Source organism: Pelobates fuscus, chromosome 8 (assembly GCF_036172605.1).
Source record: "Pelobates fuscus isolate aPelFus1 chromosome 8, aPelFus1.pri, whole genome shotgun sequence".
Classification (NCBI taxonomy): domain Eukaryota; kingdom Metazoa; phylum Chordata; class Amphibia; order Anura; family Pelobatidae; genus Pelobates; species Pelobates fuscus.
In genome coordinates this window covers 60,246,332-60,390,510 of record NC_086324.1, presented here as the reverse complement: position 1 = coordinate 60,390,510, position 144,179 = coordinate 60,246,332, and the positions used below count along the sequence as shown (strand labels likewise).

The window sequence follows — 144,179 nt, the reverse complement described above, 5'->3', positions numbered from 1 at the left end:
TTTTTAGCTGGGGAGCTCCTGCTAGTTGCGACCGTCCGCCATGCTGGTCAGGCCCCGCCCCAAGATTAATTATGTTTCTGATTTACTCAGTGGGCTAACTTTACTGAGCACATAGCTGGCAATACTCTTGACCTTATCTTTAGTCTATCCCTTTATTGCACCCTATTTCCTCTGTCTGATCATCACTGGTGTTGTTGTATGTGTCATTCTCTCAGCATCATAGATCTAACTAATCCTGGCCCTTTAGAAAACGAAACTCAATCTGTGTCAGCTCTCCTGTGCTGTCCAGTCTATACTTTCACCTTTCTTACCTTTCTCTTGTCCATCTCAAGCAATCTTTCTGTAACACTGTCCACTCTACTGCTCTTGATATGGCAGCACCAGTCAAATCCCACGCTATGTGTTATTCGCACATTCCATGTTCGTATAATAGGCTCACCAGTCATCACTAAAGTTGTCTTTGTACTGCAGAACACTGTTTGAGAAAGTCTTGAATTACTTCTGACTTCAACCTACAAATCTGTGCTTTCCCTTGCCAAAGAAGAGTATTTTACCTGCTTCATTAGCACATATTCTCATGATTTTTTTTAAACATGCTTAACTCCAACCAATCCCCACACTAACCTCACAGCCAGAGACTTTACATATCACTTTACTGACCATATTAGAAATGATATTGCCCCTCTTCCCTTCTCCCCTACAACTCAAATTTAATTGTTTCTTCTTTCACTCTAAATTCCTCTCCTTATTATCTGATGTGTCTTATTATCTGATGCCACGTCCTTACCACTGCCTGTCTCAGTTCTTGGTCCTCTTTTGTTCACTATTTAGACCATCTTTTTTGGTTACCTTATTTACTCCTTTGTTTTTCCGTATGATTCACACGTTGACAAGACTAGACTTCACCTCTCTTCCCCTGATCTCTTTCTTGTTCTCCCATCTCTAACTGGATGCTATTTTAATTTCTAAAACTTGACCACTACAAATCTGTACTTCTCATCTTTCCTTCTTCAAATTTGCCATACCCATCTATCTCCCGGCTGGTCAATGGCACACCCATTACCCAACCTCCTACACTTTCTGCCTTGAAGTTACTTCAAACAAGATTTCTCTTTTTTTCTCCTCATATCCAGTCCGTCCACCTTCAAAACATTAATCAAGATGCTACTAAGGTTCTTGTTCATGCACTTATCATGTCACACCTTGACTTGCTTCTCATTTGCCTTCCAAGTCCATGGCTTGCCCACTTCAATCTGTAACGAATGCTGCCACCAGGTTTATCTTTCTGACTCACTTCTACTCTCTTAACTAATCTATTTACCAACCCTTAAATTGGTTCCAGTACCTTCCAGGATCAATCTGAACTATTGACCGTAGCTTATAATGCCCTCAACGATTCCACTTTTCATTGAATTTGCTCATTAATTAACAAATACATTCTTTCTTGTTGCCTTCACTTTGTGCGTGACCTTCTCCTGTTCTCTGTTCATTCCCACATTGCTATTTCTTAACTACAGGATTAATCAATGGCCACATAATTTCCTGTGGAATTCCACACCTCATCCTATTATATTGTAATGTAGCTTTCAGCTTATTAAAATGTCACTAAAACTCACCTCTTTATTAAATCATACCATCTTCCCGGGTGACTCTTCTCTCAATATTCTTCCTGTCCCTTCACACTTCACTTTTCACTTGCATCAACAGTCTACTTCCTCTCTCTACTTCCACGCTAAGGTTCCTCCACACCATTTTTACAACCATACGTAGACACAAGCATCATATCTGCAAAACCCCTCCTCTCCTCTGTATTGTGTTCCTTTACCTCTTTCTCTTCTTCACCTCTTGAAAAAACAGAAGAAGGTTGTGCCAAATATAGAATTATTTTACTATCTGCTCTAATTTTAACTTGTCTTCTCTAATTCATACTACAGTAGAAAGCACTATTGTTCTTCTTTCTTTTGAGTTATACTCGACATCACCCTGACACTAAGTCTGTCAAGGACTCCTACAGTGTGTGTGTGTATTGCAACTGCTGCTGTGTGCTGTCATCTGGCAAATTAATCATATCAAAGAATTTGTGGTGGGGAATGTACCACCTATGCCTATATCACAGAGCGGTGTGTCTGCTCAATAAAGTGTGAGTAATATCCTAAATACATCTCTTTTCTAACCCAAAATATATAGAGAGCACTATTGTTTTTCCCTTTCTCTTCTCTTTTTGGTTGGATGGTCCTTGCCTCGCTGTGAAGCCTACCTTAATTACCTTTACATATATCTGGATTTCAAGATTCTGCTGTGCAACTTTCTCTCCACATAGACTGTATAGACTGTTGCTGTTTGTTATTACCCTACAATCTGTAAATTTTTTTGTCATCATAATTTTATCTTGTCTACTATATTTTATATATTTTATGATATTTTTATGATCCTGTATAAAATTTTGTTTTATTTACTAGTCCCTATTGAATTATAGCATATAGTAAAATAATTCTATATTTGGCGCAACCTTCTTCTGTTTTTTTTTTCAGTGCTCTATCTTGTGGGGTTGAGAGGGAACCCTTAGGTGTCCTGTGTTTTGTCTTTTGTTTGGTTATCTAGAGCTGATCCACTGTTGTTTTCTTTCTGTTTTTTCTATCAATTACTTGTTGTAAAAAAACACTTAAACCCCCCACTAGGAGTGTGAAGTTCTGCAGAAAATATTGGCGCTATGTAAATGATAATAATTATGTAACTAAATATAAACCAACTGTGGCCTTTTGATGTATGCTTCTTCAGGTGTCTGCTTCCATTCTGTTTTATTTATTGTATACATACAACTTCAAGTGCAAAATGGAACCACATGCAGAGCCTGTCAGATTGTGTGTTATGTATGCAGGCCATGCAGAACCTGTGTGATTGCAATCCCCCTGAGATTCTGTTTTTTGCACGCAGAGCCTCTCAGGGCCTGTGTTCCGTACAACGTTTGAAAACAGCGGTTAACATTCCACATTCTGTTACTCTGAGTGTCATGCAGAGCCTTCAGCTTCCTTGTTCTGTATGTACTACTTAGAACGTCTCAGATCCTTTGTTTTGTTTTGCATGAAAAACATATAGAGACTCTCAAAGTCTGTCTAAATTGTGCTTTGAGCTTTCAACATTCCTTGTTCTGTTACTACATGAGTGACATGCAGAGCCACTCTGATCCTTCACTTTGTTTGAATCACATGGAGACAATGTCAGATTCTGTGATTTTTATACACATACTGCATCACCCTGAGTTCTGTGAACACAAAGTAGAACCTATCAATTATTTTGTCCTGTTGACAATGAATGATTTGCAGAGCATCGGAAATTCTGCATGTTGTATGAACAACATGCATTTCCTCCAAGAAGCTTTGTGAATGTCCTACATGACGAAACTCTCAGATGCTATGCCCTGTAATGCGAGTCACACTTCTCAAAACGCCAATACGTGGTGTACAGAGGCATCAGATGCCATATTTGTGCAAATAAAATAGTCACATTAAATGAACCCTATCCGTGAAAATCTACTGCTCGTGTGGCTGTATGAATAATATACAGATCTTCTACAACATAATGACTAAAGGCAACAACCTTTCCACTCAAGAGGCAGTTTGTTTGCTCATTTCGCTAAATTATATTTACTCTCTTGAACTTTATGCATTCCTAGGCTACAAATAGGGTACTTCATTTAAGTGGCATCTGTAGTTGTTAGTCCATTACCTGAGGAATGTGATCCTATTCACAGAGAAGTACCAGACTAGTGGCAAGTCATAATGCCAAGATTATTCACTAAAATGTGAATTAGCAGGAATCCCAAGTGAATTTAAATTTTATGTGAAAATTGTCAAAATGAAAAGATAGCTGACTTGGATCATTTCTCCACTTTGCCTTTATGGTCTGAAATATTACAATCACTTTGATTTCAATTTAAGGTTCTGTCGTTTCACATTTTGGTAAATATCCCTGTGCATATTAATTTACCATTTGGATTGTTGTGGATGGGGAAGACTGAGACGAGTTTTGTGTGGGTGGCGATGACTGTGTTTTGTAGCTTGTGTTGTGACTTCAAGTTCTGTGTGCTTCTGAATCTGCATGTTTTGTGAGTGGCTGGCTATTAGTGATGTGTGGGACTAGTAGTGTGTAGTTGGCTGTGTGTGATATGTGTAGGTAGCTGTGATGTGATGTGTGTTGTTTGTTGGTAGGCTGTGTATGTTGTGTCCAGCCTACAGACATATTTCAATATATCTTATTTAAAAAACAAGTGTTTTTGCCTTTCTTCTGCGCACATTTGAACTGGAAATCGGTCATGATCCCAGTTCCCTGGTGGTCCTGCGGGCCTGTGTCCTGCTCTTTGGTGGTCTGGACTGGTATGGACTCTGCCCTCTTCCTTGATGGCACGGTGGTTGGTGCATATAGCTTTGCTCTTTGGTGGTATAAATTGCTGTTAATGCCTTTTCTGGTTTGGGACTGTGAGGGACCAATTAAATGAGAGGGAGCAGGGTTGATCACTTTGGTGATGATAGGGTGCCTTATCAGAGCTGGCACTCCAGGCAAATGTCTGATTTACCTAATGGTCATATCTCAACCTATGCAGAGACAGACAATCTCTGACATTCTGTGGACACCAATTCCCTTTATGCGAATCTCATCACTGGAGATAAAGTGACATTTGTTTTGGCTGAACCACGATGTCCAAAAAACTAACTAAAAGGGCAGGAAGTGGGCCCATTAATGTACTGCAAAATATACACATACTATAAATATTATCATACCTCCTAACTTCAGTGGTCCAGGAATCGAGGAAGTGGGTAAAGAGGGCTGGCCAGTGGCATGATTGCGTCACTGGCTCTTCCTATAAGGCTGCAGACCGGCACAGAATGTTAATAGCAGGCCAGCAAGGTGTGAATTTACCCCATGCTTCCTGACAATCTTTCAAGCCCATCCCATTCAGGGCAGACCCTGCAGGGAGTACTGTTCTAGGGCTACCTGCAGGCTTCTAGTGCTCGAAACATTGCACAAGGGCATCTAATGATCCACTTGTACTACCATTGGTGGGACGGAGGGACACGACCCAAAATTGGGACTGTTGTAAGGCATGTATTATGTTTAGTTTTTACATACCTATTAGAAATAAAAGCTATGGAGGGCAGATTTTTAATTCAACCCTGTATTTTCATGAAAACTTAACATGGGTAAGTTAAGGGGATCATTCTGTACTCAGGATACATAGCTGAACACAATGAAGTGATTTTTAACTAAATTGCCATGTGCATGTAAAAAAAATGCACAAATAAAATACCATATTTGGTGTCACCTTTTGCAAGTGGAATGCATTTATAAGATATTTGAACTGCCAAACTGCTATAATGCCCCAAAATGAGACATAGGCCCTTTAAACCTATCTCTAAAAATTCTTATTGAAAAAACTAAAATTGTCATGTCTTTTAAATGGGACTGCAGCTTCATATGAAAGCGGCAAAGGCCTACATTGGGGTTATTGTTTTACTCAGAACAATTTGCTGAGCATAATTTGGGGGTTTAATGTTAGTGGCACATATTAAATTTACAAAATGCCCAGCAAAAATCCAAAAGAAAAAAAAAAAAGATCACAAACGTAGACAAAAACTGAAGATAAAATAAAATGTAAGCATGTTAAGGCACAATATCCACCATATGCGATAGCCTGGGGTGTCTACTTTTTAATAGTAGCCCTTTCAAAAGTCAATCTGCTATAATGAGACATAAGCCCATCAAATACAGCGCTCAAATTCTAACTGTAAAAACTGAAATGTTTAGGCGTCTATAGTGCTTTACAGGACAGTGGTAAAGGCATACATTGGTGATATTCTTCTCAGAAGATGTGTTGTACACAGTGGTGTATCCTGGTTTTGTGCTGCCCTAGGCAGGACAAAACTCAGGCGCCCCCCCTAACCCCCCCACTCCCACCCAACCCTTTGCCCCGCTCCGCTTTCTAAATACACACACACACACACATTCACTGACAGATACGCATACACTAGCTAACAGAAACACACACACACACACACACTAACAGAAACACACACACACACTAACAGACACGCTCACACTCACTAACAGACAAACACATACTCACTAACAGACAAACACAGACACACACTAACAGACACACACGCACTAACAGACACACACGCACTAACAGACACACACGCACTAACAGACACACACTAACAGACACACACACACTCACTCACTCACATTAACAATTTTTTTTAAAAAATTTAATCCCCCCAGCCTCCTTACCTTTGGGAATGCTGGGGGGGGGGGTGGGGGGGAGAGGGGCGGGGGAGGTTCTCCCTCTCCCTGGGGGTCCAGGGAGCTGAGCAGACAGCTCAGAGGAAGTGCTCCCTCGCCAGCCGCCCGCCAGCGCTGCCCGCTCACCCGACCGGCTTGTCAGTTAGCCGCAAGGCTAACAAGGCATTTGCCCTGGGCATTTGGGGGTGGCTTTTTTTGCCTCGCGGCTAAAACGTCCTTGCTTGTACAGGAGTAGCACACATCAAGCTTATGAAGAACACATTAAAAAAATCATTGTTATATGTGAATGTAACCCCCCCCCCCCCAAAAAAAAACCAGAAACACCAACAATTTGCTCCAATCTTAAACATAGGTTGGCAGTTAAATGGCTACATAAAAAGTGTCAAATTTTCCTTAGGTAAAAAGCCTGTGATGTCTACTTTATATAAATGTATACTTTTGTTTGGCAACTTTATTTTCTGTGAAGGCTATTAAGCATATAAGACAAACAAATCAAATTATAATATTGTTCCACATTTAAATTGTATTTTTCTCCTTGTATTCTGGGACCTGTAACAACCCAAAATAAACTGAACTGCTAGACATACGTTGTATGCTGTAAATTAGGACAAATGCATTTATTTTTAATTACTTTTCTTAAGTTGCACTAAATGTATGCACGCTATTGTCACCAAAACTGTGAGAAAAAAAATTGGATCTCCCATTTTTTTGTATTTTTGATTTTAATAATACCTGAAAATTTGTAAATATATAATCTTAAATAAAAGCCTCTTTTGTCATTTAAAAAAACAGCATATAAGGGGGGGCGGAGCCAACTGAGTAACGGAGAAGTCGCACTCTTGTGAACTCTGGGCCATATGCTAATGAAACCGATGATTTTGGCGTGGAAAATATTCCCCCAGTTTACCTGCTCCACTCTGTCGTCCAGAGAACATTATCGGACGCAAACACAAAAAAACAAATTTGACAAAGGCCTTCCCGAGATATCGGAGAACTTCTGCAGAGATCACAAGCAGCCGCATGGAACAAAATGGCGATGTGTGATGAGGGCTCTTCCTGCTCTTCGGAGGATATCCCCTTCGATGCGGGTATGGAGACCTTAAGAGCACCACAGCCAGACGCCAAGTCCAAGCAAACCATTGCAGACGAATCAGTCACTGCCAACCAGCTCAAGGCCCTGGCCTTGAAGGATGCTACCACATGCATTGCCCTGCTGGAAGCCGCATGAAGTACCCATGACTCAAGACTGTTCACAGTGGAACAAAAACTCGAGGAGCTAGAACAGCGACAAACGGCTACCGCTGAATAGGTGGACACCATAGAGGAACAACTACTGACTCGGTAGGCCTTCATGATGTGCCTCACTATATCCGATGGTGGATAGCATAACTGATACCGCCAAAGGTAAAGCTCGACGGTATGTTCCATTTGCCGAAACTTAGGGCAGCACCTGCGGGCACACACACTGACCTCATAGTCCATTTCCAATCCCTACAGGTTAAGGCCCTTATGTCTGTGGCCCAGGGCAAGACCCCCCTGCTATTTGAGTGCTCCTCACTGGTTCTTTACCCAGACCTCACCAGAAGCACCATCAGCTGGCACAGATCCCTACAACTGCTCCAACAATGACTTTGGGCAAAGGACATTCCATACAGGTGGGGACTGCCTAAACTGCTACTTTTTACCCACTTGGGCACTATTTACGAGGCACGGTGCCACAGAGAACTCAAGGCTCACCTGCGAAGTCTGGGCCTTGCGGAAATTAAAATTATAGACTGATCATTTATTTGCCAGTGGGCAATGTTTCAAAATCAGCAGGGGATCAAATACTTTTTCCCTCACTGTATATAAGATGTGTTGGCAAAGAGGAGAGGGACAAAATCCCTCCTGAGATGTGTGGCAAATCTGGTGGCCAATTACAAGAAATGTCTGACCTCTATGATTGCCAACAAGGTTTTTGCCACCAAGTACTAAGTTGAAGGGGTCAAATACTTATTTCACTCATTGACATGCAAATCAATTTATAACTTTTTTGACATGCGTTTTTTTGGATTTTGTGTTGTTGTTACTTTGTCTCTCACCGTTAAAATACACCTACCATTAAAATTATAGACTGATCATTTATTTGTCAGTGGGCAAACTTCAAAAATCAGCAGGGGATCAAATACTTTTTCCCTCACTGTATATAACATGTGTTGGTGCAATTAATGAAAAAGTTGTAAATGGCGTTTGAACACAAAAAACGACCAAATAGCTTGTGCTATACAAAAGCTGTGCAACTAAGTGGCTAAATTTATTTGCCTCAAGTAAGATTTGGCAACACTATCAACAATATTGATCAGTTTATGGTATATTCACTAAACAGTCTATATTGGTGAATAGAAAGCTGATGTACAAAATAATTATAGGCACATATAGTTTTATGGAAACTTGGATTTTTATTCTTGCTTTTCATTTAGTTTTTTTTAAGCCACCAAAATCCACTGTTTAGTGAATAAGCCCTTTTTATGTTTTAAAATGTTCCACCTGGAAACAGTTACTCCAAGAGTCACCAATATGGTGTATGATAGCCAGAGATCATATTTATTTTCCAGGCTTTCTGGAAAATACCTTATAGCTCAGATGGGTAAATTTAAGGTTGTGCAACCCCAAACTACCCTTTGATGCTATAAAACTTGTATCTTTTCTGGTAAACAGAGCCGGCTTATTAATTAGCCTCCCCACATACTTTCACTCCCCCCCCAGACACACTCAGCCCCCATACATTGTCACCACCTAACTCACGTGCCACAGTCACTAACCCTGTCACGCTCACCCCTCATCTTGTCACACTCACCTCTAATCTTGTCACACTCACACTCTAACACTCACCTCCTCTCACCCTGCCACACACTGTCACACTCACTCAACCCAACTAACCCTCTTGCCCTGCCACATTCACCCTGCCACATTCACCCCCTCATTCTGTCACACTAACCCCCTCACCCTGCCACACTAGCCCCTCATGCTGCCACACTAGCCCCCCCTCATGCTGCACACTAACCCTTCACCCTGCCACATTCACCGCTGCCACACTTACCCTCTCATTCTGTTACACTTACCCACTCACTCTGCAACACTCACCCGTCACACTTACCCACTATTTTTTTTACACTCACCCCCTCTCCCTGCCTCAGTCTCCCCCACTCACCCTATGATGATAGTCACCCCCTGAAGATAGTCATCATCATACATAGTCTCCTCCCTCACATGAAACACAGCCTCACCATAAACACAATACACAAAGACCACAAGCACACACAACACAAGCAACTACCCCACACACATTTGCCTCCAGGCACAGGTACGGACATACACGCACATGCACAAGTATACAATGCCAGAGACACAGACACATTCAGTCAGAAATGCACTCTCTCAGACACATACAGGTAAACAGTGCTAGACACACAGACATATCCCCCCCCCCCCCCCCAGCTCTTAAACACACACACACACACACACACCTCCCTCCCCCTCCCCCCCTTATGGTCCTGTCATCTTTCACTTAATCCAGCTCTGCTGATAAGCAGTTGTATGGCGCAAAGAATCACAACATAAATTGGCAGCAGGATACATCTGTTGGAGAGGAACACGGAGATGTTCCTTCATTACGAATTGCTCTTTTTAGTTATATTCTAGCTGTATTTTAAGCTATTCTGGGAATAGGATGGAGATGAAGAAATTAGAAAATGCCAGAGGTAATGAAAAAGTAAATAGTATAATAAAGATCAAACTGACCCTCCAAGTTTATGAGTCATGTTCCTGGTTTATAAATGGTGCAATACAAACTTTAGAGCACACTAGAGCAATGTGCAGAAGAAAATATAGCCTGATTGTTATCTTATTCTTAAGCCATACCAGATAAAATACAGGCCTGCTATTTAAAGAACAAATAGTTAGGGTAGTTTTCATCTACGGATACTTATAAATAGTAGCAAAAAATATTGCCAGCCACCAGGCCTTCCTGAGGCATTACAAATATTTAGCTTTTTTATCTACAATAAATTTCTAATACCAATAGTATTGTTGCTGAAATTAAAGGTACCGACATCATAAACCTAAAAATGAAACCGTCTTATGAAACTATGCTAATCTCTAATTTTATTTTTTTTTTTTAATATTTTTTTTAAAGAATTTAAATTCTTTATTTTTTCGTGCAAGAGTTAATATTACAAGCTTTCATGCTTTGCCACAACAGCAGTAACATGTACCGAGTTAAACAAGATTTTACAATTGTGGCACAGGATATAGTTGCACATTTTTTTTTTTAGGTAGTCAAGAAAGAATAAACGAACAATAGTCAGTGGTGTGACAACAAAACATGTGATGCGGGAACAAGCTATACTGACTGACTATGTATGCGTATTTACTAGGGTAAATATGATGCCTGGTGTACGTGAGAGGTAGAGTAAAAAGTAGGTGAGCCGCATATCTGACTGGTCGAGTGAGTTATGTGTGTGATAGTGGTAGTTTATTGAATGGCTTCTTAGGTTGGTCAGCCCTACTGTGAGGTCCCTTATTCCCCAGCACTTCCCTGAATATTCTCTTGTCTGTCAGAGATGTGTTAGGAAAGTGTTCTTTGCACCAGCACATTAGAACAGGCCGAGCCGTGGGTCTAAGCAGGGGGTCTAAAAGAGTGCAGGCTCAAGAGGGAAAGCCTAGCGTGGCATAGTGGCTGGCTAAGCATGTGAGGCATATTGCAGGTTGCTAGTGTTGCATAAAACAGCAGAGTCACTCAAGGTAATTCACACTCAGTCCTGTATAAGTAGCACGACTCTCGGCAGTTGTTGCCGCCAGCAGCCTCTCGCTGCAATTAGTCAGTCCGGTGGCAGCCTACTCCCATGGTAGGTAAGTGCTTGCTGATAGAGTCCCCGCGGCTGCAAACCTTTCCGCTAGTGTGCAGGTACAGATAGTCCTTTAGGAGGTGGTGTCGTCGTTGGTGGTTCCCGAGATCTCCGTGGATTTGTCTGGGTCTGATGTTGGGAATGTGGTTTGCTTCTCTGCAGGTACTTAGCAGGTTGCTGCTTCTTGCTGGTGCTGGAGGGTGTCTGTGGCCTCCTTTGAGCTGCTGCTCTGTTCTTTCGTGACGGTTTGCGGGCCGGGGAGAGAGGTCTCCCTCTCCGGCGCCATCTTGAGGCCCTGTTCAGATGAAGGCCTGCAGGGCGTGTGGGCTGTTCTCAGGCAACGCCTAGGTGTCTGCCGTTTGCAGGCGAAAGTGCCTGTACCTGTGCTTGTTTCCCCCGTGGGGTGTTCTGCCACTTACCCCCGCTGGGATTCAGTAGGGAGAGACCGTTGTCTCGGCAGTCCTGCTTGTTCAGGTCGTCCGTGCCTCCCTGTTGAGTGGCTGTGGGGGTTAGCTCTGCCCTTTGTGGTGGGATCTGCAGGCAGGGGCTGCTGTTGTTGGAGGCACTGTGAGGTATAGGGTTCTCCCAGTGCTGCGTCCGCCATTTTGGAGGCAGCGGTCGGGCATCTTGTCTTCAGTTGCGGCCTCACGATCAGGGTCACCGGGCGTGGACCGGGATCACCCCCCCCGGCCCAGAGGGGGGGGGGACCGGGGCCGGGTCCGCTTGTGTGCAGCTGGGCTGTTGGGCTCCGGTAGGCAGGATAGTGGAGTGGCGGCCGTCCACTCCACTCACCGCCAGGGAAGTTCCCGCTTGTTGCTGCAGAGTTCTCCCCTCCGGGGGACTAGAACTCAAGGAGTAAGCCTCTCCCCGGTTCCGGTAGCCCTCCTCCATTGCGGGTCGCAGTCATGGGTGAGTTGAGTGCTTTAAGTCTATCTTTTGGGCTTGTTAGTGTCCTCGTTTGCAGGAGCTGAGCAGTCCTGCGACCGCTCTGCTCGGCGGCCCGGCCCCGCCCCGCTAATCTCTAATTTTAAAAATGATTTCCCTGTGGTGAACGTGTGTAAACAAAACTTTGATGTATTATTCTCTATTACAAGTGGATCTTTTTAATAATCTTAGAATATCTGCTTTCTAAGCAAGCACCCACTTTCTGTCCATGTAAGGCAGGATATTTTTATACTAACTATCAATTTATTAACAGCAACTATGAACAAATTAGACTGCTCATCTTCACGCATAACTACAACGATTTGATTGAAGGTGGTTTAGTTTTTGAAACATTGCTGGATGGTAATAGGAGCTATGTTCTTCTCATGAAGGTTGCTGCTCCCCTAAGTCCCCTTGCACCCTAAGCACCATAACCCTGATTCTTTCATAGCCTTAACCCCTTAAGGACACATGATATGTGTGACATGTCATGATTCCCTTTTATTCCAGAAGTTTGGTCCTTAAGGGGTTAAAGCAGTCTTAATCCACCACTCATTTAAGATCAAAGACGCCGTAATATGTTTGGAGTCTTTCTAACGCAGATATATTTTTGTTTTACCCTTAGCAACAACTTTTTAAAGTAGACATTTTGAAGTGAATTACATTTTTCATAACCAGGTGTCAGGCATGATAACAATTTAAAACAAACAAACAAAATCAGAGCCTAAATTAAATATATTTAATACAATATAAGATAAATCAAGATTTTTTTTTTATACAAGATGCAATGTTCTATGTGTTAATGTGTTACCTTTATATCTGTAGGTCTTTTAGTATTAGTCTAAACAACTGTAAAGTGTTTTGCCACGTCAAGGCAAAATCTCTTAGGTGAGTATTAACACTAATAATTCACTTTGCTGTCTGCAGCCAAAAGGTAACATCTGTAATGACACAGAGAGTGCTATTTTTCTAAACTCCTACAACTTATTATCCTTAACTAGGGAACACATAGGGTGGGCGGCAGCACTGTAACATGGCTGTGTAATACAAAAACAAAACTGCTGCCCAGGATAAGTGGGAGTTTGAGCGCAGGGCTTCATCTTATATGTTAGTGACGGCTAAATGACTGGGCCAGAGCACCTACAAAACATCAAGTCTTTTGGGGTGTTCCTGGTATGCAGTGGTTAGCACCTACCAGAAGTGGTGCAAGGAAAGACACACAAAAGAGCTGCTGTAGCTCAAATTGCGTGTGCGACATTTACTTGGACGATGGTAGCAGGATGCCCTATGGGAAGAAGGCAGACAGGCGGAGGCAGTGTTATGTCACTTTGGAACTTCGACCCTTCGGACATTCGTAAGCATCCGAATGGCATGAAATTTGTACGAATGTACATTCGAAACAAAACTAATTGTACATGTCTATTGCTCATTTCATTGGAAAGGGAATAGTGAAACTGTATTGGGCAAGCAAGCATTACGTTGCAGTACAGGAATTAGCTTATTGGTCAAGGTTCCTTTCATCATTCACGTAATTTTCCCTCCCTCTCTCTTGTTTGGCACTTTTCAGAAATCCGAATCACTTCGGCACTTCTAAGCTTCGGCGCTTCTGCACTTCTGAACTACCGAACTTCGTCACTTCGGGACTTCGGCACTTTGGACATTCGTAAGCATCGTAATGTCCGAATGGCATGAAATTCGTATGAATGTACATTCCGAAACTAAACGAATTGCACATGTCTATCCCAGATTTCAATCTGATTGAGCATCTGTGAGATGTACTGGAACAATAAATCTGATCCAACGAGGCCCCACCTCTTAACTTCAGGCCTTAAAGGATGTGTTGCTAATGTCCTGGTGCCAGATACCACAGGACAAATTTAGAGGTCTTGTGGAGTCCATGCCTTGATTCATCAGAGCTGTTTTAGCAGCAGAAAGGGGACCTACATGATATTAGGCTGATCAGTATTTATATATTAATTTAAGTACATTTGGTCGACATTCGACTATGCTAATTCGTCACCTTGGTTTAGTACATTTGGTGTATATTTGGCTATGCTACATTTTCACTTAAATTCAGTACATTGCTGGATGGTGATAGGAGCTATGTCCTTCTCATGAAGGTTGCTGCTCCCCTAAGTCCCCCTGCACCCTAAGCACCATAACCCTGATTCTTTCATAGCCTTAAAGCAGTCTTAATCCACCACTCATTTAAGATCAAAGATGCCGTAATATGTTTGGAGTCTTTCTAACGCAGATATATTTTTATTTTACCCTTAGCAACAACAACTTTTTAAAGTAGACATTTTGAAGTGAATTACATATTTCATAACCAGGTGTCAGGCATGATAACAATTTAAAACAAACAAACATACAAAATCAGAGCCTAAATTAAATATATGTAATAGAATATAAGCTAAATCAATTTTTTTTTTATACAAGATGCAATGTTCTATGTGTTAATGTGTTACCTTTATATCTGTAGGTTTTTTAGTATTAGTCTAAACAACTGTAAAGTGTTTTGCCACGTCAAGGCAAAATCTCTTAGGTGAGTATTAACACTAATAATTCACTTTGCTGTCTGCAGCCAATTATCTAAACTCCTACAACCTATTATCCTTAAATAGGGAACACATGGGGAGGGCGGCAGCACTGTAACATGGCTGTGTAATACAAAAACAAAGCTGCTGCCCAGGATAAGTGGGTGTTTGAGCGCAGGGCTTCATCTTATATGTAGTGTTGTCGCGAACATAAAATTTACGGTTCGCGAACGGTGAACGCGAACTTCCGCAAATGTTCGCGAACTGGCGAACCGCCATAGACTTCAATGGGCAGGCGAATTTTAAAACCCACAGGGACTCTTTCGGGCCACAATAGTGATGGAAAAGTTGTTTCAAGGGGACTAACACCTGGACTGTGGCATGCCGGAGGGGGATCCATGGCAAAACTCACATGGAAAATTACACAATTGATGCAGAGTCTGGTTTTAATCCATAAAAGGCATAAATCACCTAACATTCCTAAATCACAATGGATATGGATTGACACCTGACATATGACATATTGACACCTTGACGATTGACAGATATGTATTGACACCTGTCCTCAGAGACCCTGATACACACTGACACAGAGCAGAATAGGGACTGTTCCCCCTACATAGGGTCACTTGGCAGATATGGATTGACACCTGTCCTCAGAGACCCTGATACACACTGACACAGAGCAGAATAAGGAGTATTCACTAAATGCCAAACATTGTTATACAGGGGAATAGTCAGTAAAGAAGGATAAGGGGGGGGGGGACCTACTGTCCTCCCCCCCACCCCCCACCCCTGCGCGGTGCGTGGGGGCCATAAATGACAATGGGGGGACCTACTGTCCTCCCGCCCGCCCCCAGCCATGAGTGGTGGGTGGGGGCCATAAAAATAATGAGGGGGGACCTACTGTATGATGTTGTATCGATCAGGTAGTGTAAGGGTTACGCCCGCTTCACAGTGACAGACCAAACTCCCCGTTTAACGCACCGCAAACAACCGCAAACAGTCCATTTGCACAATTGCAAACTCCCCATTTTCACAAGGTTGGATACCAAGCTAGCCATGTCCCGTTCCTTGTCCTCACTGATGTCATTGAAGGTCTCTTCCTCCACCCAGCCACGTACAACACCAAGGGTCCCCGAAAGGTGACAACAAGCCCCTTGGGACGCCTGCTATGTTTGGTCTTCCACCTCCTCAAAGCCACCTTCCTCCTCTGACTCCTCTTCTTCAGACTCCTTTCTCTGCGTTGCCTCTGTCTGCGTTATTATAAGGTGTGTTAAGTAGTACTATTCTTATCAGTTTAATCCCTGTTACGAGTAGAGGACTATTTCCTTGTTTCGCCAAACCCCTTCAAAGATGGAAAAGCGGAGTGGAAGAAACGAGGAAATGTGGTCAGGTGGTGGTGCCAGCCCCACCGAGGGCTTGTACCCAGGTATGCTAATAAACTGAAAAAAGAAAAAATCTCCCAAGAAGGAGATCTAAAACTGACATAGGAAAAGGTTAGACAACTATAATAAAGTGATACTTACAAATCCTAGTGAGCATAGGTGTATAATAGAGGGAGAAAGGGAAAGCAGAGTAATGCTTCCTAATACCGTGGTTAGTACCCTTTGTTAAAGTAAATTGAGTAATGGACAAAAGTCTTTATTGTATCATTTATAAATAACAAAGGGATACTATACTCATTCCCCTATAGTGGCTAATTGTGTAATAATGGTAATACTATTACCTATTATATAATATTGACAGGGGCAAGGAAATTTGCTGTAAATAGATGGGTATAGGCAGAGACTATGGAGACCGGAGTGATGCTGTCATAAAAAGTGTCAATAAGGTGATATAAAGTTAAATGTATCACAGACACACAGCCACCCTTTCTCTTAGCTAGTTTCCAGAAATGCTGGATAGGTAGAAGGGCTATAAAGACTCAGAGAGGTCTAAGAAGATTCCTCTAAAGCCCTAATCTCCTTAAACACCTTCAAGGGTGTTCTAAGCTAAAGCTCAATCTAAACGTTTAGATGACTGCCTGATTTCACATCACAGATGCTGGCTAGGAATAACACTGTGCAAGACAAAGAGTGGGTCTAAGTGCCCATGGTGCAGTAAAGTGTCCCTAGTGAAGTGAAAAAGAGAATAACGAGCTGGCGCCCAAGAGAATAACGAGCTGGCGCCCTGTCAGGGGACGTGCATATGGCATTGATTTTAGGAACCGGGAGATGGAAAAAGATGCTTGGTCGGTCCTCCTACTTCAAATTTGGGGCACTGCGCGTGCAATCTAATGTGCCACCAGATAGGAGTGGTGTGTTAATTAGTACTATTCCTATCAGTTTAATCCCTGCTATGTGCCTTTTTTTTGGTTTGGTTTTTGAAGCCACAGTGCAGCACCAGAGGCCCGAAAAATTAGGCATGTATACATGCCTGAAAAATTAGGTATTGTTGCAGCCGCTGCTGTAGCAGTGGCCAGAAAAATTTATGTTGTTTGTTTCCCAGGCAGAAAGTGCCCTAAAACATTGCGGCTTGAACCCTAGTTGGTGGCGGATAAGTCACGCAAGTCAACCGGCATTCAGAGCTAAAATACAGCAGCGTGTGGACCATTTTTAGCCCAAGGCAGCTCATCTCATCAGGCCTTTTTTAGTCGAATGTATCGCCCACTGTCAGTCCCTTTGGGATCCATCCCTCATTCATCTTAATAAAGGTGAGGTAATCTAGACTTTTTTGACCTAGGCGACTTCTCTTCTCAGTGACAATACCTCCTGCTGCACTGAAGGTCCTTTCTGACAGGACACTTGAAGCGGGGCAGGCCAGAAGTTCTATCGCAAATTGGGATAGCTCAGGCCACAGGTCAAGCCTGCACACCCAGTAGTGAAGGGGTTCATCGCTCCTCAGAGTGTCGATATCTGCAGTTAAGGCGAGGTAGTCTGCTACCTGTCGGTCGAGTCATTCTCTGAGGGTGGATCCCGAAGGGCTGTGGCGATGCGTAGGACTTATAAAGCTCCGCATGTCCTCCATCAACAACATGTCTTTAAAGCGTCCTTTCCTTGCCGGCGTGGTCGTGGGAGGAGGAGGATTTACTTTCACCTCTTCCCCTGTTAGATTCCCGTTGTGCTGTGACATCACCCTTATACGCTGTGTAATGCATACTTTTTAATTTATTTTGCAAATGCTGCATCCTTTCCGACTTGTTGTAATTTGGTAACATTTCAGCCACTTTCTGCTTATACCGGGGGTCTAGTAGCATGGACTCCCAGTACAGGTCGTTCTCCTTCAGCCTTTTTATGCGAGGGTCCCTCAACACGCACGACAGCATTAAAAACCCCATTTGCACAAGGTTGGATGCCGAGCTACTCATTTCCCGTTCCTCCTCCTCAGTGATCTCAATGAAGGTATGTTCTTCCCCACAGCCACGTACAACACCACGGGTACCAGATAGGTGACAACTCTTCCTCTTCACGCTCATCTACGGCCTGATCCAGCACTCTTCGCAGGGCACGCTCCAGGAAGAAAACAAATGGTATGATGTCGCTGATGGTGCCTTCGGTGCGACTGACTAGGTTTGTCACCTCCTCAAAAGGATGCATGAGCCTACAGGCATTGCGCATGAGCGTCCAGTAACGTGGCAAAAAAAATCCCAGCTCCCCAGAGCTGTCCTAGCACCCCGGTCATACAAATATTCATTAACGGCTTTTTCTTGTTGGAGCAGGCGGTCGAACATTAGGAGTGTTGAATTCCAACGTGTCAGGCTGTCGCAAATCAAGCGCCTCACTGGCATGTTGTTTCGCCGCTGGATATCTGCAAAGTGCGCCATGGCCGTGTATGAACGCCTGAAATGGCCACACACCTTCCTGGCCTGCTTCAGGACGTCCTGTAAGCCTGTGTACTTATGCACAAAGCGTTGTACGATCAGATTACACACATGTGCCATGCACGGCACATGTGTCAACTTTCCCAACTTCAATGCCGCCAACAAATTTGTTCCGTTGTCACAAACCACTTTGCCGATCTCCAGTTGCTGCGGAGTCAGCCACTTTTCCACCTGTGCGTTCAGGGCGGACAGGAGTGCTTGTCTGGTGTGACTCTCTGCTTTCAAGCAAGTCAAACCCAAGACAGCGTGACACTGCCGTATGCGGGATGTGGAATAGTACCTGGGGAGCTGGGGGGTGCCATTGATGTGGAGCAAGACGCAGCAGCAGAAGAGGACTCAGCCGAGGAGGTTATGGAAGAGGATGGAGTAGGAGGAGTAGAGGAGGTGGCAGTAGGCCTGCCTGCAAGTCGTGGCAGTGTCACCAACTCCTCTGCAGAGCCACGCATTCCATGCTTGGCAGCCGTCAGCAGGTTTACCCAATGCGCAGTGTAAGTGATATACCTGCCCTGACCATGCTTTGCAGATCAGGTATCAGTGGTCAGATGGACCCTTGCCCCAACACTGTGTGCCAGACATGCCATTACTTCCTTTTGCACAATCGAGTACAGGTTGGGGATTGCCTTTTGTGAAAAGAAATTTCGTCCGGGTACCTTCCACTGCGGTGTCCCAATAGCTACAAATTTTTTGAACGCCTCAGACTCCACCAGCTTGTATGGTAAAAACTGGCGGGCTAATAGTTCAGACAAGCCAGCTGTCAGATGCCAGGGGTGACTTTCTGACATTGGCTTCTTATGCTCAAACATGTCCTTGACAGACACCTGACTGTGGGCAGATGAGCGGGAACTGCTCAAGGCGAGAGACGGAGTGGCGGATGGTTGATAGGGGTCAAGGAGGACAGCAGTGGTTGATGTGGCTGAAGATGCTGGACCAGGAGGAGGATGGCGGCTTTGAGTTTGTGTGCTGCTTGTACTCATGTGTTGATCCCATAGGCGTTTGTGATGTGCGATCATGTGCCTTCGCAAAGCAGTTGTACCTAGGTGGGTGTTGGACTTCCCACGACTCCGTTTCTTTTGGCACAGGTTGCAAATGGCATCGCTGTTGTCAGAGGCAGACACACAAAACAAATTCCACACTGCTGAGCTCTGCAATGACGGCATTCTGGTGGTGGACACAGCATGTGTTGATTGGCGTGCTCTCGGGCTGACCCCGGGTGCCGATGCATGCTGTCTGACTGTGCCACTAGCTCCTTGCGACGACCTCCCCCTGCTTCCAACTCGTCTCCTCCTCCTCTCTGTCTCCCCATCTGAACTTTCGCCCTGTTCTTCTTCTTGCCGAGCGGGCAGCCACGTGACATTCATGGACGCATCGTCATCATCAACCGCTTCACTTGTATCTAACAACTCAGCAAAGGAAGCAGCAGCATCATGACACCGTTCGTCCATGTGTGTAGATAACATATCCCTGTTATCTACATCCTCTGGCAATAATGGTTGCGCATCACTCATTTCTTCAAACGGATGTGTAAACAACTCCTCTGACAGATAAAGTGAAGCGGCTGTGGTGCTAGTGTTGGTGGTGGCGGCAGGCGGGTGAGTGGTATCTTGAGAGGTGCCCGAAGCTAAGCTGGAGGAGGATGGTGTGTCAAGGATCCGAGCGGAAGCTGTAGAAGATTGGGTGTCCTGTGTTAGCCAGTCAACTATGTCCTCAGAACTTTTCAAGTTCAGGGTACGTGGCCTCTGAAAACTGGGCATTATTCTAGGGCAAAACGGAATCACAGCACCACGACCACGACGGCCCCTGCGGGGTGGCCTGCCTCTGCCTGTCATTTTTTGGGGGATTAGTGGTACTATGCGTGCAAGCTACTGTGAGACCAGATATGAGTGGCACTGTGCAGTGGCAGAGGTTGGCAGAGTACACACTGTAGGCCTGACACACCCGCTTGAAGACAACCAACTGCTATTCAATCTATAACAGTGAAAACATGTTTTTGTTTTTAAATGCACGCTATTGTGACACCAGATATGAGTGACACCGTGCAGTGGCAGAGGTTGGCAGAGTACACGCTGTAGGCCTGACACACCCGCTTGAAGACAACTAACTGCTATTCAATCTATAACAGTGAAAACATGTTTTTGTTTTTAAATGCACGCTATTGTGACACCAGATATGAGTGACAATGTGCACTGGCAGAGGTTGGCAGAGTACACGCTGTAGGCCTGACACCCGCTTGCAGACAACTAACTGCTATTCAATCTATAACAGTGAAAAAAGTTTTTGGGTTTTTAAATGCAATCTATTGCGACACTAGATAAGAGTGGCACTGTGCACTGGCAGAGGTTGGCAGAGTACACGCTTTAGGCCTGACACACACTTATGAAGGACACTGACTGCTATTATATTACAGTCAAAAACTTTTTTGTTTTTAAATGCAAGCTATTGTGACACCAGAAATGAGTGGCACTGTGCACTGGCAGAGGTTGGCCGAGTACACGCTGTAGGCCTGACACCCACTTGAAGGATACTGACTGCTATTAGATTACAGTCAAAAACTTTTTTTGTTTTTAAATGCAAGCTATTGTGACACCAGATATAATTGGCACTGTGCACTGGCAGAGGTTGGCAGAGTACACACTGTAGGCCTGACACACACTTATGAAGGACACTGACTGCTATTATATTACAGTCAAAAACGTTTTTGTTTTTAAATGCACGCTATTGTGACACCAGATATGAGTGGCACTGTGCACTGGCAGAGGTTGGCAGAGTACACGCTGTAGGCCTGACACACAGACGCTTGCAGACAACTAACTGCTATTCAATCTATTACAGTGAAAAAAAAAATTTGTTTTTAAATGCAAGCTATTGTGACACCAGATATGAGTGGTGGCACTGGGCAAGTGGGCACAGTATCCACTGTGAGCCTGACACAGAAGCTGGCAGGCAGGCAACTGCAATTAGATTACACAGGGAAAAAAAGCAGACTGATGTTCTAGCCCTAAAAATGGCTTTTTGGGGTGCTGTCCTTACAGCAGAGATCAGATGAGTCCTTCAGGACTGTAGTGGACACTGAATACACTAGCCTAGCTATCCATTTCCCTATCAAATCAGCAGCAGCTACACTTTCCCTCCTCTCACTAAGAATGCAGCTTCAGAATGAATCTAAAATGGATGCTGTACAGGAGGTGGGAGGGTCTGCTACTGATTGGCTGGAATGTGTCTGCTGACTGTAAGGCACAGGGTCAAAGTTTACTCAATGATGACGAATAGGGGGCGGATCGAACCACGCATATGTTTGCCCGCCGTGGCGAACGCGAACACGCTATGTTCGCCAGGAACTATTCGCCAGCGAACCGTTCGGTACATCACTACTTATATGTTAGTGATGGCTAGATGACTGGGCCAGAGCACCTACAAAACATCAAGTCTTTTGGGGTGTTCCTGGTATGCAGTGGTTAGTACCTACCAGAAGTGGTGCAAGGAAAGACACACAAAAGAGCTGCTGTAGCTCAAATTACGTGTGCGACATTTACTTGGACAATGGCAGCAGGATGCCCTATGGGAAGAAGGCAGACAGGCTGAGGCAGTGTTATGTCACTTTGGAACTTCGGCCCTTCGGACATTCGTAAACATCCGAATGGCATGAAATTTGTACGAATGTACATTCGAAACAAAACTAATTGTACATGTCTATTGCTCATTTCATTGGAAAGGGAATAGTGAAACCGTATTGGGCAAGCAAGCATTACGTTGCAGTACAGGAATTAGCTTATTGGTCAAGGTTCCTTTCATCATTCACGTAATTTTCCCTCCCTCTCTCTTGTTTGGCACTTTTCAGAAATCCGAATCACTTCGGCACTTCTTAGCTTCGGCACTTCTGCACTTCCAAACTACCGAACTTCGTCACTTCGGAACTTCAGAGCTTCGGGACTTTCGTAAGCATCGTAATGTCCGAATGGCATGAAATTCGTAGAAATGTACATTCAGAAAGAAACGAATTGCACATGTCTATCCCAGATCTCAATCTGATTAAGCATCTGTGAGATGTACTGGAACAATAAATCTGATCCAAGGAGGCCCCACCTCGTAACTTCAGGCCTTAAAGGATTTGTTGCTAATGTCCTGGTGCCAGATACCACAGGACAAATTTAAACTCGACTCGTAAGTCGGGGCCCTGCTGGAGATGTCAAGAAGAGCCGGGATCAATGGTCCACATCTGGTGGTCCTGCCCGGCACTCAAAGCCTTTTGGGATGGTATTTCAGATGTCATAACGGCATCTACTGGCAACGCAGTACCACACACGCTAGAAACATACCTACTATTAGCAATACCACATAAGCTGCAAAAGGTTGACCAATATCTAACATACCACATCATCATTGCAGCGTTAACAACAATCAGTAGATCATGGTTAAATAAAAACCCACCTAGTGTTGAGCAATGCATAGACACAATAGATATCACCAAGAGATATGAAATGGAAGCAAGACGGTTGCGGACCGCAAATAAAACTTGGGCAACTGCGTGGCAAAAATGGGAACAGTGGCGAAACATGAACCACTAACCAAATTAAAACCTACTACGTGGTAAAGATTACTAACAACTTATACTCAAGTACATAACCGACCTCCTCCCCCCTCCTCCACCCCCTCCCCCCGTTTCTTACAAGTTTACAATCCCTACAAAACCTTTTACAAATCTTTTTTAACTCAGAGCCACCTAGCCACAAGACTGGGTGAGCGGACTGATAAATATGAACGCAGTTGCAGAGATGAATGGGTGATGCTAGGTTATGTCTCCTCAAGTTGGAAAGACGACTGATATCACCTGGTTTCGTTTTTCTGTATAACATGACATGCTAAAATGTACGACATAACTGCTGTAACTGTACAATACCTTAAAACTCAATAAAAATATTGAAAAAATATATATAAAAAGTAGGTTAAGGCCAGATAACCTTTGTAACCCTATAATTGGATAGCACTAAATCGTGAATGGAGAGTTTCCAAGACGGCTTGAAATCGAGGAGTACATTCATATTTCAGAAGTAGTTAATGATTGACTGAATATGTGTAATTGATGATGGAAGAATACAGTCGGCTTTTTAATGTTACCAGCGTAGGCCTTCATGCCTCAGTAGGTCTACAAACATATCCAAGCTTTTCATTTAGTAGCAACCAGTTCAGAATGTATTTAATAAGAAATTAACACTTCTCACAAAAGTCAAATCTGAATTAGAATGTTTAAATTTATGTGATTATTACACTCTATTTAAAGGTATTGTGACAACATTACATAAATTGTTATATAGAATAAAACTTTTTATTCACTTTTTTATATTTATATTATTTGTTTCTCTTTTTTAATAGAAGAATTAACTATTTATTCATTTATTGCATACTGAGTACCTTGGTCTTGATAGAAAGTCAATGGTTTCAGTGTTTAGTCACACAATAATGAGGCATGCAGTAAAAGGGAAGAATTAAAGGGTTGTTTTGGCAGTAAACACATTAATAATTATTATTTCCCTACCTGCAGCTAAGGCAGGAGCCACAGACTCAGGTGCATGGCCTGACTGTGACTCCACCTATGCTGGTTATATGTTTTTTTGTCAGAGCAGTCATTTACAGTGGGAAATTCCTTTACCTGGGGTGGGCTGGGCAAAAGATGAAAAGATCCTCAAGAAAAAAAAAATGACTAGGAACTAATTTAAATGTCTGGATGTTTGGTTTCTCCCTGAACAATCACCTGCTCATCCCTTAGACACGGAGAGGCTCACCTGCTGTGTCCTGACTAAACAGCTGGCTCAACAACTTCTAAACTCTTTTCTGGCAAGCCTAATCTGTTTATTTTTATTGAAACACTTTCATCATAGCATAAGCAAGACAGATCACTCCAGAGGAAGATGGAGAAACTTGTCAGGCAGTTCTGGAGTTAGTAAGTTCATCTGGAATGATGGAGTTTTCTGTATCGACCAAGTAACGGAGGCCTCTACAAGTTAGTTAGTTTGTATTCTAAATCATGAGGGACATTTGGCTGAGGAGACGGTGATACCATTTGGACCATGAGGACTTATCTGGCTTCTCTGAGTGTGAATATTTAGAAATCAGAGGGAAGTTGTGTTGAATTTTGTACATGGACCCAAGTCTGAGAAAGACCACTGATGTCTGCCCTGCTGTTGGTTTGTGTTTTGCTTGTCTTGAGCAAGACTAAAACCATAGAAGTACAGTCATGGACACCGTGCACAGGTAACAAATTATAACAAAAAATATTAAGTCATTCAAGTTGTTGAGAAAAGGGACAATGTGGGCATTGTGTAAACTAGGTTATTGATTAACAAAGGTATAATTTACCAAAACACGTAAAATCATCGCATCTTTGCATTGCTTCTGTGTTTTATTTGTATAATTGTTACTTTTCTGTAAGCAAATGTCTTTCGATTTTTTAGAAGAAACAAGGACTAGCAATCCAATTAATGCTCATGTGGTTTCTAGATTCCTGTCACATTCTCCTAATTTCTATTATTGTTTTGTTCATTAGTCACCTGTCCAATACTTTATACACTTTGTTTATTTAAGTCACTTTCAGACCACTGGCTGGAATTGGGATGTTCTACTATAAACATTTTTAGCTGCTTGACATCCTTATGAGCAGATTAAAAGAAATTATTATATATATAATAAAAAAAAAACAGAGACCAGAATGTACCGTGTACTGCTTTATGGAATACCACTTTTAAATGCACCTTTATGTATTGTAGGTCAGTGTCTCTTGGCAGAACAGAATTCCTGCAATTAATGTAGATACTGCAAATAGTTTTGCTTTGAATGGGATTGGTTAAATTGGTATCAGACAGAGACAAGTTATGCGCTCCTAAATAAGATGGTTTCTTGCCATGAATTTGACGCTTCATGGTGACATGAGGTTCCTTTTCAAAAGAAACCTATTCTGTTAAAGTTCTGTAAAAAAACAAAAAACACTAATCATGGCTTTTTCAGTAAAGCAGTATTCATCGGGAAATTTTTGGCTACAATAGCGATTCTGGTGAAATTCTGTATAGGGGAAAACAGTACAATATTGGGGTATCAAATGAAAAAGACAGAAATAAGCGCTCTCTTCTTGAAAGTGAACTGCAGTTCACCAACAAGGTGTTCCCTCAACCTTGTGAGAAGTGGACAAATATAACAAAAAAGCTAACCTCTTCAGCATGCGTGGGATAGCGCTGTTCACCTTGTTATATTTGTCCACAATATTGGGGTAGTGTGACATAGTGGTGGACTTAAAACAATATGGCCATATAGTGGAACTGAATCCCCATATTTGTTTGCTGATATAGGTAATTTAATTAGCCTTAAAATTGTAAAAAAAAAAAAATATTTGTATGTGTTCCTTAGTCTGTATTATTTTCTGTGATGTGTCTCAAAACACATGCGTGAAAAGCAGGAGATTAACATAGACTTGTTTTTTTTAAGTGTGAGTTGGTGGTAGTGGTGGTTGGTTATGGATCTTGGTAAACTACTTATGTACCGTAAAAACTATTCCATAGCACAACTGTTCAAACAATGTTATTATTACACCCGAGAACCAGCACCTCTGCAGTGATTGATCATTTCAATGTTTGTACTACTGATAATAGAAACACACCCACTACGTGTACCTCTATAGTATATTTCTTCTTTGTGAAGCCAATAAATCCAGCAGGTTTGTTTTCCTGCTCTTTTTCTTTGGTCTGGGCTGATCAAAGTCACCTGCACATTTATAACCCTTTTAGTGCTGGTGATATGTACATTCTAATGTGTATATTCATTAATGGACAAGCCAGAACTACTCATTCAGAAAATGTGTGGATGACACAGGGTCCTATTCGGGCAAGTATAAAAGTCTAAATTAACCATTGTATTCAATGTAATCTAACCTATAGATCAAAACACATCATAGCATGGGGCCACATGTTAGTTTTTAAAGAGGCAAACAAGTTTAATTTAACCCATTTAGCTCCCAAATTGATAGTTCTTACCTCTATGACAACAACTGCATGCTAAAAATAATGCACCAAAATCTTCTTACCTGTATGTATTTTTTTAATTTTGTTAGTTTTAGCTGTTTAGTAGATAATTCCCTAAATTGGTGCCCTTATGTGAGATATCCATAAAGATACCAAATTAGGGTGCTGTTTAGCAGGTAGCACCCTTAAATATGACAATTCCACAAAAGGATAGCAAATAGGGGAGTTATCGGATAAACAAAGATCAAAGTTAAGAGGTGTCAGCCAGCCCACAACAAGAAATCTGGGTGGCTAATGTGAACTCTATGCAAATTTGTTGACTGATGCCAATGTGCGCTGCATGCTGGCATCAGACAGCCAATGGCAGCACATAACCTCATCCACTGGTGAAAAATGTTAGTGACTCCCCCAGTTTTGACTGTTGTATCTTATGTACAACCCCCCTTGTTGTTCCTAGAGTCGTCACTGTGTCTGCATGTGTGTCAGTGTGTCATCTCCCCAACACTACACACAAATACACTCCTGCATTTCAACATCAACACTACATACAAAACCTCCAGCAATATATATAACCACATCACTGCATTCCAAAACCACAGAACACACAAATGCATGCTTGCATTCAAACGCCAACACTTTGTACAAACACACCCCTACATTCACTCACACATACCCCATACAAAAACATGCTAACATTCAAACACACAAACACTGCTCAGTGCTAAATAGATTTGTAAAAATTGCTGTTGTGTTTTACATTTTAAAGTTGGGAGGGAGCTGCCCAAAGTTAGCGGGTTTATTTCTTTTTTTGCATTGTTTTAAACGAAAACGACACTTTTACTGGTGATGTCATCGTCGCAATATGTTTTACTGTTTTAAACACTCATATTTGTATTCAGCGACGTCTCCTGAGTATAACAAGACCCCCTATGTACAGGTTTTATGGTGTTTTGGAAAGTTACAGGATCAATACAGGGCTTGCCCAATTCAGTTTGCCAGATTGGTTTGCTGGGTCTGTGTTGCCTTTTGAGACCATATGGTAGCCCAGGAATGTGAATTAACCCCATCATGGCATACTATTTTCAAATATAGACAACCCAGGGTATTCAAAATGGGGTATTTCCAGTCTTTTGTAGAAGCCACTTAGTCACCAACGCTTGCCAAAGTTAGCCTTTTTATTTGTTTTTTGCATTTTTAAAAACAAAAACTGCAGTTTTATGTGTGGTTTTATCGTCGTGATATGTTTTACTGTTTTAAACACTCATATTTGTGTTCAGCAAAGTCTCCTGAGTATAACAATACCCCCATGTACAGGTTTTATGGTGTTTTTGAAAGTTACAGGGTCAATATAGGGCTTGCCCTATCCAGTTTGCCAGATTGGTTTGCAGGTCTATGTTACATTTTGAGACCATATGGTAGCCCAGGAATGTCAATTAACCCCATCATGGCATACTATTTTCAAATGTAGACAACCCAGGGTTTCAAAATTGGATATTTCCAGTCTTTTTTTTACTTTTTGAAACTCTCATATTTGTTTTTAGCGAAGTCTCCCGAGTATAACAATACCCCCCATGTACAGGTATTATGGTGTTTTGGAAAGTTACAGGGTTAAATATAGGGATTGCCAATTAGATTCTCTGGAGTGTCTGCCTGGGTTGACAGGCAGGTGCCTCAAATTATAATTAAAGTAACACTCTAGGCACCCAGACCACTTCAGCTTAACGAAGTGGTCTGGGTGCCAGAACCGTCTAGGATTAACCCTTTTTATTATAAACATAGCAGTTTCAGAGAAACTGCTATGTTTATAATAGGGTTAATCCAGCCTCCTGTCACGGCTTACCTTGCTGGGAGTCCAATATGCAGAGATATGCTCACCCTTGCAATTAAACACAGGCCAAGGTGGTCAAGGAAGAACTCACCTGGCCTGTGAGTCTGTGCACGGGGGCTGTGCAGGTTAATGCTCGAAGTCGCAGTACAAAAAAGGAATAACCAGGAGAATAGTCGTGGGTAAGCCAGTGGTCAGAGGATGCCAGAAATCAGGAGATACGAGTAGAGAGCCGAGGTCAGGGGATGCCAGAGGTCAGGGTACAAACGAATATCAATCCAAGGTCAGGAGAACACTGGAACATGGAACAGCAATACTCTAACCAGAGTCAATGAACTGACACTGCCTTTAGGGAGAGGCAGTGTCTTATACCTGGCTAATGGGTGATCAGCCGCAGGTGTGCTAGGATCGTTGAAGCAGCCACAGAATAATGTCCAGCCCCCAGTGCTGGGAATAAGGCAAGATGGACTTCTGGCTATCTCTTGAGCTGATATGGTGGCTCAGAGGTAAGAGCGCAGGTCCAGGACTGCAGAGCACTTAGGTTCAAATCCCTCTTCGGGCACTAAAGGGGCGACCCCGTCTGGGGGGTCACGGTGAGAACCCTGACACCTCCAAATCCTCTAGTGGCTGTCTCCCTGACAGCCGCTAGAGGCGCTTGCGTGATTCTCACTGTGAAAAGGGAGGATTGGATTCAGAGCCGAAAGGGAGGATTGGAGGCGGAGAGGAGGAGGAGAGCTCCCCGCCTGGCGCTGGAGAAAGGTAAGTGTTTAACCCTTTACTCTCCCCAGAGCCCGGCGGGAGGGGGTCCCTGAGGGACTATAGTGCCAGGAAAACGAGTATGTTATATACAATCAAATAATTATGTAGTTAATAGTTAAATATGTAGAATGTATGTGTGTGTATATATATATATATAAATAGAATGTTTTTTTTTAAATTTATATTAAATAATTTAATTAATACAATGTTAAACAAAAATCTACACACCAGTCAAGCCATAAGTCTTACTTTTCCCACATAAATCACAAATTTGCAGTGATGTTTCTACCACAAAGGATCCTGGGTGGGCATATGCAAATTAGTTCAACAAAGAATCACATTTTTGCCTCATTCCATTTTAAACATGGATTCCTTTGAGTATGTGTTTGCTGTATACAACAGCTTTGAAACACAACTTGGGAAAAGATGCAAAGCCAGTAAAACACTCATGGACAGCTGTTTCATTGTTAATGCAAATCATCAGCATGAGGTTGGTTACTGTTTGCTTATTGAGGCTAGGTAGTGCTTGGGAAGGAAATCCAGGTTATGGTGGGAAAAAATTGTGTATATATATATATATATACATATATATAAATATATATATATATATATATATATATATATATATATATATATATATATATATATATAAATAAATACATACACATACACTTTTATATCCGATATATATATATGTGTATATATATATATATATATATATATATATATATATATATATATATATATACATACACACACACATACACTTTTATATCCGATATATTTATATTATAAAATAATTAAAGCATTTAATAATATATTATACATATATAATGCATATATATGATTTCCTTATAAGTGTATTTTGAGATATATGTGTATATATCTCAAAGTACACTTATAAGGAAATCATATATATGCATTATATGTGTTTAATATATTATAAAATGCTTTAATTATTTTAAATTATATTTTTATACTTTTTTGCAGCCTGGGGGACTGCCTGACAGCTCAGACAGTCCCCCTGCTGGATGCTCCATAGACTCCTATTGCAGCTATGTGATCATGGTGATCACATGGCCCTGGCGGTCCGGAGTGGCCAGAGAAGCTGTAGGGGGACTGCTGGTGTCTCAGGCAGCCCCCCTGACCGTGATCTCCGCAGATCGTCGGTCCAGGTAAGTCCAGGGCTTCTATTTGTCGGACGCACCTAGTACATCCGCGGTTGTTAAGGGGATATATGTATTTATAACGTCATTCTAAATGTATTTTGATTTAAATATATATGTATATTAATATCAAAATACAGTTAGAGCAAATTTAAACCGGTATATCATTTTTAAATATTTTTATTTAATTTATTTAATTTAATTTTTTCAATTTATTTATTTATTAATGTTATTTATATATATATATATATATATATATATATTTACATATAATGTAATTAAAGTCACTCTAAGAGTATTTTAATATTAATATATTTACAAGTAATATATATATTAATATTAAAATACACTTAGAATAATGGATTATGTATGTGTATGTGTATGTTAAAGTATTTAAATCATATATATGTAAATATATATACATAATCTAAGTACTTTTATTTATTTTTTTAAACTTTTATTTAAGTTTTACAAGCTTTGTAAAACTTTTCTGCAGGCATTGCAGACGGAGAGCTCAGGCAGGCCCCCTGCAGGCACTGCACAAACCTGCTATTCCGGCCCTGTGATCGCAAGAACCCCGCTATCACAGGCCCGGGTGGGGAGGGGAGGGGCAGATCAGACGCAGGGGGACTGTCTGGGACGCCAGGCAAGTCCCCACATTGCGATCCCCAACGGGGGATCACCAGCGATCAGCTAAGGGGAGATTTGGGATCGGACGTACCAGGTACATCCGCAGTTGTTAACGACCATTTTTTGTCAAACGTACCTGGTACGTCAGAGGTCGTGAAGGGGTTAAATATACATAGGGATTTGGAAAAGAACGCAGGTAACTTTTCTTTGGGTTTTTACCGTATGTATTTGGGCTGATGTGTACTATGGTCATTGCAGCCACCCAAGAGTAGTGGGAGTTTGAGCGCAGGACCTGTTTTTTTTGTATTTGTATTCACTTTTGTATCACACAGCTAGGTTACAATGCTGCCGCCCATCCCATGTGTTCCCTATTAAGGGTTAATAAGCATGTAGGGGTGTATATACAAAATACCCCTCTCTGTCTCACCTGAGATATCTTTGCCAGAAGCGCAAGCAGGGCCGGCCTTAGGGGTGTGCGAGCTGTGCGGCCGCACAGGGCGCCATGTAGCAGGGGGCGCTGTGCGGCCGCACAGCCGGCCGGAATTAAAAAAAAAAATTTTTTTTTTTTTTTTTTACATTTCCGGCGGGGGCGGAGCTTACCGTGCGGCGGGGGCGGAGCTTACCGTGCGGCGGGGGCGGAGCTTACCGTGCGGCGGGGGCGGAGCTAAAAGCGCCGGAAAACTGCTGCAGGGGAAGCAGGAAGGAGTCCCTGCTTCCCCACCAAACAGTCACCAGGAGCTGCACTGCCTCCACAATGAGTGATTGTCAGGTGAGTGTGAGTCTCTGCCTGTGTGTATTACTGTCTATGTGTGTATGACTGTCTGCCTCTGTGTGTCTGTGTGTATGACTGTCTGCCTGTGTGTATTACTGTGTGTGTGTGTGTGTGTGTGTATGACTGTCTGCCTCTGTGTGTTTGACTGTCTGCCTGTGTGTGTCTTTGTGTATGTCTGTGTGTGTGTGTGTGACTGTCTGCCTGTGTGTGTGTGTATGACTGTCTGCCTGTGTGTATTACTGTCTGTGTGTGTGTGTGTATGACTGTCTGCCTCTGTGTGTCTGTGTGTATGACTGTCTGCCTGTGTGTATTACTGTCTGTGTGTGTGTGTGTATGACTGTCTGCCTCTGTGTGTCTGTGTGTATGACTGTATGCCTGTGTGTATTACTGTCTGTGTGTGTGTGTGTATGACTGTCTGCCTCTGTGTGTCTGTGTGTTTGACTGTCTGCCTGTGTGTGTCTTTGTGTATGTCTGTGTGTGTGTGACTGTGTGTGTGTGACTGTCTGCCTGTGTGTGTGGATGTCTTCCTGTGTGTGTGTATGGCCGTCTGACTCTGTGTGTGTGTCACATACAACCAATACACGCATATCACACACTGTTAATACACCCATTACAAATATCACACATAGCATACATATCACACCTACTATCACATACACAGACAACACAAACATTACAGCATACATGGATGACCGGGGGGGGGGGGCGCTGTGAATATTTTTCGCACAGGGCGTCTAAATGCCTAAGGCCGGCCCTGAGCGCAAGGTGAATGGTTGGTTAGTGTAGGACCCACCTAAGAGGTTTGCCTTGACGTGGCAGGTGTGTATTCCCTCTAATGGCCATTGGAGTAACGAAATAACCTCCATTTGTTTAAATATACATAGGGATTTGGGAAAGAGCGCTGGTAACTTTTTTCTTTTATTTAAATTTAAGTTCTAGAAAACTGTGTAATGACTCTCACTCTACATTGTTCACTCTCTGGATCAGAAAGCTATTAACAATACTAGGTACAAGGATGGTTTAAACTCCCCAGTACGTGTTTTGTTACTTTCAGGAGGATTTGGGTTCTAGTTTAGAGTCTTGCTCTGTTTACTCACGACGACCTTATCTGTAGTCATTAAAGGCTCTGGTTATGCTATATCAAATCTTTCTTCTCCCATGCAATAGACCACAAAGGGACACCGAGTTGATTCAGGTGGTTGACATGTAGATCCCGAAATCTACTGCACCGCATGTGGCATCACTGCTAAACAAAATAAATGAATGTGACAAGTCTAGAATTAATTACGTTATTCCTATATTCCAGAGTGGATATTATCTTATATAACAGGGGTGCCCAAAAGGTAGATGTGTCCTCAGTACATTGCTTTATGCAGTATGTGTCATCATACAGTTAAAGATTGGGAAGGCATGATGTTAAGTTTAGTTTTGCATCAACTGGGGTTACCTGTAGGCTACCAAAGTCACAGTGTGGGGCTTAGGATGCAGTTATAGAGCATAGATTATATGTAACGAGAAGTCAGCAAGTGCCATCATCAGGCTTCCGTGACTTTAGCACCAATTCACTTGGCATTCATTATAGCATAATACTAAGGGTCACCTTAGGTTAACTTGTTTTATTTAATTTATTTCGTAACACACCCAGTGAATGCCAGAGGCTCACTCTTATTTTTACTCAGAGGGTTAACACACCTGCCAGAAATAAAACATGCTACAGAAAAAAAACCTAAAAAAAGTCATGCTAGATGTAAGGAGCAACAAACAGTGACAGAACAAGGAGTGGGAGTACAACTTTCGGTTAATCCATGTAAATTTAAAGGAACAATATAGAGTTAGGGAAACAAACCTATATTGTTATAGCTTACCCTCTCTCCCTCCCCCCCCCCCCCCCCCCCGTTTGCCATACAATTTAAAAATAAAAGGGTTTCTATTTACCTTTTTCAATTGTTGCGACTTGGTGCTGCCTACCTCATCACCACCTGCGACATCATCGATGATGCAATGGTCCAATCCAATCTAGAGGAATTTTGGGGACATAATGCACATACACTTCCAGCACCGCACATGCATCCAAGCTCCTCTTAGAATAAATGTAATTTTAGCCTTTCCTATGAGCTGCAATTGATGATATTCGATGTTGAATGTCACATGGCCGAGTTTTACTCAGACAGTGATCGGAAGCACCTCTAGAGGTTGTCAATATGGCAGCATTTAACCCTTCAAGTTAAACATTGTCGTTTCTACAAATTCAGCAAAATGTTTTCACTTGAAGGGTTAAAATCAGATAAAGTGTCCTGGGTGGTCAGTTGTCCTTTAAACATATGGGAGTTACCACCAAGTTAGGAATTGTGTGAAAATGACAGGGAAATAGATTTATTATAAAAATAGCCACGGTAAGAATATGATCAGATCTAAGACAGAGGCTAAGAGGTCCAGCTGTTTTTGTTTAACATAAGCAATCGCCTTGTATTTCTCCTTTAATACGAATATTTAAACATACTTACAGGATGGCAACAAAGATGGTGAAGTGTAAGAACCACAACCACATCAGCTCATTGTATTGGTTATGATGCAAAGAATCTGTGAGAATGTTTCTCTTGGGTTTGTGTCAAAAACACATCTTAGAACATTTCACACAAACGAGAAAACATGCTTGCAGACCTCTGGCACCATAGTGGTTATAGTATTTAACCCCTTAAGGACACATGACATGTGTGACATGTCATGATTCCCTTTTATTCCAGAAGTTTGGTCCTTAAGGGGTTAAAGTAAACCTCAAATAGACTTGTAAAGTATGGCGTATACTGCACCTCAGCTATCATACATACATAAACCTTCAGGGAATGATGTAAACCTCAGGAGAAAAGAGAAGACAATAATAGTGCAATACAATATGATACAATGCAAATGGTGTAAGTAATCGTTATAAGAAAACCACTCACATATAATAGAGCTATTTAAAGCTCTGCTGTGTAGCTCATGGATGGTATAATCCCCATCTAAGGATAAATGGTGGTTGGAATGATGTTGATCCTCCAGATGCCAATGCAGGTTAGTATGGTGTATATAGGAGGTAACCATACTATTATACCATACTAACCTGCATTGGTTAGTATGTTAATCAGAACGCAACAAGAAAAGTCAAAAACAGTCAAAAGAAATAGATTTTATTCACTAAACAAATAGTTGGGAAGATTAAAAATAGTAGAATACCATAGACTGTAAGTTCGTTTAAGCAGGTTCCTCTTCAACATATTGTTCCTGTCTGTTTTTTTTGTAAATGTCTCATTTATTGTTAAATTTCCCCCTCTTATAATATTTTAAAGCAGTACGGAATTTTTAGGTCAATATAAATTGCCAATAATACACAGTAAATTGTGTGAAGCTGACAACAGACATAAACTTTGGCCAAAAAGTTGGAAATTATTTCCAAACTCTACAAATTGGTGATTTGTATCAATTTAGCTATTTTGGTCAACATTTTAGAAATTGTCTCTCAATGAGCCCCAATTTAGTTATTTTGACTGCAGTTTTGCTATTTCGATATTAAACGCCACACTATTTATTATATGCAGGATTATTTACCAAAGTAAGAATTGTCATGAGTTCAAAGTGAATTCAAAGTGAATTTTAAATGTAATGCCCAAAAGGCAGAATTAAAAAAAAAAAAAAAAAAATCTTCAAGTTAGCTATAGTTCACTTTTAATTAACTTTGAATTTCTGACATTCTCACTTTAGTCAATAACTCTGTGTTCCTTTAGACCACTGAAAGGCTTTATTAAATAAATAATTATAATACAATTTCCAGTTCCTGGACACAAAGGTATTATTCGTCAAGAGTCCATCTGAAAGATGGACATATGGTCACTACTTCAGTGCGATGTGTGATGACAGTAATTGTACCGAACGCTTCTAAATGTATATTTCAGGATCTATAAAATTTCTCAATAACTATAATCTAGAACGGCAAGTACCAGCAATATACAACTTACTTGGCAGTGTGTTCCAGCCCCTTAAGGCACTCAGCGGCTCATAATTATTTTACACATATCTATCATTTTTAAAGCTCGATGCGTATGACAGTCCCCTCTGGCAGGAAAATGGTTAAGCAGCATAAAAGCCACCCTATAAGTTCATGTCAGGAAATGTACAGATACCCTCTTTCATGATCTATTTGTAGATTAAAGGATTTAATTAATAAGCCACTGTGACCTATTACTGTGACATACATCATTATAAATGTAGTCATTTGTAGAGCCGGGATGGTCGTACCATCAACATTCACGTTCTCTCTTCCCGTTCAACTCTAACAAGGTGCATGTATAATCTCAGTTTTATTGATCTGAAATATTGATCAAGGATTCTCATTTTGGTACAGGTGAAATTGGTAACACATATTATCGTCCTTTCTGTTGTACAGTGATATATTAGTTGAGCCTTCCCATTGGTTTTACTGTCTGGTAAGACAGCATGTGCATCAAATTGCATTACCCCAGTCTGTTGTTGGACTGCAACTCTCATATCTGTTATAGTTAATTGGCTCGTTGAGAATTAAGAGGTTTTGCATTTCAATGACAGCTGTGGGACACATTGCTTGACACACCATTGTAATATGGTGTAGTTGACATTGAAAGATGTTTTTTTTCACTGTTGACTCTTTAAGGTTTTTCAAGGACAGACTAGAGACTGTATGGTTATGACAGCCACCAGGAGGCTTTTTATGACAATTACTGAAAAAACACCAATATTGTGTCTAAAATTAAAGTATGGTAGTGAAAGCAAGCAATCCTAATTGCTTGTTATGAGTGTAATGTAATTGTAAGTAGTGTAATTTAATAATTTAGCACAAGAAGGACTTGAAAATGATTCACCTAATGTACAATATAATTAAATAAAATGGGCAAAAACAATTCCATCAACGCCACCCCATACGTGCTTTTAAAAAAATATACAATTTACTCAGTATGGCAGAAACCAACCCATGCCACCATGTGAGCCAACAAAGTCCTGCTCCTATATGTGATGTACATAATCCATCTTCCCATGAATGCCTCACATTCCAACTTCCACTTCCATATATGACCCACATGCCAAACCCACCTACTCTAATTCTACACTGTCACGCACAATGTGTATATGAACATATTAGGAACGTAAAATAAGACTCTGACATATATTACATGAAAGATGTAGAAAAGTAAATAAAATAAATTTTGTAAAATAATAATTTGATATACAGATACTCGAAAAATTAGAATATCGTGCAAAAGTTCATTTATTTCAGTAATGCAATGTAAAAGGTGGAAACTAATATATGAGATAGACGCATTACATGCAAAGCAAGATAGTTCAAGCTGTGATTTGTCATAAGTGCGATGATTATGGCTTACAGCTCATGAAAACCCCAAATTTACAATCTCAGGAAATTAGAATATTACATGCAATCAATAAAACAAGGATTGTACATAGAACAATATCGGACCTCTGAAAAGTATAAGCATGCATATGGACTCAGTACTTGGTTTGGGCCCCTTTTGCAGCAATTACTGCCTCAATGCGGCGTGGCATGGAAGCTATCAGCCTGTGGCACTGCTGAGGTGTTATGGAAGACCAGGATGCTTTAATAGCGGCCTTCAGCTCTTCTGCATTGTTCGGTCTCATGTCTCTCATCTTTCTCTTGGCAATGTCCCATAGATTCTCTATGGGGTCAGGCAGTTTGCTGGCCAATCAAGCACAGTAATCCCACGGTCATTGAACCAGGCCTTGGTGCTTTTGGCAGTGTGGGCAAATGCCAAGTCCTGCTGTAAAATGAAGTCAGCATCCCCATAAAGCTCGTCTGCGGAAGGAAGCATGAAGTGCTCCAAACTCTCCTGGTAGATGGCTGCATTGACCCTGGACGTAATGAAGCACAGTGGACCAACACCAGCAGATGACATGGCTCCCCAAATCAACACAGACTGCTGAAACTTCACACTGGACTTCAAGCATCTTGCAGTGTGTGCCTCTCTATTCTTCCTCCAGACTCTGGGTCCTTGGTTTCCAAATGAGATGCAAAAGTTGCTCTTATCAGAAAAGAGGACTTTGGACCACTGAGCAACAGACCAGGTCTGTTTTTCTTTAGCCTAGGTAAGACGCTTCTGACGTTGTTTGTTGTTCAGGAGCGGCTTGACAAGAGGAATACGACATGTGAAGCCCATGTCCAGGATCTGTCTGTGTGTGGTGGCTCTTGATGCACTGACTCCAGCCTCAGTCCACTCCTTGTGAAAGTCCCCAACACTTTTGAATGGCCTTTTCCTGACAATCCTCTCAAGGCTGTGGTCATCCCTGCTGCTTGTGCACCTTTTTCTTCCACACTTTTCCCTTCCACATAACTTTCTATTAATGTGCTCTGATATAGCACTTTGGGAACATCCAACTTCCTTCGCAATTACCTTTTGAGGCTTTCCCTCCCTATGGAGGGTGTCAATGATGGTTTTCTGCACAACTGTCAGGTCAGCAGTCTTCCCCATGATTGCGATTCCTACTGAACCAGACTGAGAGACCATTTCAAGGCTCAGAAACCCTTTGCAGGTGTTATGACTTACTTAGCTGATTAAAGTGGGACACTGTGAGCCTAGAATATGGCACCTTTCCACAATATTCTAATTTACTGAGATTGTGGATTTGGGGTTTTCATGAGCTGTGGGTTTTTCAGGACCTAAGGTCCTCCCCCTTGACCCCCACCCCTGAGCGGTGGGTGGGGGCCCTACATTAGAATGAGGGGGGGGAACCTAATGTCCTCCCCCCAGGCCCCCACCCCTGAGCGGTGGGTGGGGGCCCTACATTAGAAAGAGGGGGGTGCGGGGCCTGACCACCATGCTGGCCGGCCGCATGGCACAACAGCTCCAGCAACTTTTGACTTATTAGCCCACAATAAGGCACTTTTGGACCTACCTGACGACATACCGCGGTGGGCCGGCACATGAGGAGACACTGGACCCGGGGAGAGGCTTGCAGTTAATGTTCTAGTCCCTCGGAGAGATATGCATCGTTCCTTTCGGATGAGGCCTACTCAGGTGGTGAGTGAGGCGGATGGCCGCCGCCCGCTATCCTGCCCGATGATATCCAGCCAGACTCCCTCAGCTGGGAGGACCGGGCCCTGCCCTCCCCCCTGGGCTGGTGGGGGTGATCCCGGCCCACACCCTGTACGCCCTGCAGCCCCTGCTTCACCGGAGCTCTCGGGGCCCAACCGGCCGCCAAAACGAAGACCATACCGGGAGCCACATCTAAAATGGCGGCACAGTGACCCTGCTGACCCACACTGTCACCTCTGGCCCCCAAGAGGATGCAATCCCCTCGAAATCCACGCAGGCCCTGCATACCTGCATGGAGCAGCCCAATACACACATGGCGAAAAGGCGGGAGCGGCTACAAGCTGACACACAAAGCACACAAAGCACAGACCCAGCTACCCAGACCCATCAGACAACCCCTCCAGAAGACTTACACAAAGTGCGCTTCATCCCTCCGTCCCACGGATCTGGCCCGCAACGCCTCCACAACAGCACAGCGACCCTCCACACATGGCCGTCTTTAAAGCGGGGCAAACGGGGCAGCTGCCCCGGGCCCACTTACTCCTGGGGGGCCCAAAGCAGCTACCCTGTGGGCCCTGCTGTCAGCCAAATTTATTTATTTTTTTTCCCCCTGGGCCCACCGGTGCTGCGGCTGTACCGGGAGCCCACACACTAAGAGGGCCTGGTCGTGCGCTCTGGCCCTTTAACAGCGCGACCGGGCCCCCTTGTGTTACTGCAGCAGGCTGGGAGAAAGTGACTGCCGTGAGTCGCTTCCTCCCAGATAGAATGAAGCCGCGCGGGATGGAGGAGGAGGCTGTCAAGAGGGAGCTGGAGTGCAGGTGCCTCACACTCCCAACGACCTCAGCCTGCCACTGGACCCCAGGGAACCCATAAGGTAGGCTGGAGGGTGACTTTATAAAAGTAAACTTTGCATGTGTGTGTGTGTGAGTCAGTATGTCTGTGTGCGTCTTACTATGTGTGTATGTGTGTGAGTATGTATGTCAGGGTGTCTGTGTGTGTGTGTCACCATTTCTGTGTGTGTGTCAGGGTGTGTGTGTGTGTATTAGTATGTCTGTCTGTGTGTGTCAGTATATCTGTGTGTTTCTTAGTATGTGTGTTAGTATGTCTGTCAGGGTGTCTGTGTGTGTCAGTATGTGTGTCTTAGTATGTCTGTGTATGTCAGTATGTCTGTCAGGGTGTCTGTGTGTGTGTCACTATATATGTGTGTCAGTATGTCTCAGTGTGTGTCAGTATGTCTGTGCGTGTGTCAGTATGTCTGTCAGGGCCTTTGTGTGTGTCAGTATGTCTCTGTGCGTGTCAGTATGTGTGTCTGTGCATGTCAGTTTGTCCGTCAGTGTGCATGTTAGTTTGTCTGTCAGTATGTTAGTGTGTCAGTATGTCTGTCAGTGTGTAAAAATGTAAACTTTGCATGTGTGTCAGTATGTATGAGTGTGTCAGTATTTGTGTGTGTCAGTATGTCTGTGTGTCTTAGTATGTATGTGTGTGAGTATGTCTGTCAGGGTGTCTGTGTGTGTGTGTATCAGTATCTCTGTCAGTGTGTGTCAGTATGTCTGTCAGTGTGTATCTCTGTTGTCAGTATGTATATCTGTGTATCTGTATTTAGTATATCTATGTTTCTCTATGTGGTCTGTGTGTATCTGCATGTGTTTCAGGTTGTGTATCTGTGTGTCTGTATGTGTGTCAGTGTGTGTATCTGTATGTTATCATTGTATGTATTTGTGTATATGTATGTTGTCAGTGTGTGTACCTGCGTGTGTATATCTGTGTGTGCATCTGTATATAGTCAGTGTTTTTATCTGTGTATGCATGTGTGTCAGTAAATGCATCAGTGTGTCTGAATATCCATATGTGTCAGTGTTCGAATATATGTCTATGTATGTGTGTCAGGTTGTGTATCTGTGTGTCTGTATGTGTTAGTGTGTGAATCTGTGTCAGTCTGTATCTGCATGTGTGTTAGTGAGTGTCAGTGTTTATGTCTGTGTATCTGCATGTGTTTCAGTGTGCGTGTGTGTATGTGTATTACAGTGTGTGTGTGTGGCAGTCTATGTGTACATGTGCATACATCTCATCATTCAAATCGCCAACACTACACACAAGTACACCCCTGCATTCAACCTTCAACACTACATACAAACACAGTCCTGCATTGAAACGTCAACGATACATAAACACCAAAAATATATATAAACACACGCCAGCATTTAAAAAACAAGCAAAAAAACTACACATAGATGCATGCTTGCATTCAAACATCAACACCACATACAAACACACCCCTACATTTACACAAACATGCTTCCATTCAAACACACAAACACAACTCAGTGCTAAATACGACTCTGCAAGCATGGGAAAATGGTTCCGCTATTGCGTTGGGAAGTGGAGAGCGTGATTGCATGTCAGGGAGTGGGGGTCAGGGGGCCCCATCAAATTCTTGCCCAGGGCCAAATCAATTTTAAAGACGGCCCTGCCTCCACAGCCAGACCACAGGGGGAGGACACCAACGGCTGGAGGATAGCGGCAGAGGCAAACTCCTTATCACAGGGGGACATACCAGCCTTACACATCCACACTACAGACCCCAGGCAGAGAGGACTTGAAGAAACAGCTCTGCCCTCACTGAGAGTGCAGAGCCTGCCTAACATCCTTCCATGGAGTCTGGGTATTCAACTGCCTGCTGCTGGGGTGTTCCTACATCATAAGCAAGTGCTCTCAGGACTCTAAGTACAGGGAGTGCAGAATTATTAGGCAAATGAGTATTTTGACCACATCATCCTCTTTATGCATGTTGTCTTACTCCAAACTGTATAGGCTCGAAAGCCTACTACCAATTAAGCATATTAGGTGATGTGCATCTCTGTAATGAGAAGGGGTGTGGTCTAATGACATCAACACCCTATATCAGGTGTGCATAATTATTAGGCAATTTCCTTTCCTTTGGCAAAATGGGTCAAAAGAAGGACTTGACAGGCTCAGAAAAGTCAAAAATAGTGAGATATCTTGCAGAGAGATGCAGCACTCTTAAAATTGCAAAGCTTCTGAAGCGTGATCATCGAACAATCAAGCGTTTCATTCAAAATAGTCAACAGGGTCGCAAGAAGCGTGTGGAGAAACCAAGGCGCAAAATAACTGCCCATGAACTGAGAAAAGTCAAGCGTGCAGCTGCCAAGATGCCACTTGCCACCAGTTTGGCCATATTTCAGAGCTGCAACATCACTGGAGTGCCCAAAAGCACAAGGTGTGCAATACTCAGAGACATGGCCAAGGTAAGAAAGGCTGAAAGACAACCACCACTGAACAAGACACACAAGCTGAAACGTCAAGACTGATTTTTCTAAGGTTTTATGGACTGATGAAATGAGAGTGAGTCTTGATGGGCCAGATGGATGGGCCCGTGGCTGGATTGGTAAAGGGCAGAGAACTCCAGTCCGACTCAGACGCCAGCAAGGTGGAGGTGGAGTACTGGTTTGGTCTGGTATCATCAAAGATGAGCTTGTGGGGCCTTTTCGGGTTGAGGATGGAGTCAAGCTCAACTCCTAGTCCTACTGCCAGTTTCTGGAAGACACCTTCTTCAAGCAGTGGTATAGGAAGAAGTCTGCATCCTTCAAGAAAAACATGATTTTCATGCAGGACAATGCTCCATCACACGCGTCCAAGTACTCCACAGCGTGGCTGGCAAGAAAGGGTATAAAAGAAGAAAATCTAATGACATGGCCTCCTTGTTCACCTGATCTGAACCCCATTGAGAACCTGTGGTCCATCATCAAATGTGAGATTTACATGGAGGGAAAACAGTACACCTCTCTGAACAGTGTCTGGGAGGCTGTGGTTGCTGCTGCACGCAATGTTGAAGGTGAACAGATCAAAACACTGACAGAATCCATGGATGGCAGGCTTTTGAGTGTCCTTGCAAAGAAAGGTGGCTATATTGGTCACTGATTTGTTTTTGTTATGTTTTTGAATGTCAGAAATGTATATTTGTGAATGTTGAGATGTTATATTGGTTTCACTGGTAAAAATAAATAATTGAAATGGGTATATATTTGTTTTTTGTTAAGTTGCCTAATAATTATGCACAGTAATAGTCACCTGCACACACAGATATCCCCCTAAAATAGCTATAACTAAAAACAAACTAAAAACTACTTCCAAAAATATTCAGCTTTGATATTAATGAGTTTTTTGGGTTCATTGAGAACGTGGTTGTTGTTCAATAATAAAATGAATCCTCAAAAATACAACTTGCCTAATAATTCTGCACTCCCTGTATATGATAGCTCTTCAGTACTGGACTGCAAAGTTAAGTTTAAACTGTAGACACGGTCCCTAAGATATCCAATCCAACGCCATAACATAGGTCCCCTGAAACGGTTAACCTATTAACCATAAGCACTAAGCTTAACTTAACCCATAGTTCAACTTAAGCTTACCTTCTTGTAGTTTCTGCAGTATGTGATAGCACAGTCCAACCTGTTAAGCTCTTGGCAATAGCAATGGCAAAAGCAAATAGCCAGCTCCAGCAAATGTTAACCCATGAGTAACTAACCATTTAAACAAAATATGCAAGTCCCATCAAGTGCCCTCACCATGTTTATATGCATTATAGGCTCTACTTGCTTCTGGGGCATAACAAGCCTGTCTGTAACAATGGTACTTACTTGCATTTTATGACCAAACCTAGTAATATTATCTAAAGCTAAAGTGTTCCACGCAGCATGTATAACCTATTGTTTTCTTTTATTTTACTACGCCTGTCTCTGTTAACTCTTGAATTTCTAATTTAAAAAAAGTGCAATGCATCTTGAATCTGTCACCAAAATGTCACCAATAATCTTCTACTGTAATAACCTTTGGTATTACTGACATATGTAATTAAAAATGCACTATCAAAAATAAAGAATTGAAAAAAAAAAAGAATGAGGGGGGGACCTAATGTCCTCCCCCCTGGCCCCCACCCCTGAGTGGTGGGTGGGGGCCCTACATTAAAATGAGGGGAAGGGGCTAGTGTCCTCCCCCTTGGCCCCCACCCCTAGCTTTTTATTTGGACTTTTTGGGGGCTGAGAAAAGAAGATTTTAGAAGAAAGAAAACATCAAATTGTAAGTTTTATTTTATTTTATTTTTTAACAGGTACTTAACTAATGGTCCCCCTCACTATTTTTAGGGTGAGGGGGTAGGTAGGGGTCACCTGGGGAGGGGGGGTTAATTTTTTATTTAGGGCCCCCACCCGCAGCTCAGGGGTGGGGGCCAGGGGGGAGGACATTATGTCCCCCCCTAATTAGTATTTAGGGACCCCACCCACCACTCAGTGGTGGGGGCTAGGGGGGAGGACATTAGGTCTCCCCCAATTAGTATTTAGGGCCCCTACCCACCACTCAGAGGTGGGGGCCAGGGGGGAGGACATTAGGTCCCCCCCAATTAGTATTTAGGGCCCCCACCCACCGCTTAGGGGTGGGAGTCAGGGGGGAGGACATTAGGTTCCCCCCCCTCATTCTAATTTAGGGTCCCCACCCACCGCTCAGGTGTGGGGGCCAAGGGGGAGGACATTATGTCCCCCCCAATTAGTATTTAGGGCCCCTACCCACCACTCAGAGGTGGGGGCCAGGGGGGAGGACATTAGGTCCCCCCCAATTAGTATTTAGGGCCCCCACCCACCGCTTAGGGGTGGGAGTCAGGGGGGAGGACATTAGGTCCCCCCCTCATTCTAATTTAGGGCCCCCACCCACTGCTCAGGGGTGGGGGCTGGGGGGAAGGACAATAGGCCCCCCCCTTATTCTAATTTATCTAATGAGCGGTGGGTGGGGGCCAGGGGGAGGACAAAAGGTCCCCCCCTTATTTTACTTTAGGGCCCCCACCCGCCGCTCATGGGTGGGGGCCGGGGGGAGGACAATAGGTCCCCCCCCTCATTCTAATTTAGGGTCCCCACCCACCGCTCAGGTGTGGGGGCCAAGGGGGAGGACATTATGTCCCCCCCAATTAGTATTTAGGGCCCCTACCCACCACTCAGAGGTGGGGGCCAGGGGGGAGGACATTAGGTCCCCCCAATTAGTATTTAAGGCCCCCACCCACCGCTTAGGGGTGGGAGTCAGGGGGGAGGACATTAGGCCCCCCCCTCATTCTAATTTAAGGCCCCCACCCACTGCTCAGGGGTGGGGGCTGGGGGGAAGGACAATAGGCCCCTCCCTTATTCTAATTTATCTGATGAGCGGTGGGTGGGGGCCAGGGGGAGGACAAAAGGTCCCCCCCTTATTTTACTTTAGGGCCCCCACCCGCCGTTCAGGGGTGGGGGCCGGGGCAGGGCAATAGGTCCCCCCTTCAGGTTAGAAGCCCCCACTCGCATGGCACGGGTAATAGAAATGCCCCTACTCGCGGTATAGCGAGTAGGGGCATAATTTACTAATACTAAGTAATCTTTACTTAGTATTAGTAAATTTGTCTGAAAGACCAATTTAGTTCTTACAGCCTTTTAATAGATAACTCCCTAATACCGTGGGAATTAGGGAGTTATCTAATTATTCATTCCTGTCATTCCATTGACAGGTTAAGTAACTTACATTTTATATGAATGTATGTTACTTGATTGTTGTAAGTGTTGCAAATGCTTACAGCTGAATCTTGGCTATGTTTGTATACTTTTTATTTAAAATTGTATACAGTGTAACATTCTTCTTCTTCCACTGGGTAAGTATATTAGTACTTACTGTGCTTCAGAACTTCGGCACTTTGACACTTCGTAAATTCGGTCATTTCGGAACTTCGGGACCTCGGCACTTCGGCTATTCGGACATTCGGAAGTAGGCGAATGTCCGAATTGCCCGAAATTCGTCCGAATTCATATTCGGACCGAAACAAATTGCACATGTCTCTAATGCAGTAGGTCATGCTGTTTGTCTAAAACAAAGCAGTGGAATCCACTCTGTCATATATTCCTATGCTCATTCCAGAAATGATTGCCATAAAAACCCTGACGCCATTTGTTACATAACAAGTGGTGTTACATATGATGATAGGGCAATGATGGAGGGCATTTATCATTGATAGAGGGACAGGGTCCTGAAATGTCTGTACTTTGAATGCTCTTTGAATAAAATTGGGCTACGCTAATGGGCCCCTATAACTAAGCTGTGCTTTGTAGATGAATACTTTGGATTGCTATATTTTGCTTGCTGTTAGGGCTACAGCAGTTGACCCGCTATTAAGATTTTGGATGACCTACTGAAGTTGCCCACAAAAAAAAAAACACTGGTATGTCCCCTTTAAAACATGTGGGAAAACTTTGTATAGCTATGTTTCAACTAAGATAATTTCTTTGAGATAGGAAATGCCTCAAAGCATAAACCAAACTTATTTAAATCATAAACAAAAATATTTTAAAAGTTATTAGATTGTAACAAAACACTTAATTTTCATGTTTATGCAGTAAGTATCATACATAGCAGCCATCCCTCCCTGGGTAAATTTATCATGATTCTAACATTTATTAACTCAAGAAACTAGCACTGAATTGACTCTAACATTGCTCCAGACTGCTTAACGTCTTGATATGCAGACATTAGCCCCAGTAAATCAACCCACAAAACACACTGACATGGGACAAGGCCAGCAGGTTAGTAATGTAAAGGGCAGCAGAGATCTCCTTTATACAGCCTTTGTACAAACTAACCTTACAACCAATAGCTTTGCATGCTACTTTACCGACAAGATTGAACAGCTAAGGAAAGAATTCTCCCCACCCTGCCTTTCTCTTTCTCAATCACATGTAGATCATGCCTTTCCAACCCTTCAGATTTTCTCCCCGGCTACTGAACAAGAGATGGCTGCGTATCTCCTTACCTCTTGCCCACTTGATCCTGTCCTATCTCACCTTATCAGATCTCTCTCCTCTTGTCTTATGCCTTCCTTAACATACATCTTCAACTGCTCTCTCTTCTGGCATTGTCCCAGCTGACCTTAAACATGCTAATGTAGTACCTATCCTGAAAAAAAAAATCGATCGACCCACCCTCCCCCTCTAACTATCGTCCCATATCCCTGCTCCCTTTTACCTCAAAGCTTCTGGAAAGAATTGTCTTTACCCATATGTCTCACTTCCTCAATTCCAACTCTCTCCTTGACCCTCTTTAATCTGGCATCCACCCCCTCCACTCTACTGAGACTGCTCTTATCAAAGCTACTAATGACCTAATCGCAGCTAAATCCAAAGGCCACTACTCCATACTAATTCTTCTTGACCTCTCTGCTGCCTTTAACACAGTTAATCATGCTCTCCTTCTTCAAACTTTTCAATCACTCGGTCTCTGTGACTCTGTCCTCTCGTGGTTTTCCTCTTATCTCTACCAACGCTAATGATACCTCCTCCCTTCACCCTGTCTTGGTTGGAGTCCCACAAGGCTCTGTCCTTGGTCCCCTTTTATTTTCTCTTAACACTGCCTCTCTTGGTAAACGTATTACCTTATTTGGATTCCACTACCACCTGTACGCTGATGACACCCATATATATCTCTCCTCCCCGGACCTCTTCCCTGCCACCCTGCAACGTGTCACTGCTTGCCTTTTTTCCATCTCTGACTGGATGTCCTCCCGCTTTCTGAAACTGAATCTCTCTAAAACTGAGCTCCTTGTCTTTCCTCCTCCCAATACCAATCCTCCTCTTCACTCTCCCTTCAAGTTAGTGGCATCCACATCAGTCCATCCTTACAAGCGCTCTGTCTTGGTGTTATACTTGATTCTGGCTTCACCTTTGAGCCTCACATCCAGCATGTTACCAAATCCACTAGATTCCATCTTAAAAACATAACCCGCATCCGCCCCTTTCTACGCAAGATGCTAGTAATTTCTTGCACGGATTATTGTAACCCACTCCTAATTGGCTATATGGATTATTGTAACCCTCTCCTAATTGGTCTTCTCAAAAAGCACATTGCCCCGCTACAGTAATGAATGCTGCCACGAGACTAATTTTCCTCTCTAGTCGGTCCTCTCACTCCCACCCCTCTGTCAGTCCTTACATTGGCTTCCTGTATCCTATAGGAGTCAATTCAAAGTGCTAACCCATACCTATAAAGCATTGACATATTCTATCCCCTCCTATATCTCTTCACATATCCATAGGTATGCCCCTTCTTAGTCTCTCCGCTCTGCCTGTGACCTCCTATCCGCTGCTCGCCTCCGTACGGCCAACTCACGCTTGCAGGACTTCTCATGGATGGCTCTCTTCCTATGGAATAGCCTCTACCTCACATACCTGTCTCTTGCTCTCTCTTGAAGGGCAGCACTCTACTCTCTCCTCCAGCTCTGCTTCCCTCCCACCTTATTTGATTGCTATTTCCTGTCCTATGGTGTTTTACACCCCACCTCCTACAGACTGTAAGCTCGTTTGAGCAGGGTCCTCTTCAATCTCTCAAAGACATGGAATCATATGCATAGAGAGCCACACATGTAGGTCAAAAATGTATCATATGTGATAAAAAATATCAACATATCACAACATTTTAATACTTTTAAAAGTTTGTCCAAAAATATTAAATAATTTGGAAAACGTATCCAACAATATTCAATTAATGGCATAAATGTTATTCGAAAATCCTCCAACAATACATGTCAGAACAGGTGGGGACTATTTTCCAAGTAAGAATAAAATGTTATTGGTGCCACACCACCAAACAGTTCAACCAAGGTACATTACAGTCATTACAGTCATGTGACATGCATCATACTTTAGTCGTGCCAATAGGTTGAAACTACTTTATGTTGTAAATTATCTACCAACTAGACAGCTAATATCCAATCTATTAGTTCCACAAGTATCACTTGAAATATATTGCAAGGCTCTACATTTCCAAAGTTCTAGCCTATTTTGCACCAATCCATCTTGGATGAATGCCTATTGATCTCTGGGTTCTTTAGCGACTTTAGAATCTGCTAGTTTGGGAAGATCTGGGATTCTGTTATGAATTTCAGGACTGCTACAAGGCACTATATAGATTTATAGATGTCTGTCGAGTGTAAGAATGCTTCTCAGGCACTTAAAGTATCTCTACAAATTATGAAATCCTGTTTTTTCCATTTAAAAATGCACGTTGCTATCAACCCCACAGCTCTTACAGAAACATACTTTCTGCTCTTGATAAGGTTTTAGCAGCAGACAAGCATTTAGGCCAAAAGACTAAGTAAAGTGTGCCACATCAAAGAATAGTATTGTTTCTAAATATAAATTGTTATATGTCAAAGTACTATATGGTATTGATTTGCAGGCAAGTGTTCCCTTCTCTAGTCGAGTGTTAGATGTAAAAGTTACGTTTGTGGTTCAGTTCCAGACTCCAACTGACATTTGAAATGAAAGAGCAATATTTTAGATTACTATATTTTGCTGGTTCTTAGAGGCCCAGGGAACATTTGTATTAACAAATAGTTTTAGGGCTTTTAAGTGATTTTTTATATTTTTTTCCTTTTACCTGTAGGAAAAAAAAATGCATAATATGCACGCCACCAAGAACACATGCTTAGTAAATATTGTGATAGAAGCTCAAAAGATAAGTTATATCAGTGCATAATAACTCTCTCCGACATTTTGAATAATTTCATTGTAATAGTTTCACTAGTAATAGTTTCACTGGAATCATGCAATTCGAATGTAAAATAACTAAGAATAGATAGTCTTGAAAGTTATAGCTGATGAAATGCTTATATAAAACATCATATTTTTGCTTGAAGAATTACAATACCGTAGCAATGCAATTATTGTTTTGAGTGAAAAAAAGCCCAATTAATTCAAACTGCCAGGATACTTAATACACACATGTATTATTACTGCTTTTTTATTTTTTTATACATAAGCACAGTATAAAAACATATTTTGTAAATTACAGAATGATGATGGTGTAAGCTCCATTTCTTACAATGGTACCCATTAAGATCCTTATACTGGCATCACTGCTAAAATATCCCATTCAAAAATCTGAAATAGTAATTACACTCGATCTGGAACGCTTTAATTTACCTTTAACTTATATCTAAAGCACCAATGCCAAAAGTTATTTGTATTACTTTCCTGCTTACCTCAGTTTACACATATATAAATCACATAAATAAAAAACGAGTAAGCACACTTTAAATGGCAATGATCGATAACCTTTTACAAAAATAGTTCCTATCCTTTACACCCTCCAGGATTAATAATCACGGCAGGGCTGGCAGGGGTTATAGCGAATATTTATGTAGTTACGTCTACATAAATAACAGTCTAATTCTGAAATAGAAGAGAAACTATCAATTGCGCAGTACATCCTGTTATACCTCTACCACACCACTCTCACCTATTTCAGGGACATAAACTGTCCTCTGTATATAGCACACCAATAGTGTTGTTCCGAACAGTTCACCAGGAACCGTTCCCCGGCGAACATAGCGTGTTCGCGGTCGCGAACACGCGCGATGTTCGGTCCGCCCCCTATTCGTCATCATTGAGTAAACTTTGACCCTGTACCTCACAGTCAGCAGACACATTCCAGCCAATCAGCAGCAGACCCTCCCTCCCAGACCCTCCCACCTCCATGACGAATAGGGGGCGGACCGAACATCACACGTGTTCACGACCGCGAACACGCTATATTCGCCGGCGAACAGTTCCTGGCGAACTGTTCGGGACATCACTACACACCAATAGTATATCTTCCAGGTTCTTTTTATCTTGCTATGCAATGTCCTGCAGGAAAAATAAAAATCTCAATTGTGCAGTATATCGTTCAAAAGACCTCCACCTCACCCTGAATGAATGAACAGGTTCTCACCTTATATCGGGACAAGCACCTGTCCCATGGAATATCTTGCTTTTCTAACCAATCTGGGTTTCAAGCTCAATGCTTTGCAATGTTGATCCAACACTCTTAGCATCTAATGTGTACGTTTCTTTATTCCATATGTACCAAACTTGTCATAAATAAATAATACTAAGATACAATAATACCGTTTTAGAATGGTTTTCCTTCTTACCTGGGGACTGCTGAGTGATGTTACCTGCCTCCACTACAGCTACAAGAGAGACAGAATCTCTCTGTCTAGCCTAAGCCCCGGAGTGCAGGGTCAACTTATTGGCTGAGGCAGTAACCAATTAGCTGAGCCCTACACTATCGGGTGTCGGGCTCGGCTAATTGGTTACTGCCTCAGCCAATAAGTTGGCCCTGCACTCAGGGGCTTTGCTCAGGAGAAGTTATAGAAGCTCCTCAACAGGAGTTCTAGTTCTCCTGAAGCTGTAGTGGAGGAAGGGAGCAGCAACCACTTACAATGGGGTGCACCAGGGAACACTTGCACCTTAACCACTGCAGAGCCTTTTAGTTGGTATGGTGCTTAGAGCATTCCATTAAGAACCCATTTCTATATAGAGCATTGTAATATATGAATCTTTCTCCATGCTGTTGCCAATTAGTATAAAGCACAAATATCTAATTGTAAACTGCTGTGTTAAGATATTCCTTTAAATTATGAAAAATAGCCATTGTAACTCCTCTATTAATGTTTACAGTTTGTACTCTGCTGTCACGTTAGAAAAGGTTTACATGCATATTTACATCCTAAATCTATTTTTGAACTACGGTATCAAAGTCTCCGTTCATGATTAATTATGGCAATTTTTACATAATTACTACTTGTATGAACCATACCAAGTTCATGGAGAATGTGGTTACTGATTATGTAGCCATCTTGTTTCAGACATCTTTGCAAAATTCTCAGTGTCATTATTGGATTTGTACTTTTATTTTACCAGTATCTGGTTCTTGCAATTAAAAATAAATTTATGGTTTAAACCATAACAGTATTGAAATAGAATTATAGTAGATAATAAAATCAAGGGCATATAATAGATTTTGTTGATTAGGTGATTTAAACATCACAAGGACAGTGTCTCATCCCATCTTAGATGTTAGCCTTCAAACTTAAAGGAAACATAACTGATTCGAGATAAGAAGGAAGAAAAAACCTATAGTGGAACTACAGAAAGAGGTAAAGGAGGTAGAGGAGGGGGCTGCAGTGCTTTGCTGAATACACCAAATGTAGGCAGGGGCGGACTGAGAACCCTCGGGGCCCCCGGGCAAAATAAATCAAGGGTCCCCTTACAGGCCCCACCCATACTCCGCAGCAAGCGCCACCCATGTCCTGCCTCCATGCACCGCCTCCAGCCACACCCTACACAATCTTTAGACACAAGGAACAAAAGTGCAATAATCCCTTCAAGGCCCTAGTAGAGATTACAATTGAGGGCTAATGGACCATGGAGGTGGGGAGCATTCTAGCAGAGGCTATCTCAGTGTCCTTTAGAGGGTGTGTTAGAAAGAATTTCCTCCAGGTTCCATTAGAGATTACAATGGAGTCTAATGGGGCCTGGAGGGGGGTCTCTCCAACACTCTGGTTCCTATTCACAATATAGCAACACAACATAGCTCGCTGATACCTAGGCCAAGTTGGCTCCTCTTACCTTAATTACTGTTGCTGGCTGGCAGTCTGTGGGCTTGCTGGAAGGCTGTGGGCTTACTGGCTGCGGCTGGCAGGCTGTGGGCTTGCTGGCAGGCTGTGGGCTTGCTGGTAACTGCCGGAAGGCTGTGGGCTTGCTGGCTGCGGCTGGCAGGCTGTTGGCTACTGCCGGCAGGCTGTTGGCTTGCTGGCTGCGACTGGCAGGCTGTTGGCTTGCTGGCTGCGGCTGGCAGGCTGTGGCTTGCTGGTTGGCAGGCTGTGGGCTTGCTGGCTGTAAGCCTAACTGGTGGCCTGTGGGCTGGCTGGCCGGCCTATGGGCTGGCTGGCTGGCCGGCCTGTGGGCTGGCTGGCTTGCTGGCTACTGGGGCACTTGTAGATTATTTAAAGAAATAATCCATGCACAATAACCACTACTGCTCTGTGTAGTCGTTATGGTGCCAGGAGGGCCGGGCCCCCCTTTCAGAGTAAGTAGTCAAACTGTTTAAGAACAGTTTGACAACTTACCTGGGGTCTGCTGGGATATGAGGCTGTAGTAGGGTATAGGAGCAGTGGTGCAATGTGTAAGGGGTGCAGTGTGTGTGAAAGGTTCAGTGTGTGTGAGGGGGTGTAGTGTGTGAATGTGTAGGGTGTGTGGGGCAATGTGTGTATGAGGGGGCTGTGTATGTGTGTGGCAATGTTAATATGGGGGGCTGTGTGTGTATGGGTGGGCAGTGTATGTGTGTGTGTGAGGCAATGTGTGTAAATGTGTATGGTGTGTGTATGGTGTGTGGGGGCAGTGTGTTTATGGGGCTAGAGTTCACTCTCACCACTGCGACCACCAGGAATCCCTGGTGGTCACAGTGTTGAGAGTGAACTCTAGCCCGTAGCTCCAGGGCTAGAGTTTACTCTCGTAAGAGCCGTAACGTTGCCGTGGTAACCGCGGCAACGATCTGTGCTCGCGCAAGAAGGACCCAGAGGAGCTGAAGACTGAGCTCCCGGGTCCTCTCTTCCTCCCTCCCCTGCAGGCTGCCCGCATGGTGCCTGCGGACAGGGGAGGGGGCAATTGCCCTACTCTTACTCCCCCCTCACTCTCTTCTTACCCCCCTTCTTACTCCTCCCTCTTCTTACTCCCCCTCCCCTTCTTCTTACTCCCACCTCTTCTTACTCCCCTACCCCTCTTCTTACTCCCCTACCCCTCTTCTTACCCCCCTCCCCCCTCTTCTTACCCCCTCCCCCCTCTTCTTACTCCCCCTTCCTCTTTTTACTCCCCCTTCCTCTTTTTACTCCCCCCTCCCCCTCTTCTTACTCCCCCCTCTTCTTACTCCCCCCTCCCTCTTCTTACTCCCCCCTTCCTCTCTTCTTACCCCCCTCCCTCCTCTTCTTACCCCCCTCCCCTCTCTTCTTACTCTTCCCTCCCCCTCTTCTCACCCCCCTCCCTCTTCTCACCCCCCTCCCTCTTTCTTCTCACCCCCTCCCTCTTTCTTCTCACCCCCTCCCTCTTTCTTCTCACCCCCCTCCTCCCTCTTTCTTCTCACCCCTCCTCCCTCCCTCTTCTCACCCCCTCCTCCCTCCCTCTTTCTTCTCACCCCTCCTCCCTCCCTCCTCCCTCCCTCTTCTCACCCCCTCCTCCCTCCCTCTTTCTTCTCATCCCCCCTCCCTCTTCTCATCCCCCCCTCCCTCTTCTCATCCCCCCTCCCTCTTTCTTCTCATGCCCCCCTCCCTCTTTCTTCTCATCCCCCCCTCCCTCCTTCTTCTCATCCCCCCTCCCTCTTTCTTCTCATCCCCCCTCCCTCTTTCTTCTCATCCCCCCTCCCTCTTTCTTCTCATGCCCCCCCTCCCTCTTTCTTCTCATGCCCCCCCTCCCTCTTTCTTCTCATGCCCCCCTCCCTCTTTCTTCTCATGCCCCCCTCCCTCTTTCTTCTCATCCCCCCCCCCCCTCCCTCCTTCTTCTCACCTCCCCTCCCCGTAGCGTGGCCGAGCTGCTGTGCGGTCCGCGGTGCCCGGCCGGAGTGATAGGAAAGTGCTCAGTGTGCACCTTCCTGTCAGTCCGGCCGGGTACAGGAAACAGAAACTCCTGTTCCGCGCGGAACAGGAGTTTCTGTTTCCTGTACCCGGCCGAACTGACAGGAAGGTGCACACTGAGTGTGCACCTTCCTATCACTCCGGCCGGGCACCGCGGACCGCACAGCAGCTCGGCCACGCTACGGGGAGGGGAGGTGAGAAGCTGCGGCCGCCTGAGGCTCTTAAGAGAGCGCTCAGGCGGCTGCAGCATTTAAAGGGGCGGCCGGGCCCCCTGATGGCGGGCCCCCCTCCCGGCCGGGCCCTCGGACCATGTCCGAAGTGCCCGACCGGTCAGTCCGCCCCTGAATGTAGGATAAAGTTAAAGGGACACTCTAAGCACCTAAAAAGCTTAAGCTTAATGAAGCAGTTATGGTGTTTAGATTATGGCCATGCTGTTTCACATGCTGAATTCTATGCCAATTAGGAGTTAAATCACTTTTGTTTCTGATTATGCAGTCGTATCTACGATTCCCCTGTCTTTAACTCACAGAAACACCATGAAAAAAGGATTTAATTTTCAATCAGATCTTACTGCACATTGTGTTTACTTTGTTGCAGATGATATCATGCTATTCACAGAGCAGGAGAAAAAAAATCTACATACCGTAAGCCTATAGGGAGGCTGTGTGAGTCTCAACTAGGGAAGATGTGCCAAGGGCTGCATAAAAAAAGTAATGTAACAGCAACGAATTGAAGCCAAAGTTGTTTTGTGCTTAGAGTGCCTCTTTAAAGGACCACTATAGGCACCCAGACCACTTTAGCTTAATGAAGTGGTCTCAGTGCCAGGTCCATCTAGGGTTAACCCTGCCTGCTGTAAACATAGCAGTTTCAGAGAAACTGCTATGTTTATAATAGGGTTAATCGAGCCTCTAGTGGCTGTCTCATTGACACTGTGATTTTCGAGGGAGCCCGGTGCTGGAGAAAGGTAAGATTTTAACCCCTTCCTCCCCCTTCACCCCGGCGGGAGGGGGACCCTGAGGCAGTGGTGTATTTTGGATTTGTGCTGCCCTAGGCACGACTAAATTCGGGCACCCCAAAAATCTAAATTTGCCCCCCAAATTTGTGTCAAGGCCATTTTTTTTGACTGACAGACACATTCCCTCATTGATACATGCAGTGATATACACTCACTGACAGATACACAGTCATTGGCACACACTGTTTAACCAACACCCACTTTCACTGACAGACACACACTGACACACCCATTCACTGACAGGCACACCCTCTCAGATACACATAAAATGACATACACACACTGACACACTCACAGGTGCCCCATTCTCACTCACAGACACACACTGACAGCTACACTCACTCACCCACTCACTCATGGTAAGGTGGACAGCCCCAAAACATGAAGCAAACAAGGCATTTGTCTAGGAGATTGGGGTGGCATTTTTTGGCGCCCCCCTCTGAACGTGCCGCCCTAGACAAATGCCTTGTTTGCCTTGTGGTAAATACATCCGTGCCCTGAGGGCACTATAGTGGTCCTTTAAGTATAGCAGAGAAAATCTACGGGGAAAGGGAAATAAAGGCATACTCACATATGTTTTATTGTGCATACAGAATAGTGTACAAAAGGAAAGGAGAGAAATGGGGTGAAAACTAGTATTAGTGACCTTCAATTGTAATCCCCTCTTTTAAGGCTAGATCCAGGAAACTCCAAAAAACGGTATCAAGGGAAGTATAGAATAGTGTGTGTATTCCAGAGGCTTTTATCATAGGTTATTAACTGCTCAAATGACCCGATTCCCCAACTCTCAGTGCTTGAATTCAGGGATTCCTAGCCCAGTCCTCAACTACCCCCTACCCATCCATGATTTAGGAATTACCCTGTTGTGTCTAAAGTTTTTTGTTGTTTTTTTAAAAACACCTTAGACACAACTGGGTAATCCCTAAATCCTGGACTGTTAGAGGGTACTTGAGGATTGGGTTGGGAACCACTGCTTTAATTGATTATCTTATCTGGGAAAGTGGGGCAACCGCTGCGAGCCCAGTATGCTGGGAGAACAAAAATAAAAACAGGGACCTGATCTAAATATTTACCAGAACACAATAGCATAAGGTATAGAATAGTGAGCTAGGATGACTCACAATTTATGGACTAACTTCAGCGATCTTTACACGTTCTGTAATGCATTTAGTTTAGAGACCACAAAAATCTCTAGTTCAGAGGACATGGAAATAAGTGAAATATTTTCAGAGACTCGTAAATTAGATTCCAGGACCCAAGTTAGTTAAGGTATTCCTTGTGTCAGTCACAGGGGTTTAACCAATGAAGTCAGACTGGGTGACACGTCGTGTGGATTTCGATTGCTACATCTCTTCTTCCAATACACAAGTATTCAATTACTCAGAGCTAGCTTAACTTATTCTTTGGCAGGCTTTTTAAATTGATTATAAAATAACTTGACCTATCAGGTTATTTTTTCTTTTTAGAGTACTTTAACCCCTTAAGGACACATGACATGTGTGACATGTCATGATTCCCTTTTATTCCAGAAGTTTGGTCCTTAACGGGTTAAATGGCTGCATTAAATTAAAGTTAGACTGCTGCCTTTTTGACTGTATCCTGCAGAGGGGATATAAATGGCACTAGATAATCCTTTTTAACACATACATAGAGCCAGCAGATTCTGTTTCCACATTATTTACACCGTGAAAGGACAAAAAAAGCACAGAAATGGTTTCTTTATTAGTTTCCAACCCACATTTCTTCCTTAGCAATGATCGTTTAGAGCTGCTGCGTCTGAAGAAGAATTTTTTTGTTTGCCTGGGGCTTTATAGGAGATGCGCAACATCACACCAGAGAATAAAAGAAACATACCAACCAATTGTCCTGCGTTCCTTTGGACAGTCCTGATTTTGGAGTACTGTCCTGGCACCTATCTTTGGGTTCTCCAGAAGCAGTACACCAATAAAAAAAGCACCTCCCATCCCGCTTACCTACTTTCCAGTGCTGGCGAAATACAATGAATTTATAAGTTACTTAAGTCAAAAGGGACTTGTTAATTCTACTGCAAGTGGAATAATGCTTGCATAAAAGTCTTGCAAAATAATATAAATGGAATAGAATTACTTTTATTCCTTACATGGTGTAATTATTAAAGTCTGCGCCCATTTGACCAAATTTTGCTGCTGAAGGCCGTTGAATAATCTTTACATTGTTAGACAGATTTTGATAAATAGAAGTGATTAATTGAACCACCGATTTTCTTGTTAATGTGCCTGTAAAATATGTCACTGCCTACAAAAAGATGTCAATGATGTGAAAGAAATTAACATAGAGATATGCACGCCCGCACTTCAGTTAATTGGTCAAACTGCTTTTTCACAGACCATCTTCATATTGTCTTGAAGAATAAAGAGTGAGGTTAGATAAGACTTGAGAAGACAATCCTTATTATCTCACCACATTTTATTCTTTTGGCTCTGTAAGGGTTCTGAAGACACAGATAAAGATTTCTCACAGATGTTCTACCCAGCCCACATGAGCCCTCTTTAAAAAGAAGTAATTTTCTTACTAGGCTTGCTATAGCTGAATCCGTTCAAAGGATCCTTCTTTTTAGAGGTAGGTTCTCTTGATGTCTCGATGAGACCAGCCGCCTCCAGAAATAGAACTGAGAGAGACCTCTGGGGAACCTGGAAAACTGAGCAAGGAAAGGCTTAAATAAAATAATGGTAATAAAAAAGGCAGAAACAGTAACAAGGAGCCCCAGAACAAACAAAAAGTTGTCTGATCAGGAAAGCATTTGCTGGGTTTATCAGAATAAAATCTGCTGAGATTTGGCGTACTATGCACTTTAATTTCAGTATGCTTTGCTATATCACCCAGTGCTGGAATAGAGCTTACGGCCCACCAGAAGAAGGTCAGTGGCCCAATGGAAGACATTTATCAAAGCTTCACCAACACAAAACCCAAAGGAGAAAACCAATAACAATGTAGGGAAAAATCACGTAGTTATATTAATATTGATGATATATTCTTCCTTCTTGACTGAGACCTTCCTATTTGCATTAGTTACGTCATGTTTTATCGATTTGCACACTTCAATAAATGATTATTAACATGTGTCCTTGTGATAAGAACATATATGATCCCCACTGCTTTTTAAAAGGCGAATATCGGGGGGGCGTGGCCTAACTACAGAAGCGGACGGTCGCAGGTCTGCCGAGCTCCGGGCCTGACAGCGAGAAAAACCTACTAAAAACCCATATAATCGAGCTAAACCCGACCCGGACAGCCCCAGCTGCTTCGCCCGACGGGATGGGGCGAAAAACGAAAAAACTGAAGCCCGACAAAATCAAACCGGGCACACATATTGGAGAGCTGTGGCGGAAGGCCCAAGAAGCCTCCACCCTCAACATGGCGTCCCTCCATGGGGGATGCTCAGACTTTTACAGTGATTCATCAGAGGAGGCAGAAGAGGAGCCCACACAGGCCGCCCTTCAATCGCCTCTGACCCGACAACAGCCCCCTCCGCATACCGCTACCCCTACACCGGTTAGCATGGAGGCCATCAGAGAATTAATGGCCGACCACCATAAAAAAATATCGGCGGACGTGGCCTCGATTCGGGACACTCTGACGGGCCTCAGCGGCCGCCTCGGGGCTGTGGAACACACCGCGCAAACCCAAGATGCACAAATCAAGGAATTACAACAGGAGGTCAAGGCGCTGCGGAACATGTCTACGCAGAATGACCTACGATATGCTGAAATGGAGGATAAGCGTCGGCTGAAGCACCTCAAGATAAGAGGCATAGCAGACACTATAACGGACTCTGAATTGCCCCATTTTGTACGAAGGCTCCTCTCAGTACTGCTTAACCCAAAGCAAGCCAAAATGGTGGCGCTGGACGAAATGTTCCGCATCCCAAAACCGGCTAAGGCCCCGGAATCAGCCACCCGGGATGTAATTCTGCAGTTTCAAGCCCAAAAAGACAGGACCGCAATCCTGACAGCGGCCAGGGCACAATCGACCTACCCCTTCGAGGGCATGACTTTAACATTTTATGCGGATCTCTCAGGGGCAACGCTAGCCTGGCGGAGATCCCTGCACCAGCTCACATCACTCCTACGGGAGCAACATATCAAATATCGATGGGGCCCGGCTCACACTCTGCTAGTTACGAAGGGCGATGATACGCACAAGCTACACAGTCTGCAGGAGGCGCCAGCGATCCTGGGGCTGCTCGGCCTCCCTCCGAACATACCAACACTGGCGATACCCAAGGAAAGACGTCCGTACCCACCAAGTTGGGAAACTGCCAACACCGTCGACTTCGTGCCCAGAAGACAGGCCGGAACCACCACCATTGCCACAACCTGAAAGACAATTCGGGACTATGCGAGTTCCTGGGACATTTCCCCACCATAAAGGACTGCATTTACAAAGACTGCCACTCATTATCCCTCTTTACCCAGCCGACCAACCTAATTGTTTGCACCTCACCGCCATGTTTAGGTCACCAGAGTGTTAGGTGGTGATGAAGTCGCCTCGGCGTAGCCGAGCAGTATTACAGCGCTTGACACTTATACACTTAGACGTTAGACGAACTCACTCGCCCCCTGGCACAAACGGCAGCATCTGGCCAACTTGCTAGGATGCACTCGGCCCAACCCTGCCCTGATAAGGTTCACGACGTAGAGACACCATACACTGCACAGCTGCAGTGCAAAACTTGAGGGAGGGGAAAAGGTATAACACGACAGGTGCAAGGGAGACAGAGATAGAGAGGGAAGAATACATAGGACATATTATGATAGACACCCGAACCCCTAGTTTTACTCTCATGCAAGTATAGGTTATTATTTTACCATCGGTTATTTTCTTAAGCACCCACAAGGCAAACAGAATGCAACTTAAGGGGTAAGCGCAAACCTTAGTCGCTCTCTATACTAAACCCGACATAATCGACATAATAACTAACAGACAGGACTACTAGGCATGGCACTTGATGTATTCACGGGAGACTCTCCCAGAGGTACCCTGACCAAAGCGTAGACTCGCTTTCAGAGTTTTCCAGCATAACGGCCACACAAGCAGAGCTACGCAAAGTCGAGCACTGCATTTTTGGTTTCAACCTATTTCCTTATTTACCCCCCTATGTTGTCTTTATAAGACCTATTACTCCTAACCGCTTAGGCGAGCATGGGACATGCAGCATAGACGGCTACCCTACTCACAACACCTTTAGTGGCTGTCTACCCACAAGGGCACATGTTCGGGGCTGGCCCATTCGAGACTGGAACTAAGGCTACCGTAAGGGCAACATTGGTGGACACTCCAGTCCCAAGGAAAAACTCATACTGGTTATAATCGGTATTAATGTGTTTAATTAGACGTGCTACCACTTTTATACAGCACAGCCTACTGCCAGGGACCCCTTCCGTACGCTAGACGACAGCCGCCCCTAGTGAGAGGCCTACCGACCTTAATACTTCCTATACCGGCTCACGACTCGGCAATAGCTTGCCAACCAAAAAAGTGTTACGATAGGCATATACACCCTGATCACACCACTCACTACATAGATAAGCTTGATCAAAATGAAGAGCATGTGTTTCTCTTCATACCTAACACATTGAATAAGAAAACTCGCAAATCTGCAATACCCTACACTTGTACTACCAGCCTGGTTTTCCATGCAGACCTAACTGTTCCAGCATTTGTTACACAGCAATAGTGTTCAACTAATTAAAGCTGACCCCTCTATATACTACACTACTTGGCAGCAAAGGTCCAGCAATATTCATCAATGTTAAACTTGTTAAACTGTTTGTTTTTTCTTAACAAAAAAATGTGCACGTAATATCGCCACCACTCAATCTCTGTAACTACTTATGTAAGCTACTGTGGCGCATGACATGTCGTTTACCTGCCTGCACAACAAAAATAAAGAATTAAAAAAAAAAAAAAAAGGCGAATATCTAATAACAGTATAACAAAGCAATACAGATTAAATGTATAATTTACTTAATATTTTTTTTAAACCTGTACTACTGATCTTAAACATTATGAGATAGTCAATATCCACCACATACATTGCCTCTCTACCCATTAATGCTAAACCCATTATTTAAACCAGGGTTGTCCCCAAACTCGTATGTCACTTTTTCACAACTCCACTTACCGGACACAAGGGTCTTATCTACACACTGTCGGTATTAAACTCCTCACAGCGATACTTTGAAATGAGATTCCTGCAAACATTCAGATACAACCGACTCATTTAATCAACTCGATGACAGCATAGCTTGTTAAGAAACGGAATATCACAAATTATTATCATATTGTACATCACATACAATTCACAAAAAAACACCTCTTTCTATTCTGTACCCTACTCCACCAAGACCTCACTGATAGTCTACTACCTTTTACTAATTACCTAGACATAGAATGAATGGAAAATAATTTTTGCGAGATAGCACTACTTTTTTCTGACCGCATCAGATAGGTGTTGTCAATACCTCCAGGCTAGGGGCACTCTGGCACACATATGGTGCAATTGCCAAACCATTCACGAATACTGGGAGCAAATCCCAGTTAGTAAAAACAATTGCTGGCATCCAGCTCTCACTCAATCCCAATTACTATTTTACATATTCCAATCCCCAATGCCCACATTCAAAGCAATACTAACTACATTTTCTTACTGCCACTAATTTATTAATTCCTCTGTTTTAGAAATAATCTGTAGCTCCCATGATAAGAGATTGGATACAAAAAGTAGACTCTATTGTAACTGTGGAGGAAATTAGCTTCTCCCTCACGCATATATACTCCCTTTGTAAAGCTTTCTGGGATCTATGGCTACAATTTCTGCAGAGATACTAATGAGATCAAGTTTAAGGGTTACGTCTGTGCAATCGTTTCTGTATCTCTCATTCATGGTTTACCCTAGGCAACAACTTATTATAAGTGTGACTACTATTCAATACGTGCTATATATCAACCAGTGTTATTCAATTTCCCCTTACCCCCAGCCGTTAATGACCCAGCCTAGATGACACATTTTGAGTTTCTGGGGCCATCACTAGACCTCAGAGGACTATTTATTAAATGATAGTCAGCAATTGCTCACATATTCTGTGGTCAATAAGTCCTCATGAGGTGGAACATAAACACCTTTTTACTGCATGCTCATTTGTGTAATGACTGCTGAATTTTATACCGATTGTTCAATCCTATTGATTGTTTTTATATTTAATTTGCCACGATTGACAAATTAAGCACCGGCTTAACTAAGATGTTGCATCCCATGTGTATATCCTGGTCTTGAGCTTTGTGATGCAGTTCTACTACAATATATGTGTCTTGACATCTGTACATTTATCATACTCACAATTGCTTACGTTGATTTATATTGTGTGAATGGCATTCATATTTTCTCAATAAAAGAAAAAGAAAAAAAATGAAAAGAAAAATATAATTAGGTGTATTGGGAAAAGAGAGACAATACATTGATCATGAAATTAGTTTGATTCTAAAAATAAGAAATCAATTGCAGTGGGAACTACCATAATTCCTAATCCCACAAGAAGGTATATTGAAAGATATGTCTTGACTCATGTTTTGCTGAGTTAAAGGGACACTATAGTCATCCAGTCCACTTTATCTCAATTAAGTGGTCTGAATTCAGTGGTCCTGTCTGTTTTTTTTTTTTTTGAATCAGCAATGTTTACATTGCAGGTTCAAGTCCACCTCTAGTCAGTATGACAGTCACTAGAGGTGCTTCTGTGCTACTGACACGGAAGCCCCCAAAGGAAACTATTGATTCAGTACTTTTCTATGGGAAATGTTGAATGTGTACACAGCACTCGCCGGTATGTGCATTATGTCCCCAATGCTCCTTCATGGAAAGCATTATATTGGACCATCGTGAAAGAAGTCATGCCTCCTCTGGGACGTCACGGGAGACAAAGAGGTCAGCAGCATCAAGGGAGCCTCGGTGCTGGAAAAAGATAAGTCAAACTTTAATTTATTTACTAGTGGGGACAGGTTTGTATTCCTAACACTATAGCGTTCCTTTAAACCATTCTATCAAAGTGTATAAGGTGTGTATGTGTGTGTGTATATATATTATACATACACTGCTGCTTGATTTCAGTAGACTTACAGTAGAATTTCTATATGTACTTGCTCTAAAAAGCGCATTCCATGCATTAACTGAATATCCCCATACTTTAAGATCCAGCAAGAATGGAATTGTCTAAAATTGTTAGTTACTAAAGTATAAATTGTCAGCAAGTTAAGACTCTAGGTCGGAGATTCATGTGGACTGACTTTAATAAGAATTTTAATAGATTAAAGAATAAATGGCCCATGATTCAAATTAATTTCAAATAGGGAGTTCTTCCATTATAGCTAAATCAGGTTTAGTCACAGAATTATTTTTGAGGTAAATGAGATACAGAGTAATGGTTGGCAATGGTAATTTTTTTGAGGAATTTTACTACCATTTTGCAGTTTTATTTTTTTAACGATCGAATCATATAAGACACAGATGAAAAGACTTTCATTTTTCACAATGCAAGATAACTCAAACGAGGCAAACAAACTTCATACCCTCATGTACCCTAATTTAGAACACAATTTACTATTTATGGCCCAATTAATTCCATGCTGTCTGTGAGTCATAAACATGCACAACCTCCAAACAGTGCAGATTAAAGCCCGTCTGTTGTAGAGTTTCTGTCTCTGTCTCGTCCTAACATGTATCACTGTAGCTGGGTGTCAAGTTGCTATTGTCATAAGTAGCTATCTATAGAGCTGGCCTGGTTTCATTCTGGCTGTGTAACAGGGATCTCCCAGCTCTAGTACAGGCTGATTCACACTTATGTCTTGCTGATATGCAAATGTCATATTTAATACAGTGACTTTATATGATCAATAAAAAACTTTTACATTTTCTATTGATTGCCAGCAACCTGATCAAATGACGACTATTTTCATTTGTTGTCGATGATTGCCCATCACATCTTTTCTTTGTTTTTCCATCTGTGCAGTATGCCTACTGCTGTTAGGATGCCATCCTAGTTGTGATTACAAATCACATTTTTTCTCTAGGTCAGTGCGGTAGCATTTGTCTTCTAATATTTTCTAGTGTGATATAAAACCATATGTAAAATCCATGGTCTCGCTCAAGCATTGTCCGCAGACTAGCTGTTTAACATGTCTCTAAAAATATGTTTGCTTTGATGGCTTATAACGCATTGTATTTAGGAAAGTGTAAACAAAATAGAACCATTCACATTTTAGGCACCCCGATTATTTTTGTTTAATATTCCAAATCTGTTTTCAACTCAGGATAACTAACTGGCAAGAGGGTTCATTCACTATACTTCATATAGCACCGAAATAAACTTCAAATGACAACATTTAGGCAAAAATAATTATTTATAATATCTTTAGTTTCTAATTGAGATTTCAATTTGCTACAATTTGAAGTCCAGTGAATAAGCCATCTAGTCAATGTATAAACCTCTAGTTCTTATTTTCCTTATAAAAGTACTATATTTTCCTTATTAAAACTCTACCCTGTGGAAATAAAGACATATAAGCCCTGGTAAGCATAAGCAATTTGAAGGGCTATTGACTATTATAAACCAGTTAGAACCTTAGGCACAGATACCTAATACAATAAAAAAAATAATCAAAGCACAGAAAGTGATTTTAAAGGCCGCTGTGTTTGAAATGTTGACATCTAGAAAAATTGTAAAAACTATTTACTAAATGATTAAAATATATGCCAAAGATTAATTCAAAATACAGACATCAGCAGGATGTGTCATTCTGGTCACTTGTTATTTAATCTTAACAATAATTTGCCTATTTTAATTTTAACAATAATTTGAATGTTGTTGAAGTTGCATGATGCTTTATGGAACGGAATTCCTACTAGTTGAGGAAATAGCTAAAATGACAATGAAGGGACAAATTAGTCATTTATTACATGTGAGTTCACAGAGGAAGAGGTTCTATTTCAACTGTCAAAAGTAAAGACAAATAAGTCAATGGGACCTAATGGAATACACCCAAAGTTATTAAAAGAGCTTTGTGGTGTACTAACAAAACCATTAACAGATTTATTTAACCAATCATTGTTAACAGGACTAGTCCCAGAAGATTGGAAGTTAGCGAATGTTGTGCCCATTCACAAGAAAGGTAGTAGGGAGGAGTCGGGCAACTATAGGCAAGTAAGCCTTACTTCAGTAGTGGGGAAAGTGATGGAAACCATGTTAAAGGATAGGATTGTTGAACATCTAAAAACACATGGATTTCAAGATCAGAGACAACATGGGTTTACTTCAGGGAGATCATGCCAAACTAATCTTATTGATTTTTTTGATTGGGTAACTAAAATTATAGATCAGGGTGGTGCAGTAGACATTGCTTACCTAGATTTCAGTAAGGCTTTTGAAACTGTTGCACATAGAAGGCTTATCAATAAATTGCAATCTTTAAGTTTGGATTCCAATATTGTTGAATGGGTAAGGCAGTGGATGAGTAAAAGGTAACAGAGGGTTGTAGTCAATGGAGTATATTCAAAGCTTGGGCTTGTCACCAGTGGGGTACCTCAGGTATCTGTACTTGGACCCATTCTCTTTAATATTTTTATTAGTGATATTGCAGAAGGTCTTGATGGTAAGGTATGTATTTTGCTGATGATACTAAGATATGTAACATGGTTGATGTTCCAGGAGGGATAAGCCAAATGGCAAATGATTTAGGTAAACTAGAAAAATGGTCAGAGTTGTGGTAACTGACATTTAATGTGGATAAGTGCAAGATAATGCATCTTGGACGTAAAAACCCAAGGGCAGAGTACAGAATATTTGATAGAGTCCTAACCTCAACATCTGAGAAAAGGGATTTAAGGGTGATTATTTCTGATGACTTAAAGGTAGGCAGACAATGTAATAGAGAAACAGGAAATGCTAGCAGAATGCTTGGTTGTATAGGGAGAGGTATTAGCATTGTACAGAACACTGGTGAGCCGTCACTTGGAGTATTATACGCAGTACTTGAGACCGTATCTTCAGAAGGATATTGATACTTTAGAGAGAGTTACATAGTTACATAGTTACATAGTTACATAGCTGAAAAGAGACTTGCGTTCATCAAGTTCAGCCTTCCTCACATATGTTTTTTGCTGTTGATCCAAAAGAAGGCATAAAAAAAAAAAAACCCAGTTTGAAGCACTTCCAATTTTGCAACAAGCTAGGAAAAAAATTCCTTCTTGACCCCAGAATGGCAGTCAGATTTATCCTTGGATCAAGCAGTTATTACCCTACATTGAAAGATTATATCCTTGAATATTCTGTTTTTGCAAGTATGCATCTAGTAGCTGTTTGAACATCTGTATGGACTCTGATAAAACCACTTCTTCAGGCAGAGAATTCCACATCCTGATTGTTCTTACAGTAAAAAAACCTTTCCTTTGCCTTAGACGAAATCTTTTTTCTTCTAGTCTAAACGCATGACCTCGTGTCCTATGTAAAGTCCGGTTTGTGAATAGATTTCCACACAATGGTTTGTATTGGCCTCGAATATATTTGTATTTGTATTGAGTTCAGAGAAGAGCTACTAAACTGGTTCATGGATTGCAGGATAAAATTTACCAGGAAAGGTTAAAGGATCTTAACATGTATAGCTTGGAGGAAAGACGAGACAGCAGGGATATGATAGAAACATTAAAATACATAAAGGGAATCAACACAGTAAAGGAGGAGACCATATTTAAAAGAAGAAAAACTACCACAACAAGAGGACATAGTCTTAAATTAGAGGGGCAAAGGTTTAAAAATAATATCAGTAAGTATTACTTTACTGAGAGGGTAGTGGATGCATGGAATAGCCTTCCAGCTGAAGTGGTAGAGGTTAACACAGTAAAGGAGTTTAAGCTGTCAGGGTATTTATATCGGCAGACATTTTGTAGTATGACAGAAATTAAAGGGTATATTGCCTAAATCATTCTGAACAGAGCAGACTCCATTTTGTTATCTTCAAGCTAACAAAAGACACAAGATTTCTATCCCTTCTGTAAAACTAACCACTTTGCCAGAGCTAAAGGAATGCTTAGTATATACAAACCTGTTGATAAGAAATGAGAACGGGGGATGGACAGACTGTCTAAATGCTAATGGAATATAATTAATTCTAAACCCAGACATTTGTGACAGAGAAGTTTACTAATTTAATTTTACTTTCGATATTGTATAAGATCCCATTGTAAGTTTAGGGGTCATATTTAGTTATAACTGTCATATTAGAAATTATAGCAGAGTTTGCCAGACACATAGTCTGAAGAAAGCCCAAAGAAACTATTTGAACTGACAGAAAACTTAAATTATAGACAACCATAAAGATAAGGTAAATGATGTCAAAATAGCCACCAGGAAAAGTTAACTCTTTCCTGGATAGGTATGTTTAGTGGGACGAGACTGCTCTCTATAGACCAAATACTTAAATTGCTATCTGGAAGGTAACCACACCTCCAGTTTTCTATTGGTCTATCACCTAGTGATTCTTCCCTTTAAAAGTTAAGACAAAGGGAAGAGAGAAAGAGAGAGGTATGCAAAGGAAGCAAAGAAGCAAAGAGGTGAGCAGTTGGGGGCTATGCAGAGAAATCCATGACATATATCCACTCCAGGGCACTCAGAATTTCTTACACACCAATCACATATCCATTCAGTTCCTGAGACTACCTACTAATCTGATGAAAATCTATACTCAACTGGTAATTATACTGGTTTCATTTAATTAATCTAAATTAATTAAAATTTTCTAATAGCATGATATATGACTGGATAAATCACGATCAGATTTCGATATTTAGAAATCTTAGTTACTAAAGAATATATAGTTATAATATTCTATTCTGCAGATAGAAAGGAATAATTATATATATTAATGTGACATATCACATGTTAGCATATGATTTGATCTAAAATAAGATAAAATATCTGTTTAGGCAAGTTAAAATTCTGCTTATAGAACATGGTAGATTACTCTTATTTGATGGTTCCAGGAAATGACTAATGAGCTGGTTTAAATGTTATTTTATTTAAAATTACATGAGAATAGATCTTAATTACCTAGGAGGTCTAACCAGCATTGAAAGGGTTATTCTAACTGTTAGATAAGTTTTATGGCCTTAAGCTGCAAGCTCTGTGTCTGTGTGTAAGTTTCACTTTCGTTTCTCTGTGAAGTACTATCATAAATCATTGTCAACCATCGGAATGTGTATTGCCATTGTATTGCATACTATGTTATACTGAATATTCATGGATTATTATCATGAATGTTACATATTATTATTATTTAATTTGTCACAATAAATTGTATCTATTTTGATAACAAATTGTGATTTTATTTATATGGAATACATTTCACTTTCACGATAACGATCTTTGGGATCTGAGAATTGAAATAGTGGGCAATTCTCAACTGTTTACTATTATTATCCCATAAATAGCCCCACAAAGCATGCATGGGATAGGCATAAGGCTGTCCTAACTATAAGATAGGGCTAGGGCAGGGGTAGGCAACCTTCGGCTCTACAGATGTTTTGGACTACATCTCCCATAATGCTTTTACAGCCATATTGCTGGCAAAGCATCAAGGGAGATGTAGTCCACAACATCTGTAGAGCCGAAGGTTGCCTACCCCTGGGCTAGGGAATACTGAAAGTATTTAGAAGATTGGGCAGACTAGATTGGTTCAATGGTTCTTATCTGCCGTCACATTCTATGTTTCTATGAATTTATAAGGTTCTGAGATGCACCATTAAAGGTACACTATAGTGTCAGGAATACAAGCATTAAAGGGACACTCCAGGCACCCAGACCACTTCTGCCCATTGGAGTGATCTGGGTGCCAACTCCCACTACTCCTAACCCTGCAAGTGTAATTATTGCAGTTTTTTATAAACTGCAATAATTACCTTGCAGGGTTAACTCCACCTCTAGTGGCTGTCTACTAGACAGCCACGAGAGGGCACTTCCTGGATCATAGCACAGATTATCTGTGCTAGAGCGTCGCTGGATGTCCTCATGCTGTGTGAGGACCTCCATGCTGTGTGAGCGTCGCTCATTCCCCCATAGGAAAGTATTGAAATGCATTTTCAATGCTTTCCTATGGGGAGCACTAATGCGCATGCGCGGCATTGCCACGCATGCACATTAGGTCTCCCTGGCCGGTGGGCAGGATCAGTCTCGCCCACCGGCCGACGCAATGCAGAGGGGGAGCGGCGACGGAGGAGGAAGCAGCGATGTGGGACATCGTCGCTGCCTCAGGTAAGTTACTGAAGGGGTTTTCACCCCTTCAGCAACCGAAGATTGGGAGGTGGGAGGGAGAGGGGACCTGCAGTGCTAGGAAAACAGATTTGTTTTCCTGGCACTGGAGTTTCCCTTTAACTTTTTAGGTAACCTGTTTAGGTAACCAGCACTGTTTAGGTAACCAGCCCCCCCATCCCTAATTAAAAAGGTGATTTTGCTCACCTTATTTCTAGAGCTAAGTGATTGCCACTAGAGGTGTTACCAGGCAGTAATGTAAACACTGCCTTTTTATGAAACCACTACATTAAGCTGTAGTTCTGGTGACTATAGTATCCCTTTAATTTTATTAGTATACTAAGCACGGGTCGATATCAAGCAGTGGTCAATAAGACATAAAATTACCCTTATATTTAATTTCACATTAAAGTTCAGCTCTTATATATTTAACTTGCTTTCAGATCTTGTCTTGATCAGTCCTTGTCTGTAGAAGATCTTCAACACAACTGCTACACTATGGATACAACCTTGATCTTTCTTTTAAATGTGAATATAGAGGTTCTGCGTACTGATCTGTAACTGGTGGATCAATGCTATTACCTGCATCCTTGTTATCACTACAATGTTATCACATATACGATCACATGGTTGAATTCCATCTTGTGATAATAGTGACTCTTACATTCCTCAGCTATAAGATGGAGCTATCATCAATTTTTGCCTATATTTTGCAAAGATATATTTTTTCAGATTTCAATTTGCAACAATTTAGAGTTTGAATTGGGAATAAGTATTCCTAGTTTAGGAATTGTTGCTTCAATTGGCCTACATATTTATTTAGCCTAGTTTGGGGATTGATTAGTGAATCAATGGATATAAAAAAATCAGTAAGTCCTCTTAAGCAAACAGAGAAATATAGTGGAGATAGTTGCCCAAAATGTATACCTTGAGTCTTGAATGAACTGGAATATCCCAAACAACGTTTCATTTTATTTTTCTTTTGTAGATCTTCGACCACTGGACATGCTTTCAGAAGTATTCTCCTCCCCTGGCAATTCCTTCAATAAAGTGAGAATGGTGCAGTCCCAGGGAGCTCGTGGATTCCGTCTCTCTGTTTTCCCCCATGTTCTTAGTTTTCCATCAACACGAATCTTCCATAACTGCCACCTTTTTCCAGAAGAGTTCTCCATCATTATCACTCTGAAGGTTCCGAACATTCCATCCAAGGTGACACCATGACACCAATTAGTTTCTACAAATAGTCAACATGTTTACCTACAGGTCTGATTAAAATACAGATAAGAAATATATAATCACATTTATGCTACTAAAATACATTAATTAATTGTATAGTTAATTATATGTAGCATTGTTCATTAGTGTTGGTAACAGTGTAATAATTTAGGTAATATTACAGAAAAAGTATGTATTATATCTACTGGATCAGCGGCTATCGGTTGGTGTCAGTGTATGGTTATCACGATAAACAAGTTTTCGGTGTAAACTCAATACAACTCAAAGAGATTTTCACTGAAATATAAATTGTTAAATTAAAGTGAATTCTAATTGATGTTGTGTATGTATATACCTATTTAGAAAGGGTCTTACCATGAAAAATACAATTCGATTACGTTTGATTTCAAGTAAGCATAAGTTATTGTCTCAGACACACATTCTGAATGTTCTTGATCTGGCAGTGCAGTGTAAATTTGGGTTCATGTCTTTCTCCGAGGACATCAGAGAAAGTCCCCACACAGCTCATTTTGTATGTGTCATCAAACATGCTCACTCTGTATGATTCGGAGGGAAGGAATTTATGGCCATGCACCCAGGCTCAGTTATCTGGTTTGAAGTGTTCCCACTGTACATCATCAGTAGCACACGTTCAGAAATATTCACTAAAGTGAAAATTCAAAGTGAATTCAAAGTGCATTTTAAATTTAAATCCAAAGTAGATGACTTGACAGCATATCTATCTTTTTTCTTGTTTTGGCAAGTTTGACCTTAAATTTTAAATTTACTTAGAATTCTCACTTTAGTAAATAAGCCAGTATGTGTTTCAAGTACACACCTACCACATCATCACCTTCCTCTCCTAATTTCAAACCTCAAAGTACTGGAAGGTATGCTATGTGGAGATGATTACATTTTAAAGGGGCAACAATGTGCGAGGGACTAAGAGACAGTTAGTGCCTACGCAATGGGACTTGGAATATCATTATCATACAATAATTATTGAGGAACTAATGTGAGGGTAAAATGCATTTATAGTAATAATAATTAAACAATGTAATTTAATGGCAATATATTTAAAGGGAAACTCCAGTGCCAGGAAAACGATAAGTTTTCCTGGCACTGGAGGGTCCCTCTCCCTCCCACCCACCAATCCCCGGTTACTGAAGGGGTGAAAACCCCTTCAGTGACTTACCTGAGGCAGGGCGATGTCCCTTGCCGCTGTCTCCTCCTCCTCGACGCTCCTCCTTGTGATTGCATCGGCCGGTGGGCGAGACTGATCTCGCCCACTGGCCGAGGAGACCTAATGCGCATGCGCGGAAATGCCGCGCATGCGCATTACGTCTCCCCATAGGAAAGCATTGAAAAATCATTTCAATGCTTTCCTATGGGGTTTTGAGCGACGCTGGAGGTCCTCACACAGCGTGAGGACGTCCAGCGACGCTCTAGCACAGGTTTCCTGTGCTAGAAACCAGGAAGTGACCTCTGGTGGCTGTCTAGTAGACAGCCACTAGAGGTGGAGTTAACCCTGCAATGTAATTATTGCAGTTTATGAAAAACTGGGTAGTGGGAGTTGGCACCCAGACCACTCCAATGAGCAGAAGTGGTCTGGGTGCCTGGAGTGTCCCTTTAAAGGAAACACAATATGGCATATTTACAGGATAGTGAGTTAGCTTCTTCAAATAGAATGGTAGAAATCAGGTAAAGGAGATTACGTTTTATGAACAAAGGTTTTAATCACAAACAGTGCATACAAACTGGTTAACGAATCAATATAGGACAAAGGGATGAAAGATTGCATAGAGATGTAAACAGATTAAGATCAAGGTGATTTAAAGCCAAAAGAACACACATTAATAAGAAATTATTAGGAAACCTGGGGTCTGATAAGGAATTCACCAGATAAGACATGTGAGAAACTTTTACAGACTACCTGTCGAACCAATTAGCACAAATAGAAACTATGCAGGCTTATTTAAAAGGCATTTTGTGATTTTAATTCTGCTGCCTATATTTCATACTGTGTTCAGAAGATCAAAGTTTGTGTTTAAAATCCCTTTCTTTTGTAAATTTTTGTTTTAGTTAGTTTCAGATTATGGAAAGAAGTGTGAGATACCGTGCTTCTAAGTTATTATTAAATTATGACACGTATTGCAAAATAAAATATTGTTTTATATACAGAAATAATTTTGAACTCCATTCTAAAACCCCATTTTCATAATTTACGATCAGCACAGAGTACATTGTCTGGCACTGTATTTGCACAAGGATCATGCTAGAATTATAGCTAGGTTCTGCCATCCATCACTAAATTACAGACCTAAAAAGCCTATGATTCATCTGACCAATAAATTGGATCCAAAGTATAAGAAAATTGGTTAGGGATTTCAACCTTGTGGCTTTCAAATTGTTGCAGTCTAAATTTGGCATGATGTCACACTCACCTGATAACTTACCCATCAACCCAACCAGAGCATTTTACCCAGGCTACAATTCTTTTAATTACATCATTTCAAATATATAAATATTTAAATTCTATGTGCGTATTTATGTAATATTTTTACATAATCAAGTCATTTTATTGATTGCAATTTGAGGGACCTGCCTGACAACCCAGGCCAAAAGTCCAGATAATTTAATTTGCTAGCACTGTATTTAACCCTGTAACTTTCCAAGACACCCTAAAACCTGTACATGGGGGGTACTGTTTTACTCGGGAGACTTCGCTGAACACAAATATTATTGTTACAAAACAGTGAAACATATCATAGCGATTATATTGTTAGTGAAAGTGACTTTTTAAAAATTTTCATACACAAATGGTACTTTCACTGAAAATATAATTGTTGTGATACGTTTTAATGTTTTGAAACACTAATATTTGTGTTCAGCAAGGTCTCCAGAGTATAACAGTGCCCCCAATGTACAGGTTTTGTAGTGTTTTTGAAAGTTACAGGGTCAAATATAAGGGTCAAATATTTTTACATTGAAAATTGCCAGGTTGGTTATGTTGCCTTTGAGAGCGTAGCCCAGGAATGAGAATTACCATGATGGCATACCATTTGCAAAAGAAGACAACCCAAGGTATTGCAAATGGGGTATGTTCAGTCTTTTTTAGTAGCCACTTAGTCACAAACACTGTCCAGAATTGGCGTTCAACTTCTGTTTTTGCAATTGTCACACACAAACAAATATGAACGCTAACTTTGGCCAGTGTTTGCGACTAAGTGGCTACTAAAAAAGACTGGACATACCCCATATGGAATACCCTGGGTTGCCTACATTAAAAAATATGTACATGTGAGGTGTGATTCAGAGATTTATGACAGATAACAGTGTTACAATGTCACTATTGATACATTTTAAAAATATATATTTTGAAACAGCAATTTCCTACTTGTACTTAAAGCCCTATAACTTGTAAAAAAAAAAGCAAAAAAGCACGTAAACACTGGGTGTTTTTAAATTCAGGACAACATTTTGAATCTATTTAGCAGTTTTTTTCATTAGCTTTCGTAGGTAAGTAAAAGATTTTTCAAGTAAAAGTCTAAAAATATGTTTTTACTAAAATTTTTCCCCATATTTTATAGTTTTTTTTAAAAGTAAATTATATGACATGATAGAAATAATGGTATGTAAAGAAAGCCCTTTTTGTCCTGAAAAAAACAATATATAACTTGTATGGGAACAGTAAATGAGAGAGAGGAAAATTACAGCTAAACACAAACACCACAAAAGTGTTAAAACAGCTCTGGTCCTTAACGTACAACATCGCCAAAACAGTCCGGTCTTGAAGGGGTTAAATGGAATAGTAGCTATTAGTTAGAATATTTTTCAGTTTTGACCTTAAATTTGAAATTTACTTTGAATGCTTACTTTACTGAATAATGCTGCTAATGCTATTGACAAAAATGAGAATTGTCAGGAATTCAAAGCGAATTTAAAATTTAAAAACAAAATAGCTGAACTGGAAAAATATATCCAAGACAGCTAATTTTGCCTTAAATTTGAAATTCACAATGAATGCTTTTCTCATTGTTTTAGTCCCTTTGTAGCAAAGGGAATACATCATGCACAAATGAGAAACATAGAAAAGACAAATAAAAATAGTCCAGCACTGTTTTTGTTCATGGGGATCAGCATGTGACTCTAACTCTGGAGCAATCTGACATCAACCTGAGCCCTCAAGCCAAATGACGTCATGCAACACATATTTTGATGTCATAAAAGCCTGGTGAGAGTCTGGTCTTGCAGGTACTGTGCAATCAGAAATGTATGTACTTATATACTTCTACATGTACAGTCATTGTGATCCTTAATCCTTATTTAGTGCACAGAATAACTCACACTGGTCCTTTTTACATAATGAATAGTAATATGTGTACACTAAACAATAATTGTAATTTTGACTGGGGGCTGCTGTTTGTGGTTACTGCCTTTAATTCATCCCCTCTCCTCCATTAGTGATTTGCTGGAAGAGGAGCTGGTGAAAAAGAATAGCACTGTTCCTGTTTTCCAAGTTTTTCTCCCATCATTTCAACACTAGGATGTGGAATGAATTTGGGGGTCAGACTTGTAGAAAAATATATATTTGTTTTCCTTCTTCTTCTTCTTGTTGGGTAGCTCGCCGTGTTGTTAATATAGTTATAATTCTCCTTGTGTCAGTTAGAAATATTAATACGCATCAGACTTACATTTTCTTTAAAATAACAAAAATAACAAATAACAAAGAATGTTACAAGATGATTGATGGATGATTGATGTTCAACAGCAGATGGTACATGTGGGACTTAGGGAGGGAGAGGTAGAGTCTTCAAAGTCAAAGACAGACAACAAGCCTCCTGGTCCTTCGTCCACTTTTCTATATAGATATGACCATAATGATGTCAGACCCTCTAGCTTAAACTCTGGCCATATAAGGACACATATGAAGACCGATTTTAGATGCAACCACATTCCAGAATTCTAAGACAAAGGAAGCCATGTGACTTATTAATACCATCTGTTGCTTATGCTCAATCCAGATGTGAACAATCCTAATGTGAACAGAGTATGCAATATTCTACAAAACTGTGACTGCATGCATGTAATTGTAGGTGTGACTCACCGTGACTGTGTGACGGGCTGTGAATGTGTGTGTGACTGCCTGTGACTGTGTGTGTGTGTGTGTGTGTGTGCGTGTGACTGTCTGCCTGTGACTGTCTGTGTGTGACTGCCTACTTAGAACTGTATGTGTGTGACTGTCTACCTGGAACTGTTTGTGTGTGATTGTCTGCCTGTGACTATGTCTGTGACTGCCTGCCTATAACTGTAGGTGTGACTGAGTGTTACTGTGTGTGTGTGACTGCCTGTGACTATGTGTCACTGCCTGTGACTGTGTGTGACTGTATGCCTGTAACTGTGTTTGTGTGACTATCTGCCTGTAACCATGCCTGTGACTGTCTGCCTTTGCCTGTCTGTGTGTGACTGTCTGACTGTAACTGTGTGTGTAACAGTGTGCGAATGACAGTGTGCATGTGGCTGTATTTTACAGTATATGTGTATAACTGACTGTGTGTCTGACTGTGTCTGACTGTAGGAATGTGTTCATGCAACACTGCAAAAATACACATCCCACATGGACCTACATGCATTTCTATTTTTTAATCTGAATTAAATACTGATCACAAATATCACACACAGTAAGTACATCCTTAACAAATGTCACATACATAGGCGGAGGCGCAGACCAGATTTCCAGCACACTGGACCACCAGAGATCAGCATGCCTCCTTCACTGCAAGGTAACAAAAGGGAATAGGGAATGAATAAGTATTTATTTTTAAAAATTAATTATTAATTTAATGAAGCCCTTTTTACAAACACTACACCCCTATACACACATTTTATGTGACCAGGGAGGGTAGTTGACTAGCTGTGAAGATCCTTTGCACAGGGTGCCTACAGTCCTAGGGCCGATCCATGTACTATATATCTAACCTTATAGGTGCTGTGTAAATAAGTTACTTGGTTAATTGGTAAAAGAGCTGTTCCTGGGGGGCGGAGTCTGACCGCCAAGCTAAACAGACGTGGCGAAGAAGAGCTCCTGTCAGGCGGGCAGCATAAAGGGCACACACTGTGGCTACAAAGCCCAAAACTCTCACCGGGGGCAATGCCCAAGCCGGTGGTGCACTCCTGTATCGGGTGATACCTCCCTGGAGCCCATCGGACTCAAGCGACTGAAACGCCGGCTGCGGCCTACTGGGGCGTGAGCTGGAGAGAGGCGGCTGCTCACTCCGGCACCGGAACCCCCACAAGACTTTGTTGTTCTCCTACCCCCCCCCCTCTGGACCAGTGGGGGTCATCCCGGTCCCCACTTGACAAGTGGACTAAACCTGCGGACAAGTGAGGCTAGTTACAATGCCTGCGGGGAGACGGTACCGCTGGGACTCATCCAAGATGGCCGTCCGGCATGGCCCTCAGAAAGGAAACACAAGCGGTCACTTACCCTCGCACCCCCTGGAAAATCTTGACCAATTATACCTGAGCTTCTGTATGACCCTATGTGACAGGGGAGTGCCCTATAGCCGAGCAGCCCACATGGTGGCCTCATGGATCCGGCCCACTACATGCCGACGCCATTACGACTTCCCTCGCCTAGCCTACAAAGCAGCCGCCCGGCCACGCAGGCACCAAAAGCCGACGGGAAACTAACTCAAGCTACCCAGACACACGTAACTGTTCCCACTCACAAGCGAGCAAGTCCACCGGTCAACTCTCATGCTCAGGCACCTCACCCGAGCGCAGAACCTCAGACCAGCGAGATCCTTTCCGGCACCTCAGGGCCATATCTGTGCATCACTCTGATGTGCAGAAGGAATCATTGCAGAACCAAGCCGGAGAAGGGATGCAGCAACATCTCTCATACTCGCACTCACACACCGGGAAGACAGGCCAAGGCGCCACACAGGTGAACACACCGCGGAAAGCCACTGGAGCTGTATCTCAAACTGGGGAAGCCATCGAGACTTGCACACCGCAAACTTGGGAGATAATTGCACAAGGTATAGGCTGAAACGCAGGCATTGCAGGACTCTAGGGGTCTAGTGGACGCTGTCTGCTGCCTCAGGTGCCCCCATGTCACAGAGAGCATCATAGCTAACTGCCGTCTACATTACAGATGCTCACAAGTTGGCAGAATGAACTTTCTTTCAGCTAAAGCTTTCTCGTTATTCTAGTTTACCAAAGCAGTCCAAGTATGAGAGACTCAATGTACCAAGCTAAGTTAATTTACATGTCGAATGTACCTTATATATATATGTCCTCATACACTAATATGTACGGGCCACAGGGCTGCAATGCTCAACATATAGACAGCCTTTACTCATCCACAAACAGGGATAATCTATATACCGCAAATATGGTTAAAGGAATTCAGCCGTAGGGGTTCACTGTGTTAACCTATCAGTTCAGCTAGTTTATTTACTCACTTACTGAATTTAACTACCAATCCTCTTGTCTGTCGATACTTTGCTTCAAATCACATGTCTCATCTTCCACACAGACTAGCAAGTCCCAGCACCAAACTCAATGCAAGAATATACAGCAGAGCATTACCAAGCTACTTACACACTACACCACACTGCAGTAAAACAATGTCTAGCCCATAACTGAGCTTGTTTACGCTATAAAACCGTGCAAACATTCACGCCGATACCAAGCTTGTATGAATACCTATATATGCTGTTGGGACATTTGCAAATGTTATGTACCTACCTACACATGCCTAGTTGTTCATACCACGACACTCTATTCTATAAGCAGGCTATTGAATTTATATTACATCTTGTTTTATTCATGTTTTTACTTGACTTAAAAAAATAAAAAAGTGCAGCACCTCTTGGCTATATATGCCAATTGTTAGCAACGATATTGTGGACTGAACATGTCACCGCTTAAGCCTGTAATCTCATCTGCACTCAAAATAAAGAATTTAAAAAAAAAAAAGAGCTGTTCCTCTCTTAGTGACTACTATGGAATGCTGGGTGTCAGGGTCATCTTAATAGCATTATAGTACTCCGGACAAAGCAGTGCACTCGGGTCCTGTCTGCAAAACCACTCACAGGAATAAAAATGATCGATTCAATGAAGCTTATATTTATTCAAACCTTTAATAAAATCAGTGTTTAAGAAATGTATTATAGCTCTAGGGCTTCAAAACACTATGTGTGTTGACTTTGTCTTGCTTATGTACAATTAGTACATGTACGTTGTTTTCATCAAGGTCAAGCTATGTATTTGCAACAGCAAGATTGCATGTACAGCTGATATTGAGGTGATTGGTCCATCTAAAGGTTTAAATAAAGAGGATTTGAAAGTTCTGAATAAATCTCAAGTCTATGGGGCTACCAGGCTCAGCGGGTTCATGTGTTAAGACAGCATGTTAAAAAAAGTATTTTAGTACATGTCTTGTAAAGTCCTCATAAAAGTGGAAGCTGGTCTGGAAAAAATGAATACAATGCTAAGGGTTTTTAACACAAGTGCCACATTGTGGTTTAAACTAGTATTTTCTTGTAACTTATTGTTCTAAACAGAGCTAAACCTTATGTCAAGTTAATCCTGCGTAGAACTGATTTAGTGGGCATGAGTTAAGATCGATTTGCCTCTCTCTCTGAACTCTCAGCTGTTAAATATTCTGAATTAATTAAGATGTCAGATTCCTTTGTCCATGATCAGCTCATTATTGTACTGTTTTATGTATTCTTTCTACTCCAGAAAAAAAACATCCTTTTACAGAACTATAAAGTCTCTGTAGGATATTCTTTCAAATTAAAAGACAAAGACAAAATATATTGTCCTAGAACTTAAGCATAGATATAACAAGTAGCCACCTGCACAATGTGGGGGTTATTCATTAAATGGTGAATTGAAAACTGAATTACAAAACCCAGAATTTGAGATTTTTTTAAAAATAAATTGTGACTAAATATATAGATTACCACAATTCACTGTTTAGATTATAAACTTCAGGAGCTTTACTCACTGAAACAGGCAAAACTGTATTGAATACAGTTGTGCGCAAATGTTTGCATTCCCTTGGAGAATTGGTAATATATGTACATTTTTTAAAGAAAATATGAGTGAGCAGGCAAAACACATTTCTTTTATTTCTTATGTGAGTCATATTCAACTGTAGGTTATAACAGAATCGCACAATCATAAAACAAAACATGGCAACAAAGAAAAAAATTAAATGACCCCTGTCCAAAAGTCTGCATACCCTTAGTTCTTAATACTGTCTTTTGCCCCCTTTAACATCAATGACAGCATGCAGTCTTTTGTAATAGTTGTCTAATGTCTATTAGGCCCCTAATTCTTGCAGGTGGTATCGCTGATCATTCGTCTTGGCAAAATGCCTCCAGGTCATGCAAAGCCTTTGGTCGTCCTGCATGAACCACATGTTTGAGATCTCCCGAAGTGGCTCGATGATATTAAGGTCAGAAGACCATGATGGCCACTCCAGAACCTTCACTTTTTTCTGCTGTAACCACTGGAGGGTTGTGAAGAAAATAGCATGCCATTCGGGACTTTTTATGTTTTATTGGTTCGGTAACTGTAACAACCGAACACTGACCACCCCCTGGCTCATTATCTTCAAAGGAAACCATCAATTAAGCGGCCCTGTGTGGGCGCCGTTCGTATAGTCAAACGCCGCGTGCAAGAGAAATCGGCGGCCATCTTGTTCGCACGAAAGGAGGCAGCGGGACTTGGTTGTCGAGTGTCTGGAACTAAAATCGGACACTTGATTTACTGAACACCGGTCAAAGTATACGAACGCCCTGTTCCCGAATAGCCAGGAGAGTACTGTTCAGTAGTTTGGTTCCCAAGAACCAGGAGAAAAATTGCTACTAGGAGCCAGGGTGTTCCGTTCATGCATTATTTAGTTTTTTTGTGACTTTTCGAAATAGACCGACTGCACAGCCTAAACTCATGGAACTGTTTCTTGGCAGGAGCCTCGTGTGCGGTCGTTCCAAATGGGACTTCCATAAAATTTGAAAACCCCTGAACTGATCTGGATGATTTTTGGATATGTTGGCCACCCAGATCAGGGCTATCAAGGGATATGACATTTATGGGGATGCTCTGTGTTTTGGGGTACTTTCTACGTTTTGTGAAAAATATGTTTTTTTTTCTGCCTGGAGATAATTGAGTTATTACTCTAGCTGACTCCATTATCTCACAGTCAGAGAGGAGGTAATTATCTGATTGTACTGGGAGTGTCACACTTTGTCACTGTATTGTCATTGGTTGTAAATGTTGTGTCCCTGTTCAACACAAGGTCCATATGGGAATGCCCGTTGCATGGGGACTTGCATAAAAGCCAATGTGGCACCCATTAAAATCATTCCTGTTGTCTCCTTCATGAAGTCTAGGCTTGGGTAACTATCTACTTGCTGGGGAGAAACTATTTGGATGCTGCATTCGTCTGGAACCATTCGAATCTAGCCAGTAACCTGTGTTTATTATACATTATCCTCCCATAGCCAGTAACCTGTGTTTATTATACATTACCCCGCCATAGCCAGTAACCTGTGTTTATTATACATTATCCCTCCCATAGCCAGTAACCTGTGTTTATTATACATTATCCCCCCATAGCCAGTAACCTGTGTTTATTATACATTATCCTCCCATAGCCAGTAACCTGTGTTTATTATACAGTATCTCCTCATAGCCAGTAACCTGTGTTTATTATACATTATCCCCCCCATAGCCAGTAACCTGTGTTTATTATACATTGTCCCCCCCATAGCCAGTAACCTGTGTTTATTATAAATTATCCCTCCCATAGCCAGTAACCTGTGTTTATTATACATTATCCCCCCCATAGCCAGTAACCTGTGCTTATTATACATTATCCTCCCATAGCCAGTAACCTGTGTTTATTATACATTATCCCTCCCATAGCCAGTAACCTGTGTTTATTATACATTATCCCCCCATAGCCAGTAACCTGTGTTTATTATACATTATCCCCCATTGCCATTTATCGTTGGACCTAGGCAGCATGATGTCTTAGGCCGGCCCAGAGAGTGAGTGAGTGAGTGAATAATATAATATATATGTTCAGAAACATATTAGTAATCAGTGGTATATCCTGGTTTTGTGCTGCCCCCTCCCCCCCCCCCCCGCGACACCCCCACCCAAACCTTCCCCCCGTCCCGCCTTCTAAATACACACACACACACACACAAATTCACTGACAGATACGCATACGCTAGCTAACAGACACACACACACAGTCAGACACACACACTCTCTGATATATAATAAATTATAATATAATATATAATATAATGTAATATATAATATATAATATAATATATAATATAATAATATATAATATAATATATAATATAATAATATATAATATATAATATAATAATATATAATATATAATATAATAATATATAATATACAATATATATAATAAATATATATAATATAATATAATAATATATAATATATAATATATATAATATAATAATATATAATATAATATATATAATATAATAATATATAATATATATAATATAATAATATATAATATAATATAATATTCTAATATAATATAATATAATAATATATAATATAATAATATATAATTTAATAATATATAATATATAATATAATAATATATAATATAATATAATAATACATAATTAATTTAACCTACCCCCCAGCCTCCTTACCTTTGGGAATGCTGGGGGGGGAGGTTTCTCTATCTCCCTGGGGTCTAGTGGGGCTGCCGGTCGGGCTGCTGGGCTGGTTGCTGGGCAGGCTGCTGGGCTGGTTGCTGGGCGGGCGGCTGGCAAGGGAGTTTTTCCTCTGAGCTCTCTGCTCAGCTCCCTCGCTCATCGCAGAGTGAGGCTGGGAGCCGGAAGATGACGTCATATTCCGGCTCCCAGCCTCACTCTGTGGTGCGCGAGGGAGCTGAGCAGATCGCTCAGAGGAAGAGCTCCCTCGCCAGCAGCCCGCCCAGCCCATCAGCCCGACCGGCAGCCCAGTTAGCCGCAAGGCTAACAAGGCACTTGCCCTGGGCATTTGGGGGTGGCGTTTTTTGCCGCCCCCTGGAAAATGCCGCCCAAGGCAAATGCCTTGTTTGCCTTGCGGCTAAAACGCCCCTGTTAGTAATATATGTAATTCGGGTTCATGCAAAGAGGGTGAAAAGGTATTGAAGAAAAACACACTTATTGCATCAAATTTACAAAGCCAAACTTTTAAAAGCTTTCCTGATTTCTTTCTTGGGATGAGGAATATATCGGTTGTAGACTGAGGATTTCCATCTGCCCAATCTTTTAATAATATGCACTGGAGTGTCAGTGTTGAAGGAGACCAAAGCTGCTCCTATTCTAAATGAAAGTCCAGAGACATGGATACAATCCAATCTTAGGAGTAGTGTTCTGATGTAGAAGATGAATTTAGCCGTAGTCAGAGGGATTCAGTGAGAGTAGTGGTGAAATGTGTGTGGCATGATTGAGTGTGGGTAAGTAGGAGTCAAGTATTTTAACTGGGCACTAGTTCTAGGTGGGATAAAGTGGTATAGCGGATGGATGAGTAGTTTGGTTCGTTTTAGAGGTTTGTAGAGAAAGTATATAGTGATCATGATTTTTAGCGATATCCAATATTTTTAAGGTGGTCTCAAACAAACATAAAATGCTATATAAAATTTGTGGGAATATCGAATAGTTGTGTACAGTAAATCAGAGAGGGCTCAGAATATCGAACCATCGATCGGTAACCTGGATGAAGTAGGGGGTCTATCTGTGTTATTAAATACGCGGTAATATGCTTTTAATGGGATAGGACGTTAGGAAAGGTGTGTGATTGGGATAAGTGGTTGTGGCTGTATTTACCTTATCCTTGGACCGACCTGGCTTCTAAGCTTGAGCCGCGCGTGGCTGGATCACTCCTGCCTCCACACGAGCCGCATGCGGCTTGATCTCCTCTTCTGACTTAGCTGCGTGCACTGACCGCAGTGATCGGTCACGTGGCCCGCCTGGCACTAGGAGCACGACTCGAGTCACGAGCTCGCTCTTAAAGGGGCAGTGGGAGCCAAAAGTTGATTCAGGCTCCCATTGGCCCACGTCATTCCAGCACCCCCACACATGAACGTTTTGGGGGCACAATAGCTTGCATTTAAAAAAAAAATAAAATTTTTTTTGACTGTAATATAATAGCAGTCAGTTTCCTTCACACGTGTGCGTTTCAGAGCCTGCCAGGGCACAGTGTCACACCAGTGCAACTCATATCTGGTGTAACAGTATTGTACATTAAAAAAAACTAGAAATTTGACTGTGAAATAATAGCAGTCAGTTTCCTTCACACGTGTGCGTTTCAGGGCCTGCCATGACACAGTGTCACACCAGTGCAACTCATATCTGGTGTTACAATAGTGTACATTTAAAAAAAAAAAATACAGGGGTCTTGTTGTCACCGTTCGGGGACCCTTGGTGTTGTACGTGGCTGGGTGGAGGAAGAGACCTTCAATGACATCAGTGAGGACAAGTAACGGGACATGGCTAGCTTGGTATCCAACCTTGTGCAAATGGGGAGTTTGCGGTTGTGCAAATGGACTGTTTGCGGTTGTTTGCGGTGCGTTAAACGGGGAGTTTGGTCTGTCACTGTGAAGCGGGCGTAACCCTTACACTAACTAAATATGAATACCGCACTCAAATGAATGGCATTAAATGATTGTTAAGCCTATGTTCAATTTCATAGTATTTATTGAAAAGCTTATAAGAATAATTCATAAAGATAATGGTATTTCATCAAAGTAGCACAAAATTCATCCTATATACACCAACTATATACAAATATCTATCTAGACACAGTATCCTCCTATGTTCAATGAATAGTTCAAAGTCTGTACATCTGTATACGTTAACTGGTGATTTTAAGCGCAAAAATCAAGCAAGAATCATGTGGGAAAAAAAAATGAAAAAATGAAACGGTGAAACAATAAGTGAAAACTCCAGGAAAATCGGAAATAGTGTAAAAAATGAAAAAAATGAAAATGAAAAAAATGATGAAAAGAATGAAAAAATGAAAAAAATGAAAAAAATGAAAAAAATGAAAAAAAGAATGAAAAGAATGAAAAACTGAAAGAATTGAAAAAATGCAAAATACCAAAGTCCTGATAAATGACAGTCCAGTATATAGTGCACTATTTGTTACCCACTATCTGTGGGTTGATCTCACCAATGTCGTCTGTTTCTGTATACTGTATCCTGTGGGAAGATTCTGTAGTCTATGAAAGGTGGTCTGAATGGAAGGGATGGAACGGATTCCTGATGGTAGAAAAAGTGATCGCCACCCTGTCTCTGTTGGTAGCTGGTCAAATTAGTTGTGATGAATGAAGTCAATCGGGCAAGTGGATTGAAGTCAATCGTAGGTCTTTCCTGTGGATGGATGTGGATGCCCATCCACAGGAAAGACCTACGATTGACTTCAATCCACTTGCCCGATTGACTTCATTCATCACAACTAATTTGACCAGCTACCAACAGAGACAGGGTGGCGATCACTTTTTCTACCATCAGGAATCCGTTCCATCCCTTCCATTCAGACCACCTTTCATAGACTACAGAATCTTCCCACAGGATACAGTATACAGAAACAGACGACATTGGTGAGATCAACCCACAGATAGTGGGTAACATATAGTGCACTATATACTGGACTGTCATTTATCAGGACTTTGGTATTTTGCATTTTTTCAATTCTTTCAGTTTTTCATTCTTTTCATTATTTTTTTCATTTTTTTCATTTTTTTCATTTTTTCATTCTTTTCATCATTTTTTTCATTTTTTTTTTTCATTTTTTACACTATTTCCGATTTTCCTGGAGTTTTCACTTATTGTTTCACCGTTTCATTTTTTCATTTTTTTTTTCCCACATGATTCTTGCTTGATTTTTGCGCTTAAAATCACCAGTTAACGTATACAGATGTACAGACTTTGAACTATTCATTGAACATAGGAGGATACTGTGTCTAGATAGATATTTGTATATAGTTGGTGTATATAGGATGAATTTTGTGCTACTTTGATGAAATACCATTATCTTTATGAATTATTCTTATAAGCTTTTCAATAAATACTATGAAATTGAACATAGGCTTAACAATCATTTAATGCCATTCATTTGAGTGCGGTATTCATATTTAGTTTATGATATTGATTAGGAGGTTTTTTGTGGGGCATATACCTCGAATACCGGCACCTAACACTTAATTGAGTGCCAGCACATATTGTTTTTTTGTAACCCTTACACTACCTGATCGATACAACATCATACCTGATGTTTTAAAGCACGTTATTCCAAACAATTTAGGAATGTTAGGTGATTTATGCCCTTTATGGATTAAAACCAGACTCTGCATCAACTATGTAATTTTCCATGGGAGTTTTGCCATGGATCCCCCTCCGGCATGCCACAGTCCAGGTGTTAATCCCCTTGAAACAACTTTTCCATCACTATTGTGGCCAGAAAGAGTCCCTGTGGGTTTTAAAATTCGCCTGCCTATTGAATTTTATGTTTGCGACATCACTAGCTATAATGTTTGGTTACATGTACTCTTACCGTAGCTCTCTAACACTTCTATGTATAATACAGATTTTTATATCTGGTTTTAAATGACAGCGAGCAGCCACTGGCTGTTTGCTGTTTAGGCAACATGCTCCTACTACACGGGGGGACTTGGCAAGCATGTGGGAGGATTTAACCTGTGCCAGGTCCCCCTTTATTGCACTAGTGACTCGGCAGCAATAGTCATTCGTACCTAAAGAAAATACCACTGGTGCACATGCCTAGTTATAACCTACAGTTGAATATGAATCCCATAAGAAATAAAATAAATGTGTTTTGTCTGCTCACTCATGTTTTCTTTAAAAATGATACATATATTACCAATTCTCCAAGGGTATGCAAACTTTTGATCACAACTGTAGCTTATTGATCAAAGGAGAGATCTGACTGCATTTCTGGGATCATGAAGGAATTTATTCATAGTTTGTTGTAAAATTGGAAAGCGCTAGAAACTGTTTTTTTCTATTATTACTTATTTTGGATAAATGGAAAAAACAGATGTGGGAAAGGCCGAACTTGATGGACACCTCTCTCCAGAGGCGTAACTAGAATCCACGGGACCCCGGTGCAAAAATTGCCTCCTACCCCAAACGTCCCCGCCCCTCATACATCTACCCCCCCATCCCATACGTTCCCCCCAACACATGCAGACAAACAGATACACACACACACAAACACACACAGATACACATACATGTAGACACACACACACAGACACACATACACACAAACACACAGAGACCCATACATACAAACTCACACACAGAGACCCATACATACAGACACACACACAGAGACACACACACATGCATACAGACACACACACACACACACACACAGATACATACATACAGACATACAAACACACACACATACATACAGACACACAGAGACACATACAGACAGACACACATACATACAGGCACACACATACACACAGAGACACATGCACACACAGACATACAGACACACATACAGACAGACAGACACACACAGATATACTGATATAGACATTCTTTATCACACACACAAACTGTTAAAAAAATTTAGTGACTTACCTGGGGCCAGAGCTCCCACTCTGACTCCCTCCTCTCCTCCTGCGCGGTGCTCTGTTGGCTGGGAGAAAGTGACGGCTTCCTCCCAGCTCTGACATAATCGCTCTTAAAGCGCCGCAGCGCTGACCGGGCCCCAGGAAATCCATTGCCATCGGTGGCACCAAGAGCATGGGCTCCTTCAATGCGGCCCCGGCAGTTTTTCCGCGCAGTCTGGTCTGCACCAAAATGTTGGCAGGCACACCGGTCGCAGCGGTCGACAGGGCCCCCTGTAATGAAGGGCCCGGTCGCAGCTGCAATCTCTGTGACCACGGTAGTTCCAACAGTGCGCATCTCTTTTCACAATGTAACTATGTAGCTATATATTCACTAAACTCTAAAGTTGTAGAAAAGTGAAATGCGAAAAGCTAAATGTAGTGAAAGTAAGTGATATGAAAATGCTTATCAATTCAGCTGCACCGCGTGGCCATTTTTGCCATACGGATTTCAATTTGAAGTTTAGTCAATAGTTATAGTTGTCCATACCATATACCCCACTTTGTAGGTTTACTAATTTTCACAGAGATGCCTTGATTATCACTTTGCCCTAGATAGGCTCCTGCCTTTGTATTTGCCTTACCCTCCCTTTCCCATAATGCAGTATCAATGCTTGCAACATACTATCATTAAATTCTCATCATTCTATTTCATTTTCGTCTACTTTAACCAGATCCTGACAGACTAAATACGAAGCCCTTGGGTAGCCATCTGTTTTGTATAATATGAATTAGAATATTTTATTATCAAATATGGCAATCAGTACTTACCCATAATGCAATGCACTTGTAAAGTGCCAGACACTTCTGCCTGAAGCAGTCAAATGAGCAAAATCAGATTCTGGTTTAACATAAAAAACAATGGCAAATTATACACAAATAAAGGGCTTTTTCTTAGTAATAATTACTTAACATGCTGTTATCTTTTGTATTTCATAATAGTAATTCATTGATTTTATTAATCAGAACAGTGAACTGAGGTAAATGGAATTTTTACTGGGGTTAATTGCCTCTGTGTACCAAAAAAGCCCCCAAATATATATAAGTAGATAAGACATAAATCAGGTTCGCATGAATTCTTACAGATTTTACCCATAACACCTTACTGGACATTGCAGTCACTACATTGTGTCATCAAATCTAATGGCTATAGTTACATCTAGTGGTTCTATTACCCATATTAATGTTTAAGTCAAATGTTTATAGTTATTACTGCCTACAAATATAATTCACTGGTCAAAATAATAATACACTGGCCAATTATCAAAATCCCTTTGTAAAAAGTAACACTCTCATTAAACTTTGCTGCTACGCTTCTAATTTTAATCAATATACCTCATTGAGAGTTTAATGTCTTCTCAATATAATGGCCAATAGTGAAGATTCTTCAATGCGACTTTTGACTTTTTAAAATGTACTTACGAAAACCAGTGCTTGTGGAAACCCTAATGCTAACTTCAAGATATCCTAATTTTAAACAGGATAGTAGGATTTTCATTTCATTTTTGGAATAAAAGCTCTAATAGAAAGCTCTGTGTCTTGGTTCTAAAATAAGAAATGATAGTCTTGAAAAGACCAAGATGTTAAGATTCTGCCCCTTGTCCTCAAGATCCAGAGATTAAAGAGAAAACCCTAAGAATCTGTGTAAAAACTTCAACATTTCAATGCATATTTCTTAAAATTAAAGATAACTTAGAATATTTTCAATGCTATATTCACATTGCTTTTGCACAGTAAAAATCTTAGGAATTTTCTAACTCAGAGAATAGAAAATAACCAATAATCAATAGACTTTATTTTATTTTTGATATGAATACATTTCCAGTATCACAGATCTTAATTGATACTTTATATTTTTACAGAAAAATGAGTACTTGTTCACCATGGTCACAGAGAGAAGTAAACATGTCCTTCTTGGAATCAGATATTCAGAAAACAAGCTCCACTTTCTATTTTGGAGTCCTGAACACTCCAATGGATTAAAGACAAAAGTCACCTTCAGAGGCATTTTACTGGCTGACAATCAATGGCACACATTGGTTCTAGCTGTGTCTGGAAACTCTGTGTCCCTGACCATTGACTGTAGCGTGCCTGTGGAAATGTAAGTATAGAGCAGTGTACGTGTGTATAAGTGTATAAGTGATGCCACAGTAAGAGTGATCCAAACATTTAGTCTTTAATGCCAACTATTAGATGCAAACATAGATATTGTCCATCCATGGCCACTGTGGTCTGGTATGCTTTAACATCTACAGTGAGCCTTGGCATAATGTTAAAACTGATCTAATATAAAGCACATATATGAATAGTTATAACACCCAAGCTGTGCATTATGCTAACATAGAATGTTATGCTATATGATCATGTTAATGATAACTGCTATGCCTATACTATACTATATATATATATACTTATATATTATAGAGTCCTGGATAAACCTTTCCCTGTATCTTTGAACACAACTGGTTCCTCAATCTATGTTGGTAGCAGAAGACGTCGGAAGGGTTTCTTCTCAGTAAGTATCAAAAGCTCAGTGCTTACCTTCAATATACTATACTATATTCTGCTTTTAATGGAGGTGTAAATCTCAATACAGCATATGGTATTTCTTATGTGTGCCTAAGAATTTATTTTTCACCACCTTTCTCTACATGTTCTTTGACACTAGGATATGACAACTTTTCGTTAATTTTATCGGTTTTCGTGATTCCCTCTGGTACAATTGCAGAGGTTTTCATTATGTCTTTTTAAACAAATTACCAGCTGATCAACTAAGCTGCACATTTGAAATGTTTGTGTGTTGTTTTTTTTAGGGCTTGATGAGGCAGCTTGTTCTACTACCAGGATCTGATGCAACAACTACAATTTGTCCAAATGCTAGACCAAGGCTGGCAGAGCTGTCCATCCCAGAGGTGCTGAAAGAGCTTCCGGTGAAGACTGAAGACAGTGAAGTGCATCTTATGTATCCATATGGTCAGTAGGACAGGCAATACTGTTATTTCAGGGTCTTAGATGGTTAGAGTAGGACTACAGGATAAAATCTATACATTTTGATTGGTTGTAAATTGGACATTTTGGCCTTCTTATTGATATTTATTTCAACGATCCTCTATAATATGTGACTTAAAATAGAAATGAATAGTGTCAAAGTATTTTCTTGAATACGACTCATTGAGAGATACGTTATGTACTAAGAAAAACAGAATATACCGTAAATTCAAGGATTTCAATGATTGGTGATCACGTGACATTTTAGATTGAATTTCAGATTTTGACTGCCAATGATGTTTGGAAAGATAGGCATACATGCATGGATCAAGATCAATTTACTTTGCAGTTCTTGACATGTATATATAAATCTGCTTAAATCTGTTTACATGTGAATATTCATCACCCTTTCAACAGTCCAACTGATTAATAGTCTTCACATAATATATAAAAGAACATTCTCTTTCTCTACACAAACAAACTGCCACACACACACTGACACACAATCAGTTTTGCTCTTGAAAGGACATCGCTGAATGCGTTAAATGTGTCTTAAGAGATAGGAACAAATAACTCCATGTTTCAGCAAAGTAAAAACAAACTAGCACTCCCTGTGAAAGTGTAAAGAAAATAAACAGTTATTTATTGTAGTAACAAATAAAGGGTACATTCGTAAATAGGTGCCAAAAACACTGCAAACACATCACCATTATGATTGGAAAATTCGAAACACTCTTCTTCTGTGTCATTCGTTTCCACACTCTGACACTGTCTTCACTTTTGGGCGGAGTGAGGGGCACTCAAAATACTGTCATCACTTTCCAAAGGCTTTTATTTGTTTTGTTGTGCATGCCATTGATCTACCATCCGCAATGTATACGGTTCAATGCCATTGACAACTAATTATTGGACTAGCAACTTTTGAGGACTTCTGAGGATTTTTAGAAATCAATTCAGAAGATATTGAACAGCACCTTTGTCCCGGTTTCCCAAAATCGGCAGTTTCAACCAGCGTGAAGTGTATTTGGCTATTCTCCAAAGGCCAATTCGGTTATTTCAGTCTGTTTGTACTACCTTTCCGCTTACACCTGGTTAGATATATACATTTGCTAATTTGGCTATTAATACCTGACTGTATTGTCCCCATTATTTGATGTTATTTGTGAATCCTATTCCCTTAAACAGACCAGGTGAATTGGACTTTTAATCTTCAGCTCCCTAATTATTGGGGGGTTTATTTATGAAAAGTGAATTGGGGTGAATTTAAAATGTAAAATTAAGTTCAGAGTAGCCAAAATCTAAAATAATAGCAAAATAATAGAATTTTTCCAACTGGAATCAAATTGCAAACTTTGAATCAGAATTTGCAATTCAATTTCATTTCAACACAATTACAATGTATTGCTTTCCAAAATATCAATGCCATTACTTACCTCTATATATTTCCTGGAATCTCCACTTGTAAAAGGCTATGGTACCTTTGTATACAGTGAGGGAAAAAAATATTTAATCCCATGCTGATTTTGAAAGTTTGCTCACTGACATAGAAATGATCAGTCTATAATTGTAATGGTAGGTGTATTTTAACAGCAAGAATAACCAAAAACATTTCCAGAAAAACACATGTCAAAAAAGGTATAAATTGATTTTCATGTCAATAAGTGAAATAAGTATTTCACCCCTTCGACTTGGTGGCAAAACCCTTGCTGGTAATCACAGAGGTCAGACTTTTCTTGTAGTTAGCCACCAGATTTGCACATATCTCAGGAGGGATTATGCACTTTCTTGAGCCACTCCTTTGTTGCCTTGGCTGTGTGTTTTGGGTCATTGTCATGCTGGAATACCCATCACAACCCATTTTCAATGACCTGACTGAGGGAAGTAGGTTCTGACCCAAGATTTAACGTTACATGACCCTGTCCATCATCCCTTTAATGCGGTGCAGGTGTCCTGTCCCCTTAGCATAATGTTTCCACCTCTTTGTTTGACGATGGGGATGGTGTTCTTGGGTTCATAGGCAGCATTTCTCCTCCACCAGACACGGCGATTAGAGTTGATGCCAAAGAGCTCGATTTTGGTCTCATCTGGCCACAACACTTTCACCCAGTTCTCCACTGAATCAATCAGATGTTCATTGGCAAACTTCAGATGGGCCTGTACATGTGCTTTCTTGAGCAGGGAGACCTAGTTGGCACTGCAGGATTTCAGTCCTTCACGGAGTAGTGTGTTACCAATTGAGTTCTTGGTGACTATGGTCCCAGCTGCCTTGAGATCATTAACAAGGTCCTCCCGTGTAGTTCTGGGCTGATTCCTCACCATTCTGATGATCATTGAAACTCCACAATGTGAGATCTTGCATGGAGCACCAGACCGAGGGAGACTGACAGTTATTTTGTGTTTCTTCCATTTGTGAATAATCACAACTGTTGTCACCTTCTCACCAAGCTGCTTGGCGATGGTCTTGTAGCCCATTTCAGCCTTGTATAGGTCTACAATCTTGTCCCTGACATCCTTGGACAGCTCTTTGATCTTGACCATGGTGGAGAGTTTGGAATCTGATTGATTGCTTCTGTGGACAGGTGTCTTTTTTCAGGCAATGAGCTGAGATTAGGAGCACTCCCTTTAAGAGACACCAGGGAGCCAGAAATCTTGCTGATTGATAGGGGACCAAATACTTATTTCACTCAATGACATGCAAATCAAATTATAACTTTTTTGACATGTGTTTTTCTGGATTTTTTGTTGTTGTTGTTATTCTGTCTATCGCTATTAAAATACACCTGTCATTAAAATTATACACTGATCACTTCTTTGTCAGTGGACAAACGTTCAAAATCAGCAGGGGAGCAAATACTTTTTTCCCTCACTGTACCTTTGTAAATGTAGGAACAAAGTTTTACTTTTATTTCAAAGCCTGCAAGTCAGCAAGTATCAGTGGAATCTCCCTATTGGTCTGTAGATCACAACGAGTAACCTTCTCTTGTATGCATATAGATTGGATTAGCAGATCCACCATGTTTTTAGGGACACATATAATGTTGCAAAATTTATGAAAACGCATGAAAAGGGCTGCCCTGCAGTATTTATAATGCATTTTCTACAGGATTCTTAATTGCCTAATCGCTTCACCTTATATACCTTGGTGGACACGGTAACCCTATATATAGACATACTATGAGCACGTATGATGCGGTTCTTGAGAAAATTAGTGATTCCTTCAATGGCTGACATTGGTGTTTTTGGGAAGGTGTAAGGAAACACCCTTGTGCTACATCCCTCACCTTGTGCCCCTGCCTTTAATTAAGGCAAAAGCTTTGACTCACTAAAATATGCCATATCAACAGAGCTAGATTATTTTCTCAGTAAATTATATCAAATGTCATGAAGATTTAAACTGCATGATGCTCTTTGGCATTTGTTCCCGAAACAGTAAATTGTGGTTTACTGAAAACCAAACTGAAGAATATAGGCTAAACAAGTTGCCCTGGGAAAATTCTCTAACCTCAATGATTTTCCAATTTGTCTAATTTATCCCAGTTTTTCCACTTCTATTTTCAGTTCACTGCATTTCTCTGTTTACTGACTAACCTTGTGTATGCATGTATGTTAGTATTTATGTATGTAAATTGGTTAATATGTATGTACATACAACTTACAACATACAACTGTCTTGTTTGGATTGTGTTTAGAAGCTGATATGAAGGTGACTTTGGGCCAACAGCCTCCATGCACTGACAGTGAAATGTCTCAATTCTGGATTGATACATCTCTCAAGGGGCTCTTCCTCTGTAACGGTGTAAAGTGGATCACAGTACTTGAAAGTAAGAGGAAGAAAATTGCTCCCTGCACACTAAAATTATTTTGCTTTACAGTTTTTTCCATTTTGTAGTGTGGCAAATAATTTATTTTTCTTTAGTGCTACAAGGTGGACTCAGTATCCAATCATGCCACAAATGGTTTAGAATGTTGGTATTAATGCACACGTTTTGCCAAGTCATTTCTCTAAATTACCTTTGATTTTGCAGGTAGCATGACGTGTTTTTTGTGACTGCTGACTGATTCCTGTTCCTTAATTAATTATTGGATCCTTTCACACACAGTCTCTCTCTCTCTCTCTACTAATTGATGACCGGCTACATGGTCCACAAATCTCACCCAGTCTAACCAATCTTTTAGCAAAGCTTTATCTTTGATGTGGCCGCACATATCGCAGCATGTGAATCATCCTCTATTTTTCTCAAAGCTCATGTGTAGATAGAGTTTTACAGCACTGCGGGCAGTATATTCGTTTTTAATCTTTATGAAAATCAAATTATGCTTTGCAGCCTGCTTGTCTGATTTTCTGGTAGAGTGAATGAATTAAAAGCTCTCTCTAAGATTTATGGAGCCTTTTAAGTTAATCATTGCATGGCACGCCCAGAGGTTAAGACTTTCCGGGAAAACATAACACGCACTATAAAGGGAAGACTTTTATTCCAAGGAGCCTGGAAAATACCCCCTCCCCACCGCCCTCACATAGTTCAGAGACTGTTAATATAAAAAAAATTTAAATCTTTATCTGTAAGCAGAGGAAATGGAGATGGCATTTGTTAAATTATCTGTTTTAATCAGCTAAACGTTATCCTCCAGTAAAACAAAGAGAAAACTTGTTAATTTAACCAATAAATTGCCGGTTTAGTAATAATGTTATTCCAAGTGTAATATCTAATAATCTAACCGATAATCTAAATTAGTCTACTAGTATGTAATAATAAAAAAGTGATAACGCTTTTCTAGTCTTGCTCTGAGATTGGGCATGACTCCATTGTCTCTAAATCTGGATTCCATCCAGGAAATCATTAATGAGCTTTATTTGCTAAATGAAGAATTATGGTGAATTGAAAAGTAAATTGCAAATTTAGGCCAAAGAAAAATTCTTCGGTTTGGCTATTATTACAGCATGGCTAATTTGCAATCAATTTGTCAATTAATCGGAATACCTTGTTTAGTGCCTATACCTAAAATATTGTTGAAGGCAGTTTAGAATTCCAAAATGTATTTTTGTTCACAAAATATTTATTAGAGTAGGAAGTGGAGTCATGAGTGGATGTACCCTACAGATGATTTTATAAGGTAGATAAGATTAGACAGAACTTACAGTTCATGGCAGTATGCCTTGTTAAGACTGTATATTTAGTGGGGCGGAGCTAGCCGCAGACCAGCACAGACGCACTGTAAAGAGCTCCGTACCAAAACGAGCAATTAACCTGATATAACAGCGGAAATCGGGCGTCCACCTCCACCAAACCTTCACCGCTGGTTGAGGCACAGAAAATGGGAAAGAAAAATAAAAAACCAAGACCGGATAAAACCCCTCTAAGCCACGATATTGGCGAACTCCTGCAAAACTCACAGAAGGCCGCATGGGAGAAGACGGGAACTCTGACTCATCTGGAGATTTTTACCCAGACCCAGGAAAAAGCGTAGCGATCAGCCAGTCCACAGGGCACAAGGCCAAAGCATCCCCGGCAGGAGAACCGGTCACAGCAGCCCTGCTGACAAAAATGTTCATGGAAGCCGACAGAACACACTTCAAAGAGGCCATGGAGGGGGCCACCACGAGGATTACCCACCTAGAAGTCAAAACAAACTCGCAAGACACACGTCTTAACACTCTGGAACAACAAATGTCTGATCTCCACAGACTTCAAATGGGCACAGCAGAGAAGGTGGAGGCCATGGAGGACCACAGAAGGAGAAACAACCTAAAGGTCAGAGGGGTACTTGAGGATGTAGGGCTAACAGACCTCCCACACTATGTGAGGCGCCTAATAGCATCATTACTGCAGCCCAAACAGGCAAAACTTGTCAAAATAGATGGACTGTTCCGCCTGCCCAAATCTACAAACGCACCCCCTACCGCCACGGCCGACATTATTGTGAGATTCCAATCCCACCAAGATAAGAGCGCAGTACTCACAGCGACCTGAGGGAAAACCCCTCTATCATTCGAGGACTCTCAATTATTGTTGTTCCCCGACCTAACGAGAAATACCCTAAGTTGGCACAAATCGCTGCAACCAGGTCTACACCACCTGAGATCTAACAACATACAATACCGCTGGGGAACACCACGGCTCCTCACCTTCACATACCAAGGGACTACCTACTGGGTGAGAAGCCTGCATGATCTGGACCCAACCTGAGCCAACTAGGCCTGACGGTGCGACGACTGAGGTTTGATATAACACGAGCTCAGGCCATCCCCCCCCCCCCCAACTCCTTAAGCCAAAACACGAGATAACTAACTGCGATACACCCTTGGTGGGGGCACCTCTCTCCCTGGCACACTACAGTCTGAGAGACTCTAATGCCCCTAATTAGCCCTTGCCTTACTTGGTGTCCAGAGAGTCGTTAATCTGTTATGTTCTAACTTTGACCAACCTGTTTTACACACAAAAAAAAAAAAAACACTCAGCATGGGACCATGACTCAATATCAGCTATGCATATATTGTTGTGTGTGAATTATTAGGGCAATGGCCCACATATTGTAAAATATTGCCATCTTGACATGCTGAGTGAACAAAATAAAGAATAAAATAAAAAAAAAAGACTGTATATTTAATATTTTTAAGAAGAAAAATAAAACCCAAAATATAGTTTAATGGAGTTAAAATAATGCTTTTTGCAAAAAGGAAATGCAAACTAAATTCAGTGGGTAAAAACTAAATATATAGCACACATTTTCTTTAATCCTTTCGGTGCCTTTACAGATTCAATTAAAAACTATTTGTGTTGTGTTTTTGTAAGAAACTGTCATTTATATAAGTTCAAATCATAAAGTAAAGTTGCTTAAGTAGGTTAAAAGTATGCAGCCTATTTTCCCTGTACAAAAAATTCTAATTCTCTATGTAGTAAAACAGCAACAACAAAAAAACAACCTCATACATGGTAAACACAAATATATTAATGTTTGCGTTACTCAACTGACAATTCAAATGCAACGTACTCCCAGCCATAGAGTGCCAGGTTTAGGTACACAAAACCATGTGATTTACAGTATGTGTAATAAGAGGGATCTGGATTTCCTTAGTGAAAATCTGCCTTCCATCTGCTTTAAGATGTCATGCCTTTGGTAGTCTGAAGTGTATTCAAAGGGTTCTAAGGCTAAATTGTATCCAGCTCACTAAGCCCTGCACTATAGCTTCACTGTGGAAGATGGCCAAGAGCAATTGATTGGGGAGACGCTAGTTTCTAAATATTATATTAATATTATATTCTTAAAAAAACAGCAGACATATTAAAAGCTAATATGGTGTGCATTAACTTAAAATCTTAAATGTATAAATTTTGAAAGATTCCCTAGGTGTGACTTTTAATTTAAGAAGTCTAGATAACATTGACTGTAAGATAATTATGGGTATTGTAGTACAGTAGTGGCTGGAGGGCTAATGTCAGACACCCCTACTTTCGAGGCTTGATAAACAAAATTATGTTTATCCTAATGAGTGGATTTAGGGATACATATGGAGGTGAATTTATAACCCGAATTAGTGTATTTAATAATAAGTAAGGTATATACATGTACTTCATATTTACAACTTTGCCATGTCATTCTATGTATGACCAGGAAAAGAGAGATTGGACTATGTGGAAGAATATCAGAATTTGGCCACTACCTCTGAGACTATGGGATTGGAAATCTTCCATATCCCGGGAGTCGGCCATTTTGCTGTGATGGCCAACAGGAATAATCAGCCTGGATCAGTCCTCTACAAGTGGAGCGACGGGAAGTTTAAAGTCCATCAATACTTCATCACCTACCAAGCACAAGCATGGAAACATTTTACAATAGGAAAACGGGTAAGGATATCATCACCAAACATATCTGAATCACGAAACCTTCTGAGGTCAGAATTGTTTTTTTAAAAGTTTGGATATTTTGGTATACATGTTTAAAACTGGTTGTCACTTCATTGCACTGTAATCCAAATGCTAAAAAAAATTATTGTGAGAGATCTTGGCAAACTATTTTGTTTAAGTTAATTTTATTTTGGAAATATAAACATACACAGAGTTATTCACTAAACAAAAATGATTGATCAAAAATTGGTCATCATGGAATAGCTGAATTGCAAATTCTCTTAAATGTGGCTATATTAGCATACGCTGTGGGCAGAAGGATTGTCTGGGGGTGATCTCTGCTGGTCTCCCCGTAACTTAATTCTTTATCAGGGGAAAGACCTATTTCTAAAAATGGTTTTCTCCCAATCTATGCACTTGCTAGAAAATCTGCTAGCACAGTTTATAAACAGAATGTTTCACTCATTAAAAATAGCATAAGTTTTACATGAGATCAAAGGTACTCTTTTAGAAAAGGTTGACTTCTTACCAAGGGTCCACAGAATGCTGCTCCTTGCCTCCACTACTTCCTATGGAGAGTCGGAAGCTCCCTATCTGAGCTAAAGCCGGCGGTGTAGGACTTGGTTCATTGGCTGAGAGAAACCAGCTGATGCTCTCTGTGGTAACTTGTCTTCCTTGCATGGTAATTTATGTTCCTTTCAGGACCTCCTTAAACAAAGAAACAGGTCTAGGTAGGAGGGCTAAGAATCTTTCCTTCCCTCCCACAATTGCTAAAGGAAGTGATGCATGAACAGGATGTGATGTAAAACACATCATCTCAACTAAGGGTATATAACATAAGGCAAGGCAAGAAATCAGTCTGTTGCTTCCTTTTCTTCCTTGGTGGATGTGATGTTGAACTTGCAGCAGTGAGCCATTACTAGATGTGAAGGCCTAACCGTGGGTGAGATCAAACGTGTGGGGAAGGGGATTACTATATAGATAGATAGATAGATTTAAAAAGGGTTGTTGCTCCGTGGGTCTGGGCTGTGTGCTTGTGATAAATTTATAGTATTGTGTTGTTACCTTCTAATAAATACCTTTTAATGTAGACGAACCTTGTGTAATATATATATATTAATTTGGTGATTACACCACACTCTCAACCATTAAGCTAGGCCTGCATGGCAGGGCTTAGTTCAGGAGAGATAAGAAAGCTCCTGCTCAGGAGTTTCTATCTCTTCATAAGAAGTGGTGGATGTGGGGAGTGTCACTTGGTGGGCCCCAGGTAAGAAGGGGTAAGTTAAATGGTTTGACTATTTTTTTTTTTGTAATTCTTTATTTTGTTTGTGCAAAAAATCACAAGTTGACTTGAACTGCCACAACAGCATGTACATGCCCATAACCATTATACATTTGGGAATAGGAACATGGCAGGTGAGGAATGTTGCAAATTTTTTATAGAGAAACATGGAAAGGCAGTTCTGCATAAACATAAACATCAACTTAAACTGTGACATTGGTTACCGGAGGTGGTTTAGTGTTTTGGGCAAGACACCGCTTTTGTTTAAATAAAAAAGAGAAAACAATTCTAAAATTGGTTGTCGTTTGTTAAATTCCGTTTATAGTCAGACAGTGGGACCTAGACTCTGTCACCCAGGGCTATTTTGTTGCTAGTTAAGGGGTAAATCACTGGGTCATTAGAGTGAAGTGTGGTTAATGTTCCATTGGGGCCCGTTGTAACATATCGACAGCTGTGATTTATTTTCCTGTAGGGCATTTTTGGTGGGTCACCGGTGGACTAGAAGTATCGGGTGGATATGGAATGTTTAGGAGTCCCCTGTCTGTTGATTGATTTGCTCCCCACCAAACACTGGAGTAGAGGTTTGCAGAGTGGTTCTCTTGGGGATTCGGTAGGGAGGCGGCGGTGTACAGACCATTTAAAGGTAATTGGAGGTGCCTGGTAGGCATCGCTAGTGGACTATAATTATAAACTGGTTTTGAGGATTGTGAGCGGACTGGAACTCGATTTCGGCCATGGAGGTGGGATGGCTAATTGGTGGTAACAAGGAGGCTGTTACTGCAAGACATTGCTAAACCGTAATGGCTATATAAGTAACAAACACAAACAAAAAATTTAAATAAAAATAAAGAGGGGGGACAGGAAAGCGGAGAAATGAGAAAAAGGATATCAGAAAAAACCCTGGTAGACAATAATCAGTCCTGCACGGTGGTGGGATATGTAATCCTCTTTGACTATTGATTTTTAACGAAGGCAGGGCAGCCCTGGCACCATAAACACTACAGCGAGATGTACTAGTTATGGTGTTTGGGGTGTTCCCTTATTTTTAAATGTATATTAAAGGGACACTACAGTCACTATAACAACTTTAGCTTAATGAAGACATTTTGGTGTATAGACCATGCCCCTGCAATTTCACTGCTCAATTCTCTGCAACTTAAATCACTTTGTTTATGCAGCACTAGTCACACATCCCTGCCTGTGACTTGCACAGCCTTCCTAAATACTTCCTATAAAAGACATCTAATGTTTATACTTCCTTTATTGCACATTCTGTTTAAATTAGAATTTCTTATCTACTGCTCTGTTAATAGCTTGCTAGACGCCCCAGGAGCAATTTACAGAACAGGAGATAAACATTTTAAAGTAAGTTACATCTGATTAGAAATGACACCATTTTGTTTTCATGCATGCTGTGTCAGTCACATAAAGGGTAGGTGTGGCTAGGGCTGCATAAACAGAAACAAAAGTGATTTAACTCCTAAATGGCAGTGAATTGAGCAGTGAGACTGCATGGCCATGATCTATACACAAAAACTACTATATTAGACTAAAGTTATTTTGGTGATTATAGTGTCCCTTTAATTGCTGAGGTCAACCTTGGTTCCACCAAAAGTTGTGCTACTCACAACTGGCTGATAAAAAGGAGGAAAGATTCTAGAAGTATTTAAAATGTAATATATATATTAGCTGAGCCTTTGTTAGAAGGTAGCACATGTTGAAGTTCCCAATAACTTCAAAACACACCCCAAAACTTTATCTGTGGTGGTTTTTCTAGTGTCCCTTATTAATATCTTTAAATATTTGCTGTTTCATCACAAGTCAGTTTGCATAAGCATTGGAACACTTCCAAGTACAATGTAGATAGAGATGTCCTGAACAGTTCGCTGGCGCACTGTTCGGGACATCTCTATGTAGAAATGAAATGTTTGCTGTTTCAGAATTCCCATCACACAGCAACAAGCTCTGCATGAAATTCCTGCTCAACACATAATGAGCACAGAACAAGTGCTACGCTGAAGGTGAATTAAAAGACAAATTAAATCTACAAAATGAACAAAGTATCACTTGGGATTTAAAGGGCTTTGTACACTGGAGTGTCAACTCTCTGCACTGATTATGTCCTGCAAATATTCATGCTTAGAAATTATAAAAGAATACATTATTGGATTGTGACACAATCTAGTCATAAATAAAATTGTTACAGTTGCAGAAACTGACCACATGGAATGAGAAGACAGCATTTATTGAGGCAGATGTCCAGCCTCATTTCCTATAAACATGTTTTGATAAATATCGCAGTTGAACAGAACAGGCTCCGTAAAGTTTGTTTAAGGCCGTTTGAAGAGAAAGTTTGAAAAATGATGAAAAGATTTTTGTGCGATTATGAAGCACCCCAGGGGCCTTGAAGTACAGGCAAGGACATGCTGTGAATAAATTAAGAATTTATATATAAACAGCTGTGAAACTGGCTTCTGTTCTAAAAGCTCAGAAGCTGACTGTCTCGTGCCAGAGCAGAAGATGTAGGATTTATAGTAGACTATAAAGGGCAAATTAGGAGAGCAAAGAGGGATGATGTGAGATTATAAAAATAATGTAACTAAAATAATGTCCAGTGCAGGGAAGGATTTACCTAACCTTTTGACTGCAGGTGTGACATCATCTCCCTCGCAGTGAAAGGGTTAAAACATGCTTTTTAGCCCATTGGCATATTTCTTCTACTGAGAGAAGGTAGCCTGGTTTACAATATGGTATGTTGCTGTATTAGAGTAAATAATGGCATTGTAAGAAATATGGCATAATTATGAGACACGGCAAGTAAAGAATGATATTGGCGACAAAATTAAATTTAAAAATTCATGGGTGAAATATAGGATGGGAAGTGTTTTATGACGGGTTGCTGATGAATTATAAAAAAATTTGAAAATTAGGGCTCTGGCACAAAATATCGTATCACGCAGGGTAAATAAGGGATGTAACGGCCACTCTCAGTATCAGAGGGGTGTATGCCGTTGGAGACGTCCTTTTCCCTTTCGAGAAGCTGTGCTGCAGTATTCTCCAGATGTCCTAACAGCCGAACCAGTAGAGAAGGAATAGCAGAGCTCTTACAAGAGCTATTGATTAGCTGGAAGCAGGTTCCCTACAGACACGAGACAAGGCTACGTGTTGAGTGTTAAGCAGATCTGAGAGTTTTATGTGCCAGGTTGGCCTTTTATGCAACTTTTCTCACAAGGTTACCACCCATGTGGACCTTGTGGGGCACCGAAAAATAAATTCAACAGCCAATAGTGTACAATCACAAAGTTAAACACTCATTACAGTAAATTCCTCCCCTCTGCTTGGTAGATAATTCAGGTAATTACTGTATCAACTCAATTATCTCCAAGTGAAAAAAATGAAACTTTTTACACATTTTCAGAAATATTATAAACACACATTCAATTCACATAAAACTTATATATTCGGATAGAGCATAATTAGAGGACCAACATATAAAAAAATCATGCAAATCGGTTCAGGGGTTCGGGAGATAGGTGGAAGTCCCATTTCTGCCCAGCCGCACACGAGTCTCCTGCCCAAAATAGTTCCATGCATTCAGCTGGTGCGGCCGTCCCTTTTATATGTTTAAAAATATTGAACAACCATTCACGCAATTGTTTGTGAGTTTGCTGGTTGTGTGCCGCCTTGTTCGTATGGTGGTTTTACCGAACGCCGCCTCCTTGGGATGAATTAGTACGAATCTAAGTGGTCCTGGAAGTCTCAGCGGTGTTTGGGAGTTCGAGTGCCCGAAAATAGTTCCAGACACTCGACGACCAATTCCCGCTGGACGCGTTTGACAAATGCCGCCGCCATGTGTTCGTGCATACGAATCGACGGCCACCCAGTGAACCACTTAGAATGTTGTAGTTGCGGTATGGCACAGAGTCAATGAGTCAATTGGCGGCACACGGTCTGGGAGGTCTCTTGTTCGACAGTTTGTTAGGTTGTTTGTTCCGTTATACGAACAAATTAACATGGCTGTTTGTTTCCAAATTCATATGTTTTGGGGTATAGTACTGTGAGTTCAATTGTAACAATGTTATAAATCCAATGGCCAGACAAATGAACAGGGTGTCTGTTACAAGGGATGCAGTTCAAAAGTAAGTAAATTGTGATATTTAAAGGGTGATGGTGAGATGCGATATGAAATGTAATATGGAATATGAAGATTTAAATATAGAAATGAGCAACGGGTGTGCAAAGTGGGCCCAGGCACTACATTAATACATAGTCAATGTGTTCTTCCCGTCCCCTGTTTAGGTCTGTATAGGTGATATGCTGTGTGATAGGCTTGCGTACATTACTCAAAAGGGCTTCAATAAAAGATTGCAATTACTGAGCCCAGTGCTGATCAGACCTACACAGCGGCCAGCTTCTTACTGCAGTACCAGATCCCTTATTCTAGCTGGGCAGAGATATGTACAGGGAGTGCAGACACTTGGAAAGCAGATACAGAGGTTTAAAGTTTGGAAACATTGTCTTCTTTGGAAATGTATTAAGGGATACACATTCCCTTTCGCTAATGTAGCACTCCAGCCCCGAGCTAGACATGTCCTTCTGCCTAGTTTAAACTTTATAATCAGATCGATCAGTACGTGATGCCTAAAGTATTATATGTAAGGCTAGATTTTCCATCTAGCACTATAATACACAGTAGGGCTTGAAATATATAATAAACGTCACTGAGCTGCAAACACTAACAGGGTTGTTTACTAAAGTGGAAATCCAAAATGAATTCAAATTGAATTTCAAGTTCATCCCATTGTACAGGGCTACGGAATTTGCTGGCGCTATATAAATAATAAAATAATAATAATAATAATGACCAGAGTAACCAAACCAAATTTTTCCATCTTGGCTATTTTGACCTTTAACCCCTTAAGGACACATGACATGTATGATATGTCATGATTCCCTTTTATTCCAGAAGTTTGGTCCTTAAGGGGTTAAGTTGAAATTCACTTTAAATCCTCACTTTAGTGAATAACTCTGTAAAATGTTAGCAAATTAATTCTTTTTTTGTATTTTATGGTCATCTAGTACCTGATCATATGAAAGTTATTATAGTTCTCTAGAAGTAATTGGCTTCAAATAATGCAAATACATTAGTTATCAGATATAGAAGGAATGTAAAGTAAATGTAAAGCATCCATTTACTGAGGATCAGTGGTCCTTGACCATCTCTTGGTCTAAAAGTCATAGATGATATTGCTCCAAGTATATTATACAGATCGATATTTCTTTAATGTGCTGATATTGAATGCAGGGAAGTATCTAAAATCAATGGTCTCAAACAGATACGATGCTAAATATACCTTCCTGTTATATTGTGTGTTTTGGTAACATCAATACTTTTTTGTATTGGTAGGTGATAGAAATGGAAAGTACACAATACACAGTAATGACATTAACACTTAAAGTGGAACTGTCATTTCTCAGGATTTTTAACACTATGTTTACTTTATCCTAAATTTAACACATTTTTTAAAATGAATTTAATTACAGAAATCCACACTGCTCTATTTTGGAACTTCATCTTGGTTCCGTGTCAATCACTGGTAAAAGCTGTGCCCTTTGCACCCGTCAGTCAGCATAGAGAGAGGATACAAAATAGAAGCCTCTACAATATGTGCCCTAGATGTGCTTGAACTGAATTAAATACATATTAATGTACATTTAAAAATATATAGGGGATTTCCAATTTTTTTTATTCACTGGTGTAATTTCCACATAAGTAAACGTTAACCTTTAATACATTAAAGGAACACTATAGGGTCAGGAATACAAACGTGTTTTTCTCATAATATAGTGGTAAAAAAACATTTTCCCCTTAAAAAGGGTGAAAACTAAACTTTATTCCAGCACCTCATGGGTTCACTGGCGCTGGCTCCGCATCCATTCCACCTTTTTGGCTGACATCATCCCAAATGACGATCTCAGCCAATCCAATGCTTTCCCATAGCAAAGCATAGGGAGGCTTATAATCGTCTCCTTGTAAAGATGTGAATGCATCTCTGTGGGGAAAGTTCAGCACATCCATGCAGAGGGTGGACACTATGCAGCACTGACTCAGGAAGCACATCTAGTGGCTGTTTGAGTGACTGGCTCAGGAAGCACATCTAGTGGCTGTCACTGGAGGTGTTCCTAGGGAGCCATGTAAACAATGTATTTTCTATGACAAGGCAGTGCTTAAATTAAAAAGCTTTTAGGAACATACTATATTAAGCAGAACAACTACGTTAAGCTGACAATAATGTCCCTTTAATGTTGGGGATTCCAAAACTTTATGAGTCTGGTTATTTTTGGAAAAATCTACTTACGAGTTTACCTGTAAATACTGTTTACAGTAAATTATTTGGTACCTTCACTCTCCTTAGTATAATAACCTGGTTAAAAAATATCAATGAATATACTGTCTTTAAATGTTTTCAGGATGAACATTTCCTCTTTAATCAGCATTCTCACTGTGTTTAAAACCTCAATTACCTATGTTCAGTAAAGCATTCGAAGATAGCAGGTCATATTTTAACATACTCTTCCTGTTATGCTTAAGATAAAAGACCTTTTTCCTTTTTATCACAGAAGGTGGCAATTGAACTGAAAAATAAGTTAGGCTTAATTAGAAAGTAACATAATAATCAGGGCTTTAAAGAAGACCTTAGTGCATTAAGTTCGATCTTTTACACATCCCCTTTCTGCTGCTTTTGCTATTCAAATGTATATTTTTCCTGCCAAGATGGCTTTTGATGTTTCTCAAACGGAATGCTCAAACCGGCAAATTCTGATACGGTATCCAACTGTTCCCTGGAACTTCTCTGCCTCTAAGGTTAAAGTGACCAAATGGTATTCTCTCTAGCTATTTTAGAACTACAACTACCATGATCCTTTTCCAATCTAGCCAACCTAAATAGGCTAACAATTAAAATAGGAAAGAAAAATAGAAAAAAAAGGGATAAAATAAAGGAGGAGATTACTTGTAAAAAAAAAAAAGGAGAAAGAAGGAGCAGAGTATTTGTAGAATAGGAGAAAGAAGGAGTAGAGTACTTGTAAAAAGGAGAAAGAAGGAGTAGAGTATTTGTAGAATAGGAGAAAGAAGGAGTAGAGTACTTGTAAAAAGGAGAAAGAATGAGTAGAGTACTTGTAAAAAGGAGAAAGAAGGAGTAGAGTACTTGTAAAAAGGAGAAAGAAGGAGCAGAGTATTTGTAGAATAGGAGAAAGAAGGAGTAGAGTACTTGTAAAAAGGAGAAAGAAGGAGCAGATGACTTGTAAAAAAGGAGAAAGAAGGAGTAGAGTACTTGTAAAAAGGAGAAAGAAGGAGTAGAGTATTTGTAGAATAGGAGAAAGAAGGAGTAGAGTACTTGTAAAAAGGAGAAAGAAGGAGTAGAGTACTTGTAAAAAGGAGAAAGAAGGAGCAGATGACTTGTAAAAAAGGAGAAAGAAGGAAAAAAAATATATAAAAAGGAAAAGGAGAGAATAATAGTAAGTGGGCTACCTAGCTCAGCCTTCCTGCTGGGCATTGCTATAAGGAAGGTAAAAAAATAGAAAAGAGGAAAATAGGTGGTGGTGGGGGTGGGGGGGGGGGGCGGGAGAATTAAGATGCACAGATGAGAAATCATATTATAAGCAAACAGAGAAGTCTTAATCAATAGAGAAAACTACCCCAATAAAGAGATAGAAAGTGTTTCTTTACAGTGCCCAAAATGTAAAAGCTGCTCAACACTAAAAGTGGAATACCCCTTACCCACAATAAAAAAACAAATATACAGAAATAAGGTATACAAATTATACCAAACAAGTGGAGCGCTCTAAACAGTAGAGGGGTTTACTCACCCCTTTGGTACAGTGACAGTCTTGAAAAACTTGAATGTACATATAAAAGGAAACAAAAACAAGAAAAACTAAAATATAGTGCAGATGTTCCAAAAATGGATAATTGGTAGTAAGTAATGACTGAAACCACTCACATGGACAGGAGCCTATATGGTATTGGCTCCGTTTTTCAAGACTGTCACTGTACCAAAGGGGTGAGTAAACCCCTCTACTGTTTAGAGCGCTCCACTTGTTATAATTTGTATACCTTATTTCTGTAAACAGAGAAGTCGTCTGAATATCACCGAAATAGGAGACCTTTGTTTGTTCCGTATGAAAATCAAGCCAGATATCAAATATTTAGTCTTGCAGCATCAACCTCAAGGATCTCATTAATCACTAGTTAAAAGTAATTTCAATTTACTTTATTGTTTTCTCATTAAACTTTATAAAGTTAAATACATTATAAAATTGCATAAAGTAGAAATAAAAAGATAAATGTACGGGGGGCAGGGCCCGACCGCCATGCTGACCGGTCGCGGGCTGGAGAGGCTTCTGCAGGAATCGGCCTTATTTGGGAGAAAATACCAAGCTTAACCCCTTAAGGACACAGGACATGTGTGACATGTCCTGATTCCCTTTTATTCCAGAAGTTTGGTCATTAAGGGGTTAAAGGGACACTATAGTCACCTGAACAACTTTAGCTTAATGAAGCAGTTTTGGTGTATAGAACATGCCCCTGCAGCCTCACTGCTCAATCCTCTGCCATTTAGGAGTTAAATCCCTTTGTTTATGAACCCTAGTCACACCTCCCTGCATGTGACTTGCACAGCCTTCCATAAACACTTCCTGTAAAGAGAGCCCTATTTAGGCTTTCTTTATTGCAAGTTATGTTTAATTAAGATTTTCTTATCCCCTGCTATGTTAATAGCTTGCTAGACCCTGCAAGAGCCTCCTGTATGTGATTAAAGTTCAATTTAGAGATTGAGATACAATTATTTAAGGTAAATTACATCTGTTTGAAAGTGAAACCAGTTTTTTTTTCATGCAGGCTCTGTCAATCATAGCCAGGGGAGGTGTGGCTAGGGCTGCATAAACAGAAACAAAGTGATTTAACTCCTAAATGACAGTGAATTGAGCAGTGAAATTGCAGGGGAATTATCTATACACTAAAACTGCTTTATTTAGCTAAAGTAATTTAGGTGACTATAGTGTTCCTTTAAAAGCCTGACTCAGAGCCAAGAGGCCACCTCTCATGTCCGGGTGGTTGCCGGTGCCACTGCAGTCCCTGAGATCGGGAGCTTTGCAGCCCCAGGGGGAGATGCGAGGCTTCGGGGTCTGCGGCCTATGCGGGTGGAGAGCAGGGCTGACGGCCGCCGTCCTGCTTTGGATCCTGGCTGCCGTGCAACAGTCCAGTGATGTGTCTCACGGGCCCCTTCTTCCCCTCCCCATGGACCGGGGGGGTTATCCCGGTCCTCACTGGAGGGAACCACCGCCTAATTCTGACCCTCTGAGCCTGCCTGGCAAGGCGCACCCCACGCCTGGGCGCCAAAATGACGGAGATGCGACTGAAGCCGGGAATTGCATCTGCAGCTACCTGCAAGCAGCTCTGCCCACAGGACCACAAGCAGCATACACCATGAGCCTACAGACAAGCGTCGGACCCTCTGAAAAGCCCCTCCTTACCCACCCACAGATCAAGCCCGGCTCCACGACTGCCTTCCCAGGCGGGATGCCCCCGGGGTTGAAGCCTGCCGGCGGCGTGATAATCGTTATACCACCCGAACAGAAGCAGACACCAAACACCAGGAGGATGAAGGAGCAGACCACAGCCAGCAAACGCCGCAGATCTACCAATAAATACACCCCAGAGGCTGCAGGATCGGCCGAAACGGGCGACACACAACTGCATCGACTAACACGTGGGGCACACACTCAGCCATGAAAAGGCATTGGCTGACTTGGACTTATTACCAGGCATAGTAACCACTGTCACTCAGCCTCCTATGCCCCAAACAAACTCTCATGAACCTCAACCACTGTTAATCTGCCTAACATGCTCTATAATCAGTGAACTAGATAGTCTGCTCATTGATATGAACGTTAAACTCCTAGCATGTAGTATAACATAGGGACCATGCATGCTCCTTCCCCGGGCGGTGCACCTCTGAGGGCATACCAGCCTATTTAACTGACACCCTCCCTGCTGCTGCAGATGTATCCCAGCTGAGATGGGCATCACAGTGCAACCATTAGTTTATACCCTGTTAGCCTCTTATGCGCCCACACCGAACATAAGGCCCAGCGGCTACCCTGCCAAACTAGTAATCACAGTTTAGTGTGTCACTTTATTTTGTATCATTTCAGTACACTTAGCACAGTAGGTTTAATCGCTAACCACACTTAGTGGAATCGCCTCCATAACTTATCAGGCATGGGCCACAGGGCTCAAGCCAACCTTTAGCTTGATCCAGCCCGGGTTAGAAATACCTGATTGGATTCATAATAGTTATTTGTTTTAATTGCACCCACGTACTACCGTATGTATGACTAAATTGTAGCATCGCTGGTTACACTATCTCATCATGTTAAGCTTCGTTAAACCTCTTGAGAGTCAAGAAGTATTTTCAGTTTCCTTATAAGCAACTACCTAGCAAGATAGACTCACCTTTAAAAAAAAATGTGTGCATGTCATATTAACGCCATATTACTGTTATAAACTGTTTGAAAATGCTAACAAAAAAACCGTGCTATAGAGGCGCTCAAACAATGATGAAATGAAGAATCTAGTATGACTAAGCAGCTCAACACACGTGAAGGTACCTCCAAACCTTAACACAATAACATGCAAAACAATGGGGTGATGAGAGTAGAAAGGTCACAACAAACAGGACCCAGTGGAGCGCTAAAGAATATATCAACTCACCCTTTTATAAAGGGATGTAAATGTAGAAAAATCTGGAGGGAATGAGATATAATGGAAATAATGGTGTAGTATATCTGGACTAGGTGGATAAGGAGAGAAGAGTTATATGGTAACAAACTCACATGGTACAGAGCCTGAAAGAGATAGGCTCAAATCATAAGCGCAGGGGTATTATAAAGCAAATACCAGGCTTCTTCAATGGCTGTGTATCAATCCTCAGAGAAAGGGAGAAAGAAGGACAATGGACCAAAGTCCTAGTGTATTATCCTCAACACAAAAATGGATCTGAACAAATACAGAAACTTGCTCACCTTTAAATGAGCCAATGCGAACTGGGCTCTCAGTTAAATGGACAATGTGCCTTTAAGAGGGCACTACTCTTCTTGTTAGCAGGAAAAGTGGATGCAGGTCAAGGACTCAAATTTAAAAAATAAATTTATTGTAAAACACTTACATAAAAATCAAATAAAAAGCTCCCATAAATAAATGGTGCAGAAATGAGTCCTCTCCCGAGACGCGTTTCACCTTGTACAAAAGGCTTTTTCAATCGGTGTCCTGCTTGAGTTTCCCGCTGGTTTAAATACCCAAAGAGTCCTTTTCTATTGGTTAATGATGTCTTCCGGTTTACCGAACACAACGAGGGATATTACCATCAGCTGTTGTGTAAGTTCGTAATACCGGAAGTGACGTATCGCGTTTACCGCAACGTCACTTCCGTTTAGATCGTGGCCGCCATATTAGTCATTGGCAAGCCACGAACTCGCTCATTATATCAGTGTATTCAACATAGCATAGATGAACATGAAGGAAAAAAAGAAAAAAGGAGATCAGTTTGCATCTTGACTCCATACATATACTCGATAAGACAATGACACAAAATGAATAAATGTGCAAAGGGAATATAGTAGATTCCCCTCAGTTAAACAGCAACATCTCTTTGCTGTGTGAATTGATTACCATTGTAACCTATTGCATCAGATGTTAAGTGCGAAAGTAACTGCCCAACATCACTTCCACTTTAAAGGGATATACAATCAATTCCTTTTCATTGAAATATACGTGTATAAATAATGGGAAAATTACACACACATCAGATAATCTAGTAGATAGTCGTATATATACAATATTTACAAAAAATATTCAGTAGTGTCATTGTTTTAAAGAGGTACAATAGTAGTTATGTATCTTACAACAGTAAATGTAGTGAACAACATAGCAACCCATCATAGTAGAGATCATGGGATAGCTGAGATGAAAGGCAGAAAAAAATAATAAAAACTAAACCTATAAAAAATGACAAAGCTCAAAGTCTTGATTAAGACCTTTAGGGTGTAAAGTATCTAAATCAAAAATCCATTTCATCTCAGCTTTACCCATTTTTCTCACTAAGTCATCACCTCTCCAATCTGTGACTACTTTTTGGATTCCCATAAATTGTATACCTTTCGGGTCACTGTTATGTGTATTTTTAAAGTGAAATGATACATTGTGCTTTACAAATCCATTTCTTATATTTCTGACGTGCTCTTGTATTCTCACCTGCAAAGGGCGTATTGTCCGCCCGATGTACAGGAGTCCACAAGGGCACGTCAGCATGTATATTACTCTTTTGGTATGGCAGGTAATGATGTCCTTTATTTTATAATTCCTTTTGGGATTATTAGGGTCCGTAAATTCCCTAATTACTCTTTTGGGATTGCTGGTGTTCCTACAAGCCCCACAAACTCCGCAACCATAGAAACCTTTAGACTCCTTAAAGGGGTTTGAAATTGCATTGACTCTAGTTGAATTATTATTGGAGAGACTGTTCCTTAAGTTGGAGACCCCCCTATAGATAATCTTAGGTTGTTCAGGTAGGAGGGTATTTAATATCTCATCATTTTTAAGGATAGGCCAGTGTTTCTGGATTACTTTTTTAACTTGTTGGCTCTGTATATTGAAGTCGCAAATGAAGGCCAATTCCCTATCTGTAGAGGCTGTTGGTTTTACTTTATATTGTAAGAGAGATTCTCGTTCTCTGAGACTTATCTCCTTATAGGCATTATCTAGTAGCTGTTTATTATAACCTTTGTCCGAGAAGTCTTTCATGATTTTCTGTGATTGATTGTGAAACACAGTAAAATCAGTACAATTACGTCGTATTCTGAGAAGTTGTGCCTTCGGTGCGTTAAGGAGCCAGGGTGAATAATGGCAACTATTGCCCTCGATGTAACTATTTACATCGACCTTTTTAAAAAAGGTACTGGTTTTAATGGTGTTATTCTCGATAAAGATATTAAGATCTAGAAATTCAACTTTATTTTTACTGCTGTTTTTGGTGAGCTTAATACCCCAATCATTATCTTCAATAGATGAAAAGAAGAGGTCAAGGGATTCACTGCTGCCCTTCCAAACGAAAAAAATATCATCTATGTAACGATGATAGGACACCAGGCTTGCACCCCACCTACAGTCGCCAAATATGAACAGATGTTCCCAGTATGACATGAATAAATTGGCGTAGCTGGGTGCAAACCTGGTGCCCATCGCCGTTCCACAGATTTGCAAATAGAATGTCTCATTAAACCAAAAGTAGTTGTTGTGAAGTATCCAATTGATTCCTTCCAGAATGAAATCAATCTGGGATTGCGGAAAAAGATCAGATTTTTCAAGAAAAAACCTGGTTGCTTCGCATCCTTTATTGTGCTGTATGATGGTATACAAGGAATGAACGTCAGCTGTGACTAACCAGCAATCTTCATCCCATACTACATCTTTAAGGACTTGAAGAACATTGATGGTATCTTTCAGATAACCTCTACATTTCTTGACTATGGGCTGTATACATTGATCAATGTACTGGGAAAGCCTGCTCGATATAGATCCAATCCCCGAAATGATGGGACGTCCTGGGGGCTTAGTAAGATGTTTATGGATCTTTGGCAAATAATAGAAAACGGGGATCCTAGGATGGTGAATATTAAGGAACTCTGATTCCTTTTTATTCAAGATACCCTCTAATTTGCCTTTATCTATCAGTCTAGTGTAACTGACCTTAATTTCGCTGGTAGGGTCCCTATTTAGAACAGTATATGTTGTGGTGTCTTCAAGTAACCTATTAGACTCCACAATATAGTCACTCTTCTCGATAAGGACAATCCCCCCTCCCTTGTCGGCAGGCTTAATGACCAATGTGCTGTCATTTTTAAAATTCTTAAGACTGTTTCTCTCTTGAAAAGTCAGGTTATATTCATTTTTCCCAATGGGTCTAATGCGTTTGATGTCCCTCATAACCATTTTCTCAAATGTTGACATCTCATCAGAGATGCAGAACTTGGGAAAAAAATGAGATTTATCTTTCAGTTCCGTATGTACAAATTCATCACTTATTTCACTTGACGTGAATGTTGGTGATGGTTTTTTATGAAAGAACTTTTTTAGACACATTTTTCTCTTAAACCTGTTTAGGTCCAAATAGGTGCTGAATTTATCTAATGTTCTAGTCGGGGCAAATTTGAGGCCCTTTTCGAGTAGTGATAATTGTGGTTTGGAAAGCACTCTATTTGTAAGGTTAAATATGCCATTATTAATTATTTTTAGTCTCTTTTTCCTCTTTTGAAAAGATACTCCTCCTCTAGTTCCCCTTCCTCTAGGGATCTCCTCCTTTTTCCCAGTGGGGAGCATTTGTACCTCTCCCTCTCTTGGAGTTCCCAAAAATCCTCCTGTCTTGGTGACCGATCTAAATGTGAGAATCTGTTATATAGAGGAACACTCTCCTCCTCTTTCCTCTTGGGTCTACTAGAATTTGATTGATGTTTATCAAAATATGCACCTGTTTTTTTCTCTCTATACATATCCCTTTCATTGGGGTGATAATTCCTTTTATTTTTAGGAGAAACAGGATTGTTTCTACCATAACTGTGGTTCTCACTTGGTCTATATCTGGATCTATTTATGGTTGTTGTTCGAAGTTCTTTGTGAAAAGGACGATCCCTATTAAGATCTTTCCTACCAGAAAAATCTTTATAGGTGTTGGAATGGTAGGGTCTATTCCTATCAAAATTATTCCCTTTGGGATGTTTAGTTATTCGGGGATCATTTATGTTGTTATGGTTATATTTAGAATATGTTCTGACTCTATTGTTGGCATAGTCGTTTTTGTCCCTCAAGTATTTTCTTTTTTTGGTGTCGATTACGGCTTTCTCCATTTTTTCAAGATTATTTTTTATATCCTCTGTGATGGAAGTATATTCTTCTGAGGACGTGTTATTAATTAGATAATTCTGTAATTCATCTATTTTTTTATCTAATTTCGCCAGATTATATCGGCGCCTCTCAATGATTAAGTCCATTAATCCGAAGGAAAAACTTTCTAATTTGTTATTCCATTCGGTCATAAAATCTTCCTCCTCTTGATCAAAGGATGGATCCTTTGAAAACCTTAGTCCCCTCGGTGTGATTTTCTCTCTATTGTATTTTTCAAGGGTTGCTATTTCCCATTTATTCTTAATCTCTTTACCTAATGTTTTTTCTAACATAAATCTACAATCTTGTAGTTGTATTTTCTTAGATTGATTGATATTAATAGTATCATGTTCTTCATCGTTAAATAGAGCATCAATATTTTTACTGCATCTATTTCTGTTTTCAAATAGCGACATTTTACAATTAGCAGCCTGCACAGGTACGGAGGTAGTTTAAACAATAGAAAATAGTAACAAAAAAACCGTGCTATAGAGGCGCTCAAACAATGATGAAATGAAGAATCTAGTATGACTAAGCAGCTCAACACACGTGAAGGTACCTCCAAACCTTAACACAATAACATGCAAAACAATGGGGTGATGAGAGTAGAAAGGTCACAACAAACAGGACCCAGTGGAGCGCTAAAGAATATATCAACTCACCCTTTTATAAAGGGATGTAAATGTAGAAAAATCTGGAGGGAATGAGATATAATGGAAATAATGGTGTAGTATATCTGGACTAGGTGGATAAGGAGAGAAGAGTTATATGGTAACAAACTCACATGGTACAGAGCCTGAAAGAGATAGGCTCAAATCATAAGCGCAGGGGTATTATAAAGCAAATACCAGGCTTCTTCAATGGCTGTGTATCAATCCTCAGAGAAAGGGAGAAAGAAGGACAATGGACCAAAGTCCTAGTGTATTATCCTCAACACAAAAATGGATCTGAACAAATACAGAAACTTGCTCACCTTTAAATGAGCCAATGCGAACTGGGCTCTCAGTTAAATGGACAATGTGCCTTTAAGAGGGCACTACTCTTCTTGTTAGCAGGAAAAGTGGATGCAGGTCAAGGACTCAAATTTAAAAAATAAATTTATTGTAAAACACTTACATAAAAATCAAATAAAAAGCTCCCATAAATAAATGGTGCAGAAATGAGTCCTCTCCCGAGACGCGTTTCACCTTGTACAAAAGGCTTTTTCAATCGGTGTCCTGCTTGAGTTTCCCGCTGGTTTAAATACCCAAAGAGTCCTTTTCTATTGGTTAATGATGTCTTCCGGTTTACCGAACACAACGAGGGATATTACCATCAGCTGTTGTGTAAGTTCGTAATACCGGAAGTGACGTATCGCGTTTACCGCAACGTCACTTCCGTTTAGATCGTGGCCGCCATATTAGTCATTGGCAAGCCACGAACTCGCTCATTATATCAGTGTATTCAACATAGCATAGATGAACATGAAGGAAAAAAAGAAAAAAGGAGATCAGTTTGCATCTTGACTCCATACATATACTCGATAAGACAATGACACAAAATGAATAAATGTGCAAAGGGAATATAGTAGATTCCCCTCAGTTAAACAGCAACATCTCTTTGCTGTGTGAATTGATTACCATTGTAACCTATTGCATCAGATGTTAAGTGCGAAAGTAACTGCCCAACATCACTTCCACTTTAAAGGGATATACAATCAATTCCTTTTCATTGAAATATACGTGTATAAATAATGGGAAAATTACACACACATCAGATAATCTAGTAGATAGTCGTATATATACAATATTTACAAAAAATATTCAGTAGTGTCATTGTTTTAAAGAGGTACAATAGTAGTTATGTATCTTATGAAACGCGTCTCGGGAGAGGACTCATTTCTGCACCATTTATTTATGGGAGCTTTTTATTTGATTTTTATGTAAGTGTTTTACAATAAATTTATTTTTTAAATTTTAGTCCTTGACCTGCATCCACTTTTCCTGCTAACAAGAAGAGTAGTGCCCTCTTAAAGGCACATTGTCCATTTAACTGAGAGCCCAGTTCGCATTGGCTCATTTAAAGGTGAGCAAGTTTCTGTATTTGTTCAGATCCATTTTTGTGTTGAGGATAATACACTAGGACTTTGGTCCATTGTCCTTCTTTCTCCCTTTCTCTGAGGATTGATACACAGCCATTGAAGAAGCCTGGTATTTGCTTTATAATACCCCTGCGCTTATGATTTGAGCCTATCTCTTTCAGGCTCTGTACCATGTGAGTTTGTTACCATATAACTCTTCTCTCCTTATCCACCTAGTCCAGATATACTACACCATTATTTCCATTATATCTCATTCCCTCCAGATTTTTCTACATTTACATCCCTTTATAAAAGGGTGAGTTGATATATTCTTTAGCGCTCCACTGGGTCCTGTTTGTTGTGACCTTTCTACTCTCATCACCCCATTGTTTTGCATGTTTGAAAATGCATAGTTTCGCTCTGCTATTATGGCAAGGCAAACCAGTTATATGTATTATCTGCGCATCAAAAATAAAGAATTAAAAAAAAAAAAGAAAAGATAAATGTACTTACATTTTTTATTTTTTTTTTAAACACCCTCCTTTCTAAAAATATTCTGCACTTGCGCGAAAACTGGGGGGCGGTAAGGAAATTTTTCCAGCAAGAAAGATGCATTCGTGGGCGGTTGGTAGAAAAGGTTGACTGCCCCTGGTGTAAGCGAAATCATTTGAATAAATGCATGCAAAAATGAGTGTAAGTGAAATCATCATAGTACCGAAATGGTTATTTAATCTTAATGCTGCCACGTTAATCTGAATGCTGCCACGTGGAGTAGAGACCTCACTTTTCCTTTTGGTAAGGGAGCAAGATAAATATATAAGAAGAACTTAAAGGTGGAATTAGATTGTCCGCAGCTTACTGGTGCAGCTCATTTTATTGTGAATCAACTCCAAGGACATACACACTGAGAGAGGACTTGTTTCTATTTTGCCTTCATGGTCTTTATGAAATAGTAGACCATGCCAGTGGGAGCTGCATAATTCAGTTTTGCTTGATGCTATTATTTAACAACAAATCAATAATCTCTAAAATATGGCTGAAACTGACTTTAGCATCTACCTAGATGATAAAAGATACTGCCTCTCATTATCTGACTAAAATTATGTTTGCCTCGTCTAGGTGCAAAAATGAAAAACAAGTTAATGGCTGCAAACCTCAGTACATCTTTATTAAACACTCTCCAGCACTTTCAGCCAATCACCGTTGTCGAGGGATAAAAATAGCACTGATAATGGCGAAGTTCAAATGTCACGTTATCAATTCCTACGAGAAAGGAGCAGTCTCTGGCTGCGATGAAGTGCCTCATTTTTTTTTGTCATACCTCACCTAAATAGTTTTAAATGAAACTGGGGAGATGGTGCCTGAGGCTTTCAGCAACATAACCCCTACACTAAGATGTAGTAGTTATGGTGCATACCGTGCTCCACTCAGGTGATGTTTTCCAAATGATTTATAAGAGGACAATTTTACTGTAGGCCTGATCCCTAAAATGCTGATTGCATTTGCCTATATTACTTGAATCCAGCTGAAAAACCTTATCATGTCTGTAGAGAAAAACACAAAAGAGTAATTTAAAGAATAATTATACTTGTTTTAATTTACTAAATAAATAACTGACATTTTCTCAGTTGTGCTTCACCTACTTTTTAACTTCCCCGTCTGCCAATTTATCAAAACTCCTCTACCGGCAAATAACATCATATTCAGAATTAATTATCTTGTTTAATTTTTATCATAAAAAACGAGACACCGCATTCAGCATCGTCTTTGAAAAAAGAATCCATTTCTTACCATCATGAGTAAATAACCGGGAATATCAAATCAATTTCTGCCAGTTTACTGCAGGCAGGTGTCTAATAAAATTCACATTTAAAAAGATGATTATTACCATGATTAATAAGGAAATGCGAATGAAGTCATTTGGCAGATATCAGAAACTTTTATTCAAAAAGTCTACATAGCTATACAAGCCAGTATGTCTACATCCTAGATCCTGACATATGTTTAATTTAATCTATCAAAAATGTAGTAATGAGGTTTTAGAACTGAAACATAAATTCCTTCAAAATTTGTCTAATAAACATTAAAAATAATACATAAAAACATGCGCACACGTTTCATGGATTTTGGTAAATAAAGCGCATGCTACAAGTTGGTGGTTCTATATCAACATATTTGCCCACCTATATTCAGCCAACATTTTAGGAGAGAGCTATGGGGTACATGTGAAGGATAATCTACTTTGTCTGGGACTCCAGAGGGCTTTCTTTACAGATATTTAGCTTATTAACAATGAGTGTCGGGGTATAGTGTATTTTCATGGACTAGCCATGTACCTTGTCACATGCTCCCAACCTGTTACCTACCGTCACCCAGTCACAGTCACCCAGCCATTCATCCTGTCACATACACCTATACAATCTGTTACGCATCTACAGCCGCCAAAAAACACCCATGCTACATAGTTTCTAAATATTGTCCTGAGTTTAGAAATACCTAATGTTAACATGTTTTTAGCTTTTTTTTGCAAGTTAGAGGGCTATATTTTTTTATTTCTATATATATATATATATATATATATAATTTCATTCTAAGTGTATTTTGCTATAATTATATATATATATATATATATATAAATATCAAAATACAGTTCGAATAAAATTACATATATATATATATAATTTAAAAAACTGTTTTAATAATTTTTACATTTAATTTATTTTATTTACTTATTACTTATATTTTATAATATATATATATATATATATATATATATATATATATATATATAATATATATAGTTCTTATATATATTATATGTATATACGTGTGTAATTTAGTTATAAGTGTATTTTTATATTAATATATGTATATATATTAATATAAAAATACACTTAGTAAGACATTATATATATATATATATATATATATATAATGTCATACTAAGTGTATTTTTATATTAATATATACATATATTAATATAAAAATACACTTATAACTAAATTACACACGTATATACATATAATATATATATATATATATATAAGACTATATATATATATATATATATATATATATAAGGCCTAATTTGCCAAGGGGGGCTGTCTGGGCTGTCAGACAGTCCCCCCCAGACTGGGAGCAACATCGATCGCCGGCTGGGGAATGGTGGCGATCGGATAAGTAATAGATTTGCCACGGACGTACCTAGTCAGTTGAATGTCATTCATGAAAAACTATTTGTGGAAACATATATGGAATACATGTAGAAATTGTTGGAGCCACAGGCAGAACTCTTAATCTTGAAGCATGCAAACATATTTGAGCATGGCCTTGTCATTTACTTGATTTTATATCTGCATGGCGCTTTAGAGACAGTTAATTCAGCCAAACAGCCGACCGGCCCAAATTTAGATATATATCAATTCAGACAAAACCGAATGGGTAAGTCTAGTAAATAAATACATTCAGAATAAGTATAAGATGCTTACAAAATACATACTTTTCTGCAGACAACAGCAAAACACACACAAAAAAGCTAGTTATAATACGCTGGCGCTCTCTTTATCCTTTTCCTTTTTACTTTTGTATGACAACAGTATTTTGATATTCATGAGTGAACTTTGTTGACTTTGTATTTGAACAATACCCTTGTAAGCTTGAATGAACAAAGCAGGCTCATGGTCTTCTCAAGGATGCTTGACATTCATTATGTCTCCGATTGTAAAAATGTACTTAATTAATGTTGTGAATAACGTCAAGGCAACAGGTGTACACTTGAAAAATGTCATCATACCTTTAACCCCTTAAGGACACATGACATGTGTGACATGTCATGATTCCCTTTAATTACAGAAGTTTGGTCCTTAAGGGGTTAAGATGGACTAACATCCATTTTTAAACTGCTTGTTTAGTTGGGGGTTGCAGTAAAAGTAGAAAACGTTTGAAGACTATTCTGTTCTGCATGTATTTGCACAGTGAAAAAGCATAATAGTGAATAATAGTGTCACATGTTATTGTGCTATTATTCTGTTCCATGTTATTGATCGTGTTTTTCCATTTTACATGAAGGACTGGTGGATGCTATTGTCTTCGTGACACCTGAGGATTCTGGGCTGCAGCACTATCTTGTAGACACAAGCAAATTAAAGTGAATCTTTCATGACACGTTTTAAAGGATGATAGTTCCTTAAAGGGACACTATAGTCACCAAAACATCTTTGGCTTAGTTAAGCAGTGTTGGTGTATAGATCACATCCCTGTAATATATTATATGTTCTATTTAATTTAAAATAAGTTTTGTGGACTATTAAACGTTTAGTTTATGGCTAGGCATGAAGATGGTCAATTCATTAAATATGCAATAAATTATGAATTTTGACTATGCATAAGCAAGTTTGAGTCCTAAGCAACATTGGAGAAATACACCCTCAGTGTCACATCCAACATTCCATATATGAGTCAAATAATGGCGCTCTTGCATTCTGTTTGACCACCAGATTAAAGCAGGAATATTGGGATACAGAGATCCTGCCTTCTCTCCGAAAAGAAGCATCTATTGCTACTTCAGTTTCTGCCAACCTTTCAATTTGCTCACCAAATTCACAGACTTGATTTGAAAATCCTGGTTATACTCCCAGCCATGAAATGTTTCTCTATAATAACACATTTACACATCTTCAAACAAACAGTCAGGAACAAATGAACATAAAATAACACGCTTGTGTTTAGCATTACATGTTTATTTGCACATATCCTACAGCTGTATGTTTCCTTTTAGATATTCTTAGCGTTGGCCAATTTTGAAAAGAATGACGACGGGGAAGAACTATCCATTATTTACAAATGGAACCCCAAAAAGGGAAAATTTCTACAGTATCAGAAGATAAGGACTTACAGCGCTCGAGATTGGGAGGCTTTTCAAATAGATGGAGACACCTTCCTGGCTGTTGCCAACCACAGAGAAGGTATATAATACATCTTATTGTGATGACGCTCATAGATTTATTGGGAATTCAAATCAGGAGCTCCAGAAATGGACTGAGTGTTAATAGTTCTCAAAATATGAGCGTGGCCGGATGACGTTTTATATTTAATGCAAATTTTTAAAATGTTTTTTATTTATTAAACTAGTATTGGAGTTCATTATTTTGTCCATAAAAGGGTTACTTTGATCACAAAAAAAGCCACAAATTAATTTGATAAGAAAATATTGAAAACCAATCCAGTGCCTATCAATCCTACAAAGAGAAAGGCTTGTTTAGTTTGTTAATGCATTTTGTGAAACCTGTTATAACCCCAGTGCTGCAATTTCTATTAGATTTCAATTCCCTACATCCTTCTGAAGTTGAGAAAATGGACACAATTAAATTTGGTAATAATTTAATTTACACCACAACAAGAGCAAAATGTTAAACCTCCAAATTGTTCTTTGTGATAAAATACCTTTTATTTGTATTATCGTATAAGAGGCTAGATTAAAGTTGCAATGACTAATATATTGTTTATCTATTTGGAACAAAGTTCTGAAAAACCTTTCCTATTAAAATGTTTGTAGCTTTATCGCGAATTGAATTAATGTGACTAATGCCTACCTCGTCCTTCCAGGTAATAACCACAATATCAACAGTGTCATTTACAAGTGGAATTCAACGACTGGACTATTTGAGATCAACCAGACTATTCCTACCTCAGGAGCTTATGACTGGGAATTCTTCAGTATTGGACCTTATTCCTTCCTTGTTGTAGCAAACACATTTAATGGCACATCCACTAACATCCAGTCCCATATCTACATTTTTTTGGGGGACACCTTCAGGCCCTTTCAATCGATCATGGTAAGCAATATTTTATTCAAATTCTTACTATTATCAAAGTTTTCATTTTTATTTTCACATCTGTTGTCTTTGTGGGAAAGCAATATGTTTCAGACTTAGGATTTGAGAAAAGTCAAACAGTTCACTAGCCAAACAATATATTTGGTTTGTCTTGGCCAAATCGCACTAGCATTCATCAAAGGTAAATCTACAGAAAGTCCAAGAGTGAGTACAAAGATGATCCAGTTTTCTACAAATGGTACCAGCAGATATGAGTGAAAATTAGTTTAGGTGCCCCTTGGGCTAAGCGTGGAAGTAAAATCTTCAACTTAGTGCAGCCTAGGGGATGATAGCCATTCTGTCCTCTACAGATTTTCTGTAAAAAAAATAATGGATACATAGAAAATAAAATCAATGTCACTGAGTTGTAAATCACGGGATTGCTTGCATTGTTCTATTTAATGTATATATTTGAAGCCCACTACAAAACGTTGTAGAGGATTTAAAAGGAGTAAATGCTAATATTTGAACACTAGAAATATCCTACATTTCTTTCTAATGGTGGTCTTGTAAGAGATACATTGTTACTACCTGCATAAAAAAATACTCATCACTATTGCTAAATATTTCCCTTCCATGAAGTACGCTCTTAATGGAAGGGATATGGGCTGGGTAAAAGTGTTTTCAGAAAACCATTATAACAGTATGTGTGTTTGTTTTATATATTTGTAGTGATCTGTATTGAATGCCTTTAAGTAGACAGGTTATTACTAAAAGTTTATCTAATAATGATTATCTCTGTATGATTGAGAATTTTATGGGACATTCGGATAACCAAAAATATGCTTAAAGGGACAGTAGAACTTTATGACAAAAAGTTGCTTATTGATGTACTTTTGCACCATATTAAATACCGCGTTACTACCAATGTGTGTTATAATTAAGCATTTGGAAACAAATCTCTTTGTGTCAAACTATTTTAGGACACCAACATCTTCAAATATCAGCAGTGTGAAACATTTGACCAAACATACATGATGCAAACAAAGATCTTACTATCTCTTTAAGTAATTATATATTCCCATGGTTCCAAACAACAGGACATAGTAACTATGGGGGCCTAAACAGTATTTCACATAGTAGTGCAATGACTGTACATTACTATGTCTGTATAAGCACTGCTTACGGAGAAGCACACTTTAACATTTTGCCCCATGGGAGTACTTAGAGTGTGGGGTACACTGACTTGTGTTTTGGTCCCATAACATGGACAGGAGATGAAGTATACTATAACTCCCATTTCTAACAGCCAGGCCTTGCTTTCCTAAGAAGGATGTGAATTGCAGTCAGCAGCATCATTGTTGTATCCCTAGCTGCTAAACAGTCCCATAGCCTAATGAGGAGGCTGGAAATTCTGTGGACTGTAAGTGCCATCACTCTCAGCCAACCTAAAGCAGTACATATAAACGTTAGGGTAAACTAGCTGAACTAATATTTCTGTTTTATCCTAATTGTTGTTTTTTTTTTAAAACTTGTTTTCCAATTCACCACAGCTTGTTGTTGAATGATTAGTCTGAACGAGAGCTGTAGTTTTACCATAAGAAAACAATGGAAAGTAAATGTCAGCACCCAATAAAAAAAAATAAAAAAATGTTTTTTTTATGATTTTCTCCTACTTGTGTTGAAGTGCTACCATGCTAGCTGCTGTTACTTTGGATTGGCTAAAACGCGAGGCAGCATGCAGTGTAAACTGATCTGCAATTAACTTCACAGGCTGACCTTGAAGGAAAATATATGTTTTCCAAAAAGCATTTTTTTTAACCATTTTCACTATTTTATAGCCATACAAAAAAAATAATTCATAGAAATGGATTTTTCTATTGGTTTGTCATGCAAAAAAAAGGGGATGCACATTATTAAACCTAAGAAACCAAGTAGTATAGATTGTAGGAAAAGGTCAGTTAGGAAGTAAATTCCAGCTTAAATTAAATTAGTTTTAAATTTAATTTATTTTATGTTGTCCAATGACCTTGCCACCATATTATTATTTTTAAGATTCATTATATTTGACAAATACATAACAATTCTGAGGTGTAGTCAAAATAATAATATTAATAACGATAATAAAATATATACAATAATTATACAAAAATACATGTAATATTAAAGGGCAAAAAAAAGGTAAAATGTATTCTCTCTTTCATGTTGTTTATAGATAGTGCAGGAAAATAATCTAAAATAAACAATTAAAAATAGAAACCTTTTCAATTTTCTAATGCTGTTGATGCTCAAGGCCTGATCAACAAAGGGCTGAAGTTCCAATCCCGCAAGCTGCCTTATTTTTTGGGTGTGTGTGTTTTTTTTTTTATAGTACTATGATGTTTTCTTTAAATGCTAGCGTGGTGTCAGGCCAGCTCAAATACCTTCTCTGGTCTGTCTGTGCATCACAAGAAGCACTGTCTATAACACCCACGTTGTCGAACGTCAACTAAGTGGTAATGTAATGTAATGGTAATCCCACTGCTTATTTTAAGAGAGAATGTTTTATTTGCAGAACGTGCAGATATTTTGACCAGAAAGGTGGACGATTATCTTAAAGTTGATTGTCCTGTTTTCCCTAGTTTTACTATGTCCCCGAAAGTCCATAAAGTTAGTGATTCTTATATTCCCAGAGGGATTATAGCCGGTATAGGCTCATTTAATGAGCACCTCTCAGAATTAATTTACGTCTTCTTACAACCATTGGTTAGGAAACTTGGGTCCTATTTGACGGACTCAGGTGAAGTTATATCTGGCTTTGAAGATATTCATTGTGTGGATACCTATAAATTGGACATTGGATGTGGTGTAATTGTACACTAGAATCCTACATAGTTTAGGCCTTAGAGTCATTGAATATCATTTTATAAAATAGGGGATTATGGGGAAGAACTTATTGATTTCATTTTGAGATCTTCTTAATATGTATTGATATTAATATTTATTGACTCACAATTACTTATTCTTTGACTAGGCCTTCTACAGCACTGCTATGGGAGGATAGTCCCACAACTTTCCCGGTTGCATAGCAGAGTCATGGGGGATATTGGGAAAATATATTATGGTGTATAGACGCTACATAGATGATCTGCTTGTGGTCTGGTTGGGTAATTGGGATCAGTCCATAGAGTTTGTGAAACAGATTAATCAGAATAAGTTCTTGTGCCGTTGGGTTATCAGCAGCTTAGGATAGAGTCCCTGTCCGGCGGCTGATCCTGGCTGGTAACCAGCTCCCACTGTTAAATAGTTAGCCGATTCCCTGGCTGGGCTTCCCCCTGCCTTGTGTAGAACGTCTGCTCCTGGTCGGCAGTGTACGATTTGGGGTGTTGAGGGACCATATGCTGTGTGAACGTGGTTCTAATACGGCCCATAGAGACTGTCCTGCGGCTGTCAAGGTGCGGCCCGTCAAGCCTTGCTTAGGCCGGTGCGGCTGGCTGAGGTGTTGCTGGGGCTGGTCAGATAATCTCCCAACCTGCTTCCCTTGTCTAGTAGAGGTAGGCCTGCTCGTGCGGTGGGTGGTAGAATGCTTTCGCCCCTTGGTGCACCGTTTGGTCTGTGCGGTTACGGGTCTTGGGGTTCGCCGCTGGGTCCCAGTAGGTAAGTGCGGTAGGCTCATGCGGACCCTTGTGGTTGCTGCGGGGGCCCAGCCTGGCGGTTGCTGTGGTGGGCTCCGCTTTACAGCTTGTGTTACCCGCCGGCCCTGCCTGCCTGTGGTATCCCTTACAGGCGGTGCTTGTGTGTGGCCTGGGGGTGAGTTTCGGTCGCTTGGTGGGCTTTCTTGGTCTCCTCCCGGGTCTGTCCCTGAGAGAGGCCTCCACACCTGCCTATCCCTTGGGGTTGTGTGCTGCTGGGGGGTTGCTTCGACGCTCCGCTCGTTCTTCCTTGGGGTGCTCTTGTCAGCGGCTAAGTGTGTCCCCCTAGCTTCAAGCTTCTCCCAAAATGCGGTGAATATTTTATTCAGTCGCATTTCGGTTTCCCGCCATGCGTTGAACTGGTCAGCGGTGCTGCAGGTGTCTGCCATTTTGGAGGCTGCAGGGACTTTGGGCTTGGGACCCCTTGGAGCCTGTGCTGGCTCGTTGCTGTGCTGCAAGGGTATGTAGGGATGGACCGGGATGACCCCCACCGGTCCGGGGGGGGGGACAAGAGCTCACCTCCGAGCGCCCGGCTTGGTGTCGGCCCCAGGGAGCGGCCGTCTCCCCGTTGTCCGCCATGCTGGTAGGCCGCGCCGTGGTTTGAGCTCCGTTTTTCGCTTGTGAGGTGTCGGTCAGTTTGTCTCGGTGCCCTCTCTCACGTAGCGGCCCTTTAGCCTCGATTAAGTGCCGGTTTGGCAGCATAATTCAGCCTAGTGTGCCCAGCTCAGCAGGAGCCGCCGAGATAAACGTCCTCGTGGCTCCGCGGTCAGGCTCCGCCCCCCCAGAATAAGTTTAATGTATCATTTACTGCCAATGTAGAACTTTAAAAGGTTCAGTTTTTGGACTTAGATTTAGAATATCGTAATTGGTCTCTGATTAGCATTGTAAGGTTTGTAGCTGGAATACTATCTTGCATGCCGAATCCTGTCACTACTAACATACAATTAGGGATATACCCGTCGGCCAATTAGTCCGTATTTGGAGGAATTGAACATTGGTTTAGGATTTTTATTAGAGAGTCATGTGCCTTTAAAGAGACACTTGCCAAAAACATGCCAAAAGTCTTTTGAAAAGTTATATTCAAGATTTTGAGTGAGAATCATCGTTTTGTGAAGAAACTTGTTATGGAACATTCTACCATCCATAGCTTGTCTCTCATTGTTAGAGAAACTGAAGATATAGCTTCTACCATTTTCAGGAGGGATAATATTCTGGTGTTTGTGACTAGAACATTAAAAAAATGTGGTCCTCGGTTTTATTCAATCAAGAGAATTTTTAATAAATATTATCCATTTTTATCAGGTGACAAAAGGTTAACAAATATAATTGAGTATGGGTGTAGAGCAGTGGCTAGATGTGTGCCTACATTAGGTGATATATTGTCACCATCTTTATTTTCATCAGTATCCAAAAGTGGTACTTTATTGTTGAATAAGAAAGGTACATATAAATCTGGTACTAAATGCTACATGACATGTGCCCATATTTTGGTAAGTGACAGTTTCACTAGTTCAAATACGGGACAAATCTAAAAAAACATTGACTATATAAACTGTAATACTATGAATGTATGTGATATATTTACTTACTTGCACATATTGCAAGAGATAGTATATAAAAATAACAGATATTAAAACATTGTATGTAAGAGAACATTAATTCTAAAGTGGATACTATGAATCTGAATCCATCCCCTGTAGGACATTTCAGGCAATACAATGGGCTAATGTTAAGTATCTCCAAAAACAAGGTTTTCAATTAGTGAAATTAAAAAATAGAGCAGGTGATAAAAATAGAACTCTGACATATTTAGAATCAATAGATTTTTTTATATGCATAATACCTAGGGTGTCAATATTTGATGTGACTTGTTATGTGTACCAGAATTAGATTAAGTATATTTATTGGCTTATTACCAGTTTTGGATATAGTTCTTTTATTATTATTAATTTTGTATTTTGTATATATATATATATATATATATATATATATATATATATATATATATATATTCGCAGTGCCATGAGTAGGGGCAATTCTACTAGCAGCCAGTGGCTACTCACGGTTGTAAAAAATATCCTTGCAAAATACAATAACAGGCGGGTGCCCTAAGTGGTAATGGGTGGGACTTAGTGTCCCCCTTGCCCCATCCATTAGCGGCGAGTGAGGAGCACTGGGTGATCATGGAGGGAACCTAGTGACCCCTCCAGCCCCCACTCATTAGTGGCGAGTGGGGGCCCTAAATGATAATGAGGAATGGCCTGGTGTCCCACCCAAACACCACCCATTAGCAACCGATGGGTGACCTATTGTCCTCCCTAAAGCCCCCACTCACCGGAAAAAAACTCCATCTTCAACCGACAAGAGCTACACTCAGACAGAGATTTGCAGGACGGGAAAAGCTTCTAAAGAGCGATCTCATTGGTTGACTTAAGCCGAATCTTAAAACTTGCCTGTCAGCCCTATATTTGACCATGTAAATTCCAAGGCCCAATTTTTGGGTCCCATGGATCGTGTGTACGCCACTGCATGGGGGGAGGGCATAGTTGTACCGTGGGACATCACAACATACAAATATGTGTGCTATATTGCAGTAAAAGCCAATAGTATTATGGCACAGTTACAATGTGCACTTGGAAAATAACTACATTTCTTATTTTCTCACATTTATTTTTTAGATTTTATTCATATTAAATTGTTTCATATATAAATGTTCGATGTGAAATTAAATCCCTATTTCTCCTGAATAAAATGTTATTTGATTGTGGGTGCACCTAAAATGAAAGAGGTAAATTATAGTGGACAGACATATATTTGATTCAATTTAGTTTTGGTCAAATTTGATTCAATTTTGTTTTGGTCAGAACTTGTACAATTGCCTCTGCCCTTGAGTGGTTAACATGCTACTATTCTCTTGTTAATTACTGACATTTACTAGAAGTATACATTAAATGCATTAACCCTGTTTACAGTTGCATTCTCTAGAATTTAAAAGGGTAGTAAAGCCAGTGTTTACTGTGTACTGCACAGTCACAGAACGTTGATGATCTTGTGTTCTAGCTTCTTAAGTACTTCTTTGATGAAAAAGATAATAGCAGGATAATTTGCATTCATCTAAATTATGTACAGGGAGTGAATGTAAATACACTACATAATGGAAAGAAATAGAATGTCCAGAAACTTAATTGAATAAGTAAAATCTATGAGTTTTAAGAGGGTGTAATTAGAGAATTAGAAATACACACATTAATACTGCTCAATATGCACTCGTGCGGACATGCTCTGCATACATTATAAGACCTGGTTTATAGGAAATCTGTTCAATATACAAGGCACATCCAGTAATAATCAATCCAAACAAGATGTACATATTCAGCTGCAGGGGGATTTTCCAATATTGATTTGGCTGTCAACAAGGTTATTAGAAGCAATGGGACTGCTTAATTACGAGTTTTGTTTTGCTAGTTTCATTAGGTAAGGTGACTAGACCTGATCATTAATGCAAGAATAATCTGGAGAAAGTACTCATAAAGGTGTTAAAGGAATACAATAAACTGAAACCCACTGTTTCAGTGATATGCCACACCATCCAAACATTCAAATGCGTAAGCAGCGTTCGTTTTGTAAACACTTACCCTCAAATGTAAATGGGGTTGTTATCAAGTGAATATGAAAAAAGGTACAATAGTATAGCATTGTTGTGACAGTAGAAATGAATATATGAAGTGGGTAATATGAAACTCACATTTTATTGAGCCTTTTAGCGATATGGGCTCTAATAATCTGTAAGCTCGTTTGAGCAGGGTCCTCTTCAACCTATCGTTCCTAAACATTGGGTTTTCATTTACTAGATATATTTTATTTGCGTATTTTGAGATATACAATGAGTGTTACACAACTTCTTTTATATATTATACTTTTTTACTTTGTATTAAGCACCTTTGTTTGCACACTTTTTTGTCACAAAGGTCTTAAAAGACCCCTATAGGCACCCAGACCACTTCAGCTCAATGAAGTGGTCTGGGTGCCAGGTCCATCTAGTGTTAACCCTGCAGCTGTAAACATAGCAGTTTCAGAGAAACTGCTATGTTTACACTAGGGTTAATCCAGCCTCTAGTGGCTGTCTCACTGACTGCCGCTAGAGGCACTTCCGCGCTTCTCACTGTGAAAATCACAGTAAGAAGATGCTGGACGTCCAGGGCCGGAGCTACCTGCCAGGAGCGCCGGCCCCCCTAATGCTGCAGCCGCCCGAGCGCTCTGCAGAGAGCCTCAGGCAGCTGCAGCTTTGCCCGGGCTGGTGCGTCCATGAGGGTTCACCGCCCGGGCGCAGTATGAGGAGAGGGGCTGACAGGAGGGAAGCGCTCAGCGCTCCCTCCTGTCACTCCCTCACTGTAGCGTGGCCGAGCCCTGTATGGTCCGCGGGTACAGGGAGCATCTGTCTCCTGTACCCGGCCGGACTAACAGGAAGTGCACACTGAGTGTGCACTTCCTTTTAGTCCGGCCGTGTACAGGAAACAAAAGCTCCCTGTACCCGTGGACCATACAGCTCTCGGCCACGCTACAATAGAGGTGGGGGGAGAAAGAGAGTGGGAAGGAGGGAGGGGGGAGAAAGAGAGTGGGAAGGAGGGAGGGGGGAGAAAGAGAGTGGGAAGGAGGGAGGGGGGAGAAAGAGAGTGGGAAGGAGGGAGGGGGGAGAAAGAGAGTGGGAAGGAGGGAGGGGGGAGAAAGAGAGTGGGAAGGAGGGAGGGGGGAGAAAGAGAGTGGGAAGGAGGGAGGGGGGAGAAAGAGAGTGGGAAGGAGGGAGGGGGGAGAAAGAGAGTGGGAAGGAGGGAGGGGGGAGAAAGAGAGTGGGGAGGAGGGAGGGGGAGGAAGAGAGTGGGGAGGAGGGAGGGGGAGGAAGAGAGTGGGGAGGAGGGAGGGGGAGAAAGAGAGGAGGGAGGGGGGAGAAAGAGAGCGGGGAGGGGGGAGAAAGAGAGCGGGGAGGGGGGAGAAAGAGAGCGGGGAGGGGGGAGAAGGAGAAAGGGAGGGGGGGGCGGCAAACTTTACTTTTGCCTAGGGCGGCAAAAATCCTTGCACTGGCCCTGTGGACGTCCATAGGAAATTAATGAGTAATGCTTTCCTATGGACTGTTTGAATGCGCGCGCTGCTCTTGCCGTGCATGTGCATTCAGCGCTTATGTCAGCAGAGGGAGGAGAGTTCCCCAGCACCGGGGGAGCCCGTCGCTGGAGTAAGGTAAGTGTTTATCCCCTTCAGCCCAGCGGGAGTGGGACCGTGAGGGTGGGGGGGACCTAAAGACCCTGTAGTGTCAGGAAAACAAATGTTTTCCTGGCACTATAGTGGTCCTTAAATACGTTCATACATTTGGTATATCTTTTGCATTACTCTACTAACATGGTGGAGCTGGCAACGTTTGGCTTGGGGGGCATGTACAGTAATGGCCTTAAAACTGACAGATCAGAGTGTGGATGGTCCTACTCGTGTGAAGTACTCAATATCTGAATTTGACAAATGTAGGCTGCTGGAGTTGCAAGGTTTACACCATATATCCCTGCAACGTCTTCAAGACCTGTGCTGCATAACTGAGCATTCAAAGAGACCTGTGCATGCATAGAAGACACCGACTGTTTCCTGTTACTACATTGTCACCAAGGGAAGACAAACTGTTTTTATTAAGTAGTAATTTGGAAGCACCTCATAATCTGGTCATCTGATAAACTCCAGATATTGCAGTCTCCCGTGAAATATCCCAGTGGGCCAGGGCCTTCATAACATGATGATCGCAGGTCACCAGCCCATTCACAAACCTACACAGTGCTTGGCTAGCTAAGACCACGCTCAATTCTTACCTGCTGCCCCACTCCTGCAGTACTGTGCCATCAGATATCACAATGTACTTCCTGCTAGTTAAATCCACACAATAGAGCTTCACCTTGCCAATCGCCCCATGCTAGTGTGATAACCAGTAGGGAAATCTATATGTATATATATGATAGGAAAAGAACACCAGAAATATGATAACACTGAAAATGGCAGATGAAATTTAATGTAGAGAAATGCAAAGTTATGCACTTTGGAGTCAAGAATGCACAAGCAACTTACACCCTAAATGGTAGTGAATTAGGGATAACCACACACGAGAAGGATTTGGGAATTGTTATAGACAACAATTTAGGAAGCAATATGCAATGTCATTCTGCAGTTGCTAAGGCCAGTAAGGTTTTGTCATATATAAATAGGGGCAGAAATTCTCGGGATGAAAATATAATTTTGCCTTTTTATAAATCACTGGAAAGACCACACCTTGAATATCCTTTGCAATTTGGGGCACCTGTTCTAAAGAAGGATAGCATGGCACTAGGAAAAGTGCAGAGATGAACTATAAATTTGATAAAAGGAATGGAGCATTTTAGTTATGAAGAAAGGTTAAAAAATCTATAACATTATACAAATATTTTTTTTTCAAAGTAAGCGCAATAAGGATATGGAATTCTCTGCCTGGAAAAAGGTGGTTTTATCAGAGTCCATACAGATGTTTAAACAGCATTTGGATAAATACTTGCAAAAAAATAACATACAGGGATATCATTTCTAATTAGTGGGGTAATAGTTGCTTGATCCAAAGAGATATTTGACTGCTATTTTGGGGTCAAAAGGGACTTTTTTCCTAGTTTGTTGCAAAATTGGAAGCGCTTCAGACTGTGTTTTTTGCCTTCTTTTGGATTACCGGAATAAACCTATGTGAGGAAGGTTGAACTTGATGGACGCAAGTCTCTTTTCAGCTATGTAACTATGTATGTAAATACATCAATTACAGCAAACGAAAAAACAATATAAGAGTAAACAAAACATGCCCATTGTAAAATTTTAACTGAACTGTTTAGCTTTATAAAGTACAATATAAAAAAGCACAACTTATAACTACTTTTGTGTGCTGATTTAAAGGTTCCCAAATCAGACAGATCCATTGGTTTGACATTTAGTTGGAAAATTTGTTTGTGATATTGAATGTAGTAGACATAAATAAATTATAATAATAACAATGTGCCTAAAGATTGCCAGTATTGACAATTCTATTTTTTTGTTTGTTTCTTCTCAGACATTTGGAGCTTCAGACTGGGAGTTTTTCAGAATTCAGGACCGTTTTTTCCTTGTTGTTGCCAACAGTCACAATTACAACATAGGCGCCGGCACACAAGAACTCAAAAATTCATACGTTATCAATTCGACTATTTACGAGCTTAATATTACTGGGCAAGTGTTTGTGAAGTTTCAGGATATTCTTACCTACAGGTATTGTACCACAATGGTTAAAACATTTGTAAACTTGCGAAAGTCTTGATGTGCTTTGATTGATACAATCCTGATCGTAAGCAGAAAACAGTGATAGACTGTAGCTGAGAGTCATTTAACAGTAGTTTTTCTCATTCCGTTATCTGATATAGCTGAGCATCCCATCAGAAATAAATTACTTTTTATCTAAATCTAAAAGGAACTCTCTGGGACAATTAAAGAACTTCCAAATAAAAAAAAAATAGCAATTTTGATTACAAGAGGCATTAGAACGATCAAATCAGATCAGAACACATTTCACACTCTTTTGAAACACTTGGATAATTTATAATGAGGTGAACAGCTGCATGGATGACAAGGACACCTTCATGCAGATAATGACATGTACTCTATACCTTATTCTAGGAAAATCACCAAATATACTAGATAAATGTACTACTTGCCTGATGCTTGCTTCTGGCATTTACACATCGTTGCTTGTGCTACATAATTTTTCATTAATTAACCCATACCTATCTAAGCCAGTCAGAACCGCACTTTATTCATGATCCTATCTATATGAAGAGGGCTGTCAACCTTTGGCCAGGGATGGTGGAGGGGGCAAACTCAGGACCTTAACTTCCATACATATTTTTACGGATCTCTGTGTAGATGGTCCTAATTATACAGCACAAATGATATGTTGGTTTGACATTAGGTGTGACATTATCAGTATGAACTGTGCAGTACGATGAAGCCCTCACAGAAATACCTGTGCATGGCTAAATGACTAACACATGGCTCTATCATCACAAATATTGAAAACAAAGAATCAGCTGTCAACTCAGTGGCTAATGCAATTAAAAGGCTCTATTTTATTGAGCCAGAGGTTCTGGTTAGCCACAGATTAATACGACATTTTGGCCATAGCCTGGCTATGAACAAAACTTTGCACTAATCTGTTGCTATCCTGAACCTCTGGCTAAATAAAATAGAGCTTTTTAATTGCATAATCCACTAAGCTACCGGCTCATTGTTCATATTCAATATTTCCTTTGGGGGGGTTCACGGTTCCTCCTTATTCAGTAGAGAACCAGGGATTGGAACCTTTTTACTTAGTCTTCATGACATCTTTTCTCACTAATGTCTCATCTCATGCTGGGGGGGCGGGGGGGGGGGCACACAAGGGTAAGTGTCCAGAATGCACTAGGACAATGCAGGGAAAGCTTCGGCAGCGCTCCCTGTATTGTCATAAAGACTGAGGGACAGCTTGGTGGCTGTTAGTGAGTCTTTTCTAGGCAGGCAAACCCACTATCCATCTACTGAGTCTTCCATTTAAAAAAACACATATTCAACTTCCTCAGTCGATCTCTCTCAGTGAACTCCCTAATATACATCCATTGTTTCTGTTTCTATCTCCTTTCTCTCTTTGTTTCCTTATATATTGCTGTGCTTATATATTGCTGTGTTGAGTGTGTCCATCTCTACGCTTGATTATATGAAATGTTACCTTCCTCTCCTCTCATCCAATATATCTAATTTTAGACCTGTTTCCTTATTCCTCTGTCTTTCTCCCCCCTCCCCCCCTCATCCCTTATGTCCTTTCTGTCTCTGTCCACATTTAATTTTCTAATTTCCAGTCTATCCATTTTTCTTTCAATTTCACCAACTAAGTCTATTTTTATCACTGGCAGTGCTGTGGACTGGGAGTTTTTCACAGTTGGGGAGGATTACTTCCTTGTAGTGGCGAATTCCTTTGATGGCAGCTCCTTCGCAGTCAACAGTGTTATATACAGGTAAGACTGTGATATAGCCATTAATATGTATGAAGATCATAGAACCACTGTGACAGTGACAACACTGAACTTAACTGAGAAGCGTTTACATTACAGATTCACCTTTAAAAACTAATCACCACATTAAGTGTATTGTTCTTTCTTTTCCAAAAAAATGTTTAGAATTTAACTCAATAACTAATGAGACATCTACAGCATGGATAGCATAATTGCTGGGCTTCATGATATCCTACTTCATTTTAATAAAATCTTGGACCCATGCATGGTGACATTCCTCCCCTTCCTTCACCTCATTTCCTACATCTAACCTCTTCCATTCTCCTCTCTCTGCCATTTCTTCTTCTGGGTTTTTCTTGTATACTTTTTGTTTTTATTGATGTCATTTTAATAATGGAATTCACTCTGCTATTCTCTTTCACAGGTGGCAGGGATACGAAGGGTTTGTGGCTGTCCACTATCTACCTACATACGGCTGTCGAGACTGGGAAGCATTTAACACCAGCTCGGGTTCCTTTTTAATGTATTCCAGTGCCAAGGAGCCCACCGCTAGGGTTCTAAAACTCAAGACTCTATAAATTCGCAATAGACTGTGGTCATTGGACAATCATCCATATTACGTTTTTCCAGATTAATGGTGCATGCCTGGTTCTACTTGATATCAACAACAAGAATGCAAAATAATACTATTTTCATGTATAAATTGTAGAGATGTAAAATATAGAGCTGTCTGTAGAAATGTAAAATAACTATAATAATTACATGAACAGTGGAAGGGAATAGCATACTTTATTTTTAATGTAAAAAGCAGGAATTTGAGGAAATGTTAATATATTCTATATATATCTTTACTGTTCTCAAAGTGCACCTGTGCTTTAAAAGGTCTGGTTCAAGTACAGAAATAAAATACAACTTGTACATTGCACTAGACAATTTGTTAGAATATATTTTTATCTAAAGTTTTCTTTTGTTCTGCTACCTCAGGATCCTTGTTTGCCCACAATGCATTGTTCCCAAGAAAGTATTGTGAGATTTCTAATGGTGCATTGCTTGTAAAACATAAGCTAACTAAAGTTTTCACTTGTAGGCTGAAAGCATATTTTTCAATAATAAATATGGTTGAAGAGAAACACTTGCTTTACCAAAGTGGCTTGACTTGTGGCCTTACCAACAAATTTACATAGATAACTTCACAATATTAATCGTCCCTTGTAACATAACTACCAATCAAAATCAGGGATTTGTTTTGTTCTGAGCAGCAGTTTGTCTAAATTCAGGTGATCAGTCAAATTCCCGAATACTGAACCGAAAGTTAGCCGAATCACAAAACAATCAACTTACCAACTGCCGAGCATGTTTGTTTTGCATTTCTGAATTCCGCCTGTGACGCAAAAATAAAATAGATGATTGATGGGAAAGAAGATGACTGAAAAGTTATTAAATATTAATTTTATTCACAGATCAAGTGAGAATTGAGCAACAGAGGTGAAAAAATTAGGAGCAGTTAAATATCACGTATATTTAAAAATTCTCTATTTTTGTCAATCCATATTTGTTAAGTATATCATATTTCATATCAATATAACTTTTTGAATCTGTTCCCCTCCATTGGCTACTTGATACTTTTACTTTTTATTGTTACTTATCTGACTTGATCTGTGAACCAAATGGTAGGAAAATGCTTCTGTCAGTGTACATGAGAATATATAATAATATATATATTAGCAGTACACTGATTGGCTCATTTGCATGCCCTTTTGGCTAATCTAATAATTTTTTTTCAATTGGGTTTTCATAACAAAAATTCTGACAAGCCGAACTGCAAAATATGGCCATCCTGAAATGTTTTTTTTATTTTTGGAAAAAAAATGTTTGGCTGAACCAAATGTTGTCATCGTGCACAAGTCTACTTCCCATATGTATGAACCTGAGTCTCTCCACTCATTATCTTGTTTGAACCTCTCTCAATATGTCAAACACATTTATTGCATTTTAAACAGAATATATATTTTGTATCTTATTAGTGTACATAAATGAGATACAGTGGTTGTCAGGTTTGAGATGCACGGAATAAATGTGGCTAAAAGGCCCATAGAGGAACAGTAACAGTCTAAATATATGAACAGAAGTAAAGTGTGAGTGTAATGCACATATTTTCTTTCTTTTAATTTGCATCCATGTCCCTTTTGACCATCAATTAAACTACTATAGTCTGTGATTGGGTTTATCTTCCGATGGGGTGTGTGCAAATCAACCTGTCCACAATTTGTTAGAGTAGAACATTGTATGTGCACTAGCCTGCACACACTGCTTTCAACCATTGAATGGGAGTAGAACGCAAATAGTGGAAATTGTATAAATAATATGTGTTAATTTAATGAAACTATTCTGGTATATTTGTGAATGAATATTTATAAATTGTTGATATTATTGTGTTGGTATCTATGTTGTACCTGGTTGTGTATGATCTAATCAATACAATATATAAATCCATGCAATATTGTTGTCATATATATTTTTCTGAAACATTCTAAACTTTTGTAATGCTTTCTCCTAAACTATCAGGTTACAGAGACAAAAACATATGGGGAAGACTAAAGTAGATGAATTGTTACCCGCTTGTGTAGAACATAATGTGCACTAGGGGGAAGATGGTAAAGAGAGCGGTATGCAGCTCTGAACAGCACTATCCTGACCTCATTGAGAGAAAATCAGTCATTTTAATTGGATTCAGTAGGGTTTCAGTTTTGAATTTAAGAAATAACCCTGTTCTGTTAAAGGGACACTATAGGCACCAAAACAACTTTAGCTTAATTAGGAAATTTTGGTGTACATATTATGTTCCTGAAGTCTCACTGCTCAGTTTTCTGCCTTTTAGGAGGTTAAATCCCTTTGTTATACAGCCCTAGGCACATCTTCCTGCATGTGACTTAAAAATGTGAATTGTCCAGAATTCAAAGCGTTTTTTTTTTTTAAGGCTGCAATAGTTTGAAGAGCAGAGAATCTTTTCAGATTGACTTTTTTGGCCTTTTATTTGAAACCCACTTTGATTTCACTTTGGATATAAGATAGAGTGTCAGTGAATTCAACACAATGGGATCAGCAGAGATTAATAAGGGCTGATATAGATATGTTGCATATATATATGTTGCATTCACCCTCACACCATTTTCTTAGGTAGAAAACCATTACTTCAATTTTATTAATTGGGGATATTTTTTCTGCCTTTCCTGTAATGCTACAAAATAATCATTGCTTCCCTTATGATATTAGCAGTGTGGAATATTACTAGGAAAAAAAAAAGATGCATTTGCGATTTGAATTATTTTTAATTCCTTAACCCCTTAAGGACCACATTTCTGGAATAAAAGGGAATCATGACATGTCACACATGTAATGTGTCCTTAAGGGGTTAAAGAAAAAGAAAGATGCGTTTCATAAAATCCTCTGTAAATGTTATCGGATAAAAAAGGTGCCCTCTTGAAACTCTTTTTAATATATTGACAGCACCACAATTTAAAATAACAAAAAGAAGACAGGACACATTTTACTGAAGGTCAAAACGCTCAAAATGTGATGCAAACAAAGGAAAACATTTGTGCAAATAGAAAACGCAACACAATTAAGGAACAGCAGTGCTACTTTATACACATGATCCCCATAGTTTCTTACTTGGGTGCTGGAGTGAATGCCCCATTTTTCGATTACATGAAAGTTTACTGAAGAATATATTGGGTTTAACAATTGAGTTTGTGATTAAGTTGTAAAGTCCCATCAGTTCTGTGCTCTTTGTACAAAACACATATTGGTATATATTTCATCAACAGCAAACTAGAAGGAGTCACAGGTTACCGAGAATTCTAGGTTGTTACAATACCATTTCATATATCTATTTTTACACCAATCAGTGTAGCTTAAAGGGACACCATAGTCACCAAAACAGCTTTAGCTTAATGAAGCAGTTTTGATGTCTAGATCATGCCAATGCAGACTCACTGCTCAATTCTCTGCCATTTAGATGTTAAATACACACCTCATTGCACGTGACATTTGCAGTCTTCCTAAACACTTCCTATAAAGAGTCATCCAATGTTTACACTTCCTTTCCTGCAAATTACGTTTAATTTAAAATGTTTTATCTCCTGCTCTGTTAATAGTTTGCTAGAACCTGCGGGAGCCTATTGTATGTAATTAAAGTTCAAATGAGAGAGCAGGAGATAAACAAGCTTTTACATTAAGTAACATCTGTTTGAATATTAAACCATTTTGTTTTCATGCAGCCTGAGAGTCACAGGTGTGGTTAGGGCTGCATACACAGAAAGAAAAGTGATTTGACTCCTAAACGGCAGTGAATTGAACAGTGAAACTTCAGAGGCATGATCTATACACCAAAACTGCTTCATCAAGATAAAGTTGTTTTGGTGACTATAGTGTTCCTTTAACAAATTAACTAACAAAGATTATATTCCTTGTAAGCTAGTCCAAAATAACAATACAAATTTTAAATCTTGCTAATGACTTACAATAAAACCCTTGAACTCAGTAAAGGTTTAATAAAATCCCATCGCCAAAATGAATTAAAAGTGAATTCTGAATGATATTTATATACAAAGCATATCTTATGCTGGTCCATGTATCAGAAATAGTGTGGAACAATTGGTAGGTTTACTTGTCAGGGCACGCAATGTATGCAATGCAAGAATGTTCCTCTTTGGGCATTTGATCCTCCTTAGAGAGATGAGATCTAATACATCTGAAAAAGATAAAGTGGGTGCTTCTGGTTACATCCACTTATGCTGGATTAAGATTTAAAGGTACCTACCACCTTATCATAAGCTGGTTTCTTATGATAAATATGTGAATCCCTGCTGTCAAAAAAGAGCAAATTCTGTGGTAAAAGGAATTCACCCATTTTGCTGTATTGCAAGATTTAAAGAGACACTAACAGCACCCAGACCACTTCATCTCAATGAAATGGTCTGGGTGCAGTGCTCCTGCCATTTTAAGATAAAGGAAGGAAAAAGGTATTTCAACTAAAGGGCCTAACCCTAAAATTGAAGCTTAGTAATGAGGGTCCTAAACGAAACAAGAAGGAACCCAAAAGAATTGGAAAAAACTCTTTGGGATCATGTATGTGTGATATAATTATTTACACTAAACTTACACTGAAAAATAATATTCCCCAAAAAGGTGTATCAGGGATAAAGGATAAAACTCAATTTGACAGAATACTCCACATATTCAATGCAAATATCAATTGGATAATCCTTTATTAGTGCTAAGACTATGTGAGTAATTCTATCAAAATAAATTACATATAAAATATAAAATATTGGCCACTATATAAGACAGGTATGCCTGAACTCAATATTAAGATAATGTAAGCTAAAAATACAGAATATCAAACATAGTATCCCCTCTGTTACAATAAGTAGTCAACAGAGCTGTTACTGCGTAGATACAATTACAAACCAAGGCAGCTATATATAATGGATAGTGGTGGGTCTTACCCTACCGCAAATAAGCAGAGCAGGGAAAGTATACTCAACAGAGCATTAGACCATAGTCTGGTGTTCCTATGCCAAAAACAAAAACCTCTTATTACAAGCAACTTAATAGGTGAGAGGGGAAGAGGATGGAGGACAGAATGTATGATTCCTATACCTCGGGGTACAAGCGTCCTATTACCATGTGTGCTGGAGTAAAACTCCAATCTAACATGAGCCTTTTAGGGCTGGAATGCACGAAAGTAAACAGGATGAAAATGAGAAAAATGTTTAGAAAACCCTCCTGTCTACAAATAATAAAGTTTAGAAAGGCAACCAGACCGCTGCCTGTATAATGTGTAAAGAGACTGGCTAACAGATATGACGGCTAGAAATAATAAGTATCCTAAATAACCGAAAGAATATGCATAGCGAATCACTCGCCCATAGCGAAACAAAAAAAAGGGGAAGAAGCATGAATAAACCCCGAACGCGCGTTTCGGCTCTATAATGTTGTGCCTTTGTCTGGGGAAAATCGTAAGTGTCCTCCTCGATGCCGGTTTTAAATATAGGTGCCGATAAATAAATCCCTCCCCCTTGTATGAACAGACTCACCAGATTCAAGAGGGGGAAGGGCTAAATAGACGCTGGGTAAACTCCCTCTATTTGGTATTGGGAGTGAGTATCACGGCAATAATGAAATACCAGGAATAATAATAGAGATCCGAAAAAAATCGGAAATATTGAAGTACACAAATCGGTTTGCTAACTAATGAAATAACGTCTATAAGGCTCGAAGTTCTGGCAATATAAACATATGCCGAGAAGTAGCTATAACGTCAGATCTGGTCTTGCAAGGATAATAGAAGAGGTCAGATACGCAAACATATCCATATTATCTATTAGATCACCTCTATTTTAAGTTGCTTTTTGGCAGTATAGGGAGAGCAGACTGTCCAAACTATATTAGTTATTATCATAAGCTCATTTGGGTTATTACCCAAATATATTATTAATTCAGCAGTAACCGATGTGTTGAATATCCAATAAAGGATACAACATTGTAGCATTTTACACTCAAGATTAAATAAGAGAGGGTTAGGAATATGTAAGTTTCCCCCTTCTTAATGTGAAAGTGTAAAATCTATAAGTCAAGTATGATAGTGATTAATCACCCAAAATAGCTCCTATACTATTCATTATCAATGTAATGAAGTTATACATCTTGAGATATGGAAAAAACAATGGATCTACAATACAATAATAACAGGAACAAACATAGCGTAATACTGTAAATTTATAAAAAAGAGTGGAAGTATATATAATGATTCACACTCACAAACCAAAATTGATTGCAGGCATATCTCATAGAGTGATGAATGTCTCAGGATAAGTAAGTCATCATATGGTACATGGAAGGGAATAAAAAAACAAAATAGTGCAGAGTATCTTAGTAAAAAGTTATACTTTAATGATAAGGCACACTTACAATGTTGTAGTGGCAAGTAGGCATATAAAATCATCCGGTCTCAGGATCACAGGATAACTTGCAGGATCAACTTAAACCAGTCGAAATAGTAAAAACAAAATAAAATAAAACAGCCTAATATAGACAATAAAACTCTAACACTATTAATAAGCCCTACGCGTTTCGTTCAAACGTCCTTGAACTTCCTCAGGGGCAAAAGCGTCCTTCTGTGTGCAGATACAATCTTCCACATGATGCCGGTTGCTCTTTTCAATCCATCCGGTTTGGCGCGCCCGGGAAATCATCCAATCACTCGCTCGCTTCCGGGTTCGTCTGTCCATAGTACTTCCGGGTGCGAGCCGATGACGCAACCGGATATGCGTCTCACCTCTCTCTTCCGGATTTTCATGCGTTCCACCTGATATGCGTTCCACCGCTCGGGCGGAAGAATAGTCACAAATAAAGAAATCATTTAATACATATGTATGACAATAATAGTTATAACTCATAAGTGTTCTCTAAGGGATGGATCCCTTGCGGTTATTACTAGACCTTTGAAACATGTATATCTGACCGATGGCCATAATACATAATGATACACTCCAGGGGATAAATCTCTCACAATCATTGATAAAAATACACAATATAATCAACAGATAGAATAAAGATATGTTTTCTTCAAAAATTATATAGCACATAGTCAAGACCCATATTGATCATTAGAATTGAGAGAAAAAGGTGCAAAAAATAGGTGCAAAAAATACAAACAAGAGTAAAAGAAGTATGGGGGAGGTATTAATTAAAGGAAACAGACCAAATCAAAATCAACATTAAGTCCCCTAGGTTGCATGGTTTGTAGGGTATGTATCCAGTATCCCTCTCTTTTTCTTAATAATAGCATCAGATCGCCCCCTCTCTCATCTAGGGTTACTTGTTCGATAATGATGCATTTGAATGTATTGAAATTGAATACTGGGCATTTGTTACAGTGTACTGGCACTGAGTGGGTCAACAAATGATTTTTAATGTTGCGTCTGTGTTCTTGAAACCTCACTTTGGCTTTTCTTCCCGTTCTTCCCACATATTGCATACCACACCTACACGTGAGCAGGTACACAACATGTGTTGAGAAACAGGATAAATTGCCTCTGATTTTGAACTTCTTTTTATTGACTGTACTTTCAAAACTCGTTGTACTATTGAGTTTATGGTTGCAACTAACACAATTGCCACAAGTGTGATAGCCTTCCTTACATTTTGTCTTGTTCTTTCCAGATCTAAAGGTACTTGGTGCCAAAATTTGCTTTAAATTGACCCCTCTTCTAAAAATAACCCTAGGAAGATGGGGAATCTGTTGGTTAAGATATTCATCCTCCATCAGAAGCCCCCAGTGTCTTTTAATGATCCTTTGGATATCATAGGCCTTGGAGCTGTATTGTGTATTAAAAGAAAAATCAAATTTGGAATTCCTAAGGGCATCCTTTCTTTTATCTACAAGAAGATCGTTACGGGCAATTTCTCCCACTTTATTGATTTCTGTATCTAGATATTCTTAGTTATAGCCCTTTTCTACAAAGCGACTTTTTAAAACCTCAGCTTGAGTGAAAAATGTATCCAAGTCGCTACAACTTCTCCGCATCCTAATAAACTGGCTTTTGGGAACCCCCTTTAGCCAGTTAGGATGATGTCCACTGTTGATATCTATGAAACTATTGATATCAGTGTCTTTGAAGAAAGTTTTGGTTTTGATAGCTCCATTTTCAATATAAATAGACAGATCTAAAAAATCTATATTGGAGATACCTATCTTCGGAGTAAAGGTCAAAGATAAGGGATTCCTGTTGACATATGAGAAAAAATCCCTAAGTTCTTCCAGAGGGCCACGCCAGATGACGAGGACGTCATCTATATAACGTCTCCAGAGCACCAAATTTGCACCAAAAGGGTTATTGGACCAGATAGATGTTTGTTCCCAATGGTCCATAAACACGACTTCCTTCTGACTGCTTCTATACCGAGATCGTGATC

The 144,179-nt window shown here is 40.4% G+C and overlaps 1 protein-coding gene across 1 annotated transcript; it reads left to right on the top strand.

The window, feature by feature from the left end:
* Positions 1 to 24,460: 24,460 nt before the first annotated feature.
* Positions 24,461 to 136,470, top strand: TSPEAR (thrombospondin type laminin G domain and EAR repeats). The gene is made up of 12 exons (XM_063429910.1): positions 24,461 to 24,755; positions 70,537 to 70,757; positions 89,343 to 89,581; positions 89,905 to 89,995; positions 90,294 to 90,453; positions 94,158 to 94,289; positions 98,080 to 98,312; positions 121,429 to 121,615; positions 122,256 to 122,485; positions 133,232 to 133,425; positions 135,099 to 135,200; positions 135,622 to 136,470. The coding sequence occupies exons 1-12, from the start codon at positions 24,671 to 24,673 to the stop codon at positions 135,773 to 135,775; spliced, it is 2,028 nt and encodes a 675-aa protein (XP_063285980.1). The 5' UTR covers positions 24,461 to 24,670; the 3' UTR covers positions 135,776 to 136,470.
* The last annotated feature ends 7,709 nt before the right edge of the window (positions 136,471 to 144,179 follow it).

What these genes read in the sequence shown, in the direction of transcription:
- TSPEAR (XM_063429910.1), top strand. Translation starts at nt 24,671, where the DNA reads ATGTCTGCCCTGCTGTTGGTTTGTGTTTTGCTTGTCTTGAGCAAGACT. An exon ending in ATTTTACAATAGGAAAACGG is followed by an intron (nt 98,313 to 121,428) that starts GTAAGGATATCA and finishes GTTTCCTTTTAG; the next exon opens with ATATTCTTAGCGTTGGCCAA. An exon ending in GGCCCTTTCAATCGATCATG is followed by an intron (nt 122,486 to 133,231) that starts GTAAGCAATATT and finishes GTTTCTTCTCAG; the next exon opens with ACATTTGGAGCTTCAGACTG.